Source organism: Podarcis tiliguerta (genome assembly GCF_965153285.1).
Source record: "Podarcis tiliguerta genome assembly, chromosome: 1".
NCBI lineage: Eukaryota > Metazoa > Chordata > Lepidosauria > Squamata > Lacertidae > Podarcis > Podarcis tiliguerta.
Window position 1 is genome coordinate 89329174 of NC_139534.1, and position 121972 is coordinate 89451145.

The following is a 121972-nucleotide window of genomic DNA, read 5'->3' on the forward strand; positions in this document are numbered from 1 at the left end:
TCGGTCACGACTGGACCTAATGGTCAGGGGTCCCTTTACCTTTACTTTTAGGCACATACAGAAGCAGCCAATTCTTCAAGGATTCAGGTCCTAAACTCTACTGGGCTTTAAAGGTGAAAACCAGGACTTTCAGTTTGACAGAAATAAGAGCTGAAGAAAGCACAACTGGCATAACATCATCATACCTGCCCAGTCTCTGCAAGTCTAGCCCCCCACCCATATTCTCAACTAAATGCAGTTTCCAAGCCTTTTTCAAAGGCAGCCCCATATAGAGCGCATTACAGTAGTCTAACCCGCAAGTTACCAGAATGACCTGGTTACTGGGGCCAGGTCATAGCTAGAACAGCAGTGATCCACTGGGTGTAGAAAGGATAATAAATCAGTCTCTTCTCAACCAACCTGGTCCTGAGCTGCATAGGTCTTTAGATGTGAATAAGTAAAGTTCATTTTAAGTGAGCCTGCTGGGAGTGTGACTTGGTTAGAATCATAGAATCATAGAGTTGGAAGAGACCACAAGGGCCATCGAGTCCAACCCCCTGCCAAGCAGGAAACACCATCAGAGCACTCCTGACATATGGTTGTCAAGCCTCTGCTTAAAGACCTCCAAAGAAGGAGACTCCACCACACTCCTTGGCAGCAAATTCCACTGTCAAACAGCTCTTACTGTCAGGAAGTTCTTCCTAAGGTTTAGGTGGAATCTTCTTTCTTGTAGTTTGGATCCATTGCTCCGTGTCCGCTTCTCTGGAGCAGCAGAAAACAACCTTTCTCCCTCCTCTATGTGACATCCTTTTATATATTTGAACATGGCTATCATATCACCCCTTAACCTCCTCTTCTCCAGGCTAAACATGCCCAGCTCCCTTAGCCGTTCTTCATAAGGCATCATTTCCAGGCCTTTGACCATTTTGGTTGCCCTCCTCTGGACACGTTCCAGTTTGTCAGTGTCCTTCTTGAACTGTGGTGCCCAGAACTGGACACAGTACTCCAGGTGAGGTCTGACCAGAGCAGAATACAGTGGCACTATAACTTCCCTTGATCTAGATGCTATACTCCTATTGATGCAGCCCAGAATTGCATTGGCTTTTTTAGCTGCCGCGTCACACTGTTGGCTCATGTCAAGTTTGTGGTCAACCAAGACTCCTAGATCCTTTTCACATGTACTGTTCTCAAGCCAGGTGTCACCCATCTTGTATTTGTGCCTCTCATTTTTTTTGCCCAAGTGCAATACTTTACATTTCTCCCTGTTAAAATTCATCTTGTTTGTTTTGGCCCAGTTCTCTAATCTGTCAAGGTCGTTTTGAAGTGTGATCCAGTCCTCTGGGGTGTTAGCCACCCCTCCCAGTTTGGTGTCATCTGCAAATTTGATCAGGATGCCCTTGAGTCCATCATCCAAGTCGTTGATAAAGATGTTGAATAAGACCGGGCCCAAGACAGAACCCTGTGGCACCCCACTAGTCACTCTTCTCCAGGATGAAGAGGAGCCATTGATGAGCACCCTTTGGGTCCGGTCAGTCAGCCAGTTACAAATCCACTGAGTGGTAGCATAGTCAAGACCGCATTTTACCAGCTTCTTTACAAGAATATCATGGGGCACCTTGTCAAATGCCTTGCTGAAATCAAGGTAGACTACATCCACTGCGTTCCCTTCATCTACCAGGCTTGTAATTCTGTCAAAAAATGAGATCAGGTTAGTCTGACATGACTTATTTTTCAGAAATCCATGCTGACTATTGGTGATCACAGCATTCCTTTCTAGGTGCTCACAGATTGTTTGCTTAATGATCTGCTCCAGAATCTTCCCTGGTATTGATGTCAGACTGACTGGGCGGTAATTATTTGGGTCCTCTCTTTTCCCCTCTTTGAAAATAGGGACAACATTTGCCCTCCTCCAGTCTGCCGGGACTTCGCCTGTTCTCCAGGAATTCTCAAAGATGACTGCCAGTGGTTCTGAGATCACATCTGCCAGTTCTTTTAATACTCTTGGATGCAGTTCATCTGGCCCTGGAGACTTGAATACATCTAAACTAGCCAAGTATTCTTGTACTATCTCCTTAGTTATTCTGGGCTGTGTTTCCTCTGCTGAATCATTTGCTCCAAATTCTTCAGGTCGGGCATTGTTTTCTTTATCGGAGAAGACTGAGGCAAAGAAGGCATTGAGGAGTTCAGCCCTTTCTGTGTCCCCTGTTTGCATTTCACCATCTTCTCCTCTGAGTGACCCCACTGCTTCTTTGTTCTTCCTTTTGCTACGAACATACCCATAAAAGCCTTTTTTGTTGCTTTTAACCTCTCTAGCAAGCCTGAGTTCATTCTGTGCTTTAGCTTTTCTGACTTTGTGTCTACACGTGCTGGCTATTTGTTTGAATTCCTCTTTGGTGGTTTCCTCCCTTTTCCATTTTTTGTACACATCCTTTTTTAATCTTAACTCAGTTAAAAGTTCTTTAGATAGCCACCCTGGCTTCTTTAGGCACCTTCCATGTTTCCGTCTCATTGGTATTGCCTGAAGTTGTGCTTTTACTATCTCCCTCTTAACAAACTCCCAGCCATCATGAACTCCCTTTCCTTTTAGTATTACTGTCCATGGGATCTCACCCAGCACTTCCCTAAGTTTTATGAAGTCGGCTTTCTTAAAGTCAAGAAATTGAGTCCTAGTATGTTTGGCTGCTCCTTTCCGCTGTATAGTAAACTTCAGAAGAGCATGATCACTTGCGCCTAATGATCCTTCCACTTCTACCCCATTAACCAGGTCATCAACATTGGTTAGGACCAGATCTAAAAAAAGCTTTGGTTGAAAAGCTTTGGGTGGAATCTGTTGCACTATGATTGTCAGCACAAGCATGTGTTTTCCAGATGGAACAATCTCCCTCTGCTTCTCCCTGGGCCCTGTTCTGGAGGTCTGCCCAACCCTCCAGAGATTTGGAGAAAGGGGGAAAGCCCTATTGAGCTAGCAGGAGTCCTTCCGCTGGCTTCCGCTAGTGCGCCAGGTTAGTTGAACCTGGTCCTTTTAAACCAAAATCAATTATTTATTTGCACAACGGAGATCTTTCTTGTGTGTGAATGCAGTTTTCCAACTGGCTTTCCTCTGCAATGTGGTTTATAAAGCCCCACGTAACTTCCTAAATGCAATCAGGAGGGAAGGACAGAGTGTCTCTAGATGCCAAGTGAGGAAACTGAACCTCACAAGGCATTCAAGGTAATCTTTCCATAGTTTTTCTCTTTGCAAGATGCTTGTGAATTTCCACTAGAAAAACAGCACGGCTGTTACTTGGTGTTGCCATAGTGCTGCTGAATACAGAACATAATAAACTAAGCTGCGGTGCCTCTGCCCCACTCCAGCTACTGTGACCTGCAGTTTGTGCGGCAATTCAGAAAGGTTTCTCTTTAAAAGCTGTTGCTTGATGTATACTACCACTTAACAGATGCTGATTGCTGCCTTTCTCCTGCTGCGTTAAGGGTACACCAAGCAGATTTTGGGGGTGGGGAGGGGGACACAGTTGCACAATAGGAGCACTTAGCAACAGTGGCATTTGTAATTGCTGCCTCTTTGAAGTGGAGCAAGCGAGCCCATTTCTTTTGCCTGAATCGATAAGCAAAATAGCCCCTTCAGTCATGTCCTGGGTGTGCCAGTCTCCAGTGTCTCAAGCACAAAACGGTTTTAACTCCAATAGCTGATTGATTTTTATTTTTTGTATGAAAAGTCATCCTTTCAGGGTCATCTTCGACAAACCAATTTGTTCTTCTGAGCTTCCCTTTCAGGCTTTCCAGCAAGGACCTTTCTGACATTCCCTCAACATGCCACACTAGCAAAGAAAAGCAAACAATGGTGTGTTGGCAAATGGTAAGAAAGGGATTGAACGCTGCTGTAATGGGCTTCTTGCTTAGAACATGCTGGGTGTATTTGGTTGGCCACTTCCAAAGGGATCAGGTAAAAATACAGAAAAGAACAGGAAATGTTCCCTTCCAAATGAGGAAAGGGCAAAACACTTGGGAGCGTCTCTCCACACCTGGGACCCAAAGCGGGCACTTTACAGTTTGCCTTGGACTAAGGGTGCAGTCTAAATTAAAGAGAGGGAGGTTATAAATTTCAATTTTAGGGTGTTGTCTGCTTGCCCCTCCAAAACATTACCAATCTAAAAACCTAATATAAAAATAAATTCCATTTCTTTATTATGAATCACCCATGAATTGTCACTATTAGCAGAGAAGAAGAGTTTGGATTCGATATCCCGCCTTTCACTCCCCTTAAGGAGTCTCAAAGCGGCTAACTTCCTTCTTGAGGCTGAGAGACTTCAGAGAAGTGCGACTAGCCCAAGGTCACCCAGCAACTGCATGTGGAGGAGCGGGGAAGCGAACCCAGTTCACCAGATTACGAGTCCGCTGCTCTTAACCACTACACCACGCTGGTGTAGAGGGAGGGGCCAAGCTACCAACAAGTCTCCATTTGCCCTGCTGCTTGCAGAGGTCAGTGGCTGTCGCAGCAGAGAATGTGGCCAAGGACTCCCCTTTCCATCCTGCCGTTCCTTCCATGGGAATCACTTGACGTCACCTATTGCTAGTGGAGGTGCCAGCTGTCCACTTTCTATTTTGCACTGATTTTTAGCCAACCATTTATGTGACTTTGATTTCTGACAGTCATCTTGAGCTGGATGGTGAGATTCGAATTTAATTAGTGTTTGATTATTAAACAGTGCCCTGCTGGATCAGACCAAAGGCACATCCAGCCCACCAATATTGTTATCTCAGCAGCCAAGAAGATGCCTCTGGGGAAGCCCACAAACAGGACACCACTCTCTTCCCTTGCGATTCCCTTGCTGAATCACATTTCCCTGTGGTTCACTATATATTTTGTTGTGTTCACATGATGTTTGCTGGTTTGGAGACCTTTGGACTGAAAAGTGGTATGTACGGTAAATACATAATAGTAAAGGTAAAGGGACCCCTGACCATGAGGTCCAGTCGTGGCCGACTCTGGGGTTGCGGCGCTCATCTCGCTTTATTGGCCGAGGGAGCCGGCGTACAGCTTCCGGGTCATGTGGCCAGCATGACTAAGCCACTTCTGGCAAACCAGAGCAGCGCACGGAAATGCTTTTTACATTCCCGCTGGAGTGGTACCTATTTATCTACTTGCACTTTCGACGTGCTTTCGAACTGCTAGGTTGGCAGGAGCTGGGACTGAACAACGGGAGCTCACCCCGTTGCGGGGATTTGAACCGCCGACCTTCTGATCGGCAAGTCCTAGGCTCAGTGGCTTAACCCACAGCGCCACTCGCAGCCCGTTAAATACATAATAATAATGGTACTAAGTTCTGGTTGCTGGAACCAGTTTCCCTAGGAAGTCAGACCACTGGTTCATAAGGCTCAGCATTGTCAACACTGACTGGCAGCAGGTCTCCAGGATTTTCAGAAGAGTCTCTTCCAGCTCTACCTGGAGATGCCAGGGGAACATGGGACCTTCTCCATGCAAAGAAGATGGTCTACCACCAAACTACAGCCCTTCTTTCAAGTTCAGAAAAGGGGTGGGAGGCTCTACAGTAGCCAAGCACCAGTCATGACAAATACCTCAAGAATTTCCTCAAAATCCTGTAAAGAAAAGCTAAGAGATTAGGAAAGCAAGGCACTATTAGACTACAATTTATAGTCTCAATATATATATTGCATATGTGATATATTTTTTTGGCATCATACAGATCTCTCACATCAACGTTCTTTCGCAAAGTACAGGAAACACATTCGCTCAAAGAAACGTGAAACGGATGCTGCTCAAGCCATCAAACAGTAAAATGCAATCCACGTGGGAAGGTGAATTGTCTTGAAAGTGAAGTTGTCGCTGCCTTTCCTTTGCGTCCCATCTCAACATCATTTAACACCTCTATTTAAAAAATGGTTCGTCGCAGCAAGGCCCACAGATTATGGCTCAAAAACTGTACTGGGCATTTATAGGAATCTATTCAGGCTCTTCAGTTAGATGATGTATGGTATGAACATGCAACGTTCATTACTTGAAAGAGACACTCAGTACTCCAGGACCGGGGGAACTAATCTGATTTCTCAACCCAAAACATGATTTCTTAGAAGGAATCTCCAGAGTTCCATTGGATTGACTTCCTAGTAACTGTGCTTAGGATTACAGCTTTTGTCCTTCTGAAATGAACACTGAATTTACCCCAGATCATTGCAAGGTTAGCTGTCAGTTGACTGTAACACTCATACTATCACTGCTTAAGCAAAGGCAAGGGAATGCAATGGGGCCATGCGTAATATGTTCCTACTTCCTAAAGGTGTCAAGAACCATGATAGATGAACTGGGTTAATAAGGATGACACACACTGTCCTCTGGGGTTTGCAGTCGCTGATCTTCAGCTCAAGCATTGATCTTCCTGCCCAAACTGTTCAAGGCAGCAAGGTGAGTTTAGTTCAACACACCTAGTTGTACCATGACAGCCCAGTGACAGTTAGCTGAACTTTCTCCTTCCTTGCCCCAAGGCTGACTTGGCCGGAAGCATGAAATTGGTAGCACAGGCATCTCCTGGGCAGATGTACAATCAGAGTGGGCAAGGCTAGCTTTGTTTCTCCAAAGTAAACGTGTCACCAAATTAATTCTCCCAAGTAAATATTAGCTATCGCTACGCTTCCTAGAAGCCACATCACTCAGTTCTTCTCCATAAAGAGTAGTGTTGGGTAGACAAACACCCCTCATGAAGATGCATCCACTTTGGCAGAGAAGTATCACAGGGAAAATGAATATTCTACCCCAATATAGCTTTCCATAAACGGAAAGCTGCACTCTTTGATTAGACCCCCCCCCAAGTTTTGCTTTGCCTTAATGCACTTCCCCAACTTGATGCCCTCCAGATGTTGCTGGACTCCAACTCCCATTACCCTGAGATGGCATGGTCAAGGATGATGGGAGTTGTAGTCCTACTAGCATCTGGAGTGCACCAGTTTGGGGAAGGCTTACTTCGTATTTCATGCTTTTTTTCACCCCAATGGATTCATGCTTCTTCTCAAGAAGCTGAGCACGATCCCTCATTGTAACTAGGGCTTCCTGTTACATCTCATTTGAACCTTTGTCTTGTATTCTAATCCTATGCATGTACTTACTTGGGAATCAACCCCACCAATTTCAATGGAACGTATTTCCAAGTCCATGAACAAAACCTAAGCAGCCTCTGTGGCTGGCACCTCATTCCCTTCCCCACATGGCCCTGTTAAGCAAGGCTACCTCCTGCCCTTTCAGGGCAATCCCAACACTTATGGCTTATTTTGTACCAGCAATCCACCTGAAGTGGGAACTTTAGTCTAAAAAGCCTTAGACTAAACTCAGTATCCTTCTCTAAGGCATACCTTTAAAAGAATAGTCTGCCCACCACAACCATTATATACATTCCTCTCCCAGTACAAGGGGCACGTGTATGGGTTGTGAGAAAACTCGAAAGAAAAAAGGGGAAATTCTAAAAATAAAATTTCATTTACCCAAAAAACAAAAACAACCCACTTAGATGTTGCACCTGTAATCCAGAGAGGCTCTTTGAACAGGCAAGCAGAAGCTGCTGCCTGCTCCCAGGCATTTTGACTCCCCACAGCACCACCAAACCACAGCTGGGCTCGCAACTTCTCCAGAAGTTTTGCCCAAGTTACAGAAGCAGCTTGTCAAGAGGCAGTAGAAGGATGACAAAAGCCCTCTCTGGTCACGAGACGCTCACTGTATAGATCTTGTGCATCCCAGCCCACATTTCAAAAACATTCAGGGGACAAAAAAAAAGAAAGAAAAAGAAATATCAGAAGGCGATTATGCCATCTTCAGCAGAACCTGTGAAGTGGGACATCCCAAGTCCAGAAACAATCACTGTACCTCCATATACATGAAATACGCAACATCACAAGCAGCAGCAACTTTACATCAGGCAATGATTCTCTCCTTCCCTCCCCCATGCCAGTCCAGAATAAGATTGTTGATTTGCTCTCTTTAAATTATTTTGTAGATCTGTGGGTCTTCCAGAAGAAGTGGTGTCAAGTCACACCCGTTGCCGATATCTCACGAAGGCCCACACGGCAGCCGCCACTATGGCCAGCCCCGGCACTAAGATAACCGCCAAAGGAAGGCCTCCCGGGTCTCCGTCCCCTCGGTGGCTTGAGGGACCATTCTGGGGCAGCAGCTGAAACACGAAGGAGAGCAGCATTGAGGACAGCCAAGCCGGAGCAAGAAACCTCATGCAATTTCTAAGGATCACGTACTTCTCAAGCCAAGCAGGAGCAAGACCCTCAAGTTGGGAAACCAGAGGGTGATTCTGCTCACAGTTAGTATTTGACAAAGCTGAACATTCATTAACCCTAGACGGCTTGTGCTCTTTGCACAATAATGAGACTACCCAAACTTTCTTTTTTTATTTTCAATGTCCTACCTTCGCCAAATCTAGCCTCCACATTATGATTGAGATAAGTCATAAAGTCTCCTACCTCTAAAGAATGGATTCTTGCCATTGTTGAAGGCAGATTGCAGACGCCTTCCTCAACAGCCACTTTCCCCACAAAGCCCACCAACAACCTTCAACCTCAAACTTTGGATCATAACCTGCTTGGGACAAGAGAGACTCTTTTTTTATGTAATTATGATGCTGATGTTGGAAAATCTTTTTCCATGCTACAGTAATCAAGGAGAGGATTTTACCTTCAGCATACCACATGTTGAGTGAGATTTATTCTGAAGGTGACCACATGTGTGTGGCAACAGCAATCATTTACAGTGTTAGGAAACAAGGGAACTGAGAGACACCCTTGAAGACACATCACACTGCAGAACAGGGCTTTGTAGGTGCTGCCTAACAGGTGCCTGCAAACCCCTTTTAAACCCAGCCATATCTTTACCTTCCCCTCATGTTATATATGAAGTCAGGTGTGGGGAAGGAGGACGTGGCTTGGCCAATATGGCTTGGCAGGTCAAATGAGGCCACCTGGTGGGACAGATTAGCCCTGCAGGCTCCCCTACACTGCCACGGGGGCATACAAACAACAAATATTTGTTTAAGGTAAAGGTAAAGGTACCCCTGCCCATACGGGCCAGTCGTATCCGACTCTAGGGTTGTGCGCTCATCTCACTTAAGAGGCCGGGAGCCAGCGCTGTCTGCAGACGCTTCCGGGTCATGTGGCCAGCGTGACGAAGCTGCTCTGGCGAGCCAGCACCAGCGCAGCGCACGGAAACGCCGTTTACCTTCCCACTATAAAGCGGTACCTATTTATCTACTTGCACTTAGGGGTGCTTTTGAACTGCTAGGTGGGCAGGCGCTGGGACCGAAAGACGGGAGCTCACCCCGCCGCGGGGATTCGAACCGCCGACCATACGATCAGCAAGTCCTAGGCACTGAGGTCTTACCCACAGCGCCATCCGCGTCCCCAAATATTTGTTTAGCTTATTACATTTATAGACCGACTTCCTTCCATCATTAAACTCAGGGCGGCAGCCACTGGGTTCTCAGATTCCCATCCAGATACTGACTAGACCCAGACCTGCTTAGCTTCAGCATGGTAGTGACCTCATTTGCCTTGAGACTACACAATCCAAAATCTTTCCAGTGAGGGCACTGTGAGTAACACAGGGATTGAAAAGTTTCATGTTTAAAATATATGTACAGACAGATAGGAACTCTTTCTGCCCCCCCCCCCATCTTCTTAAGGCTCCTCATATTCATGGATTACCTCAGAAGCAGCAGTTGGCAGGGCATAACCTTTCAAGCCATAGCAGTAAGTTCCAAGAAACAAAATAATACACACCCTATGTTGAACCTTTAGTGATACTTTATCACCCGCAGTCCTGAACAGATCCACAACGTGCTGGTGCAGCATGTTCTTCAGCTCCTTGCCATTAACCTGAGAAAAAACCATTTTAAAACAACAAATCAGGCATACACGGGCAAGCCAGGTTAGATGCTGGATTGTACATAGCATTGACACAGTATGTAAGTGTTCAAAGGGCTTCACACCCTTTTACATTTTGGGAACAGGCTGTGAAACGGCCAGGATTCTCCATATACTTGAAACAGAAAATCCATAACTTCTTAACTATGGGCAAGCACCCAGGCTTGTGAAATCACGCTGGCATTGGAAAGCTTTACGTGTTCAGCAGTAAATGTACGTTACTTGGGATAAATCTCATTGAGAACAATTAAGAATTCCTATCTGTTTTAAGTACTGCACTGTAAAATAAGCAGCACAATATGATAGTATTCCGACAAGTACCTCTAAACAAATCCAATTTGAATCAATTACTATCCCAGCCTAAGTGTACCTGCTTTTTGTTAGATGCTGTGGATTTGTCATAGGTCACCTATTTTCCAGGTGAGAACAGAAGGGTTGGATGGGGCAGACACACACACATAAACCGAGGAGCAGGAAAGCCTTAGTATCCAACCACATGGGCTCAGACAAAAACAAAACAAAGCAGTAGGGATGTCCACATAGCCACATCACTGCCTCCAGAAGAAAGTTGCTTATAAATGAGTATTTCTACTTAAAATCAAGAGTAATGTTTAGAAAGAGGGCTCAATAAAAATACCACCAATGTAAATATTAAAAGTTAGCACATTTCCAGAGTTATAAGAAACGTGGTTACGTATCTCTCCCCCCCCCCCCAAATGCACTGTGATGCCCTGAAGACAATTTGCTTGTAAAGCAAAAATAATAATAAGTTGACAAATAGAACTAGAGATTTGGGGCAGGAAAATTCCACCCTCGACCAGTGAAGCTTGGTTCTCACACTCCATTTTTGCATCCCTGGTCACCTTGCCTCTCCTTCTGTTTCCCAGCATGCACCAATGTGAAGAATTAGATTTGTGAGCTTCTTAGAGCAGGGACTCTTGTCTTATTTGCTTGTCTTGCTCTTGAAAACACCACATACATGAATGGAGCTGCGTAAGTTAAACAGTGGCTTCAAACCGAGAGCAATGCATACTCTAGAAACACACTAGGGAAATCTGTGGCTCTTTACAGCGCATTTTTATATGGCTCACATAATGAAAAATGATGTGTGACGACCTAAGGGCATCAGTGAGTACATATTACATTTTCAGTGTGCAACAGAACCTTTACTGTGAGGCAATATTTGCTACTTTAAATTTCAGCTGGGCAGGTGGGAGAAAACTTGGAAGATATCAGTAAGGTTTCTTTTCCCGCAGAGGCAAACAGTCCAAACTTCTAGAAAGGTGGAGGAACAGCATCAGTATCTTACCTGGAAGCTCCCTTCCTTTCACTGCAGATACAAACAGTTCTCAAGCAGGAGGAATTAGCTCCCACATTTGGATCACCTGCCTCTGGAAAGGCGGAGAAATGCCTCCATGCATTTGTTATAAAATAAAGTCACACTGAGGAGGAGAACCAAGCCAGAGCGGATGCTCAGAAGGAGAGCAAACCCGTAAAGAAACCAAAAACTCAGCTGGGCTTGAGTTCCACTCACAAAAAATCCTTACAAAGGAGCTTGCAGCTTTAAGCCAGTTTTGAGGAAACTGTTATTATTGAACCTGAAACCATTTCTGTGTAGGGGCCTGAACTACTTACTGCTAAAATTTTGTCCCCCTCCTGCAGTCGTCCATCGAGGGCGGCGGCTCCATCTTCTTTGATTCGACTAACGTAGATGCCCGTGTCATTGGAGATGTACTGCTGGTCTGTTCCACCAACTATATTAAACCCCAAACCTAAGAACAAGGTAGACAGAAATGAGAACCAAGACAAGAAATAAGCCAGGCACCCAAAATACCCAACTGAGGCCATCCTTCTATGCCAGTAGAACTGTACGCCAAAAGCAGGGATTGAGGCCAATGCTATATTTTTTTAAAAAACCAAAAACCAATTCTAGTAAAAGCATATTTTTCACTTTAATGTTAAGTAATACGGATTGGAAAGAAGCCTGAAATTACAATAGTTTTAGGGCCTTCTTTCTGGATACACGATCTTCACATAAGAATGAGGTCAGGCAAATGTCTCCTTATGTAAAATTGACTCCGCTAACCCAGAAATATTACCTCGGGTTAAGAACTCTGCTTCAGGATGAGAACAGAAATCGTGTGGTGGCGGCGCAGCGGCAGCAGGAGGCCCCATTAGCTAAAGTGGTACCTCAGGTTAAGGACAGTTTCAGTTTAAGAACAGACCTCCGGAACAAATTAAGTTCTTAACCCGAGGTACCACTGTATTAGCTATTCACCTAATGCCCCCTTAAAGCTAGGTTACGGGCGTAATGACAGAATATCTAGTTGCAATTTTTTTTGCAAGACAAAAAAATGAATTGTGCATTTATCAACATATATACACAAAATCAAGAGTAATGTTTAAATCACTTTTCTGCCCCTCGTTTACTGTTTTTATATCCTGAGGCTCATCCAAGAAGAAAAGCACACTACATGGTCCCAGGACTTCATGCTCTGTATTCTCAAGTGGTAGATTCCATGTGTGACTGCTCCCTCGGCTCAAATGCCTTCTGAGCATGGGAAGAAGAAAGGCTAGGATTAAATCTTCTCTGCTCATGTGCAGATAATGATGATGATGATGATGATGATGATACAAGGTGGTCAAACATGTGATCCTTCATCTGTACTAGAAAATGGCATGATCCTATGAGGATTGTGCAAGATCAAATAGGTCTGATGCAGGTTGCCTTATCAGTTGCTAAGAATTTTAGCAGGCTAGGCCAGCCTTCCCCAAGCAGATGCCTTGGACTACAACTTCCATCATCCCCAACTACCAGAGATGCTGGCTGTGGCTAACAGCACTTGTAGCCAAAAAATATTGGTGGGCACCCAGTTGGGGAAGGTTTGGCTAGACCAAATTTGGACTGTTAGTGAGAAATTGCTTGTGAGCAACAAGCAGCATTTCAGAGAGTAAAGTGAGTGGATTGGGGCCCAGTCTCTGGTCGGTCACATCAGTGGCTCCACTTTGTTAATTTTAAAGGGGAATGATGGTGGTGGTGAGAAATAGTGACCAGATACAGGTGACAGATTTCCTTCACCTATTATATATGTGTCAAAGAAAATATTTTGGTATCTTCACTCTTGCATGTCAAGCTGTGCCCACACAAAAAAATCCCCTCTTTTATACCGCTATCAAAAATACAGCAGCCCTGCTGCCTTTGCTTCTGGTCACTCTAAAGAGCGAAGGATATATATGGAAGGAAGGAAGAAAAGCCCCATGTTGAGGCATAGTCCTGGCCCTGAAACAGTTGAATCCTACTAGCCTAGAGTTCATTATTCATGCCATCTCACTTTTCCAGGCAGCAAAGGAGAGGCAATCAAGAAGGCCAAATTTCTACAGAAAAGTATTCAGGAGATTCTACAAAGAAGAGTTGACAATGAGAGGGGTAAGTGGGGTGCACATCCAGTCTGCAACCACTAGTACAGTGGTACCTTGGGTTAAGAACTTAATTCATTCTGGAGGTCCGCTCTTAACCTGAAACTGTTCTCGAATCCCAGATTCCATTCCAGATGCTGCCAATCTTTTAACTACAAAAGTCAGCAGCAGGCTCAAATGCTCCCTCCCTTCCCAGTCAGCCATAACGTGCTTCACCTTTTCTATCCGCACCCAATGTCTAAACCAAGGTCCCAACTTTAATCAAAATTTGAAAGCAGGATTTGCAAATCCTGGTTAAAAAGAGGCTTGCCTTTTTACTATGGCAATGGCAGGGTAAGATATTTTGTGATGTTAATAGGAATCATTTTGAGCCAGAGAGTGATGAGTACACCCTGATTCTACTCTTCTACTGGAGAATGCCATTAGCACAGGTCACAATTCATATTAGCATTGGGATTAGTCCATCGGGCAATGTTAAAAGGAAATAATCAAGGCCACATGATATGAAATTGTCAAATATGCTAAATTAGAAAGCAATCAAAATGAACCAAAGTTGCGAAAAGGTAGCCTGTACTGTATGAATCTTGGTATTCAAAGGAGGAATTATGAGCTTTAATTTGGGGCAAATTCTGAACTGTAGCAAACATGATAGGATATGGGCAGTTTCTTTCTTTCTGCAACAGCTCTATCTCACTTTTCTATCATGCAGCAAGTGGAAGCCTATACATCTGTGTATATAGGAGGGGTGAGTGCTCTGCTCTTGTGACTGAATCCTGCTTGCTGGTTTTCCACAGGTATCTGGTTAGCCACCTGTTACAAAGAGATTAGCCTTCAGGATGCTGTTACAAAGAGCTTAGCCTTCAGGATGCTGGACTAGATAGGCCCTTGGCCTGACCCAGCAGGCTCTTCTTATGTTCTTATTCAGACGCTCCATTGCATTCAAGGGAACTTAGTCCAAGGTAAGTGTGCACAGGACTGCAATCTCAGTCTTGCATTCTGCTGTTGGTGTGTGTGGGGGTAGATCATACAGAGTTCCACTGCAGCTGCAAGTACACGCAGTTTGCCTCAAATATATTCTCAGAAAAACAAAAATGTGCTTGCCTTATTAAGAAATCAATGCAATTCTGAGTGAGGCCGAAGGTTAAGTTTAAAGCCTTCGATCCAGTAACTATATAATAAACTCAAAATGGTAAGCATGTGATGTAGCGACTTAAAATGGTAGGCAATGTGATGTGAGCCAGATTGCAATGCCGTGGGAACCGTTCTCTCTCGTGCTGCAAGGGGTGCGGGGAGAGAGAGGCCGAAAAAGCTGCACCAAGTCGGCACAGTCTATTATTAACATTTCCAAACAGAGGCGTCCTCTCGCCCACGCACTGAAGTTCTGTACAAGCGGCTTCGCAAGGACAAAAAGTATACAGGCCTCAACCGGGCGCTTTCCTACTAACTCAAGAGTCAGGACCCAGATCCGAAAGTTGGTGGTTGCTCGGCGCTCGGGGAAGTTGGCCGGGTCAGATCTCGGAAGCGAAAGGCTGCGATCCAAGCCCACGCGGCCGCCCTCTCCCCACCCCACCCCCCACTCTGGAGTTGTACCTGAAGGTCCTCTGGTGAGATCGATCACTTCCTCGGAGAGGAGGTAATCCACTCCCCCGTTCATGCTTTGCTCCTCAGCGGCGCTGCCTCCCGCCCGGCCGCCCCTTCTCCGCGCGTTTGAAGGTGAAACAACCGGACCAAAGCGGCGGCTGCCGCAGCAGCAGCAGCAGCAACAGCGGCGGCAGCACTTTCAGTTTTATCAGCCTCACGACAGGAGGAAAGGAAGGCGGCCGCTGAGGATTCTGGGACTCGTAGTCCTCAACGGGCTTTGGCAACTTGCGCGCGGGCCCTTCCCCGCCAGGCAGTCGCTTCCTCAGGTGCGGGGAGCGGGTGGAGAAACGTGTCGTTTCCGGAGTCCTGAGGGTCTCGTTCGTTTATTATTTATGGAAGTATTTATATTATGTTGTAAGCCGCCCTCTCACGAAATATAAGGGTGGTGGTATGAATAATAATCAATAATAACCATTAATAATAATTAATGATTTAGACCGCCCTCTCACAAAATATAAAGGCAGTCAGTCGCGACAACATTTTAGGCAGTACTGTTTGCAAGTAGTAAGGAGAGGGCTTCAGGTTCATCGTCTATGAGGAATTGCGCCTATTTTTCAAAAACGGGACGCCACTTCCATCATCTAAATCCCAAATGTTATACATAAAACCCAAAGCGGTCCCAGAAAGACCCGCCTGCGCGCCAGGAGGGGTGGGCAGAGCAGAAGCAGCACAGGCCAGGGAATTCTCCTCATCCATCAGCTCCTCGTCAATTTTATTCTTTTATTTTACGCATGAAACGCAGCATGCAAACTTTGGACGTCTCTGCTCCCTGGCTACTAAACCACCGCTTGGGGGAGGACTTGGACCAGCTGAGGCTTGGAGGGAGCAGGTTGACACTCTTGAGGCAGGGAAGAAATCCTGTCCTGTGGATCACAGCAAGCGAGGGAGAGAAGCCTAGCTCTGAGGGAAACGGCTTGAAGAGCTTCGTGGTTCCAGGAGCCGTGACAAAAACGGCTGGAGCGACCCGAGGTCGTGACAGAGATTGTTAGAGGAACCCCTACTAGGAAAACTGATACCCTGAGCCCTCTGCCAATGGTAAAATGCAAGGATTTTGTTTTGGTTTTTTGCTGTATTCTGGAGGAATGGGAAGCTATGGTAGCTGTATGAAGATGTCACTGGTAGACTACAATCCTAGATCTATTTACATAGGAGTAAGTCCCATTAAATCCAGTGTGAATTTCTTTTGAGTAGGCATATGTTATACCACTGTTAATGGTATGGTTACCTTATCACTTCTGGTTTGTTTGATTCACATTGTGAAAGAGGAAGGTAAAAGGTGTGTGTGTGCTGATTTTAGGTTGAAAAATCAATTGTAAACATAGTCATTAAAAATCCTTTCTTTTCTGTTACAAAGAGCTTAGCCTTCGTTTTCGCTTTTCTGTTTTGCTGAAAAAGCAAAGCCTTCTGGCACCATAAAGATTTATTTATTATGGCATAAACTTTCATGGATTACTGTCCACTTCATCCATTACATGAAGTGTTACACAGTGTTATGGAGGTTACTTTTGGAAGGATTGTGAAGAGTGAGGTCAGAGTAGTCAGGGGATTTGGAACATGGGTCTTCAGGATGCTGATGACACTCAAATCTATGGGCAGTATTCAATTACTATGTCCAATCAGTGTAAGGATAGCTGCCTGTGTAGCATGACTTCCCCCATCCTCCCCTTGTATGGCCTCCCAAAATCTGCTCCAGAGAGTTGAGGGAACTCTAGAACAGATTGGGGCACACTGGGGGAGCGGGAGCGGGGAGAGACAACATTCTGTTGCTCAAAAACATTCACTAAATGCTATTCTGCATTCCACTGTTTCTCCGTGGCATCTTAAATATTGTGTTGTCATGCAGGAACTGGGCACAGTGGTACCTGGGAGCAGTGGTGGACTGGAAAAAGGTCTAGAAACAGAGCTGAACAAATTGCTTGCTTGTTAAGGATGGGGTTGTAGTCCCTTCGTAGCAATGGGTATGTAACTTGGGGGTGCACCATCTTTGTTATTGGACATCCAATTTGCTTCAGTGACTAGGAGCGTCTTCTGCCAGCTTCAGCTGGTGTGTCTGCTATAGCTGTTCCTGGATAGCAAAACCATACTAGTCTAGTTAATGGTTACCTCCAGATACGGTTACTGCAATATGCTCCCTCTGGGGTTGCCCTTAAAGCTGATATAGAAGCTGCAGCTTAGTGCAGAATGTAGCAGCAAGGCTGTTGAAAGGGGTGCTCTACTAATAACATATGTATAACCAGGGGTGGTGCATCCCATTTTGCCACTTGAGGTGAAATGGTGCCGCGTTGCCCGCATTGCTGCCAGCACTGCCTCTGCTCCACCCACCTCCGCCAGCTGTGGTGCCAATACCTTAGCTCAATGAGATCTCATGAGATTTTGTCCATCGGAGTGGATGGGGTGCCTGCGGGGACAGCACCTTGGGGGCTTCAGCTGCCTGAAGCTGCTGCTTCACCCCCACCTCATGGATGGGCCAGCCATGCATATAACACCTAACTGAAAGAGCTGCACTGACTGCCAGTATGCTACTGAGTCAAGTTTAATGTCTTGCTGTTAGTATATAAAGCCTTGAACAGCTTGGCATCACACTACTTCTAAGAATGCCTTACAACTTGTATGCTGCTGGTGGTCACTTCATTTTCAGGAGAGACACTCCTGGTAGTACCGTTTGCTCCCAAGGTTTGTCTTAGGTTCATTAATAGCAGGGCTTTTAGTGATGTGGCACCTGCCCATTGCAATATGCTTCCAGTGAACATCAAGAAGATTCCTGTACTAGTGGCATTTAGGTGCTTGCTTAAAGCTTATCTTTCCTCTCAGGCTTTCCCTGAAGGTTGAACCAGCAATGTTGATGTACTAATCTGATCTATTCATTTATGATGTATTTGTTTTCTCAATGTAATTTTATTGTTGACCAAATCTCGTAGAATTGTAGAGTTGGATGGGACCACGAGGGTCATTTAGTTCAACCCCTTGTAATGCAGGAGTATTTTGCCCAACATAGGGCTCAAACCCACAGCCCTGAGATTAAGAATCCAATGCTTTACTGACTGAGCTATCTCTTTGCCAGATAATGGTGAAGAACCCTAGGTCAGTGGTAGAACATCTGCTTTGTATGCATAATGTCTCAGGTTCAATCCCTAACATTTCCAGGTAAGGCTTGGAGAGACCTCAGTCTGAAATCCTGGAGACTATCAGTCAGTGTAGACCAGGCATAAGCAAACTTGGCCTTCCAGATGTTTTGGAACTACAACTCACATCATCCCTAGCTAAAAGGACCAGTGGTCAGGGATGATGGGAGTTGTAGTCCCAAAACATCTGGAGGGCCAAGTTTGCCTGTGCCTGGTGTAGACAATACTGAGTTAGATGGACCAAAGGTCTGACTCAGTACAAGGCAACTTCCTATGTTCTTATTTTATGTCATTCATTATCATGGTGTTTTTGTTTTAAAAAAAACATTGGTGTTACAGAGAGCTTTGAAAGTGTTTATGTGTATATGTATATGCACACATATATACATATTGTGGGGGGTTTTCAGTGAGTGCAATATTTTATCTGGATATAAATTACATCAAAGATCAGTTTAAAAATGCTAATGAAAACCTTACAGACACAAATATATGTTTTGCATATTACTCTACTTAATTTCCTTTCTCAGTTTTTGATATAGCGAGTGCATTGTTCACTTCTCTGATCTACTGTGTGCTTACTTCCTGCATTGATTCTATTGGATGGATTCTTGAAACCAGTCTTCTTAAGTGATATAGCAGTATAGTCCTGTAAAACAAAGTCAGGCCAATAGCAGCAAAAATGACAAATTCAGTTCCTACAATAATTGCTATCATGGTACCACTCATGCCTTGTGGAGCTGGTCCACTGTCAATGCTGCCACCGTAGCCTTTATTGAGACAGTCAGGAGGAGCCCAGCCATAATCACAATGGCAATGTTTGTGGTTGTTGCATTTCCCCCGATTATGGCACTTTGACACATTACAATCATACTTCAAGAGAGACATGCTCTTGCATTCCCTACTAATGCACAACATGCCAGTCCCACAAGGGGTGCCATCTCTCACTGCTGCAGTATCGATTATATCCATTCCAAAGTGGTAATCTGCACCCCAGCATTGGGTACTGCCAATTAAGGTTTGAATTATGGTGCGGTGTTCCACCAAAGAAGGAAGTGTCTGCACGTTAGCGCACTGGATTTGCCCACACAGGACATTCTCAGCATTACATTTCTTGTAAGTTCCAAGTCCCAGGCCACAGTTGCCAAAGCGATCACCACGAGCATTCATTACTTTGAAGCAATTGTCTGAAGCAGCTGATGCTTTCTTGCCAAATATCATTTTGCACTGCTCACTGTGAGTAGCGCAATTCCCATGATAACAGTGTACAGCACTATTGCATGGGGCACCATCTTGCATATAAACATCTTCAGGACACAATTGTGATGACCCGTTGCAGTACTCAGGAAGATCACAGTTGCTAGTTTTCGCTCTGCAAACAGTTCCAGCTGGAAGATACTGACACTTAGTGCAGCACTGTCCAAAAGCACAAGTGGCACCTGGACTCAGCCTACAATTAGATTGGCAACATGGATCTGACTTACACTTAGCTGGTGAGCCACAGTCGCATTGCTCTTCATCTTCCACTATTTCGTTGCCACAATAATTGAGATTATTTTTTGGACCAGCTGTTGGTGGAGCGAGCAAGCAGTTAGAGTTCCTTAGTTTATAATAATCATTATAACTGCAATTGCTAAACTGATCGACTTCATCTGGAAAAGCAGCCATAATGCAGGATTTTCGTTCACAAGTACAGTATGTTCCATCATGTTGCATGCCAAGATTATGTCCTAATTCATGGGCAAAAAGCACAGCAAAAAAGGACACACTGTAACCCACATAAGATTCAACACCAGATGCCCAGTGAGAGCTACAAATTGTTGCTGTGAATGCTAATCCAGCTGTCTGTCCATACAGCTTATGTACAAATAAGTGACCGGCATCATTAGGTAAATGTTTATTTAGTGTGTTTTTTCTCCAAGTATTGAAAGTTTCAAGTAATTGTGAAATTTTATCAGCAATTGCTATGAGGTTCTTTTCTGACCATATTTCCAAGCCAGCTACAGACAAAACAACACCAAGAGGCTTAAAGAATGCATTGGCAGTATGGACTATCTCTAGAACATGTGCACTGGTCAAAGTTTGATTTCTCCCAAGCTGTATATATAGTTTTTGTTCCACCACAATTGCAACTTCTACATACCTGGAGTCTGTCCACCAGTCATTTTCCGAACGTTTGGCTGGTAAATGCTCTCTCTCCGGGATCATGGCCTCTTGACGACGTTGTTCTTCCTCTGTTAGCCCACACCTCATACGGATAGTATCCTCCTTTTCTTCCAACCTATATACCATGTGCTGAAAAGTAGTAGATCCCTGAATAGGCTCAATTTCATAGGTGTCATTTTCTAAGTGCAGCAGACCCCTGAGGCCCCCTGAACAAGTGCTGAGGGTAACCCAAGAGGAAGGCTTGCCTTGGACAAAGCCACGGTAGAAGCAGTCATCTCTGATGAAAGGATAGTCCGTCTGGAGGTCCCCTTCCTTACTGTAAGTGAAGACAGGGAAATGTTTAGGGACAAAACCCCTCTTTTGCTTGAGATGAATCACATGCTCTTTTCCCTCAATTTGCAATAGGTAGGTGACATCATGGGGATTTTGTTCTCCATATCTATGGGTCAATTTCTTTGGGATGGTCACCTCATAAGAGGCATATCTAAAACCCTGTGGTGGTTTCTGATCTGCATTCCCACTCACAACATTGAATGAAATCAGCACTAGCAGCCACACATGGTGGCTAGTCATTTTCCCTGACAGTGGAAAGCAACCTCCAGAATACCCTGCTCTAGCTTTCTATCCCAGCCCCAAAAGCCTCCCACAACTCAGCTGAGAGCAGACCAGAAAGAAGATGAGGAGGTGGTTGTATGTGAGCTAGACAAGGAAAGGGAGGATTCTGACCCTGGCAACAGTCATTGCAGTTACCTTTAGAATGTAGGCGGAGCCTGGAGAATCAGAGAAATAATAGAATGGAGAATAGGGAAGCACATGGTGGAAAGGGAAAGGTGTAATAGAGATAGCTGGGTTAAAGGGTTATGGGAAGAAGAGGCAAGTGCAATGGGAAGTTGAGAAGCAGGGGACCAAGAAATGGGAGGTAGTTCAATATGTTGACAGTGTAATAATAGACACGTATGGCATGCAGGATTTGGGGTAGGTGCAAAACATCCATTTGATGAAGGGACCTTCTTTGGAATTTTACTAATATTCTGAGAATAGACTGGAGGATGTGGGGTATGCGGATATAACCCATGGGTTAGTACCTAGGTCCCCCCCCCCCCTTTTGTATTTAGATCTTGGTCAAGTTCTCACCCAGGAAAACCTGGGACCTTAGGAGTTAAAAGACCCCTTTTTAGTGTAAGTGAAGACTGGTACATTTTTAGGGACAAGGCCCCTCTTTTGCCTGAGCTTCAGCACATGGCTCTTTCTCTCAAACTGAGCAGCTAGGTAATGTCTCGGGGTTCTTGTTTTCCACATCTGGAGGTCAGTTTCATTGGGATGATCACATTGTAAGAGCTATGCCTAAAGTCCTGAGGCAATGTCTGACCATTGGACTCACTGAGTCTCCTCCATAGGATCATTGTCAACGCTTTGTCTGATAGGAAAAAGTCCTCTAGAGCACCCCACTCTGGGGCAGAATGAGCAGCAGATGAGGAAATATATTCTGTTCCTTGCAAGGAGTTAGTAGCTTTACAATTGGAATGTAGGTGGAGCTTGGTAAAGGACAGAGCAGAATGGTGAAAGAGTAGGTTATAGTTTGAATGTGCATGGAGCTTGGTCAGTGATGGATAGAACAAAATGGAGGAAAATGGCAAAGGAAAGGGAAAGGTGCCTGAAGATGATTGGCTGAAAGCATTTTAGGAAGAAGAATTAGGTGTGATAGGAACATGAGACGCAACAGAGAAAAAAAACCAGAGAAACTGACAATGGAGTAACAGAGATGTGTGGTAGGCATTTACAGAAAGACACTGTAGCCACATTACTAAACATTATGGGAGTACACATTGTTTTCTTGGTACATGATTTGAAGGAATCATGTAGCACATAAACAGGAGCAACCTCTACCAGCAGAATATGGGATGTGAGGAGCAGCAGGTTGTAATGAGTATACAGCAGAAGTGATACTGGGTGCAAGTTGCTGCAGCTCAGCCTCCCCCAGACTTTAAAATGTATATGTATTTATTTATGACTAGAAAAGCCTATCAAAAAATAATTCCTTTTTTTAAAAAAGTCAGTCTTCAGATAGGATCAAACATTTGGGCCAGTAGGCAAAATCTTTGTATTAATAGACCATTCATCTTATTGCTTTGTCGAATACAACCCTTGTTGAACGTACAGGCTAGCCTGGTCAATTGGTTGTGGTCAGAGTTGAGTTGGCAGGGAGCCAGTCAACTGAGCTTCCCATCTCTTGTGGTTGGGGAGGGGCATTGGGCATGATCCATAGTCAAATAAGAGGACCTCTGGGGGCTTAGGCAGGCCACTGTGCATCCAAGTTTCATGTGAGATAGCCTACTAGTACAGCCCACGCTAGTGTGGATAGTGTGCTAATTGAGCACAAAGATTCTGCATGCCAGTGAAAGCTGGGTTTGTGTTAAGAGGGAATAAGTTAATAACAATTATATGTGACGCATTCTGAAGTATGGGGGATTTTAAGTGGAAATCCAAACTAAACTGCTTGTCAAAAGCTAAATGACTTAAATTGCTCTCTCAGACCTCCTCCTAGACCGAATGAAGTACCCAGTTGCCTTTCAAAGAAATCAAACATACGTTGTACATGACCCAGATTAAATCACTGACTACTGTATTTTATGCTCTCACCCACCCTCAACTACAAGCAATCAGATGACATACACATACATCAGCAATCAGTTGAAATGTTTTGTTGTGGAACTCCAAGATTTCCATATACTGATGTGACAGGAATACAAATTACCGTACATCCAAATGCAATTCTTAAGAACTGATGAAAGACTTGCAAAGTCAAATATATCTGCATATTTCCCTTTCACACTTTTTATATATTCTGTCATTGTTCAGTCCAGTAATCTGCTGTGCACTTGCTTCCTGATTGTGTTCAGTTGGATGGGTTCTTGCCCTGTCTTCTCCAGCATTGCATCAGTCAAATAAACACACAGGCAAACATAGTGATGTTAAATTCTAGAGAATAATATTTTGAAGAATATTCTCAATTAATGAGAATATTAGAGAATTTCCATTTAAATTAGGAGAATATTCATTTTAATGTATTGGAAATGATATTAGTTAATATACATGTTTATTTATGGGTAAACTTGTTCAGATGGCAAACAAAAACTGTACAGATGCTTTTATTTAATGGGGCAATGCGGTGATTACATATTCTTTGATAAATAAAAATATAGAAATGTCAGCTGTTTAAATCAAGGCCACTTCACATGCTGTTACACATAATTGTATAGGTACTTTAAGTGTATAAGGCATTAAAGCTACTTTATGTAAAAAACAAAACAAAACACTGTATGACCAAGGGTATAGAATTGCTAAGAATAAGGTCACACCAAAATATAAAAAAGGCTATTACATATACAGTGGTACCTCGGGTTAAGTACTTAATTCATTCTGGAGGTCCGTACTTAACCTGAAACTGTTCTTAACCTGAAGCACCACTTTAGCTAATGGGGCCTCCCGCTGCCGCTGCGCCGCCAGAGCACAATTTCTGTTCTCATCCTGAAGCAAAGTTCTTAACCTGAAGCACTATTTCTGGGTTAGCAGAGTCTGTAACCTAAAGCGTATGTAACCTGAAGCATATGTAACCTGAGGTACCACTGTAGTTGAAATACATACGAATTCAAATGTTCATGAAATTAAATGAATAGCATTTTTAAAACTAAAATAAAAAATAAAAAATTCTGTAGCTCACATTTCAGAACTGCCAATGATGAGTGACACAATGCCCAGCAATGTAACTCACTTTTCATTACTTACACTGGCAATATCACAGCTTGACTTATTATTTACTAGATTTTTTTAATGTGGGTTGTAAAACTGGTTCTTACATTTGAATTTACAGTTTGTGGAGAATATTCTCTGGATAATTTTCTAGCAGAGAATATGCTCAAGAATATTCTCATTCTCAAGAATATTCTCACCTCACATCACTAGGCACACACCAGCTATAGCGCTAATAACAAATTCAATTCCTTCAGCAGTTCCTGCAATGACAGTGTCCTGGTTTGGTGGAGGAGGGCCGCTGTCAATGCTCCCACAATAGCCTTCATCTACACATGAATGGCACATTCTAGCATTCCCCTTAATATACATCATGCTCTTGCCACAAGGAGTCCTATCTCTCACTGCTCCAATATCAGGTTTAGACAGTCAGGAGGGGCCCAGCCAGAAACACAATGACAATATTGGTAGTTGCTGCATATTCCCCTGTAATGGCACTTTGTGACATTACAATCATATTTCAAGAGGGACCACCCTCTTGCACTCGACATTAATACACATCATGTTCTTGCCACAAGGAGTCCCATCTCTCACTGCTACAATATCAGGTATACCCTTCCACTGTGGTAGTTTGTTCCCCAGCAGTTCTCATTGCCAATAAGTGTATTAACTATGGTGCCACATTCTGCATGATATGGTCCATTATTTCATGCACATCTGTTTGGCACATTCAATGCATTGTTCAATTCTGTGATTTAGTCTGGACTTTCTTCTTTTTTAATCTCTTGCTCATGCTTTCTTTCTCTCAATCTGACAAACATTTCTCTCAAGTGCTTCCTGAAATAAATACCCAGAACAACAAGAACACAAAAAACAAATATAATTACTCCTATAATTGCTGCTGTGCTGGAATTAGGGCTAAGAATGTTCTGTGGTGGAGGGGGTCCACTATCAATGCTGCCACCATGGCCTTCACTGAGACAATCTGGAGGAGCCCAGCCATAATCACAATGACAATGTTTGTAAGTGTTGCATATACCCCTATAGTGGCACTTTTTGAAATGACAATCATAGTTCAAGAGGGATACACTCTTGCACTGCCTATTAATGCAAATCATATCAGAGCCACAAGGAGTCCCATCTCTCACTGCTCCAATATCGAGTATTTGTATCCCACTGTGGTAGTCAGTACCCCAGCATTGTCTATCTCCAGACTGTGTTTGAATTATAGTGTTATGCTGCTCTAAAGAAGGTAATTCGTCAATATTATCACATTGGATTCGACCACACAGGAGATTCGTAGCATTACATTTCTTATAAATTCCATGTCTAAGGCCGCAGTTGCCAAAGCGATCCCCTCGACCATTCAGTTCATTGAAGCAAGCCTTTGAAGCAGCTGTTGCTTTCTTGCCAAAGATCATTTTGCACTGCTCACTGTGAGTTGTGCAATTTCCATGATAGCAGTATACACCATCACTACACGGGGTGCCATCTTGTACATAAACATCTTTAGGACACCACTCTGAAGTCCCATTGCAGTACTCAGGAAGATCACAGCTGCTAACCTCTTGTCTGCAGACATAATGAGCTGGAAGATACTGACACTCAGCACAACACCGTCCAAAAGCACAAGTGGCACCTGGGCGCAGCATGCAGTTAGACTGGCAACATGGATCCAACTTGCATTGATCTGGTGAACCACAGTCACATTGCTCTCCATCTTCCACTACTTTGTTACCACAGTGTTTGAGTTTATACATTTTATCAGGCTCTGGTGGGATTAACAAACATGGAGTGTTCCTTAGCTCAAAATAATTCTGATAACTGCAGTTGCTAAACTTATCAGTGTTTGCCTGAGCTGCAGCCATAATGCAGGCATGTCGTTCACAAGTACAGTATTTTGAGTCGTGTTGCATGCCAAGATTATGTCCTAATTCATGAGTAAATGTATTAGAAAAATCAGACAAACTATAACCAACATATGATTCAACACCACATGCCCGATCAGTCCAACAGATTGTTCCTAAATACGATAATCCTCGCGTACGTCCAAAGCCCTTATATACAAATAAATGAGCAGCATCATTCTCTAGATGTTTATTTAGGGTGTTTGTTCTCCAGTCATTGAAATTGGAAAGCAGGGTGTAAATGTTGTTATCAATCACAATGAGGTTCTTTTCTGACCAAATCTCCAATCCAACAAGAGTCACGACGACACCAAGTGGCTCATATAATGAATTAGCAACATGAATGACATCTAGAACTCGCATAGCAGCAACAGTTTCATTTCTATCAATTCTCACATATCTTTCGTAATCCACAACAATTGCAACCTCTACGTAACGGGTGTGTGTCCACCAACCTCCTTCTGGAGCACCCCTAGCCACTATATTCTCTGTTTTTTGGATCATGGTCTCTTGATGCCTTTGCTCTTCTTCTGTTAACCCACATGTCATACGTGCAGCACCCTCTATTTCTTCCAACCTATACATCACATGTTGAGAAGTAGATCTCTGCACAGGCTGAATTTCATAGGTGTCATTTTCTAAATGCAGCAGACCCCTGAGGCCCCCTGAACAAGTGCTGAGGGTGACCCATGAGGAAGGCTTGTCTTGTACAAAGCCACGGTAGAAGCAGTCATCTCTGATGAAAGGATAGTCCACCTGAAGGTCTCCCTCCTTACTGTAAGTGAAGACAGGGAGGTGTTTAGGGACAAAGCCCCTGTTCTGCTTGAGATGCACTACATGGCCTTTCCCCTCAATCTGCAGTAGGTAGGTGACATCATGATGTTCTTGTCCATACCTAGGGACTAGTTTTCTTGGGATGGTCACCTCGTAAGAGGCATACATAAAGCCTTGTGGTGGTTTCTGACCTGTAGTCTCACACAAAATATTCAACAAGATCAGCACCAGTTGCCATGTGTGGTCGTTAGTCATTTTCTCTGACTGGGAAAGCAACCTCCAGAGCATCCTGCTTTGGCTTCTTATCCCAGCCCCAAAAGCTTCCCACAGTTAAGAGCAGACCAGAAAGATGAGAAGGTGGTTGTTTATGAGACCATCAAAGAAAGGGATGGTTCTGTCCATAGCAACAGTCATTGCAGTTACCTTTAGAATGTAGGTGGAGCTTGGAGAATCAGAGAAGGAATAGAATGGAGAATGGGGAAGCACATGGTAGAAAGCGAAAGACGTTGCAGAGATGGCTGGGTGAAAGGGACACAGGAAGAAATGGGTGCTCACTCTTTTCAGGTGGGCAGCAGTTGCAGCCCCTCGCTCTCTGCTGCCATCCTGGCTGTCAACTCATGCATGTTTGTCAACTGTTTTGGGAATTCCCCCAGCCAGCATGTTCTCAGGGTGGAACTTCTCTTCTTAACCCCAGCTTCAAAGGGGCCAATCAGAGGCCCCACCAGTTGGGCAGTGCCTTGCTGGCTAGCCAAACATTGGCTTCTGCCATGCCTGCACCAGGCAGCAACAGCTTAAAAGAGCTCTCTGCACTTGCCTTCTGCAGCATTGTCGGCCAAAGAGCAATCTTGCCCTTCCTCCCTTATATTTAATTGTTTTTTACATATGTAGGTCAATGTCCTATAATGTTTAACCATATTTCACTTTTTAGGTTGCTGCTTTAACCCTGCTTTATTCCTTAGGTTGTATTCCGTCTAACTGATTTTGATTCCTTATGCCTTCCTTGCTATGGTTGCTAGGCGGGAAGGAATTTGCCTGCAGATGAACTGGACCATCTTGAGGTTTTGCCTTCCCCACAGCAAAACATCACAACTTTTAGTGATTAAAGCACTGGGTGGAATCCAAGTCTTCAGGTTTTGGGTAAAGTGGTGTATCACCCTATCCTGACCCAGGAACATATTCCAGGTTACCCATTAGACAGATCTCGGTGGATGTATCTGTCCAGAAGCCAAGAATGAGACTGATGGGCCATAGAGCTTTCAGCGGTGACCCTAGATCAGCAACTTGGTATGGCCATAATCTTTGGCACTACCCTGAAAATGTTCCAGCACCTCTGGCAGAAGGCTTCCCAGAGTGGCTGGGGCAACCTAGTCCAAACGGGCAGGGTACAAATAATAAATTATTATTTTTATTATTATTTATTATAAGGCTGGAATGGATATACACCCAATGCCTGAGCCAAAATTCCACCTATACCTGTGATCAATAAAGTTGTGGCCATTTTTAATCCAAACCACTGTCTGTGCATGTTTGGTCTATTACATCTCAATTTGGTCACATGCTGGGAGGGGAGGCATTGCGACTGGGACTGCAAATTAAGTGCAATGGGAAGTTGAGAAGCAAAGGACCAAGAAATGGAAGAGAGTCCAATAAACTGACAGTAGAAACATAGGCATGTAGGGCATGCAGGATTTGGGGTATGCACATAGCATGTATTTGATGGTGACCTCCATTTTCACTATTTACTAACATTCTGAAAGTAGATGGGAATATGCGGATATAACCCTTATGTCAGTAACTAGGAATTATTTTCCTATTGTATTTAGAACTAGGTCAAACCCTCATTCCGTAAAACCTAGAATCCCACAAAAGCATCTCTCCCCGATGCTTTTTAACATCTTTATGCGCCCCCTTGCCCAGATTATCCGGAGCTTTGGGCTGGGCTGTCACCAATATGCTGATGACACTCAGCTCTATCTGTTGATGGATGGCCACACCGACTCGGCCCCGAACACACTGACCAGATGTTTGGAAGCTGTGGCTGGATGGTTTCGTGGGAGCCGATTGAAACTAAATCCTTCGAAGACAGAGGTCCTATGGCTAGGTCGGGATGGCATGGGGATGAGGGACCAACTCCCTTCTCTTGCGGGGGCCCAGTTAGTGCCATTGCCTTCCGTTAAGAGTTTGGGTGTAATCCTTGACGCCTCCCTTTCCATGGAGGCGCAAGTTACAGCAACAGCCAAGGCGACATTTTTCCACCTTTGCCGCATCAAGCAGTTGGTCCCTTACCTTTCCCGCCCCGACCTGGCCACAGTGATCCATGCGACGGTCATCTCCAGGCTTGACTACTGTAATTCGCTCTACGCAGGGCTGCCCTTGAAGCTGTCCCAGAAACTCCAGCGGGTGCAGAATGCTGCAGCGAGGCTCCTCACGGGGTCTCTGCCATGGGAGCATATTCACCCAGTGCTTTTCAAGCTGCACTGGCTCCCGGTGGAGTACAGGGTCAGATTTAAGGTGCTGCTTTTGACCTTTAAAGCCCTTCACGGCCTAGGACCCTTGTACCTACGGGACCGCCTCTCCTGGTATGCCCCACGGAGAGCCTCAAGGTCCATAAATAACAACACCCTAGTGGTCCCAGGCCCTAAGGAAGTTAGATTGGCTTCAACCAGAGCCAGGGCCTTTTCAGCTCTGGCTCCGGCCTGGTGGAACGCTCTGCCTCATGAGACCAGGGCTCTGCAGGATCTGATTTCTTTCCGCAGGGCCTGTAAGACAGAGCTGTTCCGCCTGGCCTTTGGCTTGGAGCCAATTTGATTCCCTCCCTCCCTCTCTTTCTTTTTTCTTTTCCTTCTCCTCCTGCGATGAGGCTACATTTTAATATTTTAATGTTTCATTATTTTAATGTTGTATTTTACTTTTGTTTTTAAGTTGTAATCATTCATCTTGTTTTTATTATTGCTTGTAAGCTGCTCTGAGCCCGGCCTTGGCTGGGGAGGGCGGGGTATAAATAAAAATTATTATTATTATTATTAAAAGATGTTTGAATAGCAGTTCTTCCATCTCCACTTACCTGAAGTAAGGTCCAAATGACCATATTTATTCAGCTTAGCAAACCACATTAACAAGAGACTGGTAAAATAGACAAAACCATAAAGTTATCCCAAAGTTCAAAACTGCCCACCTCCTCCCAAGGTTTCAGTGTAATCCTTTGACTTTGTTTGTTCATGGTTGATTCAAGGATGCAGTCATGATGTGGGGTCCATTGTAATTTGCAAGAAGATGCATAAACTTGATAGTGTTGTAATATAATATCTCCAGTATGTTAATCTGGGTGCATTGCAAATACTTTAGGCAATCAGTGACGGGTGCAGATTTGTATTCCAACCAGCAAGCAGCAGCAAATCATTCCTGTAGCAATTTCTGGTCTTTCCACCATCAGCCAATTGTAAATGCAGGTGGGATCCCAGATGTCGATGTGACTCAAACACGTTCCTTCTTGGTAGAGATTTCAGCCAGGAAGAAAGTGCCCACTTATAGTGATCTTGGCTGATAGTACTTACAGCACAGGTCTTTACTGCAGGAGTTAGCAGATCTCCAAGCTCTCGGCACATCAATAGTACATCTAACAGCAAGCAACAAATCTTCATTTCACAAAGGAAGACCATTTTAATCTTCAGCAGAATTTAACCCTTGCACTGCCGGGGGCACTTGTGCTTAGGGTGAAATGAGCTCTTTTAAAACTTATTGAGGGTTACTGGAGAGGAGGCAAGTGTCCCAAGCACTCATTTGTTGCTGAACATATATCAACAGTTAAAGTTAAGCATATGTTACAGCTCCACCGAACATGCAAATCAGCCTCCTTCACAGGGATGCATCTTGGGTTTCTTGCAATAAGAGTGCGGTACCAGACTTAACCATTTGGCAGCATCTGTTTCTCTGTACACACAGGCGTAGGCTCTATCAGGAAGATGTGGGTTGCAAGGCACAGTAGTGGAAGTAATAACTATTGAAGTAATAACAAATTTAGGTTGCTATAGCTAATATTTGACAACTGGATTTATCAGTTTAGTGCTTTCAAATGTTTATTTGTCTATTATTTATATAAACATGTCTCTGAACAACAAACACTACAGATAAAATCACAGAATTTTTTTTAAATGTGCAGTCACCAGATCAAACAGGATAAACAATAAAAGACAGGGAGGAGAAGATACCATTGCTCAGAAATAGCCACAGCAGTGTGTGACCCAAGTAATATCTCACAATCTAAAAAACACCCTTAAAAAATTCACTAAACAGATCTTTGCAAACTGCCTGGAGTGTATAACAATTATACATTGTGAAGTTTCTCATACCACCACCTTTGCCATATGCCTTGCCTATACTGCAGTGCTCCAACATTATTCCTCCTCGACAGTGGGAAGCAACAGCATCCACACAGAGGAGACACTCTCATCCCCATAGGCAGGTAAGCTTTGTGTTGGTTGAAGCCAGGCACTCCACTCTATAAATATTGCCATTGCTAGCATTACAAGAGCAACCCTCAAGGGCAGGAGGGAGTAGCAGGGAGATGTGAGGGAGGGAGAAATGGGGGTGGGTGGGTAAATTAAGCCTGTTAGGATGCCAGCCATGAGGGTTGCCTGTTGGACAAAATAGCAGGGGAAGGTTGGTCATATGGGTTGCTGAGAGAAGGTGGGTCAACAGGACTCTTTGGTACATGCATGACTATTGGTTCATGCAGTACTTCTCCTGGTTTGCTTAAGTGTACCTGAATTCAGGGCGAGCCTCCACCCTTTGCTACCCACCTGTCAAAATGGCCCACATGGGGGAGCTCAACATCTGACCCACTGATTATCATCACCTGTTCCCAACACAAGCAGTTCTACAAATAAGGCCTCCTCTTCCTCCAGCCCCTGAGTTTCCTGGCATCTATGATTGGGGCGCAGGAGTGAGAGAGGCAAATGGTCGATGATGTGTCAGATCGTTAAGTACTTATGGAATTCCCTGTTGTATTTGCAGTCTGCGTTTGAGATCTTGGAACTCTCTTTTCCTCCTGACTCAATCTTTTCTCTTCTTTTTTGCAAGGCATGAAAAAGATGAGGTCATTTTCTTCCTGGTGCAGCTCAAAATTCCATATTCTGCTTCCCAACCCCATGCTCTATGGCAAGAATGGGGAACCTCCAGTTGTTGCTGGACTACAAATCCCAAAATCTTTAACTGGGGGTTGATCATCCAACACTATCTGGAGGGTGTCTCGTTCCCCATCACTGCCATATGGAGTGAGCCACTGGAGCAGGAATGCTGTCAGTTTGTGTTTGTGGCTGCCTTTATTGCATGGTCTGTCTCCTCATCTTTCCCTTCAATGTGTGTGGCTGAAGGTTTAGCACCTCCCGTCAGAACCACATCTTGATCCCTTATTCCATTGTCCCAGAGGGCTGTGTGAGCGACTAAAATACCTGCCTGTAAGACTTACAGTAGTTGGGTCATTGCTGGCTCCAGCGTTGATCGGGGGATGCTATAGCATCATCTTATGTGTGTTATGATGCACAACGTGTATTGGGAAGACGCATTCGCATAGCAGCAGTGCTTACGAAGGTTTCTGTGGGGAAATGTGGCTTTTGCTCAGTGTGCAGTTATCCATTCCAGAAAACGGATGTTTCCCTCGGTATTTAGTGGAACAACATTTCAGAGGATTAGAGGATAGATAGCCTTGATAAAAAGCAGGTTTCTTACCTGTTGATGAGTCCAAGATTTTCATAAACTGATTTGCTAAGGAGAGTAACTCCACAAAATGTAGTGAAATAATAATACTCAAAAGCTTTCAGACTCAAAGTTACATTTTTGTAAAATACTGCCTATTATTTTCTTTGTATATTTTTTATACAATGTGCATTGTTGACTTCCATGATTTATTGTGGGTTTTACTCCTGTTTAGATTCAGTTTGAAGGAATCTTGAACTCAGTCTTTTAAATTAGTTTCTCAGTCCATTTCCCTTAAACCAACACCAACAGAAGGAAAAGGATAGATACAATTCCTATAAAAATTCCTACTTTGTAGCCAGTCCTGCGTGGTGGAGGGGGGCCACTGTCAATACTGCCACCATAGCCTTCATTGAGACAATCTGGAGGAGCCCAGCCATAATCACAATGACAATGTTTGTAAGTGTTGCATCTTCCCCGATTATGGCATTTTGTCACATTACAATCATATTTCAAGAGGGAGACACTCTTGCACTCCCCATTAATACACATCATCCTCTTGCCACAAGGAGTCCCATCTCTCACTGCTCCAATATCAGGTATCTCCATTCCAATGTGGTAGTCCGTACCCCAGCATTTCCTATTGCCAATGGGTATTTGAAATATTGTGCTGTGTTGTTTCAAAGAAGGTAACTTGGTAATGTTATCACACTGAATTCGACCACACAAGCTATTGGTAGCATTACATTTCTTATAAGTGCCATGTCTAAGGCCACAGTTGCCAAAGCGATCACCTCGGGCATTCATCTCTTTGAAGCAAACCTCTGAAGCAGCTGTTGCTTTCTTGCCAAATATCATTCTGCACTGTCTGTTATGGGTTGTGCAATTCCCATGGTAACAGTATGCACCATCCCCGCATGGGGCACCATCTTGTACATACACATCTTCAGGACACCATTCTGACGTCCCATTGCAGTATTCAGGAAGATCACAGCGGCCAACATTCTGTCTGCAAACAGAATGAACTGGACGATACTGACACTTAGCACAGCAAAGTCCAAAAGCACAAGTAGCAGCAGAACGCAGCATACAATTAGATCGGCAACATGGATCTGACTTACATTCACGTTTTGAACCACAATCACATTGTTCTCCATTTTCCACTACTTTGTTGCCACAAGATGTGATTTTCTGCCTTCTATAAGGGTCTGGTGGAATTAACAAGCAATGAGAGTTCCTTATTTTGTAATAATCTTTATAACTGCAATTACTAAATTTATCAGCGTTAGCTTGATCTGCAGCCATAATGCAGGCATGTCGATCACAAGTACAGTATCTTCCATCATGTTGCATGCCAAGATTATGTCCTAATTGATGGGCAAATGTGTTAGAAATATGGAACAAACTGGAAGTCATATAGGATTCAACACCAGATGCCCAAAGGGTACTACAAACTGTGCCTATGTATGCTAATCCAAGTGTACTTCCAAAACTCTTATATACAAATAAGTGAGCAGCATCATTCTTTATATGTTTAACTAGTGAGGCTGTTCTCCAACGTGAGAAACTCCTAAGTGTGTCATTTATACTGTTAGTAACTTGAATGAGGTTCCTTTCTGACCATATCTCCAGTGCAGATATAGACAATTCAACAGAAAATGGCTCATATAGTGCATTGGCAGTGTGGAGGACATCCAGAACTTGCATAACAATACGACTTTCATTTCTGCCAAACTTGACATATCGTTCATGTTCTACCACAATTGCAACCTTCACATACCTAGTGTGTCCCCACCAGCCTTCACCAGCAGCACTGTGGGTCAGTGTATTCCTTGTGGTTTGCATCATGGCCAGCTGATGGCTTTGCTCTTCTTCTGTTAACCCACACCTCATGCGGATAGCCCCATCCTTTTCTTCCAACCTATACACCACGTGTTGAGAAGCAGAAGATACCTGAACAGGTTCAATTTCATAGGTGTTATTTTCAAAGTGTAGCACACCCCTGAGCCACCCTGAACAAGTGCTGAGGGTAACCCAAGAGGAAGGCTTGCCTTGTACAAAGCCATGGTAGAAGCAGTCATCTCTGATGAAAGGATAGTCCATCTGGGGGTCCCCCTCCTTACTGTAAGTGATGACAGGGAGTTGTTTAGGGACAATACCCCTCTTTTGCTTCAGCTGCACCACATAACCCTGCCCCTCAATCTGCAGCAGGTAGGTGACATCACTGGGTTCTTGTTGTCCATAACCATAGGTCAGTTTTCTAGGAGTGGTCACTTCATAAGAGGCATACCTATAACCCTTCGGTGGTGTCTGACCTGCAGCCTCAACCAGGGCATTCCGTAGTATCAGTATTAACAAGCTGGCAGAATTGCTGATCATTTCCACCAAGAGACAAAAATTTCTGCTAAATTACTCTACTCCAGCTTCTTATACAGGGCAAGGAAGCCCTCTGTAGCTGCAGGTGGGCCTGTAGCAAGACTTGCCTGTAGCAAGAAGAAGGAGGATTCTGACCATAGCAACAGTGAGTAGAATCACTTTTTGGAATGTGGGCGGAGTTTGAAGTATCCATGATGGAACAGAATGGGAAAATAACAACAGAGGGTGTCTAGCAATGGTGGGAAATACTTTCTGGCTGGGAGACCACATTGGCCTGCCAATGGGGAGATATCAAATTTGACAGGTGAGTAGGGCTGCCCACCCATCAGTCACCTGGCATTATAGTGACATCAGGGGGATGCTGCAGTGCTTTGAAGCCCTGAGTTGAAGGACTTTAAAGTGTGTGGCTGTTTGAAAGCCCTTTGCAAGCAGCCTCATGTTGCTGCATTAAACCTCTGGAATTTGGATGTTTAAAGCAGAAGTGCAAGGCTGTTTGCTAAGGGCTTTGAAACAGCCCCATGCTGCTCTTTGAACCTCTGGTTTTCCAAAGTTCAAACAGCAGTGCAGAGGTGTTTGAATGTCTGGTTGTTATGTACATTAACCACTAAATTTACATTATCCCTGACATATACACAAAAAAGGGCACAAAAAGAATGGCAAGAAAATGACAAATTTCTTATGTGCAGGGGGAAATGCCAAATAAGTATCTTTAGGAAATACGTAGGTTTGAGTATCCTTTACTGTGCAATATTATTGTGTAAATACTTCTGTGAATTACAAGTTGGTTTACGAGAGATGATTTAAATATTTATGTTTATACTGCAATAACAAAAACAGATTGACATATTTCTAAAATACATGGGGTGAAATTTTGGTACATTATTGCACCCCAAAGCAACCATTCATGTTTTGCGAGATAGACACATGATGGGGCTGAGACTCACAGAGCTTTCATCCAAAATTTTCTAGAGAGAACTCTGTGAGATCCCTTCCTTTGTTTGCCTTGGCAGGAAGCTGTAGCACTATATACGTCCTTGCTGCCTAGGCATCTCTCTTTCTTCATTATGCCTCCAAGCTGACCACACATGCATGTCTGAGCTCTGCAGCTGACACACCATTTTGAAATTATTATTATTATTATTATTATTATTATTATTATTATTATTACACTGCCCATCTGACTAGGTTTCCCCAGCCACTCTGGGTAGCTTTCAGCAAAATATAAAAACACCATAAAACATCAAACACTAAAAGCTTTCCTATAGAGGGCTGCCTTCAGATGTCTTTTAAAAGTCAGATAGCTGTTTATCTGTTTGACATCTGATTGGAAGGCATGGCATAGGGTGGGTGCCACTACCAAGAAGACCCTCTGACTGGGTTCCTATAGCGTCACTTCTTGCAGTGAGGGAACTGCCAGAAGGTCCTCGGAACTGGACCTATGTGTCCAAGCTGAGCGTTGGGGGTGGAAATGCTCCTTCAGATGTACAGGGCTAAGGCCGTTTAGGGCTTTGAAGGTCAGCACCAACACTTTGATTTGTGCTCGGAAACGTACTGGGAGCCAATGTAGACAGTTTAGGACTGGCGTTACGTGGTCCTGGCAGCTATTCCCAGTCACCAGTCTAGCTGACACATTATGGATTAGTTGTAGTTTCTGAGTCGGCTTCAATGGTAGCCCCACATAGAGCACCACAGGAGCCAACCCCTAGGGGCTGATGTCCCTACCCCTCCCCCCAGTAAAATATTTGAGCGGGCTGGGACCCACCAAAGTTGATGGACATTGCCATTCAATTGGTGTGTGGGTGTGTGCCACATCATGTGATAAATTATGTGGGGCATAGCTTACCTGCCCCCCCCCCCAATATTTTATTCAATTTGGCACCCCTGTAGAGCATATTGCAGTAATCCAAGTGGGAGATAATCAGAGCATGCACCACTCTGGCAAGGCAGAATTACTTTTGTAAGTTAGATAATACAGTGGCACCTTGGTTTTTGAGCATCTCGGAAGCCGAACGTTTTGGTTTTTGAACGCCAAAAATCTGGAAGTAATTGCTTCCGTTTTCGAATGCGCCTCAGAAGTAGAACAGCTTCTACTGCGTGTTTTTCAATTTTTCCAATTGAACTTGCAGCCAGCCCTTTGTGCCTCGGTTTTCAAATGTTTCGGAAGTCGAACGGTCTTCCGGAATGGATTACGTTTGAGAACCAAGGTACCACTGTAGTTATAAATCTGCCTTCATTTTGCTGCTGTAACTGCTTCAAGACCTAGATTATGTAAGTAAATATTACTTTTACTTCTTCACAAAACAGTGTCTGTGTGTGTGATTGTTACTTTAAAGGGGGTGAAAAGAGGTAATACTAGGGAAGGTGCAGACTGCCTTAAAACATCCCAGATCATTGTTTCTAGAAGGTTAAATTGACCTTATCTTACCAAATTTAAAGCTGCAAAGGGTGGTGGTGTTCTGCTGACCTCACTCAAGGAAGGATAAATACAGTAATATCTCCTGTCATAGTGCCTAAATCCATTCCTACAGAAAATTAAAGCTTTCTTCCTGATTTTGGAAAGACTTTTGGCATTATCAGCACTATGCTCTAACCAACTAAGCTATTCAGCATTGCACCTTCCTTGTGCCATCTGACAGCTTTTACTAGAAGTGTGGAGCCTTTTATAGTTTAGCCTGAAGGAGGTGGCAAGAACTGACAGCAACTCACTGTGAATTGTTTGCAAAGCATTTTGATGATAAAATTGTTTGCATCTACCAAGATATCGACTCTGCTGTTACAGCATATGAACCTCAAGGGGTATGCAGAGCACTGTCTAGTCCTGTTGTGTTGGATGAGTTTCAGTTAGTAAGGCTTGAGGAAGTGGACAAGTTGCTTGGATTGGTTAAGATAACCACTTGCACTCTGAGGCCTCACCCCTCTTGGCTGATTAAAAACTAGCAGGAAGGGGACAACTGAATACCCCTTTTGGACTTTTGTGTGGAAATGATTTAGTATTGAAGATTGGGAATACACTGTCCGGCATACTAAGGAACAGCTGGATATTATCCTGCAATACAGCTAGATACCATCCTGGAGTGAATACTCTGAATAATCTTTATGTTCATAATTGACAGATGGCGAATCAGAAGTCCTTTTTATTTATTTCTCTTTTCTCTCTTTCTATTTTTTATGATCTTTATTTCTGTTATTTCTTTTCTGTCCACTTCACTCTTGCTTGTTTTGTTTTGTGACATCTTCTCTGGGTTAATGAGGGTTTGCACAGGAAGGTGACAGATGAATGGTGAAGGACCCTGTGTGAGAGGCAGGGAAGAGAAGATCTCCCAGAGTGGGAGGCTGGGAGAAGAAAGGGAAGCCCCCAGGTGAGAGCTGGGAAGGTCCACCCTTTTTGTGTGAGACAAGGGTAAAGATCTACCTCTGGTAGAGGGCTTTTTATTCCTCCTTTCTCTTTCTCTTTTCTTTTTCATTGTTTTCTTTTTTATTTAGTTTATATTTTATTGTATTGTATGCCGAAAGGTTTCAATAAAAAAGATAGAGAAAAAAGACTGAGGCACTGTTAGTAGGTGGTTCCCTAGACCAGATGGATGGGAGATCGCCTGCTCTTGATGGGATTATACTCTCTCTGAAGGTGCAGGTACGTATCTTGGGGGTACCTCTGGATCCTTTGCTGTCACTTGAGGCTCAGGTGGCCTTGGTGGCATGAAGTGCCTTCCATCAGTTTCAGCTGGTGGCCCAGTTATGCCCTTATCTGGACAGGTATAGCCTCACTTCTGTAGTCTATGCCTTGGTAACCTCTATGTTAGTTTAATATAATGAAATGCTTAAATGTTCAAATATATATCTACATAACACAGTCTGTTGCTTCCAAGTTGTCCATTGCTCTTTTCTGTGATTTGCTCCAGAATCCAAACTTATTAATTGTGCTGATGGACTCTTCCACTTAAATGTGAAAACTTCTATCTCAGTCTTTTCCGGAAATAAATACCTAGGCCAACACCAACAACAGTAGCAGAAATGACTAATCCAAGTACATCTGTAGTTCCTGCTCTGCTGGCACTACAATTCCAAATGTACCCTTGTGGAGCGGGCCCACTGTCAATGCTGCCACCAAGACCTTTGTTTAGACAGTCAGGAGGGGCCCAGCCAGAAACACAATGACAATGTTGGAAGTAGTTGCATATTCCCCTATAATGGCACTCTGTGACATTACATTCATTCCTCAAGAGGGATATACTCTTCTCTTGCACTCCCCATTAATACACATCGTGTTCTTGCCACAAGGGGTGCCACCTCTCATTACCCCAGTATCCGCTATCTCCAGTCCACTGTGATAGTCTGTACTACAACACATCTTGTTTCTAATTTCCGTTTGAATTATGCTGCTGTGTTCCTTCAAAGAGGGTAATACACCAACATTTTCACAATGGATTCAGCCACACAGAATATTCTTAGCACTGCATTTCTTATAATTTCCATGTCTAAGGCCACAGTTGCCAAAATGATCACCTTGACCATTCATATGACTGAAGCAAACCTTTGAAGCACCAGTTGTTGCCAAATATCATTTTACACTGCCCACTGTGAGTTGTGCAATTTCCATGTTAGCAGTATACACCATCACTACACGGGGTGCCATCTTGTACATAAACATCTTTAGGACACCACTCTGAAGTCCCATTGCAGTACTCAGGGAGGTCACAGGGGCTACTCCTATCTCTGCAGACATAATGAGCTGGAAGATACTGACACTCAGCACAACACTGTCCAAAAGCACAAATTTGGACCACTAGAGAACTGGCCCCAAAGATAAATAAGGTGGAAATCTGCCCAAAGACTTGCTCCGACCATAACGCTATTAAGATGGTAATGAACTTACAACCAACTGGATCCTTCAGATGGAGGATGAATGACTCTCTTTTTAGAGATGCGGAATTTGTGAAGAAAGCCCAGAAAACTCTGAAAGATTATTTTGAAATAAATTTGAACACTACGGTGGAGAAAAGAATTATATGGGACGCAAGTAAGGCTGTTATGAGAGGTTTTTTGATCCAACAAAATGCACTCAAGAGAAGATTACAACAGGAAAAAAGAGAAAAGATTTTGGATAAGATCAAGGAAGGTGAAAAGAGATTGAGAACAAACCCAAAATCACAGGAAATATTAAGAGAGATAAAGTTGTATCAAGCACAATACATGCAACTAATAAACCAAGAGATTGAATGGAAAATTAAACAGATGAGACAAAGAACATTTGATTCGGCAAATAAGTGTGGAAAGTTATTGGCATGGCAAATAAAGAAGAGACAAAAAATGAACACTATTACAAGTGTGGAGGTTGAAGGAAGAATGTTGCAATATCCCAACGAGATCAGGAGTGCTTTTCAAAAATATTTTAAAAAGCTCTACTCTCAACAACCACAGAAAGAAACAGAGATAGAAGAATTTTTGAAAGTGAATGGGCTACCAAAAATATCGCAAGAAAACAAACTTAAACTGAGCAGTAGGATAACAGAACAAGAGATAGAGAGTGCCATCCAAAATATGCAACTAGGCAAAGCTCCGGGACCTGATGGGCTGACTGCAAGATATTATAAATCATTGAAAGACTGGCTAACTCAACCCCTAAAGGAAATATGTAATGAAATACTTCAGGGGGAAAAGGCTCCAGAATCGTGGAAAGAAGCTTTTGTGACTCTTATACCAAAGACAGACGTTGAAAAACATCAACTTAGGAATTACCGGCCTATATCATTGTTAAATGTGGATTACAAAATATTTGCGGATATCTTGGCGAGAAGATTGAAGAAGGTACTAACAGAGGAGATTCATAAAGATCAAGCAGGCTTTCTCCCAGGAAGACATCTATCAGAGAACGTAAGAAATATAATTGATATTTTGGAACTTTTACAGGAAAATATAAATACAAAAGCGGCGCTGATATTTGTGGATGCGGAGAAAGCCTTTGACAATATCTCTTGGAGTTTTATGAAGAAGAATCTCCAAGGCATGGGGGTAGGCCAAGAATTTGAAAATGGTATAGGGGCAATCTATTCTGAACAAAAAGCTAAATTAATAGTAAATAATGTTTTGACAGAAGAGTTCAGAATAGAAAAAGGAACACGACAAGGGTGCCCAATTTCCCCACTACTTTTTATATCGGTCCTGGAGGTGTTGCTGAATACGATCAGAAAGGACCAATTGGTCAAAGGGATACAGGTCGGAGCTAAACAATATAAATTAAGAGCTTTTGCAGATGACCTGGTTTTGACGTTGCAGGAGCCAGAATCTAGTGGAAAAAAAGTTTTAGAACTGATCCAAGAATTTGGCCAATTGGCAGGTTTTAAATTAAACAAAACAAAAACTAAGGTTTTGACAAAAAATCTGACAGAAATTGAAAATGAAAGGTTTCAGAAAGAAACAGGTTTAACAGTAGTGAAGAAAGTTAAATATTTGGGAATAAATATGACAGCAAAAAATGGGAACTTATTTAAAGACAACTATGAGAAGTGCTGGACGGAGATAAAAAAGGATCTAGATACGTGGTCTAGCTTGAAACTCTCACTACTGGGGCGCATTGCTGTAATTAAGATGAATGTATTGCCAAGAATGCTGTTTTTGTTTCAGACACTGCAGATTATTGATAAAACTGACTGTTTCAAGAAGTGGCAAAAAGATCTATCTAAATTTGTCTGGCAGGGCAAAAAGCCAAGGATAAAATTTAAAATATTAACAGATGTTAAAGAAAGAGGGGGCTTTGCCCTGCCAGACCTAAAACTCTATTATGAAGCAGCAGCTTTCTGCTGGCTGAAGGAATGGCTACTTCTTGAAAACACAGATATATTGGATTTAGAAGGGTTCAATAATGCATTTGGCTGGCATGCATATCTATGGTATGACAAAGTTAAAGTGCATAGAATGTTCAAAATTCACATTGTCAGAAAAGCACTGTTCAATGTCTGGATTAGATATAAAGATCTTTTGGAAAACAAAACTCCAAGGTGGTTGTCTTCAATGGAAGCTAAGGCAGTAAAGAGACTCAATATGGAGGCAAATTGGCCGAAGTATTGGGAGATTTTAGAACAGGATGGTGACAAACTGAAACTGCAGAGTTTTGATAAACTAAAAAGTAAAGTCCGAGATTGGCTTCATTATTATCAAATAATGGAGGTATTTAAAATGGACAGAAAAATTGGCTTCCAGGTGGAAAAATCAAAATTGGAAACAGAACTATTAGAACCTAAAACAAAAATATTCTCTAGAATGTATAATTTGCTGCTGAAATGGAACACACAGGATGAGGAAGTGAAATCGGCTATGATTAAATGGGCTCAAGACGTTGGCCATAACATAATGTTTGCTGACTGGGAAAGGTTGTGGACCACTGGAATAAAGTTTACGGCATGTAATGCCTTAAGAGAGAATATAATGAAAATGATATATAGGTGGTACATGACACCAGTCAAGCTTGCAAAAATGTATCATATGCCTGATAACAAATGCTGGAAATGTAAAGAAGCAGAAGGTACCTTTTTTCACCTTTGGTGGACGTGCCCAAGGATTAAGGTTTTCTGGGAAATGATTTATAATGAATTGAAAAAAATATTTAAATACACATTTAGAAAGACCCCAGAAGCCTTTCTCCTGGGTATGGTAAACCAACAGGTTCAAGTGAAGGATAGAACTTTTTTTATGTACGCTACAACAGCAGCAAGAATACTCATCGCGCAATATTGGAAGACGCAAGATCTACCCACGCTGGAAGAATGGCAAATGAAGCTCATCGACTATATGGAACTTGCAGAAATGACCGGCAGAATCAGAGACCAGGGAGAAGAGATGGTGAAGGAAGACTGGAGGAAATTTAAAGACTATTTACAGAAGCATTATAAAATTATGAACGTTTGAGGTTATCAGATTGAATGTAAAAGAATGTTATTATAAAAATGACAATGTTAAAGAAAGTATATTTAATAAGACATAGGGAAATGTAAGGATAAATAAGACAATAATATTAATCTGAACCAAAGATACGCCAGAGGGAAAGAGTTTACTACCAGAATATAAGACCTAGAATACAGAGTGGGAAGGCATGGGGAAGTCGCAGACCTAAGTTAATGCTGAAGAATATAATGATACAATATTTGTTTTTAACTCTTTTATTTTTACCGTTTTTATTTTTCTTTATGTTTTTGTATAATGTATGTATTGTTTTTCTTTTGCTTTTTTCCTTTTGATGTGTTTGTCGATTTGTTCTTTTTTTTGTTTATTGAATGCGGAAAATAAAATATTATATAAAAAAAAAAAAAAAAAACACTGTCCAAAAGCACAAGTGGCACCTGGGCGCAGCATGCAATTAGACTGGCAACATGGATCCAACTTGCATTGTTCTGGAGAACCGCAGTCACATTGCTCTCCATCGTCCACTACCTTGTTGCCACACTATGGAGATTTAAACATTTTATCAGAGACTGGTGGAATGGATAAACATGGATTGTTCCTTAGCCTGTAGTACTCATTGTAACTGCAATTGCTAAACTTATCAGAGTTTGTGTGAAATGCAGCCATAATGCATTCAGGCCGATCACATTTACAGTATTTTCCATCATGTTGCATGCCAAGATTATGTCCTAATTCATGAGTAAATATGACAGAAAATTCGAACAAACTAAAACCCATATATGATTCAACACCAATTGTCATATATTGATTGCAAATAGTTCCTAGGAAAGCTTTTCCAGGTGTAAAGTCAAAATTCTTATTTATGAATAAATGAGAAGTATCATTTTGTATATGCCTAGTGAGTGATTCTCTTTTCCAGAGATTAAAATTCTCTAGTGTAATATCCATATCATTAACAACTTTTCTGGGGTTCCTTGCTGACCATATATCCAGTGCAGCTATAGACAACTCAACAGCAAGTGGCTCATATAGTGAGTTTGAAGTGTGGATGACATCCAAAACTTCCATAGTAACATGACTTTCATTTCTGTTAAACTTGACATATAGTTGATGCTCTATCACAACTGAAAGCTTCACATACCGGGTGTGTGCCCACCAGACTCCTGCAGCAGCACTTGGGGCTGCTGAATTCTTTGTATTTTGGATCAAGGCCAATTGATGACTCTGCTCTTCCTTTGTTAGCCCACACCTCATGTTAAAAGCATTCTCCTTTTCTTCCAACCTATACACCATGTGTTGAGAAGCAGCAGCAGGCGCCTGGATAGGTTCAACTTCATAGGTGTCATTTTCTAAGTGCAACAGACCCCTGAGGCCTCCTGAGCAAGTGCTGAGGGTGACCCATGAGGAAGGCTTGTCTTGTACAAAGCCACAGTAGAAGCAGTCGTCTCTGATGAAAGGATAGTCCGTCTGGAGGTCTCCCTCCTTACTGTAAGTGAAGACAGGGAGGTGTTTAGCAGTGAAGCCCCTCTTCTGCCTCAGATGCACAACATGGACCTTCCCCTCTGTCTACAGCAGGTATGTGACATCATGGGGTTCTTGTAGTCCATATCTGGGGGTCAGTTTCCTTAGGATGACCACTTCATAAGAAGCATATCTAAATCCATGTGGGGGTTTCTGACCTGCATTCTCACTCAAAACATTCCATGAGATCAGCAGCAGCAGCCAGGCAGGCTCAGTAGTCATTTTGCCTGACGGGTGAATGAATTCACTAGAGCACTCCACTCTTGCATGTCATTCAACACAGGGAAGCTTCTTTTGAACCTCAAGCAAGTTGGGAAGCAAGAGAATTATGTCCGTAGCAACAGTCAGTATATTCACCTTTGGAATTTGTACAGAGCTTGGTTGAGCACAGAACTTAGTACAGTGGTACCTCAGGTTAAGTACTTAATTCGTTCCAGAGGTCCATACTTAACCTGAAACTGTTCTTAACCTGAAGCACCACTTTAGCTAATGGGGCCTCCTGCTGCTGCCGCGCCGCCAGAGCACAATTTCTGTTCTCATCCTGAAGCAAAGTTCTTAACCTGAAGCACTATTTCTGGGTTAGCGAAGTCTGTAACCTGAAGCGTATGTAACCTGAGGTACCACTGTAGAGAAAATGGATGGAAGAGAGGTTTAGCTGAACAGGCACTTACAGAACATAATAGAAACCCTGCTGGATAAGGCCAAAGGTCCATCTGATGCAACATATTGTTTCTTCAGTGGCCAAGCAGATGCCACTAGGAAGCCCACAATCAGGAACTGTATGTTTACCCCACTTGTGATAGGAAGTGCTATTGAGTCACATACTGCCTCTAATAATTGAGGCATGCCAGCCATTTTGGCAACTAGCCTTTGATGCCTTATCCTTCATAGATTTTGTCTAACTCTGTTTTAAAGTCACACGGGTTGATGGCCATCATTGTACCTTGTGGGAGCAAATTATGCTTCAGGTTACAGACTCAGCTAACCCAGAAATAGTACCTCGGGTTAAGAACTTTACTTCAGGATGAGAACAGAAATCACGCAGCGGCTGCACACCGGCAACGGGAGGCCCCATTAGCTAAAGTGGTACCTCAGGTTAAGAACAGTTTCAGGTTAAGAACGGACCTCCGGAACAAATTAAGTACTTAACTCAAGGTACCACTGTACTGGCAGTAAAATACGCCTCAAGTAGGGGGAAAGGTGTAGGGTCCACCACAGAGGAGGCTGGTAAAAAGGAAGCGGAAAAGCAAATTCAAGACGGTAAAATCACTCCAAAATGTGTCTGAACACCTTTGGAGGTAACATGAACTTGCAATAATTTAATCTGAGTCATTATAAAACAAATTAGCAGCCTATAGATGGATGGCTATTGTGCTTTAAAAACTGCTAGGGAGAAGTGTGTGTTTTGTGAGGAGGTAAGTTCTGGTTACAGAAAGCTGATTTCATAGACTTATTTTTAATGGTTTAATTTTTTTTTCTAGGGAACTTCACCAGAAGCTTGTTTGAATTTACAATGAAAAGACAGATAGTTGAAGCTCACAAGAGCTTAACATTCCTTTCAAAACAAGTAGCAGAAGTTGTAGAATTGATAAATTCCCACTGTTCATGTGCAAAGTTTAGACTTCAAATGTTTTTCAGGCGAAAAAGCAGGAGGTTGTTGTGTTAATCCTGCCTCCTGCACTTATGGGCTCAATTTCCTACGGTTTCACAGAAGCATCCATACTTTTGTCTGAGAAATGTTGGATGGGTAGGAGAGCAGCTTGGCCACCCACTCCAATCTTTGGACCAGAGAGGAGAAGGAAGACAAGGTAAGTTGATAACATTGCTTCCTTTTCCTTGGCCTGTTCCAGGCTGCTCCATCCCCACCCTCCTCATCCCCTTCTAATTGGCCTGGAAGGGAAAGAAGATCTGGAATAGAGTGAAATGGTGGGCCTACTATTGGTGGAAAGGGATGGAACTCAGCCACAGGAGACACATACTTGCCTGACTGGCTCCCATCCTCCTCCCTTCTCATACAGGCAACTAGGGGAAACAGCTGACAGGCAGGCAGATGATTTCCAGAGAAAGTCACTCAGTTGCCTTGGTAAATATGGACATAGCATGATTAAAATATTTAAAGGTTTTCCTCCTTCAGTGGTGGGACCCCCTGGGTGCTTTAAAAATCCACACACTTCCTTAAGAATGGGTTCTTATTTGGGAACTAGAATTCTGCTCAGTGTTTAACACACATACACCCAATTAAAAAGCCTGTGGCCCTCTAGATGTTGTTGGAAATGGTTCCCATCATCCCTGAACATCGTCTTGTCAGTGCTGACTGGGGCTAATAGGGGTTGTTATCCAACAATACTTAGACTATCACAGCTTCTAAATCCATGAGGTAGAGGCAGTGCTATTTTTTCTAGAAAAAGAGGTGCCAGAACTCACTATGAATGTCTCTCTCATTCTCTAAGAATGGCAATGGCACCCACCTGACAGGTGCCAGAACTAAGTTTTGGTGTTGCAGATGAAAAAAAAACAACCCCTGGGTAGAGGGAATACTTTTTGGAAGACAGAGGATGTAGTGAGGCTCAACATATAAGGTAATTCTCCCCTGTTGAGAAAACCAAGATTTTCACAACCTAGAGTGCCTAGGAGGAAAATTTAATGAAAAGATTTTTAAAAATAATCAAAAACTTAGCAAATTGAATGTATATCTACATAGTACAATCTATTGTTTGTTCTGTATCTGGCACACTGCCAATTGTTAATTTCTGTGATCCATTTCAGAATTTCTTCTTTTTTGTGCTTGACAAACTCTTCTACTTAAATGTAAGAACTTCAGTCTCAGTCCGTTCCTGAAATAAATATCCAGACCAACAACAACAATAGTAGCAGAACAACAAATCCAATTACTTCTGTTGATCCTGCACTGAGATTGGTACGATCCAGAATGTTACCTCGTGGTGGAGGCCCGCTATCAATGCTGCCACCAAAGCCTTTAGAGACGCAGTATGGAGGGGCCCAGCCATAATCACAATGACAATGTTTATGAGTATTGCATATACCTCTATAGTGGCACTTTGTGAAATTACAATCATAGTTCAAGAGGGATACACTCTTGCACTGCCTATTAATGCATATCATGTCAGTGCCACAAGGAGTCCCATCTCTCACTGCTCCAATATCAGGTATCTCCATTCCACTGTGGTAGTCTGTACTCCAGCATTTCCTATTGCCAATGGGTGTATTAACTAGGGTGCTGTGTTCCTCCAAAGAAGGTAATTTATAAACATTTTCACACTGGATTTTTCCACAAAGGATATTCTTAGCACTGCATTTCTTATAGGTTCCATCTCTAAGGCCGCAGTTGCCAAAGCGATCCCCTCGACCATTCAGTTCATTGAAGCAAGCCTTTGAAGCAGCTGTTGCTTTCTTGCCAAAGATCATTTTGCACTGCTCACTGTGAGTTGTGCAATTTCCATGATAGCAGTATACACCATCACTACACGGGGTGCCATCTTGTACATAAACATCTTTAGGACACCACTCTGAAGTCCCATTGCAGTACTCAGGAAGATCACAGCTGCTAACCTCTTGTCTGCAGACATAATGAGCTGGAAGATACTGACACTCAGCACAACACCGTCCGAAAGCACAAGTGGCACCTGGGCGCAGCATGCAGTTAGACTGGCAACATGGATCCAACTTGCATTGATCTGGTGAACCACAGTCACATTGCTCTCCATCTTCCACTACTTTGTTACCACAGTGTTTGAGTTTATACCTTTTATCAGGCTCTGGTGGGATTAACAAACATGGAGTGTTCCTTAGCTCAAAATAATTCTGATAACTGCAGTTGCTAAACTTATCAGTGTTTGCCTGAGCTGCAGCCATAATGCAGGCATGTCGTTCACAAGTACAGTATTTTGAATCATGTTGCATGCCAAGATTATGTCCTAATTCATGAGTAAATGTATTAGAAAAATCAGACAAACTATAACCAACATATGATTCAACACCACATGCCCGATCAGTCCAACAGATTGTTCCTAAATATGATAATCCTCGCGTACGTCCAAAGCCCTTATATACAAATAAATGAGCAGCATCATTCTCTAGATGTTTATTTAGGGTGTTTGTTCTCCAGTCATTGAAATTGGAAAGCAGGGTGTAAATGTTGTTATCAATCACAATGAGGTTCTTTTCTGACCAAATCTCCAATCCAACAAGAGTCACGACGACACCAAGTGGCTCATATAATGAATTAGCAACATGAATGACATCTAGAACTCGCATAGCAGCAACAGTTTCATTTCTATCAATTCTTACATATCTTTCGTAATCCACAACAATTGCAACCTCTGCGTAACGGGTGTGTGTCCACCAACCTCCTTCTGGAGCACCCCTAGCCACTATATTCTCTGTTTTTTGGATCATGGTCTCTTGATGCCTTTGCTCTTCTTCTGTTAACCCACACGTCATACGTGCAGCACCCTCCATTTCTTCCAACCTATACATCACATGTTGAGAAGTAGATCTCTGCACAGGCTGAATTTCATAGGTGTCATTTTCTAAATGCAGCAGACCCCTGAGGCCCCCTGAACAAGTGCTGAGGGTGACCCATGAGGAAGGCTTGTCTTGTACAAAGCCACGGTAGAAGCAGTCATCTCTGATGAAAGGATAGTCCACCTGGAGGTCTCCCTCCTTACTGTAAGTGAAGACAGGGAGGTGTTTAGGGACAAAGCCCCTGTTCTGCTTGAGATGCACTACATGGCCTTTCCCCTCAATTTGCAGTAGGTAGGTGACATCATGATGTTCTTGTCCATACCTAGGGACTAGTTTTCTTGGGATGGTCACCTCGTAAGAGGCATACATAAAGCCTTGTGGTGGTTTCTGACCTGTAGTCTCACACAAAACATTCCATGAGATCAGCACCAGTTGCCATGTGTGGCGGTTAGTCATTTTCCCTGAGAGGTGAAATAATTCACTAGAGCGCTGTACTAATGCCTGTCATTCATGACAATCCCTTTTGGTCTGGAATGGTGGTGGAAATAAACTGCATGCTAACTAGAGCAGGAGGATGATTCTGACCATAGCAACACTCCGTAGATTTACCTTTAGAATGTGGGTGGAGCTTAGTTGATTGATGGAACAGAATGGAGAAGGAAGATGGTGGGTGGGAATGCATGAAAGCGTAATTACAGAGCATCAGAACTTAAAAAGCCCTGCTATGTCAGGTGAAAGGCCAATCTAGTTCAGCATCTTCTTCCCAAAGTAGCCAAACTGGGAAGCCTACTGTTAAGACTTAGGTGCTTTCCCTTTTTCTGATTCCTATCAACTGGTATTCAGAAACATTGGATTTCCACTGGATTTTACAAAATCATAGAATTGGTAGGGACCCTTAGGATCATGTAGCCCAGACATGTCCAATGTGTCAATCGCGGGATGGATTCTGGTCGAGCATGACCAAGGCCTCATCACCTCTGCCCACCGCCCTCTCCCAGCAACTGCCCTGTACTTAGCTAGGCTTGCTCACCACCGCTGCAGCAAGAGCTCTGGCTGGCACAGGTGCTGCCTCCGCCTCCATGCAGCCGCCTCAAGCGCCCTGCTCTGGCTGCCGGCTTTTCCGACGCCCAGTCAGCTAGCCGGCCCCAGAAACATGTGAGGTGCCTGCCTCTGCCCCCTGCAAGCCACAGTCCCGGGGCAAGGAGGTGGGGTCGACAATGAGGCACACATGCTCCGCAAGGGCTGCAGTGCTGCAGAGTGAGCCAAGGGAAGTGCGGCACACAAGAGAGACAATGACGCCCCTCCTACTGGTTCCTGTGGAAAGAAAATGCCAGGTCCCACGCCCCTCCACTCTCCATCTTAGTTCTGCATGGGTGCTGAACTTTCCCCACCTTTCCAGCTCCAGCCTAGCTGTGTTTACATGAATGTAAGCCACCACCCTCTCTTCCCACGGACCTCTTCGTCTGGAAAAGGGGAAGTTGAACATTTTGGGGCGTGTTGGCTTCCCACTTACACCAAGGGCCCTGGGAGGGGCCTGGTGTGGGGGTAATAATTTGTTATTATTTTTATCACCATCATAATTTATTATTTATACCCCGCCCATCTGGCTGGGTTTCCCCAGTCAAATTTAATATGTTTAAGTTGAAGAATGACAATGGGAGAGTGTGGTAGATCATTTCCAGTTTTTGATACTGGATAGTAGATCACAGTTGGACATAGAATCATAGAATCATAGAGTTGGAAGAGACCACAAGGGCCATCGAGTCCAACCCCCTGCCAAGCAGGACACACCATCAGAGCACTCCTGACATATGGTTGTCAAGCCTCTGCTTAAAGACCTCCAAAGAAGGAGACTCCACCACACTCCTTGGCAGCAAATTCCACTGTCGAACAGCTCTTACTGTCAGGAAGTTCTTCCTAATGTTTAGGTGGAATCATGCGTGATCTAGCTCAACCCCAGGAATATGCAGCTGTCCCATATGGGGATCGAACTTGCAGCCTTGGGGTTATCAGCACCACGCTTTAACCAATTGAGCTATTCATGCTGGATCAAAGTATTATATGTTTCACCTGCACATAGAGTTAAAGTGAATAAGATTATGTCTGCTCTCTTTCCACTGACCTGAGGAAACAGAAAAGGATGTCCACTTTCACCTTTACTCTTTAATATATTGTGACAAAAGCCATGGCAGGAGCGCTTGGGATCTCAGGTGCCCACACAGGGTCTGTGTCCCTTTGGAGAATAGAAGACATGGTGGAGCCTGTTGTGCTTTAAGAAATAGGGTCTATTCACCTATTTACACCCTCTGTTTGCATGGAGGGGGTCCAGATCTTACAGCATGGCCCAAAGCATTGCAGGCAGTCCTTCATTCTCCCTTCCCAAAATGGATCTCCCCCCTTCTTCTTCCCATAAACCCTCTGCCCTTCCCCAGAGCAGTTACCCTGGCAACCTTCCAAATCTAGTCTCTGATCACGCTTGGGGCTAGAAGTGCCATTCTCTTTTTGATTACTCACAATGGCTTTCTTAAGGGACCTAGTTTGGCCAGGCTACCCAGGAATTCCTTTGCAGCTTATATTCTCCCCTCATATCACAAATAACCCCACATCCTAGCATTTATTAATTTCAGTGTTTAGGGGGACATTCCCCCCCCCCCCCCGTTCTGTAACAATATGTTTAAAACCCCTGGCTTGCACTATCAGACAACATTGTGAGATTCATAGAGCAAATCACAATTCAGTCGAATATAAATTGTTTTTATTTGCAGATGATCCCCTTCTGTTTATTTTGAAGCTAATAATAATAATAATAATAATAATAATAATAATAATAATAATAATTTATTTATACCCTGCCCATCTGGCTAGGTTTCCCCAGCCACTCTGGGTGGCTTTCAACAAAATATTAAAATACAATAGTCTATTAAACATTAAAAGCCTCCCTAAACAGGGCTGCCTTCAGATGTCTTCTAAAAGTCTGGTAGTTTTCTCTTTGACATCTGGTGGGAGGGCATTCCACAGGGCGGGTGCCACTACCGAGAAGGCCCTCTGCCTGGTTCCCTGTAACTTGGCTTTTTGCAGCGAGGGAACCACCAGAAGGCCCTCGGCACTGAACCTCAGTGTCCGGGCAGAACGATGGGGGGTGGAAACACTCCTTCAGGTATACTGGACCGAGGCCGTTTAGGGCTTTAAAGGTCAGCACCAACACTTTGAATTGTGCTCGCAAACATACTGGGAGCCAATGTAGGTCTTTCAAGACCGGTGTTATGTGGTCTCGGCGGCCGCTCCCAGTCACCAGTCTAGCTGCCGCATTCTGGATTAGTTGTAGTTTCCACGTCAGCTTCAAAGGTAGCCCCACGTAGAGCGTACTGCAGCAGTCCGGGAGATAACCAGAGCATGCACCACTCTGGCGAGGCAGTCCACAGGCAGATAGGGTCTCAGCCTGCGTACCGGATGGAGCTGGTAAACAGCTGCCCTGGACACAGATTTGACCTGTGCCTCCATGGACAGCTGTGAGTCCAAAATGACTCCCAGGCTGCGCACCTAGTCCTTCAGGGGCACAGTTACCCCATTCAGGACCAGGGAGTCCTCCACACCTGCCCGCCTCCTGTCCCCCAAAAACAGTACTTCTGTCTTGTCAGGATTCAACCTCAATCTGTTAGCCGCCATCCATCCTCCAACCGCCTCCAGACACTCACACAGGACTTTCACCGCCTTCACTGGTTCTGATTTGAGAGATAGAGCTGGGTATCATCCCCATACTGATGAAACCCAGCCCAAACCCCCTGATGATCTCTCCCAGTGGCTGCATGTAGATGATGAAAAGCATGGGGGAGAGGACAGAACCCTGAGGCAAAAGTGAGAGCCCAGGGGTCTGAACACTCATCCCCCCCACACACTTTCTGAACACGGCCCAGGAGGAAGGAGCGGAACCACTGTATGACAGTGCCCCCAGCTCCCAGCCCCTCTAGACGGTCCAGAAGGATGTTATGGTTGATGGTGTCAAAAGCCACTGAGAGATCCAGCAGAACTAGGAAACAACTCTCACCTTTGTCCCTAGCCCGCCGGAGATCATCAACCAGTGCGACCAAGGCAATTTCAGTTCCATGATGAGGCCTGAATTCTGACTGGAAGAGATCCAAATGGTCCGCTTCTTCTGTCGTGCCTGTAGTTGTTCAGCAACCACTCGCTCAATCACCTTGCCCAAGAATGGAAGATTTGAGACTGGGTGATAGTTGGCCATTTTGGCCACATCTAAAGATGGTTTGTTAAGGAGCAGTTTGATAACCGCCTCTTTTAGCAGGTCTGGGAAGGCTCCATCACAGAGAGAAGCATTCACCACCCTGCAAAGCCCATTACCTAGCCCTTCCCGGCTAGCTTTTATAAGCCAGGATGGACAAGGATCAAGGAGACAGGTGGTTGGTTTCACTCGTCCAAGCAGCCTGTCCACATCCTCAGAGGTAACAGGTTGGAATTGATCGCACACAATATGTCTAGACAGAACTCTAGCACTCTCCCGCCCCAGTCCTGCTCCCACGGTGGAGTCTACCTCTTCCTGAATCTGAGTGAATTTATCTGCAAAAACTTTGCAAAATCATTGCAGGAGATCATGTGGCCTGTACTGGGCCCTGATGGAGCAGGTGGTTCCGCTAAATTGCGAACCACCTGAAAGAGTCTCCTGCTGCTGTTTTCTGCAGATGCAATAGAGGCAGTGAAGAAAGTCTTCTTTGCTGTCGCTACCGCCACTTGGTAGGCTCAACATTGAGCTCTAACCCATGTCAGGTCAGCTTCAGAATGAGTTATCTGCCACCGGCGCTCTAGCCATCTCAGCGATTGTTTCATTGCCCCCAGATCTGTGGAAAACCACGGGGCTGTCTGGGCTCCATGCAATCGGAGAGGGCACTTCAGAGCCAGTCAATAGCCCTGGTTAACTCCACATTCCAGTGGGCCACCAGGAAATCAGCTGAAAGGCCATCAACATGGGATAAAGCATCCCCTACCACTCTCTGGAAACCATTTGGATCCATTAAGTGGTGGGGGCGGACCATCCGAATCGGTCCCACCTCCCTGCAGAGGGGAAGGGTCACAGAGAAGTCCAGTTACACCAGGAAGTGATCTGACCATGGCACTTCTTTAGTTTCGGTTTTACTTGGTGTCAGATCACCAACATCCATAGAGGTGAACACTAGGTCTAAGGCATGTCTGCGGCTATGAGTTGGGCCAGACTTATTCAGGGATAGCCCCATGGAGGCCATGCTTTCCACGAAGTCCCGAGCGGCCCCTTGTAAGGTTGTGTCAGCATGGTTGTTAAAATCCCCTAGGTGTCTCCAGGAGAACATCTGCCATGACCTGAAGCAGCTTGGGCAGGGAATCCTTGGTGCAGCAGGGAGGTCGGTACACCAAAAGGAATCCTGTACTGTCCCTATTGCCCAACTTTCAGAACATGCACTCAAAGAACTGGGTCTTCCCAACAGGACGCCTGGTGCAAACTAATGACTTCCTAAAAATCACTCCAACCCCCCCACCCCCACCGCCCACAAGGCCTGTGTTGCTGTGCGTAAGAGAAACCTGGTGGACAAGCAGTGGCAAGGACAGGCCCATCTGCTTCATCCAACAAAGTCTCTGTTACACATGCCAGGTCAAGACCTCCATCCACAATCAAGTCATGGATAGCAGTGGTCTTATGAATCATTGACCTGGCATTGCACAGCAGTATGTTCAGGTTATGGGGGTATCCCTTGCTGATTCCAGTGTCCATCTGGTCAAGACCAGACCCGGAGGCAGGGATAGTTCTCAAACAGCGATTAAATCTGCCTCCTTAGTAATGACATGGTCTGGTCTTAGCGTAACTCCTCCTCCTACCTGTGATCACTGAGATCTGTTGTCCCAGTGCATCCCCCTCTGTGGAACCTGCCCCAGCCATTTTGTTGGCTGGGACACACTCCCAGGCATCCCTGACCCCTCCCCTTAAGAACAAAAAACAAAACACAATAAAACCCAAAACAGTAAAAACTACAAACATACCAAAATTGCAAACATACCAAAACAGATTCCCAAACCCAACTAAACATCAATCACACCCCCCACACCAAAAAGGAATTTAAAAAGGTAAAAAAGAAATTAAAAAAAAACATTTAAAAACTAGTATTCCTAATTTGATGTAAACAATTGAAGCTTGGGGTAAAATATCAGGATACTCGATTAATTGATCCAAATTGAAATTGATGCCAATAGGTGAAAATTCAATTACCCATTCACTTAAAAGGTAACGGTAAATGACCCCGACAGTTGAGTGTAGTCACAGACGACTCTGGGGTTGCGGTGCTCATCTCACTTTACAGGTCAAGGGAGCTGCAGACAGTTTTTCCGGGTCATGTGGCCAGCATGACTAAGCCACTTCTGGCACAACAGAACACCAAAACCAGAGCAGCGCACGGAAATGCCGTTTACCTTCCTGCCGGAGCGGTACCTAGTTATCTACTTGCACTTTGACGTGCTTTCGAACTGCTAGGTTGGCAGGAGCTGGGACCGAGCAATGCGAGCTCACCCCGTCGCGGGGATTCAAACCGCTGACCTTCTGATCAGGAAGCCCAAGAGGCTCTGTGGTTTAACCCACAGCGCCACCAGCATCCTACCCATTCACTTAAGCAAATTCACTGAAGCAATATCAATTCTAGATTTGTATGTTAACACCAAGAGATATAACTCAGCTAGTAACAGTAAACATAAATGAAATACATAAAATAACAAACATAAATTTTAAAAAAGAGGCTTCCCTAGATATTGATAGATGGGAGCCATTAAACCTTACCACTTGCAGAAAGTTGAATGCTCTCGAAATGAACATTACTCCTAGATGGGCTCCCACTATGTTTCCAAGCACAAATCAGTGTTGGTGCTGACCTTTAAAGCCCCAAATGGCCTCATCCCTATATACCTAAAGGAGTGTCTCCACCCCCAGTGTTCAGCCTTGACGCTGAGGTCCAGCGCCGAGAGCCTTCTAGAAGTTCCTTCACCGAAGAAAATGAAGTTATAGGGAATCAGGCAGAGGGCCTTTTTGGTAGTGGCGCCTGCCCTGTGGAATGCCCTCCCATCAGTTGTCAAAAAGATAAATAACTATACAACTTTTAGAAGAAATATAAAGGCAGCCCAATATAGAGGTTTTTTTTAATGTTTAATGTTTTACAGCGGTACTTCGGGTTACAGACGCCTCAGGTTACAGACTCCGCTAACCCAGAAATAGTACCTCGGGTTAAGAACTTTGCTTCAGGATGAGAACAGAAATCGTGTGGCGGTGGCGCAGCAGCAGCGGGAGTCCCCATTAGCTAAAGTGGTACTACAAGTTAAGAACAGTATCAGGTTAAGAATGGATTTCCAGAACAAATTAAGTTCTTAACTTGAGGTGCCACTGTATATATATTCTCTTAATGTAATTCTTGCTTTATTCCACTTTAGAAAACAAAACTTAAAGGTCATTTGCAAATGTTCAAAACTAATATTTAATTGAAATAAGTCACCAGTAATGAAATATAAGCGCACATTGCCCCCAGACTGGTGCACGGTGATTTAAATGCCATTTGAAGGTAAAATGGATTTGCAATCATTCAACCAAAGAATCACAGTAAAAAAGCCCTATACCATATAATATTTTTCTGCTTTTTTTAAAAAAAGATGACTTCTGAAAGTAGGGTGTATTTTGTGAAGAGGTAGGCTAATTACCGAGAGCTGATTTCATAGGTTGTATTTAATAGAGCCGTGCACACCCCACAGCTCAGCTGTCCAAATCAGGTTGACCTGCCTGGCTCAACCCAGGGACCACCAGCCTGGCTCCCTTGCATGCTCACACAAGCAACATCAAAAGGGAACAACTGGCAGGCACGCAGCTCATTTCCAGAGAAATGCACTCAATTGCCTTAGTCAACAAGGAAAAGGGATAGGACAAAATATTTAAATTCCTTCTTCCTTCAGTGTCACTATCTATGACTAATCTGGTGTGCCATATTTCTGCTTTTTAACAATGAATAATCTCATAAGATCCAGTCACCTTCATGTGTCACATTGAGTTTGATCCAACTTTGAAGGTTCACAATAACTATATACAATTAATGTATGCAAATCACATTCAATACCAGGCATTTCAACACTGCTTTTCAAAATTCAATTGTATTGTAATTGATTTCAAAAAGGATATTTCTAGTTCTTCTATTTCCATAGGTGCCAACCATGTAGGGCCCTGTCGGGATGTCCGCTCGGCCAAGCTTATAAAGCTCATTTTCCTCTGGCCAAATCCTTCGGAAATGCCTCCGACGATAACAACCAGAGCCTTTGATGAGGCCTCAGGCACATTCCTGTTCAGCAGAGTTTCCAGCACAGGAAAGTGATGAGATTTATGGCTACATCGCTATGCTTTATTTCTTACTATGCAGACAGCAAAGAAATATACATCCTCTCTCTGTGAAAGCAGAGAGCAACTGCAAACAAACAAACAAAGGAACAGGAAACCAGTAACGTCACATCCGTCTCCCGTGAGACTTCCAACAGTATGGAATGTGTGGAATGTAAACAGTCTTGTGACTCCAAAGCACTGCTCAGTGGCAAACCGAAACTAACAGGCCCTGGGTGCCCAGGCACCCACAATTTTTAAATGAAGGGGCCACTGCCCCCAGATTCCACTCTGCAGCGGACACAAACCGTGGGGCGTGCCAACACCACATGCATAAGTCGCAGTGATGTCAGCATGCCCATGGCACCCACTGTTGCAGGGTCAAGGCAGCAGGCCTGTCTATTTCCATGACTAAACGTAATTGAAATGAATTTGTGCATCCTTCTTCTTGGCATAGCAGAAGTCAGTAGTTATATAAGGAAATGGTGTTTCCATGCACTCCGGCACTCATCATGGTGCCCCATTGCGCCAGAAGTGGTTTAGTCATGCTGGCCACATGGCTCAGGAAACTTACTGTGGACAAATGCAGGCTCCCTTGGCCTGAAGCAAAATGAGCACTGCACCCCATAGTAGCCTTTGACTGAACTTAACCATCCAGGCTCCTTCATGGATCGCTGCCTTGTTGTGGCAAGGGGAATTGAATAACTCAGAGAAACTATGAGCTATGTTGTGCAGGGCCACCCAAGATGGACAGGTCATAGTGGAGAGTTTTGACTAAACATGATCCACCTGGAGCAGCAAGCCACTGCAGTACTGGAGTATTGGAGAAGATCAGTCTACATCCCAATCCCAAAGAAGGACAGTGACAAAGAATGCTCCAACTACCGCACAATTGCGCTCATTTCACACGCTAGCAAGGTTATGCTTAAAATTCTGCAAGGAAGGCTCAAGCAGTATATGGACCGAGAACTCCCAGAAGGGCAAGCTGGATTTCAAAGGGGCAGAGGAACCAGAGATCAAATTGCAAACATGCACTGGATTATGGAGAAAGCTAGTGAGTTCCAGAAAAACATCTACATCTGCTTCATTGACTACGCAAAAGCATTTGACTGTGTCGACCACAGCAAACTATGGCAAGTTCTTAAAGAAATGGGAGTGCCTGATCACCTCATCTGTCGCCTGAGAAAACTCTATGTGGGACAAGAAGCTACAGTTAGAACTGGATATGGAACAACTGATTGGTTCAAAATTGGGAAAGGAGTACGGCAAGGCTGTATATTGTCTACAGTGGTATACAGTGGTACCTCGGGTTACATGCGCTTCAGGATGCATACGCATATAGGTTACAGACCCCGCTAACCCAGAAATATTACCTCGGGTTAAGAACTTTGCTTCAGGATGGGAACAGAAATCGTGCTCCGGCAGTGCGGCGGCAGCAGGAGGCCCCCATTAGCTAAAGTGGTGCTTCAGGTTAAGAACAGTTTCAGATTAAGAACGGACCTCCGGAACGAATTAAGTACTTAACCCGAGGTACCACTGTATGCAGAATGCATCATGAGAAAGGCTGGACTGAATGAATCCCAAGCTGGAATTAAGACTGCCAGAAGAAATATCAACAACCTCAGATATGCAGACGACACAACCTTGATGGCAGAAAGTGAGGAGGAATTAAAGAACCTTTTAATGAGGGTGAGAGAGGAGAGGGCAAAATATGGTCTGAAGCTCAACATCAAAACAACTAAGATCATGGCCACTGGTCCCATCACCTCCTGGCAAATAGAAGGGGAAGAAAGGGAGGCAGTGAGAGATTTTACTTTCTTGGGTTCCATGATCACTGCAGACGGTGACAGCAGTCACAAAACTAAAAGACGCCTGCTTCTTGGGAGAAAAGCAATGACAAATCTAGACAGCATCTTAAAAAGCAGAGACATCACCTTGCCAAAAAAGGTCCATATAGTTAAAGCTATGGTTTTCCCAGTACTGATGTATGGAAGTGAGAGCTGGACCATAAAGAAGACTGACCACCGAAGAATGGATGCTTTTGAATTACGGTGCTGGAGGAGACTCTTGAGAGTCCCATGGAATGCAAGAAGATCATACCTACCCATTCTGAAGGAAATCAGCCCTGAGTGCTCACTGGAAGGACGGATCCTGAAGCAGAGGCTCCAATACTTTGTCCACCTCATGAGAAGAGAAGAGTCCCTGGAAAAGACCCTGATGCTGGGAAAGATTGAGGGCACAAGGAGAAGGGGACGACAGAGGATGAGATGGTTGGACAGTGTTCTCGAAGCTACGAACATGAGTTTGACCAAACTGCAGGAGGCAGTGGAAGACAGGAGTGCCTGGTGTGCTTTGGTCCATGGGGGCACGAAGAGTTGGACTAAACGACAACAACAACAAACCATCCAGGTTTACCTTTACCTTATAGGGGAGTTTTTAATGTTTGATGTTTTATTATGCTTTATGTTTGCTGTGTGGTGTAGTGGTTAAGAGCGGTAGTCACGTAATCTGGGTAACCGGGTTCGCGTCTCCGCTCCTCCACATGCAGCTGCTGGGTGACCTTGGGCCAGTCACAGTCTCTCAGCCCCACTCTCCTCACAGAGTGTTTGTTGTGGGGGAGGAAGGGAAAGGAGAATGTTAGCCGCTTTGAGACTCCTTAAAGGGAGTGAAAGGCGGGATATCAAATCCAAACTCTTCTTCTTCTTCTTCTGTAAGCTGCCCAGAGTGGGCAGGGTATAAATAATAAAAATATCATCATCATCATCCTTGAGGATTTACTCAAGGAATTATCCGTATAACTAATATATCTCATTTGTTTGACTTCAGAGCAATTTTATACTTATATTGGATTGAAAACATTGCCATTTGTACTTTCAGTGCTTATGCACTATCTTCTGCATATAAAGATTAAGGAAAAGCTACTTATAAGTAAGGTTGTTGTATATTTTAGCATTATAACATTCATGTTTTTTGCTTCCACACTACCTTTTTCAACGCCCATCCTACACTGGTGGAAATAACTAAGACTGCATACGTTTCTGCTGTTCAGTAGCTGAGCCAATCAGCTGCAATATTATTGCTAGACAGCCAGCATATCTTAGGTTAGCATCTCAGTTATTTCAACAGAATCACTATGTAAATTTCTGTGTGAATGGGATTTTCTTTCACAGAGGGTTTAGCCCCTCCTGCCCAGGGCTTTTCCTGCTGTGGGCTTGAGGAAGATACATATGAGAGTTAGAGAATATAGACCACATTGCAAAATTTTCCTGTTTGTAGTGCCTAGCTGAAAAAAAATATTAAAAAATACCCCTAACTTTTAAGAGTAATCAAAAGGTTAAAGACTTAAATGTATTTCTGTATAATATTGTCCATTATCAATTTGCACATCAATTTCAATGCATTGTTCAATTCTCTAATTCAGTTTGGAATGTCTTCTCCTTTTAAAATATTTTTTTCATGCATTTGCTCCTTCAGTTGGCCAAACCTCTGTGTCTAGTGCTTCTTGAAATAAATACCCAGAACCACAAGAACACAAAAAACAAATATAATTACTCCTATAATTGCTGCCATGCTGGAGCTAAATTTAAAAATACTATGTCTTGGAGGGGGTCTACTATCAACACTGCCACCGTAGCCTTCATAGAGACAGTCAGGAGGAGCCCAGCCATAATCACAATGACAATGTTTCTGAGTATTGCATATTTCTCAGTCATGGCACTTTGTGATATTACAATCATACTGCAAGAAGGACATGCTTATGCAGTTCCCATCAATGTACATCAGGTCACTACCACAAGAAGTCCCATCTCTCACTGCTCCAATATCGGGTATCTCTATTCCAGCGTGGTAGTCTGTACTCCAGCATTGCCTATTGCCAGGGGCAGTATGAAGTATGGTGGTGTGTTCCTGCAAAGAAGGTAACTGATCAACATTTTCACAATGGATTCAGCCAGGCCAGACAAGATATGCTGAGTATCACATTTCTTATAAGTGTCATGTCTAAGCCCACAGTTGCCAAAGCGATCACCTTGAGCATTCATTTCACTGAAGCAATCCTTGGATGCACCGGTTTCTTTGTTGCCAAATATCATTTTGCATTGTCCATTGTCAGTTGTGCAATTTCCATTATAGCAATATGCACCATCACTGCACGGGGCAGCATCTTGTACGTAAACATCTTCAGGACACAAATCTGAAGTCCCATTGCAGTAATCAGGAAGGTCACAGGCATAAACTTTCTCTTTGCAAACAGACTGAGCTGGAAGAAATTGACAATTAACACAGCACTGTCCAAAAGCACAAGTGGCATCTGGACTCAACATGCACTTAGACTGGCAACATGGATCCTATTTGCATTGCTCTGGTGAGCCACAGCCACATTCCTCTTTATCTTCTACTATTTTGTTTCCACAGGATGCAAATTTATACATTAGATCAGGGACTGGTGGAACTAACAAACATTGAAAGTTCCTTACTGAGAAGTAATCCTTGTAACTATAATTGCCAAACTTATCAGTGCTTGCTTGGTATGCAACCATAACGCAAGCATGTCAATCACAAGTGCAGTATGTTTCATCATATTGCAGAGTTCCGCCCTGTTGTGCCTAGTAGACAAATATAATGAAGAAGGGTTTTAAAAACTTTAGAAACTTAAATGTATCTCTGCATAATACTGTCCATTATTTCCTGTGCATCTATTTGACACATTCAGTGTATTGTTCAATTCTCTGATTCAGTTGGGACAGGATTTTCTTCCTTTTTTATATCTTCTTCATATGTTATTTCTGTTTTTTTTACAAACCGCTCTCTCAGACGCTTCCTGAAACAAATACCCAGCCCCAAAACAGCAAAAATAGTAGAAACAAGAAATACAATTGCTGCTATAATTCCTATGATGATGCCAATATGCTGCGAAGCCTTCCCTGGTGGTGGAGGTCCACTGTCAATGCTGCCACCATAGCCTTCATTGAGACAATCTGGAGGACCCCAGCCATAATCACAATGACAATGTTTGTAAGTGTTGCATATTCCTCGATTATGACACTTTGCGACATTGCAATCATATTTCAAGAGAGACACTTTCTTGCACGCCCCATTAATACACATCATTTCTGTGCCACAAGGAGTCCCATCTCTCACTGCTCCAATATCAGGTATCTCCATTCCAGCATGGTAATCTGTACTCCAGCATTTCCTATTGCCTAGGGGTGTGTTAATTATGGTGCTGTGTTCCTCCAAAGAAGGTACTGTATCAACATTTTCACACTGGATTCGGCCGCACAAGATGTTCTGAGTATCACATTTCTTATAAGTGTCGTGTCTAAGCCCACAGTTGCCAAAGCGATCACCTCGAGCGTTCATTTCACTGAAACAATCTTTTGATGCACCGGTTGCTTTGTTGCCAAAGATCATTCTGCACTGCCTAGTGTGAGTTGTGCAATTCCCATGATAGCAATATGCCCCATCACTACACGGGGCACCATCTTGTACATAAACATCTTCAGGACACCATTCTGAAGTCCCGTTGCAATACTCGGGGAGATCACAGCTGCTGACCTGTTCTCTGCAAACCTTATGAACTGCAAGATACTGGCACTCAACACAGCACTCTCCAAAAGCACAAGCGGCTTCTGGACTCAACATGCAATTAGACTGGCAACATGGATCCAACTTGCATTGCTCTGTTGAGCCACAATCACATTCCTCTTTATCTTCCACTACCTTGTTTCCACAGTATGCAAATTTATACATTAGACCAGGGTCTAGTGGAACTAACAAACACTGTCTGTTCCTTACTGAGAAGTAATCCTTGTAACTGCAATTGCTAAACTTATCTGTGCTTACTCCATATGCAGCCATAACGCAAGCATGTCGATCACACGTGCAGTATTTTTCATCATGTTTCATTCCAAGATTATGTCCTAATTCATGAGCAAATATAACAGTAAAATCAAACAAACTGTAAGTCATATATGTCTCAACACCAGTTGCCCATTGGGCAAGACAAATTGTTCTTACGTACGCTAATCCAAGTGTATTTCCAAAACTTTTATATACAAATAAGTGAGCAGCATCAAGATCTATATGTTTGCTTAGTGACTCTCTTACAAATATGGCAAAATTGAGCAGTGTTTGTTCTATTGTGTCTTCGATTTTCATGAGGTTCTTTTCTGACCAAATCTCCAGGCCAGCTATAGACAACTCAACAGCAAGTGGCTCATATATTGAGTTTGCAGCATGGATAATATCTAGAACTTGCAAAACAATACGACTTTCATTTCTGTCAAACCTGACATATCGTTCATGTTCTATCACAATGGCAAGCTCCACGTATCTGGTGTGTGTCCACCAGGCTCCTCTCGCATCAATTTGAACTGTTACATTATTTGTGCTTTGGATCATGGCCTCTTGGCGTCTTTGCTCTTCCTCTGTTAGCCCACACCTCATTCGTACAGCACCCACCATTTCCTCCAATCTATACAACACATGTTGAGAAGTAGCAGATGCCTGAACAGGTTCGATTTCATAGGTGCGGTTTTCTAAGTGCAACAGACCCCTGAGTCCCCCTGAGCAAGTGCTGAGGGTGACTCGAGAGGCAGGATGGCCTTTTACCGAGCCGCGGTAGAAGCAGTCATCTCTGATGAAAGGATAGTCCAGCTGAAGGGCCCCCTCCCTACTGTAAGTGAAGACAGGGAAATGTTTAGGCACAAAGCTCTTCTTTTTCCTGAGCTTCACGATGTGGCCCTTCCCCTCAATTTGCAGCAAGTAAGTGATAGTGTGGGGGTTTTGTCCATATCGGGGGGTTAATTTCCTTGGGACAATCATCTCATAGGAGGCATACCTATAGCCCTGTGGAGGGTTCTGACCTGCAGTCTCACTCAACACATTCCATGAGATCAGCACCAGCAGCCAGGGAAGACTGCTTGTCATCTTCCCTGACAGGTGAAAGAATGCACTAAGGCACCCCATGGGATGGTCTGTTGTGGGCCCAAGGCAAAATGGGAAGGAGACTCCTATAGAGAGAGAAGGATTCTGATGATAGCAACCGTCTGTAGATTTACCTTTGGAATGTGGGCGGGCCTTGGTGATTAGGGACAGAATAGAATGCAGAGACTGGGCGAGTGGGAAGCGGGTCAGAGTGCCTGACAGGGGACTTAACAGGAAGAACAGAAAGGAGTGCTGATAGGCTGAGGGCCATAGTGTCAGGTAATCGTGGGAACTGAGTGCAGGGCAATGGAATAATACCTAGTCGCATAGCTGTCAACTTTTCCCTTTTCTTGTGAGGAATCCTATTTGGAATAAGGGAATTTCCCTTAGAAAAAGGGAAACGTTGACAGCTATGCGCTAGTAGGAGTTCCTATGGCCTTGTCATGAACAAATTTGGTATAGATATAGTATTTCTTGTGCCACTGAAGGGCTGGAAGCAGGATATGTGAACAGCAAGTCGCCTGCTCTACAGAGATTTGGCCAGCAATATGCAGCAATAGCAGGTAAGGCGAAGGGGGAGTTTTTAATTATTATTATTTTATTAAATTTGTATAACGCCCTAAATCCATAGATCTCATAAATTTACAATATTAGATGCAGGTTGGAGTAAAGGTAAAGGTAAAGTTACCCCTGCCCGTACGGGCCAGTCATGTCCAACTCTAGGGTTGTGCACCCATCTCACTTAAGAGGCCGGGGGCCAGTGCTGTCCGGAGACACTTCCGGGTCACATGGCCAGCGTGACGAAGCTGCTCTGGCAAGCCAGCACCAGCGCAGCACACGGAAACGCCGTTTACCTTCCCGCTAGAAAGCGGTACCTATAATATGAATTTGTAGTAAATCAGCAAAGTGTCTTGGTAGAACAAATTGTTTTATAGGCTTTAACAGACTAACTTTTTCTAATACTTTTTCTGGCAGAAAAACATGTTATCTCTGAAATGAGGGTGTGTGGTTTTTTTACAGAGGTACGTCCTGGTTTTCTACACTTGCCTTTTATTTGTAAGGAACCTCTGTAGAAACAAAGAAAGGTGGTTTTCTCCATTTACAGTGGAGAGATGGATAGCTGAGGACCAGGCTCAAAACAGTGCCAGCGTGGACTGAGCAAGTGCAGACCTCAGACTATAAGCAAAAAGCCAGATGCCACTGTGTAAGATTAGCTGTCTCGGTGACTAGCAGCCTCATTCCCTGGGCTTTAGTTTCCTATTGTTTCAAATAAGTGTGCCTACTTCACCTATGAAATTTTGGAGAGTAAAAGAGCAGCTCAGCCCCACATTCCAATTTCTAGTCTGGAAAGAGGAAGGTCTAACAAGGGCATAATACTGCTTCCACCTTCCCCTTTTTCCTCTGCTTCACCTTCAACTGTACTGAAAAGGGAAGAGCTGGGATGCTGTGGAATAGAGCATTGAAGCTCCTTCCTCCCTCAGCTGCAGTATCTGTGGCCAATATTTGCAACTCCGTTTGTGTGTGTGTGTGTGTGTGTGTGAGAGAGAGAGAGAGAGAGAGAGAGAGTGAGAGAGAGATGAGATCCAGTCTCCTCTATGTGCAACACTGAAATTGGTCCCTATATAATAAGATCAGTCTGCTATCAGCAGAACTTTGGAACTTAAGGATTAAAGCATCCCTCTTTTGTCCATAGCAACGTTCAGTAATCTCCCTTTAGGGTTTATTCAGAAGAAATTATTCATAACATTAGGACTTCTCAACCATTTTACACCTATTTTGATAAAAAATGTTAGCATTTGTACTTTCAGTGTTTTTAATCACTGCCTTTTGTCTTTTAAAACAAAGAAATAAACGCTTACTTGTATATTTTGAGCGACTGGTTGTGAGCCAGAGCCAGGCTCTCTTGGATGAAACCAATTTTCTGCATCCATTTTAATCAAGGTTTAGGTCTGTTTGACCATGGAAACTGCTTTTGTTATGCTGTATGATGACCTCAGTCAGGAGAGGGATGGGAGAATGTGTTAATTCCCTGTTAATCCTATTGATCTCTCAGCGGCTTTCAATACCATTCACCATGGTATCCTTCTGGAGCGGTTGTGTGAGGGTGGGCAGCACTGCTTTGCGGTGGTTCTGGTCCTACTTGGATAGTCATTTCCACAGGATGATGCTTGGGGAGTGCTTTTCAGCTTCACAAGGTCTTCAATGCAGGGCTCCTTAGGGATCAAGCATGGCCCCCATGCTGTTAAACATGTTAATCTACAGGATGTTAATCTACAGGAAACTGCTGGGTGGAGTCATCCAGAGTCTTGCAGTACGTTGACAGCAATAGGTTGATGGCACATCTGGATTTCTTAACATCTACAAGTGTAGCAGTGGATGTGCCTGACTGATGTCTTGACTCAGTAATAGACTGGATGGGAGCCAATAAACTGAAGCTCAGTTCAGATTAAACTGAAGTGAATGGTTCCCTAGACTGGATGGATGGGAAATGGCCTGCTCTTGATGAGATTGCACTCCCTCTGAAGGAGTAGTTACATAGCTTGGGGATACTTCTGGAAACGTTGCTTTGCTGTCACTTGAGGCTCAAGTGGCCTTGGTAGCATGAAGTGCCTTCCATCTGCTTGGGCTGGGGGCCAGCCATACTCTGATGACCTCTGGGTTAGATTACTCAATGTGTTATACAAGGGGCTGTCTTTGAAGGCAATTCAGAAGTTGGTACAGAATTCAGTAGCCAGGTTGCTCACGGAGGCAAGACAGTCTGAGCACATAACACCAATCCTGGCCCAACCACACTTGTTACCAATCAGTTTCTGACCTACAAAGCCTATTGTGGCTCAGTACCCAAATACCTGAAGAAACACCTCTCCCCATATAAACCAGCATAGACCCTACAATAATAATCTGAGGCCTTTCTTCTTGTGCCTCCTCCTCAGGAGTTCTGGGGGGTGGCAACACAAGAAGGGGGCTTTTCAGTGGTGGCTCCCTACTTATGGAATGCTCCCCCTGAGGAGGCGCACCTGGCATCATGAAGAAATAGCTTTAGGCACTAAGCAAAAACTCCCCCCTCTTTTGCTAGACCTTTGTTTTTAGTTATCTGTGGTCTCCCGTGGTTGGAATGTTTTAATCCCGCCTTTTAAAAATGGGATTTTATTTTACATTTATCTTTGGTTTTTATTTTATTTTCTGCTGGTTTCAATGTACAGTATGTGTTTGTTTTTATATTATAAATCACTTTGGATTACCTTCTTTAAAGTATGAAGAATAAATTAGATAAACAAATCAACATTTTGTCATTTTAACAATTTGTTTCCACGGTTCTCTGCATTCTTCAGTTGCTTTGATATGAAGACATGGAATCACTAAGCTTACGTAACGTTGTGATGCTCAGCTGTTAAAGTGTTTTGTTGCCTTTTTATCTCTGCATAATACTGTCCATTATTTCCTGCACATCTAGTTGACACATTCAGTGTATTGTTCAATTCTCTGATTCAGTTGGGACAGGATTTTCTTCCTCTTTTACACCTTCTTCATATGTTTTTTCTGGTTTTTATACAAACCGCTCTCTCAGACGCTTCCTGAAACAAATACCCAGCCCCTAAACAGCAAAAATAGTAGAAACAAGAAATACAATTGCTGCTATAATTCCTGTCATGTTGACGCTACGTTTTGAAGTGTTCCTTGGTGGAGGAGGTCCACTGTCAATGCTGCCACCATTACCTTGGTTTAGACAGTCTGGAGGGGCCCAGCCATAATCACAATGACAATGTTTGTAAGTGTTGCATATTCCTCGATTATGACACTTTGTGACATTGCAATCATATTTCAAGAGGGACACATTCTTGCACTCCCCATTAATACACATCATTTCTGTGCCACAAGGAGTCCCATCTCTCACTGCTCCAATATCGGGTATCTCCATTCCAGCGTGGTAATCTGTACTCCAGCAATGCCTATTGCCAAGGGGCGTATTAATTATGGTGCTGTGTTCCTCCAAAGAAGGTAGTTTATAAACATTTTCACACTGGATTCGGCCGCACAAAATGTTCTGAGTATCACATTTCTTATAAGTGTCGTGTCTAAGCCCACAGTTCCCAAAGCGATCACCTCGAGCATTCATTTCACTGAAACAATCCTTTGATGCACCGGTTGCTTTCTTGCCAAAGATCATTCTGCACTGCCCATTGTGAGTTGTGCAATTCCCATGATAGCAATATGCCCCATCACTACACGGGGCACCATCTTGTACATAAACATCTTCAGGACACCATTCTGAAGTCCCGTTGCAATACTCGGGGAGATCACAGCTGCTGACCTGTTCTCTGCAAACCTTATGAACAGGAAGATACTGACACTCAACACAGCACTCTCCAAAAGCACAAGCGGCTTCTGGACTCAACATGCAATTAGCCTGGCAACATGGATCCAACTTGCATTGCTCTGTTGAGCCACAATCACATTCCTCTTTATCTTCCACTACCTTGTTTCCACAGTATGCAAATTTATACATTAGATCAGGGTGTAGTGGAACAAACAAACATCGTCTGTTCCTTACTGAGAAGTAATCCTTGTAACTGCAATTGCTAAACTTATCTGAGCCTACTCCATATTCAGTCATAACGCAAGCATGTCTATCACAAGTGCAGTATTTTTCATCATGTTTCATTCCAAGATTATGTCCTACTGCATGGGCAAATATAACAGTAAAATCAAACAAACTGGGAGTCACATATGACTCAACGCCACTTGCCCAGTGGGCATTACAAACTGATCTTAAGTACGCTAACCCAAGTGTAGCTCCAAAACTTTTATATACAAATAAGTGAGCAGCATCAAGATGTGTATGCTTACTTAGTGACTTTTTTACAAACGTGACAAAATTGAGCAGTGTTTTTTCCATTGTGTCTTCGATTTTCATGAGGTTCTTTTCTGACCAAATCTCCAGGCCACCTATAGACAACTCAACAGCAAGTGGCTCATATATTGAGTTTGCAGCATGGATAATATCTAGAACTTGCAAAACAATACGACTTTCATTTCTGTCAAACCTGACATATCGTTCATGTTCTATCACAATGGCAAGCTCCACGTATCTGGTGTGTGTCCACCAGGCTCCTCTCGCATCAATTTGAACTGTTACATTATTTGTGCTTTGGATCATGGCCTCTTGGCGTCTTTGCTCTTCCTCTGTTAGCCCGCACCTCATTCGTGCAGCACCCACCATTTCCTCCAATCTATACAACACATGTTGAGAAGTAGCAGATGCCTGAACAGGTTCGATTTCATAGGTGCGGTTTTCTAAGTGCAACAGACCCCTGAGTCCCCCTGAGCAAGTGCTGAGGGTGACTCGAGAGGCAGGATGGCCTTTTACCGAGCCGCGGTAGAAGCAGTCATCTCTGATGAAAGGATAGTCCATCTGAAGGTCCCCCTCCCTACTGTAAGTGAAGACAGGGAAATGTTTAGGCACAAAGCTCTTCTTTTTCCTGAGCTTCACGATGTGGCCCTTCCCCTCAATTTGCAGCAAGTAAGTGATAGTGTGGGGGTTTTGTCCATATCGGGGGGTTAATTTCCTTGGGACAATCATCTCATAGGAGGCATACCTATAGCCCTGTGGAGGGTTCTGACCTGCAGTCTCACTCAACACATTCCATGAGATCAGCACCAGCAGCCAGGGAAGACTGCTTGTCATCTTCCCTGACAGGTGAAAGAATGCACTAAGGCACCCCATGGGATGGCCTGTTGTGGGCCCAAAGCAAAATGGGAAGGAGACTCCTATAGAGAGAGAAGGATTCTGATGATAGCAACCGTCTGTAGATTTACCTTTGGAATGTGGGCGGGCCTTGGTGATTAGGGACGGAATAGAATGCAGAGACTGGGCGAGTGGGAAGCGGGTCAGAGTGCCTGACAGGGGACTTAACAGGAAGAACAGAAAGGAGTGCTGATAGGCTGAGGGCCATAGTGTCAGGTAATCGTGGGAACTGAGTGCAGGGCAATGGAAGAAGACCTAGTCGCATAGCTGTCAACTTTTCCCTTTTCTTGTGAGGAATCCTATTTGGAATAAGGGAATTTCCCTTAGAAAAAGGGAAACGTTGACAGCTATGCGCTAGTAGGAGTTCCTATGGCCTTGTCATGAACAAATTTGGTATAGATATAGTATTTCTTGTGCCACTGAAGGGCTGGAAGCAGGATATGTGAACAGCAAGTTGCCTGCTCTAAAGAGATTTGGCCAGCAATATGCAGCAATAGCAGGTAAGGCGAAGGGGGAGTTTTTAATTATTATTATTTTATTAAATTTGTATAACGCCCTAAATCCATAGATCTCATAAATTTACAATATTAGATGCAGGTTGGAGTAAAGGTAAAGGTAAAGGTAAAGGTACCCCTGCCCGTACGGGCCAGTCATGTCCGACTCTAGGGTTGTGCACCCATCTCACTTAAGAGGCCGGGGGCCAGCGCTGTCCGGAGACACTTCCGGGTCACATGGCCAGCGTAACGAAGCTGCTCTGGCGAGCCAGCATCATCGCAGCACACGGAAACGCCGTTTACCTTCCCGCTAGAAAGTGGTACCTATAATATGAATTTGTAGTAAATCAGCAGCGTGTCTTGGTAGAACAAATTGTTTTATAGGCTTTAACAGACTAACTTTTTCTAATACTTTTTCTGGCAGAAAAACATGTTATCTCTGAAATGAGGGTGTGTGGTTTTTTTACAGAGGTACGTCCTGGTTTTCTACACTTGCCTTTTATTTGTAAGGAACCTCTGTAGAAACAAAGAAAGGTGGTTTTCTCCATTTACAGTGGAGAGATGGATAGCTGAGGACCAGGCTCAAAACAGTGCCAGCGTGGACTCTGAGCAAGTGCAGACCTCAGACTATAAGCAAAAAGCCAGATGCCACTGTGTAAGATTAGCTGTCTCGGTGACTAGCAGCCTCATTCCCTGGGCTTTAGTTTCCTATTGTTTCAAATAAGTGTGCCTACTTCACCTATGAAATTTTGGAGAGTAAAAGAGCAGCTCAGCCCCACATTCCAATTTCTAGTCTGGAAAGAGGAAGGTCTAACAAGGGCATAATACTGCTTCCACCTTCCCCTTTTTCCTCTGCAGGCTGCTTCACCTTCAACTGTACTGAAAAGGGAAGAGCTGGGATGCTGTGGAATAGAGCATTGAAGCTCCTTCCTCCCTCAGCTGCAGTATCTGTGGCCAATATTTGCAACTCTGTGTGTGTGTGTGTGTGTGTGTGTGTGTGAGAGAGAGTGAGAGAGAGAGAGAGAGAGAGAGAGAGAGATGAGATCCAGTCTCCTCTATGTGCAACACTGAAATTGGTCCCTATATAATAAAATCAGTCTGCTATCAGCAGAACTTTGGAACTTAAGGATTAAAGCATCCCTCTTTTGTCCATAGCAACATTCAGTAATCTCCCTTTAGGGTTTATTCAGAAGAAATTATTCATAACATTAGGACTTCTCAACCATTTTACACCTATTTTCATAAAAAATGTTAGCATTTGTACTTTCAGTGTTTTTAATCACTGCCTTTTGTCTTTTAAAACAAAGAAATAAACGCTTACTTGTATATTTTGAGCGACTGGTTGTGAGCCAGAGCGAGGATCTCTTGGATGAAACCAATTTTCTGAATCCATTTTAATCAAGGTTTAGGTCTGTTTGGCCATGGAAACTGCTTTTGTTATGCTGTATGATGACCTCAGTCAGGAGAGGGATGGGAGAATGTGTTAATTCCCTGTTAATCCTATTGATCTCTCAGCGGCTTTCAATACCATTCACCATGGTATCCTTCTGGAGCGGTTGTGTGAGGGTGGGCAGCACTGCTTTGCGGTGGTTCTGGTCCTACTTGGATAGTCATTTCCACAGGATGATGCTTGGGGAGTGCTTTTCAGCTTCACAAAGTCTTCAATGCAGGGCTCCTTAGGGATCAAGCATGGCCCCCATGCTGTTAAACATGTTAATCTACAGGAAACCGCTGGGTGGAGTCATCCAGAGTCTTGCAGTACGTTGACAGCAATATGTTAATGGCACATCTGGATTTCTTCACATCTACAAGTGTAGCAGTGGATGTGCCTGACTGATGTCTTGACTCAGTAATAGACTGGATGGGAGCCAATAAACTGAAGCTCAGTTCAGATTAAACTGAAGTGAATGGTTCCCTAGACTGGATGGATGGGAAATGGCCTGCTCTTGATGAGATTGCACTCCCTCTGAAGGAGTAGTTACATAGCTTGGGGATACTTCTGGAAACTTCGCTTTGCTGTCACTTGAGGCTCAAGTGGCCTTGGTAGCATGAAGTGCCTTCCATCTGCTTGGGCTGGGGGCCAGCCATACTCTGATGACCTCTGGGTTAGATTACTCAATGTGTTATACATGGGGCTGTCTTTGAAGGCAATTCAGAAGTTGGTACAGAATTCAGTAGCCAGGTTGCTCACGGAGGCAAGACAGTCTGAGCACATAACACCAATCCTGGCCCAACCACACTGGTTACCAATCAGTTTCTGACCTACAAAGCCTATTGTGGCTCAGTACCCAAATACCTGAAGAAACACCTCTCCCCGTATAAACCAGCATAGACCCTACAATAATAATCTGAGGCCTTTCTTCTTGTGCCTCCTCCTCAGGAGTTCTGGGGGGTGGCAACACAAGAAGGGGGCTTTTCAGTGGTGGCTCCCTACTTATGGAATGCTCCCCCTGAGGAGGCTCACCTGGCATCATGAAGAAATAGCTTTAGGCACTAAGCAAAAACTCCCCCCTCTTTTGCTAGACCTTTGTTTTTAGTTATCTGTGGTCTCCCGTGGTTGGAATGTTTTAATCCCACCTTTTAAAAATGGGATTTTATTTTACATTTATCTTTGGTTTTTATTTTATTTTCTGCTGGTTTCAATGTACAGTATGTGTTTGTTTTTATATTATAAATCACTTTGGATTACCTTCTTTAAAGTATGAAGAATAAATTAGATAAACAAATCAACATTTTGTCATTTTAACATTTTGTTTCCACGGTTCTCTGCATTCTTCAGTTGCTTTGATATGAAGACATGGAATCACTAAGATAACGTAACATTGTGATGCTCAGCTGTTAAAGTGTTTTGTTGCCTTTTTATCTCTGCATAATACTGTCCATTATTTCCTGCACATCTAGTTGACACATTCAGTGTATTGTTCAATTCTCTGATTCAGTTGGGACAGGATTTTCTTCCTCTTTTACACCTTCTTCATATGTTTTTTCTGGTTTTTATACAAACCGCTCTCTCAGACGCTTCCTGAAATAAATACCCAGCCCCAAAACAGCACAAATAGTAGAAACAAGAAATACAATTGCTGCTATAATTCCTGTCATGTTGACGCTATGTTTTGAAGTGTTCCCTGGTGGAGGAGGTCCACTGTCAATGCTGCCACCATTACCTTGGTTTAGACAGTCTGGAGGGGCCCAGCCATAATCACAATGACAATGTTTGTAAGTGTTGCATATTCCTCGATTATGACACTTTGTGACATTGCAATCATATTTCAAGAGGGACACATTCTTGCACTCCCCATTAATACACATCATTTCTGTGCCACAAGGAGTCCCATCTCTCACTGCTCCAATATCGGGTATCTCCATTCCAGCGTGGTAATCTGTACTCCAGCAATGCCTATTGCCAAGAGGCGTATTAATTATGGTGCTGTGTTCTTCCAAAGAAGGTAGTTTATAAACATTTTCACACTGGATTCGGCCGCACAAGGTGTTCTGAGTATCACATTTCTTATAAGTGTCGTGTCTAAGCCCACAGTTGCCAAAGCGATCACCTCGAGCATTCATTTCACTGAAACAATCCTTCGATGCACTGGTTGCTTTGTTGCCAAAGATCATTCTGCACTGCCCACTGTGAGTTGTGCAATTCCCATGATAGCAATATGCCCCATCACTACACGGGGCACCATCTTGTACATAAACATCTTCAGGACACCATTCTGAAGTCCCGTTGCAATACTCGGGGAGATCACAGCTGCTGACCTGTTCTCTGCAAACCTTATGAACAGGAAGATACTGACACTCAACACAGCACTCTCCAAAAGCACAAGCGGCTTCTGGACTCAACATGCAATTAGCCTGGCAACATGGATCCAACTTGCATTGCTCTGTTGAGCCACAATCACATTCCTCTTTATCTTCCACTACCTTGTTTCCACAGTATGCAAATTTATACATTAGATCAGGGTCTAGTGGAACAAACAAACACCGTCTGTTCCTTATTGAGAAGTAATCCTTGTAACTGCAATTGCTAAACTTATCTGAGCCTACTCCATATTCAGTCATAACGCAAGCATGTCTATCACAAGTGCAGTATTTTTCATCATGTTTCATTCCAAGATTATGTCCTACTGCATGGGCAAATATAACAGTAAAATCAAACAAACTGGGAGTCACATATGACTCAACGCCACTTGCCCAGTGGGCATTACAAACTGATCTTAAGTACGCTAACCCAAGTGTAGGTCCAAAACTTTTATATACAAATAAGTGAGCAGCATCAAGATGTGTATGCTTACTTAGTGACTTTTTTACAAACGTGACAAAATTGAGCAGTGTTTTTTCCATTGTGTCTTCGATTTTCATGAGGTTCTTTTCTGACCAAATCTCCAGGCCACCTATAGACAACTCAACAGCAAGTGGCTCATATATTGAGTTTGCAGCATGGATAATATCTAGAACTTGCAAAACAATACGACTTTCATTTCTGTCAAACCTGACATATCGTTCATGTTCTATCACAATGGCAAGCTCCACGTATCTGGTGTGTGTCCACCAGGCTCCTCTCGCATCAATTTGAACTGTTACATTATTTGTGCTTTGGATCATGGCCTCTTGGCGTCTTTGCTCTTCCTCTGTTAGCCCGCACCTCATTCGTACAGCACCCACCATTTCCTCCAATCTATACAGCACATGTTGAGAAGTAGCAGATGCCTGAACAGGTTCGATTTCATAGGTGCGGTTTTCTAAGTGCAACAGACCCCTGAGTCCCCCTGAGCAAGTGCTGAGGGTGACTCGAGAGGCAGGATGGCCTTTTACCGAGCCGCGGTAGAAGCAGTCATCTCTGATGAAAGGATAGTCCATCTGAAGGTCCCCCTCCCTACTGTAAGTGAAGACAGGGAAATGTTTAGGCACAAAGCTCTTCTTTTTCCTGAGCTTCACGATGTGGCCCTTCCCCTCAATTTGCAGCAAGTAAGTGATAGTGTGGGGGTTTTGTCCATATCGGGGGGTTAATTTCCTTGGGACAATCATCTCATAGGAGGCATACCTATAGCCCTGTGGAGGGTTCTGACCTGCAGTCTCACTCAACACATTCCATGAGATCAGCACCAGCAGCCAGGGAAGACTGCTTGTCATCTTCCCTGACAGGTGAAAGAATGCACTAAGGCACCCCATGGGATGGCCTGTTGTGGGCCCAAAGCAAAATGGGAAGGAGACTCCTATAGAGAGAGAAGGATTCTGATGATAGCAACCGTCTGTAGATTTACCTTTGGAATGTGGGCGGGCCTTAGGGACGGAATAGAATGCAGAGACTGGGCGAGTGGGAAGCGGGTCAGAGTGCCTGACAGGGGACTTAACAGGAAGAACAGAAAGGAGTGCTGATAGGCTGAGGGCCATAGTGTCAGGTAATCGTGGGAACTGAGTGCAGGGCAATGGAAGAAGACCTAGTCGCATAGCTGTCAACTTTTCCCTTTTCTTGTGAGGAATCCTATTTGGAATAAGGGAATTTCCCTTAGAAAAAGGGAAACGTTGACAGCTATGCGCTAGTAGGAGTTCCTATGGCCTTGTCATGAACAAATTTGGTATAGATATAGTATTTCTTGTGCCACTGAAGGGCTGGAAGCAGGATATGTGAACAGCAAGTTGCCTGCTCTAAAGAGATTTGGCCAGCAATATGCAGCAATAGCAGGTAAGGCGAAGGGGGAGTTTTTAATTATTATTATTTTATTAAATTTGTATAACGCCCTAAATCCATAGATCTCATAAATTTACAATATTAGATGCAGGTTGGAGTAAAGGTAAAGGTAAAGGTAAAGGTAAAGGTAAAGGTACCCCTGCCAGTATGGGCCAGTCGTGTCCGACTCTAGAGTTGTGCACCCATCTCACTTAAGAGGCCGGGGGCCAGCGCTGTCCATAGACACTTCCGGGTCACATGGCCAGCGTGACGAAGCTGCTCTGGCGAGCCAGCACCAGCGCAGCACACGGAAACGCCATTTACCTTCCCGCTATAAAGCGGTACCTATTTATCTACTTGCACTTAAGGGTGCTTTCAAACTGCTAGGTGGGCAGGAGCTGGGACCGAAAGACGGGAGCTCACCCCGCCGCAGGGATTCGAACTGCCGACCATGCGATCGGCAAGTCCTAGGCACTGAGGTTTTACCCACAGCGCCACCCGCAGGTTGGAGTAGTTTGTATCAAATGCTATAAATTTTATATGAAGGTGTTTTTAAAACAAATTATAGGAAGTCTTTACTTGTCCATCTGGTCCACAGTCACACTGTAGCTGTTACATACATGATGAAAAGGCTCACATTTAAAATTCTCCAATGTGTCTACTCATTTTGAGGTGGCTCACTCCTTGCCCCACCAACACACATGCGGGGCATAGAGGGCAGCTGCCCCTCATCCCAAGGGCATCTTGGCGGTGACTCTTGGCTGTGAGTCCTGGAAGAACTGCTCTCTGCCTTGCAGCCTTTTCCCACCTGACCTAGGAGGGAGGGGCGCTGACTGACTTCAGCTACAAAAGCTGAGACTGCTGAACACACCCTTCAGCTGGGGTGTTGTTTGCCGGATTTGGTTGGGAGGGGTGGTGGTTGCTGCTGTTGCTGGTTTTCTGTATTTTTATTATAGATCTTGTGATTTATGTGGAAATTGTTCAGTTTGGTTGTATATTTTTTATGTTTTCTTTATTGCTTATGACTACTTTAGTTATGTTGTAGTTATGAGTCCAGCTACAAAAGCTGAGGCTGCTGAAGAGGCCAGAGACCATCTTGGCTGTCTCTTAGTGCAGACCCAGGTCATCGAGCTTGAGCTTCCTCATGAACTACCATTGGCAGAATTGTTTGCATACCAGTGCAAGTATATAAATAGGTACCGCCTTACTGAAATCAAGATGGACTATATCCACAGCATTTCCCTCATTCACCAAGTTTGTAATTCCATCAAAAAAAAGAAATCAGATTGGTCTGGCATGACTTATTTTTGAAGCTTTTAAGGCACTTTCAACACCAAAAATCTGACATGGCTTTTAAAAATTCCATTGCATTTAAAACATGATAATGGATTTCCAGAATATTTTTTTCTTTTATTTTCATGACAAAATCAATTTTATTTGTGACAAATAGTTTTCTTTTGATTTACTGAGTGTTACAGGTCACACTCTAAATATATATTAAGCAGAATACATTTTTATAAAGAAATTAAAATACTCTCTTATCATAAAATCATAGAATTGTAGAGTTTGAAGGGATCATGAAGGTCTTCTACTCCAGCCCCCTGCAATCCAAGAATCTTTTGCCCAACATGGGCTCGAATCCACAACCCTGAGATTAAGAGTCTCTGCCCTACTGGCTTAATCTAGTTCTTTTTAAAAGTAATTTTGGTTTTATAAAAGATGACGACAACTGCAAATGTTTGTTTGTTTGTTTGTTTGTTTATTTAATAAAATTTATATACCACTTGATTGTGGGGGGGGGGACCTCAAAGCAGTTTTGAAAAGTAATATGTAATTGAAATATGTCACAAAGAGTTACAACATTATACAGCACACACATACAAACTGATTTAAATACATCTTTGGGATAATATGAATTTGTAGTAAATCAGCAGAGTGTCTTGGTAGAACAAATTGATTTATAGGCTTTAACAGACTAACTTTTTCTAATACTTTTTCTGGCAGAAAAGCATGTTATCTCTGAAATGAGGGTGTGTGGTTTTTTTACAGAGGTACGTCCTGGTTTTCTACACTTGCCTTTTATTTGTAAGGAACCTCTGTAGAAACAAAGAAAGGTGGTTTTCTCCATTTACAGTGGAGAGATGGATAGCTGAGGACCAGGCTTAAAACAGTGCCAGCGTGGACTCTGAGCAAGTGCAGACCTCAGACTATAAGCAAAAAGCCAGATGCCACTGTGTAAGATTAGCTGTCTTGGTGACTAGCAGCCTCATTCCCTGGGCTTTAGTTTCCTATTGTTTCAAATAAGTGTGCCTACTTCACCTATGAAATTTTGGAGAGTAAAAGAGCAGCTCAGCCCCACATTCCAATTTCTAGTCTGGAAAGAGGAAGGTCTAACAAGGGCATAATACTGCTTCCACCTTCCCCTTTTTCCTCTGCAGGCTGCTTCACCTTCAACTGTACTGAAAAGGGAAGAGCTGGGATGCTGTGGAATAGAGCATTGAAGCTCCTTCCTCCCTCAGCTGCAGTATCTGTGGCCAATATTTGCAACTCCGTTTGTGTGTGTGTGTGTGTGTGTGTGTGAGAGAGAGAGAGAGAGAGAGAGAGAGTGAGAGAGAGATGAGATCCAGTCTCCTCTATGTGCAACACTGAAATTGGTCCCTATATAATAAGATCAGTCTGCTATCAGCAGAACTTTGGAACTTAAGGATTAAAGCATCCCTCTTTTGTCCATAGCAACGTTCAGTAATCTCCCTTTTGGGTTTATTCAGAAGAAATTATTCATAACATTAGGACTTCTCAACCATTTTACACCTATTTTGATAAAAAATGTTAGCATTTGTACTTTCAGTGTTTTTAATCACTGCCTTTTGTCTTTTAAAACAAAGAAATAAACACTTACTTGTATATTTTGAGCGACTGGTTGTGAGCCAGAGCCAGGCTCTCTTGGATGAAACCAATTTTCTGCATCCATTTTAATCAAGGTTTAGGTCTGTTTGGCCATGGAAACTGCTTTTGTTATGCTGTATGATGACCTCAGTCAGGAGAGGGATGGGAGAATGTTTTAATTCCCTGTTAATCCTATTGATCTCTCAGCGGCTTTCAATACCATTCACCATGGTATCCTTCTGGAGCGGTTGTGTGAGGGTGGGCAGCACTGCTTTGCGGTGGTTCTGGTCTTACTTGGATAGTCATTTCCACAGGATGATGCTTGGGGAGTGCTTTTCAGCTTCACAAAGTCTTCAATGCAGGGCTCCTTAGGGATCAAGCATGGCCCCCATGCTGTTAAACATGTTAATCTACAGGGAACTGCTGGGTGGAGTCATCCAGAGTCTTGCAGTACGTTGACAGCAATATGTTGATGGCACATCTGGATTTCTTAACATCTACAAGTGTAGCAGTGGATGTGCCTGACTGATGTCTTGACTCAGTAATAGACTGGATGGGAGCCAATAAACTGAAGCTCAGTTCAGATTAAACTGAAGTGAATGGTTCCCTAGACTGGATGGATGGGAAATGGCCTCCTCTTGATGAGATTGCACTCCCTCTGAAGGAGTAGTTACATAGCTTGGGGATACTTCTGGAAACTTTGCTTTGCTGTCACTTGAGGCTCAAGTGGCCTTGGTAGCATGAAGTGCCTTCCATCTGCTTGGGCTGGTGGCCAACCATACTCTGATGACCTCTGGGTTAGATTACTCAATGTGTTATACAGGGGGCTGCCTTTGAAGGCAATTCAGAAGTTGGTACAGAATTCAGTAGCCAGGTTGCTCACGGAGGCAAGACAGTCTGAGCACATAACACCAATCCTGGCCCAACCACACTGGTTACCAATCAGTTTCTGAGCCCAATTCAAAGTGCTGGTTTTGACCTACAAAGCATATTGTGGCTCAGTACCCAAATACCTGAAGAAACACCTCTCCCCGTATAAACCAGCATAGACCCTACAATAATAATCTGAGGCCTTTCTTCTTGTGCCTCCTCCTCAGGAGTTCTGGGGGGTGGCAACACAAGAAGGGGGCTTTTCAGTGGTGGCTCCCTACTTATGGAATGCTCCCCCTGAGGAGGCTCACCTGGCATCATGAAGAAATAGCTTCAGGCACTAAGCAAAAACTCCCCCCTCTTTTGCTAGACCTTTGTTTTTAGTTATCTGTGGTCTCCCGTGGTTGGAATGTTTTAATCCCGCCTTTTAAAAATGGGATTTTATTTTACATTTATCTTTGGTTTTTATTTTATTTTCTGCTGGTTTCAATGTACAGTATGTGTTTGTTTTTATATTATAAATCACTTTGGATTACCTTCTTTAAAGTATGAAGAATAAATTAGATAAACAAATCAACATTTTGTCATTTTAACATTTTGTTTCCACGGTTCTCTGCATTCTTCAGTTGCTTTGATATGAAGACATGGAATCACTAAGATTACGTAACGTTGTGATGCTCAGCTGTTAAAGTGTTTTGTTGCCTTTTTACTGCTCTACAACAGGCATATTTTAGGATATCACCTCAGTTACTCAAATGACATCAGTGGTTATGTTGCTTTCTGTGAGAATGGGATTTTATTCAGAGCCTGGCTTTTGCTGAAAGTATTTAGCATTCCTCCACATTATTTTCCCCAGTAGGCTTAAGGGAGAAAATTCTGAGAGTTATCGAGACTGCAGACAACATCAACACATTGCAGAGTTCTGTCCTATTGTGCCTAGTAGACAAATGAAGAAGGGCTTTAAAAACTTTAGGAACTTAAATGTATCACTGCATAATATTGTCCATTATTTCCTGCACATCTATTTGACACATTCAGTGTATTGTTCAATTCTCTGATTCAGTTGGGGCAGGATTTTCTTCCTCTTTTACACCTTCTTCATATGTTTTTTCTGTTTTTTTTACAAACCGCTCTCTCAGACGCTTCCTGAAACAAATACCCAGCCCCAAAACAGCAAAAATAGTAGAAACAAGAAATACAATTGCTGCTATAATTCCTGTCATGTTGACGCTACGTTTTGAAGTGTTCCCTGGTGGAGGAGGTCCACTGTCAATGCTGCCACCATTACCTTGTTTTAGACAATCTGGAGGGGCCCAGCCATCATCACAATGACAATGTTTGTAGGTGTTGCATATTCCTCGATTATGACACTTTGTGACATTGCAATCATATTTCAAGAGAGACACTTTCTTGCACTCCCTATTAATACACATCATTTCTGTGCCACAAGGAGTCCCATCTCTCACTGCTCCAATATCGGGTATCTCCATTCCAGCGTGGTAATCTGTACTCCAGCAATGCCTATTGCCAAGAGGCGTATTAATTATGGTGCTGTGTTCCTCCAAAGAAGGTACTGTATCAACATTTTCACACTGGATTCGGCCGCACAAGATGTTCTGAGTATCACATTTCTTATAAGTGTCATGTCTAAGCCCACAGTTGCCAAAGCGATCACCTCGAGCGTTCATTTCACTGAAACAATCCTTTGATGCACCGGTTGCTTTGTTGCCAAAGATCATTCTGCACTGCCTAGTGTGAGTTGTGCAATTCCCATGATAGCAATATGCCCCATCACTACATGGGGCACCATCTTGTACATAAACATCTTCAGGACACCATTCTGAAGTCCCGTTGCAATACTCGGGGAGATCACAGCTGCTGACCTGTTCTCTGCAAACCTTATGAACTGGAAGATACTGACACTCAACACAGCACTCTCCAAAAGCACAAGCAGCACTTGGACTCAGCATGCAATTGGACTGGCAGCATGGATCCAACTTGCATTGATCAGGTGAACCACAATCACATTCCTCTTTATCTTCCACTATTTTGTTTCCACAGTATGCAAATTTATATATTTTAGTGGAGTCTGGTGGAGTTAGCAAACACTGCCTGTTTCTTCTGTTGAAATATTCTTTATAACTACAGTTGCTAAACTTATCAGAGGTTGTTTGATATTCAGCCATTATGCAAGAACTTCGATTACAAGTACAGTATCCTACATCATGTTGCATGCCAAGAATGTGTCCTAATTCATGGGAAAATGTGTGAGAAATAAGGAACAAACTGGGAGTCACATATGATTCAACACCAGATGCCCAATGGGGGTTACAAACTGTTCCTATGTATGCTAATCCAAGTGTACTTCCAAAACTCTTATATATAAATAAGTGAGCAGCATCAAGTTGTATACGTTTACTTAGTGAACTTTTTAAAAAGTGGGTGAAGGTATTATGAGTGTCATCTATGCTGTCAAAAATTTCTATGAGGTTTTTTTCTGTCCATATTTCCAAGCCAGCTATAGACAGCTCAAGAGACAGTGGCTCATACATTGAGTTTGCAGTATGGATGATATCCATAACTTGCCTAGCAACACGACTTTCATTTTTGTCAAACCTGACATATCGTTCATGTTCTATCACGATTGCAACCTCTAGGTACCTGGTGTGTGGCAACCAGGCTCCTCTAGCAGCACTTTCAGTCAATACTTTTCTTTTGTTTTGGAACATGGCCTCTTGGCTCCTTTGCTTTTCCTCTGTTAACCCACACCTCATGCGAACAGCACCTTCGATTCCCTCCAATCTGTACAGCACATGTTGAAAAGTACCAGGTGCCTGAACAGGTTCAATTTCAAAGGTGTAATTTTCTAAGTGAAGCAGACCTCTGAGGCCCCCCGAGCAAGTGCTGAGTGTGACCCTAGAGGAAGGCTTGTCTTGTACAAAGCCATGGTAGAAGCAGTCATCTTTGATGAAAGGATAGTCCACCTGGAGCTCTCCATCCTTACTGTATGTGATGACAGTAAAGTGTTTAGGGACAACACTCTTCTTTTTCCTGAGTGTCACCACATGATCCTTCCCCTCAATCTGCAGCAGGTATGTGACATCATGAGTTTCCTGTTCTCCATATCGGGGAGTCAGTTTCCTTGGGATGATCACTTCATAAGAAGCATATCTAAAACCCTGTGGTGGTTTCTGACCTGCATTCTCACATAACACGTTCCATGAGATCAGCACCAGTAGCCAGGCAAGATTGCTAGTCATTTTCCTTGATCAGTGAAATAATTCACTAGATCACTCCACTCTTGCTTGTCTTTCTCAATAGGGAAGCTCCTTGTGGGTGCAAGGCAAGATAGGAAGAAGGCTGCATGTTAGATAGAGGAGAAGGATTCTGTCTATAGCAACCGTCAGGAGATTTCCCTTTGGAATGTGGGCGGAGCTTGGTTATGAACAAGACGGAATGGGGAGAGAATGGAAAGGGTGGGGGAGAACCTAGAAGATGGTTAGCAAAAAGGGCAGTTACAGGAAGAACAGGATGTTCTGTGGACAATTTTCAGACCAAGATGTTAGGGTAGTGGAAGATAACCAAAATCACTAACCTTATATTAATACAAGATATATGAACTCTATTTAGGAGAGGCTCCTTGGGGGTTGTTACTATCTTGCTTTCACTGGAGTGATCCTCTTCAAAGATAATTTTAAGCTCCCCAAGGTCAATGTTATAGGGAGACGGGCCATGTCAAGGAACATTAAGCCACATCAATTGGATCCTGTGTCACTGATGGAGATAGCAGTACATGTTTCCTCCTAATATGTGGATAACCTCCTCTCGGAATCTGAGACAAACATCAGGCATTCACCTAGTTCTCCGGACCACAGGAGCCTAAAGTTGCAGGCTTGGTTGGCTACCAGATGCAGAAATGCACACCTGGTGAATAAAGACTTTGCATGAGTAAAAGGAAACTCATGAGCAAGTCAGTCTTCAAAAGCAGACCAATTCCTCAGACAATACTTAATGGACCATAGCTATGCTCTTGGTGGGAATCTGAAGGTTCAAGCTTAAGTTATAGGCAGTGGAATTATGTCTGTGCACCACCACCACCCAGATTCCAGTCTTAGGACATTCCAGAGCTAGATGGATCAATTATCAGACTCAGTATAAGGCATGTCCCAATGTTCCTATTCCTGCTGTTGAGTCTTCAGGATAACTGTTTTTTTCCCTCCTGCCTGTTGGTTTTCGCAGCAGGAAAACCCTGACTAGTATCATGGCAGTTTGCACATCAAAGTAAATGGTCATAGCCTGATGATTTGTCATGCTTTTTATTTAATAACTGACAAAAGTTTCAGGGTAGGGAGGAGGTCACTGAGGTAACATAGGGGCTGTTAAAAAGGGGTTTTGAATACTTGAATGTGATTAATCAAATCATGATGTGCTGTGTATAAAGACTGTTCTGCTGCTAGAAACTGCTGTTCCCCTTACCACAGACAAGATAACCTTACAATTGGACGACCCTTGCACTTGGTTTGGTAGCTGCAGCTAGTACAAAATGCAGCTGCTAGGTGGCTTAGTGGAACAACCTGTAGTGGTCAGTGTTAGAAACTCATGTATATAAGCCAGGCACCAAATGGCTCCTTAAACCAAGGTTACAGTCGCCAAAATGTAATGTCCAGTTCCCATTTTAGCATCAATGGTTCTAAATTCTTATTTTTCAAATGATGGACTGACTGTGACTGATTATCAGTTAAATTTCCGGCTTGTTCAGATGACTACCTTGAGCTAGGTTAAGAAATTTGAGAACTTAAAGAAGAAAAGTCACCTTTATCCAAGTACAATTCACAAATATATTGGCCTATTCCAATCTTTTTTTCTTATTGGTGAAACAGACCATTCATAATGTTGAGATATTCTTCACAACTGTGAGGTAAGTGAAGACAAGCTACAATAATGAACCATAACAATGTTCACTGCTCCTGCTCAAGCTGCACAGAAAAAAGCACTTTGGTTCCTGAAATTAATTCCAATTGTGCAAATAAAATATAACTGATAGAATGACTTGCCTGTCTGGCCCCCATGCATCTTCCTTCCTGCTTGCTTGTTCTCTTCCATGCTCACATAGGGGGAACAACAGCAGAAAGGCAACTCATTTCCAGGTACAATACATTTAATTGTCTTGGTCAACAATGAAAAAGGATGGAATATTTGTAAGACTTTTAGGTCTATTTCTAATGAGATAGATGATAGATAGATAGATAGATAGATAGATAGATAGATAGATAGATAGATAGATGGATGATAGACAGACAGACAGACAGACAGACAGATAGATAGATAGATAGATATTCCAGTCACCTATCTGTGTTACGAACTCTATATGGACCACCCTCAATGTAAGACAAACTATCAGCAGAATTTTGGAGTTTCACAATAACTTTATACAACTGGGGTATCTATATCACTTTTTCAGTACAAGGGAATTTGACATTCCTTTTTAAAAATCAATTTTATTTTGAAAATTGTAATGTATTCCCAATTGGACAGTTATTTATTTTTCTCCTATTTCCATGACTAAATGTAGTTGAAATGGCTTGATGCATTATTATTTTGTCCACATCAGCTGTCAGTACAGTTATCTTTCTTGAGGATTTATTCAGAAGAGATTATTCAGAAAATTAAGAAATCTCATTTAATGGACTTCTGAGCCATTTTACACCTATATCAGATAAAAAATGCAGGCATTTTGCTTTTAGTTCTTAAGCACTGTTTTTTCACATTTTTAAATAAACAAATAAATAAATGCTTCTTATTGGTAAGATTGTTTTATATTTTGTCCATATAACATTAATATTTTTGCTTCCACAGTTCTCTGTATCCTCTTTTTAGGTGGCTTTGATATGATGGTTTGAATTTGCTCATTAGGAACCCAATGAGACAGGAAGCAAATAGTGATAAAAGACTAGAAACCAGATTATTTCTGTTTAATGGTACACAGTTCTTCATGTAAGGCATATTGTCATACAGAAGATAATTTAATGTGACGTTAAAATAAGTATTTTTTATTTATGTAAAATAAATTACTGTAATATTACATTGCTTAAAGTTGCTTCATTTTCTTCAAAATTTGAGAACATTGTCATTGTAGTTGCACTGACAAAACAAGCAATCAATGCATGCCATTGGCCATCCTCTTTGCTACTTCCAGACTATCCAGTTGTGAAAATGAACATGTAAGTTCCACAGCATATCTTAATTTCCAGGTTTCCTGACATTTTTAAAATAAAGTTCATAGTTCCTCAGCCAGGCTTATGGGCCAGAATCCTGGGGCCTTCAGCAGGGTGATGACATATAAAAATGTGTTAGGCAGCAAACAGAGAAAGAAAATGATTCCCTGAACACCATTCATATTGATCAAGAGCAGGAGGATAGAATATTCTACTTCATTTTTGTTCGTTTGTGAGCTTATATAAGATATCGGCTATGGCGGGGGTTCCCAACATGGTGCCTCCTGTGATGCCTGTGAAAGGTCTCAGGAAGTAACCTCTCAAAACTGCAATGCATTAGAGAATGTTTGCTCTTCCTGCTTAGTTCTTGTTTGAACTGGTTTGGCCTTTACCACACTGAATACCTTCGCCCCTTAAACATGCCCACCCCTTCACTGAATGCCAGAACTAGACACTCACCATTCTGTTCTAAACAGAGAAGTGATGGATTCTCGCTGCAAGCGAACACAGCAGTGGATTCTTTTGGTGCCCTCTCCCCATTGATGAGGTGGCTGACCATTTTGTGGCCCTGTCTCTTTTTCTACTTTAAGATGTGGCAGCCATTTTGTGACTGGTTAAAAACATTTGGTTTAAAAAGGAAACATCCATAGGGCATTAATTCTACAGTTAATTCACTGCCCATTGCCTTATCCCTTCTTAACACCCACCGTCCTTTCCCTTGGTTACAAAAACAATCCCATTCCCAGGGGCTAAATTGACCTTTCCCTTTCAAATTCCTGCTCACTGGAATTTGAGCCATACCCCGATTTTACTAACTGCATTAGCAGCTGGGGGAAGCTAGTCAGGCATATAAATTTAGATAAGCCTAGTGAGTAAGCCTGTTCAATTGGCTAGAAGCAGATACAGGAAACCTTTTTGCATCAACAGCCAAGATCTTTAATGCCCCCACCCCATGGGCCACCTTTGACAGGTATGCAGTAGCCACACACCTGTTATTATTATTATTATTATTATTATTATTATTAATTTATTTGTACCCCGCCCATCTGGCTGGGTTCCCCCAGCCACTCTGGGCGGCTTCCAACAAAGATTAAAAATACATTAAAATGTCACACATTAAAAACTTTCCTGAACAGGGCTGCCTTCAGATGTCTTCTAAAGGTCAGGTAGTTATTTATCTCTTTGATATCTGATGGGAGGGCGTTCTACAGGGCGGGCGCCACTACCGAGAAGGCCCTCTGCCTGGTTCCCTGTAGCTTTGCTTCTCGCAATGAGGGAACCGCCAGAAGGCCCTCGGCGCTGGACCTCAGCGTCCGGGCAGAACGATGTGATTGGAGACGCTCCTTCAGGTATACTAGGCCAAGGCTGTTTAGGACTTTAAAGGTCAACACCAACACTTTGAATTGTGCTCGGAAACGTACTGGGAGCCAATGTAGGTCTTTCTATACCGGTGTTATGTGGTCTCAGCGGCCGCCCCCAGTCACCAGTCTAGCTGCCGCATTCTGGATTATTTTACATAATGATGTCAGGTAACTGATAAGTGTGCAGTACCATGCACATGCTAAAGTTGACTTATAGGGTGAAGGGAGAGGTTATTTGCATAAAATGCAGTGGCAAAGCAGCACCCAGCAAGATTAAGTGCTCCACTCACCAACTGGTAAATAGAGGATTCAATTCCGCTCTCTGCAGGGATTTACTTTGCTAATGTACTCCCCACTAGTGAAGCAGCACCCAACAGGATTGAACCCTGCCCATGAGCTGATACCACCGGTGGGTATGGTTTGTGGAAAATGTCCTCATGGGCTAAATTGGAACCCCTGATAGGGCCAAGATTGACCTGTGAGCCAGAGGTTCCCCACCCCTGAGCTAGAGGGAGTCCCAACCGGCAAAATGTCAAAATAGGTCTGCTAAGTAGCCAGGAACATTTGACAGCATAAATGACACTGGAGTGGCAAAACCCAATGAGGACTGTACCAACTCTAACACTGTACGTGTTTCAAACTGTCACTTTAATAGATATCATGTGCTTTGCTCTCATTAAATTCCTTGAGGTGTCCCAATAAAAAATATTGCACTGGCTGCAGAAGGCATGACTACCAAATAATCTACAGTAATTTATGTCTAGAGGCTATTATTACTTTGAATAAATGGCAAAAATTAGCTGTAATTGTAGACAACTATACTGTTCCAGGAATTATTTGCATTCATAAAACCAATCACAATACCAAAACAAATTGGTGTTCTCTTGATGAAAAGCTGATATACACCTTTTTATGAAGACATCACTATTGCAGAGTGTTTAACTAGCACCAGGGAAACCTGCCATGAAATTAGCAGGGACAGTCACCAAGATCTATCTGAGACCAGATGCTATTACCTACCTCACAGGCTATTGTGAGGGGGGAAATGAGATCTATGCTTATTTGAGGTCCATGGATGAAAGGTGAAATACAAATGTAATAAATAAAAATACTTTTACATAAAATATTTTTATTAAGTAATCTGAAATAATTTCTAAGCAATAGTTTTCATGGTTGTACATCAGTAAAGGGCATTCAAAACAGTATATTGTACAATATGATAAAGATAAATTACGAAAGATGGGTGATATATATATATAAACTCTCACTGTTCTGAGCAAGTATCACTGTTAAGAACTGTAAACTGATTCTTCCAGGAAATATCCAAGTGTTAAACAATGCAGTCCTGATGAAGGGTTTGTGAGAGGGAAGTCAAAGACGAATGCTTTCGGTTAAATTAGAATGCAAGACAGACTGAGACAGAAAGGCAAAATTTGTATTTAATTGAACCAGTTTCACTAGAGCAATTTTCTTACATTACACAGGCCCATAAATAATGTTTTCACCCCAGATGTTTGATTGTTCAAAGGGCATACAATACTGCTATAGAACATATACCACATAGCTCTGCTGGCTTGCACTTTTGTGTTCTGCAAAAACCATACATGAAATCTCCCAGAATTTATATTGTATGCCATTGCAAATCAAAAGCATGAGTTTACATTTATTCTTGTGAGGCAGCTTATGAATAGTCATAACATACTGGAGTTATGTATAGAGCAGCAGTGTGTCAGTTATACTACTAATGGATGCTGCAGTTCCCAACACACTTACACATGATTAAATATCATTTAAAGAGCTACACAAATCTTGAGTAAGAGGTTCGTGAATGTGCAATTGTCAGATGTTTTACCTCATTCCTAAAGGCATTTCAGATGTGTGAAGAAACCAATTGTATTGTCATTATTGCAGTTAAAAGAATTGTTCATAATTCTTTTTGAATGTATCATCTTTCTGGGTTTGTCTCTGGATGGCATTCTCTTGCTACTTCAATTTTTTCCCAAGCTTCCAATCCTGTCTAATTTACAGAGTACAAAAGTTAGTTTCATTGTATGCTTTTGCCTCCACAAAATGGCATTTAGAAAGATTCTTGTGGGCTTGAATATATTTTATTAGAATGGGCATATACATAATTTGCTTGAAGATGCAACTGTAAAACACTGTCCAGTTTAATTCTTTGAGCAAACTTTGTAAATGTCCACTTCCAATGCAATGTTATTAAATGCATGCATAAATCGTTACATGAGCTTTCTTGTGGACCCAACATTTTGTTTTGGAAATTAACTACTGATATGCTTGGCCTTCAACAAGAACATGGAACTACAGTTTCTCCATTCAGAGAGCAGAGGTACATTGTTTTTAAAAACCACAGGTGCCAATTAGAATAATTGGTCAGGTTTCAATTTATTTCCCTAATAAACAATTTGCATTACCTCCACATGACCTACAAATAAGATCAGTCTGATAGGACCTTTTTAAACAGGCCCTGGTCAGCCCCAACCCACACTAGAGTGCTCTGTTTATGTGATACTCCACAGTAATTATGTTACAACAGGCCCCATGGGAAGTCATCCTCAAACATTACTATCTAGGTGCCCAAGTATTTTCATAAGCTGATGAGCCTAGAAAATTAATAGCAAGTCAGATTTTTAAATTACTAAGAGAGGCCAGACTTGTTTTACAAGCAACAAAATACATTATTTGCAGCATAATGTACTGAGTGAAATCTTTTATAAGCTCAACATCTCCTAAGTGTTTGCAATGTCAGATTAGACACTTTAGGACTTGCTGTCTTTTGAGAGCTTACTGGAGTCTGACACTTCAATGAGTAATATACAGTAAGTAATTTCAACCCTTCTATCAGTGAAATTCCTTATATGATTCCAACCCCAGCTCCAATAACAACAGTAAAAATAACTATTACAATGCTTATAGTCATACCTAAATTGCCACTCTTAGGTGGAGGGGGTCCACTGTCAATGCTGCCACCATAACCTTCATTTAGACAATATGGAGGGGCCCAACCATAGTCACAATGACAATTTTTATGAGAGTTGCACATTCCTCTGTTGTGGCACTTTGTTTGATTACAGTCATAGTTCAGAAGGGATACCTTGATACAATACCTATTAATACATATCATGCCATCACCGCATTGTGTGCCATCTCTCACTGCTCCAATATCAGCTATGCCCATTCCACTTGGGTAGTATGTACCCCAGCACAAGTTGTTGTTAACAGGAGTTTGTATTATGGTGTTCTGCTCATTCAGATTGGACACTTTATCGATATTTATGCACTGGACTCTTCCACACAAGATACTACTTGTTTCACATTTCTTATAAACATCACCAGGAATAACGCCACAATTGCCAAAGCGGTCACCTCGCGTATTTATTTCTTTGAAGCAATCTAGTGGGGCAACTGTTGCTTGTTTGCCAAATATCATTTTGCACTGTTGAATGTGAGTAGAGCATTTCCCGTGATAGCAATAGGCACCATCATAGCATGGAGCTCCATCTTGCACATAAACATCTTCAGGACACCACTCTGAAATCCCAGTGCAGTATTCAGGAAGATCACAGATGTCAGTCCTTTCTCTACAAACTGTTCCAGCTGGAAGAAACTGACAGTTGGCACAGCATGTTCCAGAAGCACAAGTGGCTCCTGACCGCAACATACAATTCGACTGGCAACATGCATCCAATTCACAATGAAATTCTGAACCGCAATCACATTGTTCTCCGCTCTCTACCACCTTGTTTCCGCAGTTTTCGAGCTCATACAGTTTCTCATGCTCTGGTGGAATTAACAGACATTGTTTCCTACCACTATTCATTAGGGTAGAATAACTATCAAAACTGCAATTGCTAAACTGACTTGTGTTGCTCTGTAATGAAGCCATAATGCAAGAATGCTGACTACAAGTGCAGTATTTCTCATCATGTTGCATGCCAAGGTTATGGCCCAACTGATGAGCAAAAGTTATAGCAAATGAGAACAAACTAGAAGTAATAAATGCCTCGACAGCAGATGCCCAAATGGGATCACACACTGTTCCCACAAATGATAATCCAAGCTTATCTCCAAAATGCTTATATACAAATAAGTGGCCAACATCATGCCTTAGATGGTGGATGAAGGTCGTTTTTCTCCAAGTATTAAAAACATCAAGCAGTTCATCTATACTTTTAGCAATTGCCATGAGGTTCTTTTGTGACCATATTTCCAGTCCAACTAGGACTACATGAATCCCAAGAGGCTTATAGAGTGAATCTGCAATATGGACAATATCCAGTACTTCTCTAGCAGCAAGACTTTCATTTCTGCCAGTATGGACAAACAGCTCATGTTCCACTACAACTGCAACCTTCACATATCTGGCATGTGTCTGCCAGAGTGCTCCCTGGGAACTTTTGAGCTCTACATTCTCTGGGATCTGGATCATGGCCTCCTGGAGATTTTGATCTCCCTTAGTGAGCCCGCACCTCATGCGGACGGCGCCTTCCTTTTCTTCCAGCCGATAAACCACATGTTGAAAGTTCGTGGGTGCCTGGACCGGCTCGATTTCGTACGTCTTGTTTTCCACCTGCAGGAGGCCCCTAAGGCCTCCTGAGCATGTGCTGACCGCGACCAGAGAGGAGGGCTGGCCTTGCACAAACCCGTGGTAGAAGCAATCGTCCCTGACGAAAGGGTAGTCCGCCTGGAGGTCTCCCTCCTTGCCGTAGGTGAACACCGGGAAGTGTTGAGGCACGAAGCCTCTCTTCTGCCGGAGGTGCACCACGCGGCCCTTCCCCTGCAGCTCCACGAGGTACGTGAGGTCTTGGGGCTCCCGCCCGCGACGCGGCGCCATCCTCCTCGGGATGATCACCTCATAGGAGACGTATCGGAAGCCCTGAGGCGGCGCCTGGCTCGAGGCCTGGCTCAGGAAGACGCCCGAGGCCAGCAGCAGCCACGCCAGTCCCCCGCCGGCGCCTCCCGGCCCCATATCTCCCCTCGCGCGCGGGCCGGGGAGCGGCCGGAGGGCCTCGCCTCACGCGGGAAGGCGGCAGCCAGGCAGGGAGTGGGAAGAAGAAGGACGAGGCTCCTCCGCTGCTGCCGCCGACGCCACCGGCGCCACCGCTGCCATGCGGGGAGGAGAGCAGCCATCGGTGGTGTCCTCCGCCCGGCGCTCCAGCAACCGTGGAACTGAGCGGCCCGAGGGGAGGGGCGAGCGCGGGAGCCGCGGCGGCGGCGGGGGGGCCGGGAAAACGACGCCGTTCCAGAACAAAACAGTGGCTTACCTGGCTTTTCCCCTCCAGGCGGGGCGCTCGGCCTGATTTTGCGGTCTCGCCGCCGCCCTTCTCCCGCCGCTGGTCAGCCGCCGCGCCGCTCTCCCTCGAGGCTCCCCTGAGAGGAATTCAGCAGGTGCTTTTTGTCCCACGCGCGCCGCTTTCCCGTGCCAAGAACAAGCTCCCCGCGCCTCGTTTCTCCGCCTTCTCCTTAGGGGTTTATTCGGAGGGTGTGGGCGCGAAAAATAACAAAAGCCTCTCTGTGGCGCCTGCATGAACCGAGAGGGCGGCGAAGCACACGGAGCCGACGGCCGGTGGGTCCAAGAAGCCGGTGCAACCCACGAGGGCTCCTCTGGCCCTTTCCTCTAACAGCGTCGTCGCCTCTGAGGAGGAGGAGCCGTGATTTTGCCGCCAATGGAAGCGTGTAATCCGCCGGGGTCCAAACGGCTCCCAAGGCGGCGGGCATGACAGATTTAAGCTCCTTGGTGGTGGGCGGCATTCGGCCCTTAAGAAACGGTTAGCGAAAGGAACCTCGCCTGGCCGCCACGAAGCCTCCCGCCGGCGACAAGTGTGCAGGCGCCCTTCGCTGAGGGAAGCATCTTGGACGACTAGAGCAACGCCGTCGCCTTCGAGGTCGGGGAGCATCTCGCTCCTCGCTTACCTCTCTCGACGGCGCGGCGGGTGACAAGGTGTGGGGGAAAGGATGCTTGCGTGAGAGAAGCGGCTGGAACCACTTGCGCGCTCTCTACCCATCTACCTCTCGGTGTTATCGTGAGTCTAAAAAGGAGAGAGGGACAGAGAGGATGTAGAGTTAAATATTTCAATTGGGGGGTACGATCATAAGAATAGCCTGCAGGCATGGGGGATCCTGGGACTCTCAACTGTTGGTTCATTGCAGCCCCCATCTTCCTTGATCAGTGTTTGCATTGGCAGGGAGTAATGGGAATTGCAGTCCAGCAAGATCTGGAGGGCAGCAGGTTCCTCATTCCCTCCTCACAAGGCTCACACCTCCCTATTAACAGTCTATGAAAGTTAGATTTTGATAATCTCTGAAACGGAACAATTCGGGAAAATTAGGAGAAGATACGGTCAGCCATCTACCCACTTTCTTATTCCAGAATATGGTGCAACTATTTTTTTCTGATCATTTATAACCATTTAAACTGTGCTCTTCTCTACATCCATGTGAGATACGCTGAACACTTAACTTTGAAACTGATTTTCACCATTCTCTGTACTTTGGTGTCATCTGCAAGCCTGGCTACCTACTGCTCACCTGATTGTAGATAACTTGGAAAACTAAATAGCACCAGGATCCTTTTGGGGGTGGGGTTTAATTTTTTGTGAAAACTTTCCTGTTCTTCAACATTTTACCAGTCCAGAAGAAAATCTGTCCTCCTGTTCCATGGCTGCCAAGTTTATTCAGAAGTCTGTATGTGGGAATGACTCTTAGGACTTTTTCCTATATATATGACACCTAGCATGTCATGCTTAGTAGTAGCAATAGCAGCAAATTCCAGATAATGTAAAGTTTCAAATGTTACACATGAACTCACCAATCTCCTTGGATTAAGGTGATGGTACACCTACTTTGGAAGATGGAACCTGTTTTGCCTTCTTTGAAAGCCAACGGGATGTTTATCCAAGGAGTGTAGGATGGTTTAGCTGAGATTCTTGCATTGCAGGGGGTTGGACTAGATAACCCTTGTGGTCCCTTCCAACGCTACAATTCTATGATATGCAGCAGGCAGGTAGCAGAAATTTATCCTGACTTTTTGTCTTAATAAAAATTGTCCCACCAGTAAGGTAGTACAGCACATCTAGAGATGTTACCTGCTTTGATCACTGTCTTTGTCCTATTTGCATAGCCAGGCAGCTATTAATACTGTGCCAGTAGAACCAGGGCCGGCAACATTAATTTGGACAACTTGATGTTTGTGGCTTCATTTGACTTAAAAGGAGCTCACCAGTGTAATTCTTCATACTCCATCTTCCTATTACCGTATTTTTCACTCCATAAGACACACCTGACCATAAGACTCACCTAGTTTTTAGAGGAAAACAATAAAAAAAATTTCTGAATCACAGCCTCCTCAGGAGGAGAGCGATCCCCTCAGAGGCTTGGGAGGGAAGCTGTGTGCCCGTCAGCCATATGGTTGGCGGGCCACAGCTTCCATCCTAAGCCTCTGCAGGGATCGCTCTCCTCCCGCGGAGGCTTGGGAGGCTTTCCTTCTCCCCACTTTTTTCTCCCCCTCCCCAAGCAGCACAGGCCCCTTTTCCAGCCTCCTCCTCTCTATCCCTTTTGCCCAAACTCCTCAGCCAACATCTGCAATTTCTCCCCTTCGTTGATGCCTCTCCTTTCAACTCTACCATGACTCTCCACTCACGGCAACCTACCTCCTTTCCCGCTTCTTGGTCCCCTCCTCTCCGTCCTCTTCCTCCCCTCTCTCAGAAGCTGCCTCTTCTCGCCATCCTCTGGCCAACATTCCCAGAGCCATCAGGGCAAAGGGGAGTCCGTTGGCAAAGCCTCTCTCAAAGAGAGCAGCCCAGGAGTGTGGGGCAACAGCGCACAGCTTGCCCACCACTCCCAAACCTTCCCAGGGGAAAGGAGAGGCTGTCAGCAACCCAGGAGGGTGTGGCAACGGTGCACACTGCACTCGGGTGATTCAGCTCCAGGGACCACACATTTGCTCCATAAGACGCATAGACATTTCCCCTTACTTTTTAGGAGGAAAAGGGTGTGTCGTATGGAGCGAAAAATACAGTATCTGGGGCAATGCTAATTACATAAAAGGCTCAACTTTTTATATATTATTTCTTGCCCTGACATTAACCATAATAAACAGGTCAAATTACAACAGGCAAATACAATCTGGTAAGTTCATTATGTGGCAGAGATGATAAGTGCAACTTATTCTCTCACCAACTTTAATTAGAGGGTAATATGGGGTAGAATAAATTTAATATGTAGAATAAATTTAATATGTAAGTTCAAAAACCAGAGTACCTGAGTTTATTTCAACATTACACTGTACAGTTACAAAAAATTAACAAAGGTAAAACTTTATCGCTATATAAAGCATTATGGACTCAAAAGCTTATAAAGAGAGTGATTGTTCCAATTATGTTATTTACTGAGATAGTTAACAAGAAAATTTTGAAATTTCAGCCTACATTTCACTTCCAATTATATGGATTCTGTAAAACAGTTTTGAAAATATTTTCATCTACTGCCAACACCTTTCTTCAAAGCCCAAAGCATAACTTGCTCATTTCTTCACATAATCCTGCCACACATTTGTTATTCTGTAGTACATGTAAAAAAGAGGGGTAAAATAATGATCAAGGAATTAGCTAGTTTTGCATTTGCTTTTTCTTGATGGTCTTTCCTGAAGCATCTTTTTCCAAGGTCTAAGCTTAATAAAAGAGGACAGGTTTCTAGCCAAAGATATGACACTGGGGGTTAGGTACACTAGATGAAATACAGCCTTCTATATTAAAATAGGGAAAAGGCCAAACTATTTCTTCCTGTATGTAGCTAAAGGTTTGCAGCTAACAGGTTTGTAAACAGTTCAAAAGAAAAGAGCCTTGAAATATCAAAAGTCCACCACGCAGTTGTCATTCCTTTCCTTGCTGTATTGTATTTTAAGAGTATAATCTTCCCTTCTGTCATTGCAGTCTCATCCGTTTCTCTGGCGGTCCTTTGGTGCTGGTGCTCTGTTGGGTGATCTTAGTCGTGTCCTTCTCCTCTTGTTTTGTAGCTTCAGGGGTTGGCTCTGGCTCCTTCTTGATCTGATCCACTGGAAAAATAAAACCAAGAAAATCTAATTCTAACAGCTTTATATATATGATTCTTCTGTAAGATTGTTTTCTAATGCAAAACTGCCAGAATAAAGCAGTAACTTGAATTGCTGCATTCAGATTTTCTATTCATACTAGAGAATCTGCACCCAGAATGCTTATAAAGTGGTGATTTTTTAGGGTCCCAGCACAGTGAACGTCGCTCTCTCTTCCCCTACTCACTCTCTATAGTGAACATGACTTTAGACAGTGGCAATATTCCCATAAGCCTCAGCTGAAAAGAAAATTGCAATGTCTTTTGATTTAAAAAAGGTAAAGGTACCCCTGCCTGTACGGGCCAGTCGTGACCGACTCTAGGGTTGTGCGCTCATCTCACTTAAGAGGCCGGGAGCCGGTGCCGTCCAAAGACACTTCCGGGTGACGTGGCCAGCGTGACGAAGCTGCACTGGTGAGCCAGCACCAGTGCCGCACACGGAAACGCCGTTTACCTTCCCGCTATAAAGCGGTACCTATTTATCTACTTGCACTTAGGGGTACTTTCGAACTGCTAGGTGGGCAGGAGCTGGGACCAAACAACAGGAGCTCACCCCACCGCGGGGATTCGAACCGCCGACCTTACGATCAGCAAGTCCTAGGCACTGAGGTTTTACCCACAGCGCCACCTGCGTCCCCGTCTTTTGATTTAGTTCTGTTTAAAAACAATGACTGAATTCTCACCTGGAATGGGTTTTTCTCCAGACTTTTGCTGTGAAGAAGAGGAAAAAGAAAAACAGTCACTAATAAAAAAATACATGCATCTGGCTTTGGCATGATCTTGCTATTGTCCTATTAAGAACTGCTGCCCTATATAAAAAACCATTTAGTTGATTTTTTTTATTTAAAAAAAATAAGTACAGCATGTCAATTAGACAACTTCTGTGTATGTATATGCTTGTTGACACTCTCAAATAATAGGTTTTTGAGGCAGAACTTAATCTTGCAGAAGCCAAATATATAGCCTTGTGCAATGGCTTTCATTACACAAGAGATTTCCAAATTACATTTTTGCACAGGAAAGTCAAATTATATCACTTTTAATAATCACACTTTTAAAAATCAAGTAACATATGAAACCAGCTAACAAGAGATGCCCCCGGGTATAGGGCAGTATATAAATTCAATAAATAAATAGGTTGAAGATGCCAACCATAACAGATGCCAACCTTTAGGCTTGAATGACAGCTCTAACACCTACAGTACATAACCTTAATACATCCAATTGATGTACAGTGGTACCTCTGGTTACGAACTTATTCGTTCCGGAGGTCCATTCTTAACCTGAAACAGTTCTTAACCTGAGGTACCACTTTAGCTAATGGGGCCTCCTGCTGCCGCCAGCGCACAATTTTTGTTCTCATCCTGAGGTAAAGTTCTTAACCCAAGGTACTACTTCCAGGTTAGCGGAGTCTGTAACCCAAAGTATTTGTAACCCAAGGTGTTTGTAACCCGAGGTACCACTGTATTATCAGTTAAAGTGTTAGCCCAACTAATACCTGCACAAACTTCGGGGGAAATTTTTGCCTCAGATCTAGGAGTAATGCATCTACACGTTGTCTCTGGAAAATGGAGCTTGGTTCTTCCTTTTTTTTGGCTTTGGGTTTGGCTTTATCTGAAAATAATTTAGAGATTGTAATGAAGCATCCCATCAGAACATAAACTTTTAACTTTCTTTTATCTGTCCATTCTTCATTTACAAAATAAAGCTTCTTGTCTTCTTTGGTTGGTTAGTTTTGCAGCAGAAGTTAACATTTAATTTTCTACAACTTTCCAGAAAGGTTTCCCCCTTCTGCTTACTTTATATCTTCCCTAAGCTCCTTCAATTGATTTGGTATCCCTGCAGAATTAAATTAATGTAAGCTTTCACTTCCACCAACAGTGCCCCATCCTACATGCCCAGACACCTAAAATGACACTGTGTTGACACCATTACTTTTCTGGAATGTTTTAACTCTTTCCAACTCCTGTGGTACATTCATTCATTCATTCATTTATAAACCAGCAGAACAGACAGGCATTTCAGAGAAGTCAACACACCAAACCCAAGCCCACAATTTCTATCAAAGGAGAAAGAGCATGTATTTTAAAGCCTAGAATGCTACCTCGTTCCTCTTGATCTTTGAAATGCCACCAATAGCCTTTCGAAGGGTGATAGCGGCAGTAGGACATGGCTTCTTCAAAAGCTGACTGGATTCCATGTACTGCACTGAGCTTGGAAAAAATAAGTTTGTAACAAGATACATGATTTCCCACATTGTGCTATATTTTAGCCAGCCAACTCACAAAATAAATGCCATTATACATAGGTAGTCCAGTTGGGGTGGAATCTCCCTGTACCTTCATGCACAGAGGCTGGAAGATTGGGAGGGGGATTGAATAATACCATTGAGCCAGATCTTTCACTTAGGAGGTGGGAACACATGGAGTAAATGCAAGGTAGTCCGCACATGCTCAGAAGTAATTTCTCTAGTACATATACATCTTCAGGGATCAAATATCTCCATCTTCTGAAGTTAGGTAGTTGGTAACCATTGAGGGGGCCTTCTGAGATGTGGTACCCCACTTTGGGAACACTCCCTCTAAGGGGGGGGGGGAACCTATTCTGATACAGGGCATATTCAACCTTAAACTTAAGAACAAGACACCATTCAAAAGTCAACAGTCCAGAACAACAGTAAATCTTCTTACTTCCTACAACACATACATTTTTCACAAAAGGTGGAGATCTGTTTTTCACACGTTTTGCCCCCAAACCTGAGGACAAACAAGGGGAAAAAACCCCAAAGCACTTGCATTGCTAATACCTTCATTATAAGAATACAGGACAGAGACTTACCACTCTGGAGTTTACAACTGATCCCAAGTCAGGGGCCTGATAAATCACTCCAGCAATAATGTAATAATCAGCCAGTGGGGTAACTATAAACGAAAAGCACAACATTAGTCCAGCTACCAAAACACTAGATGAACAACTGTCATTGCAAGTGTATTTGGTACATCGGTCATGGGACATTCAAGCCTACTATCCAAAATCAAGCAGAGTGCCTAATTTCTCTCATATGTGGCCCAGTAGGGCTCAGTTTGTGGGGGCTCAGTCTTCTTCCACTTTTTTTACTTTTGAAGCAAGTATTGGGGAGAAAAACTCAATGGTTAGAGCAAATCTCAACCCATGATTAAAACATGAAGAAAGCCAGGAGGGACGGGATGGGATTGAATGGCTTTTTCTCCTCATGCTTTATTGCTAGCCCAACACTTGAGCAAAATAACATGGGAAAGAAAACATTTTGAGACTGTACAGTAATACCTCCATGAATGTCCGCCTCGTCTAGCGTCCATTCTGGCAAATGTCCGTGGCAAACCCGGAATTACCGGAATGGGTTACTTCTGGGTTTGCAGCTTGTGCATGCGCAGAAGCGCTAAACCGCACTTTGCGCATGCACAGAAGTGCAAACTGCTCTGTGCACGTGCGCAGGCACGGCGCTTTGCCCTGCGTCTTTTTGGCTAGTGACAGAGCCTCCGGAATGGATCCTGGTTGCAAAACAAGGTACGACTGTACAGGCAAGCCTCAACCTGAGCTGTATATCGAGAACAAGGGAGAGGAGTATTCCTCCCTGTGTTTAGTGTGTGTGTCCCTCCCATTTTTTTAAAGGGAAAATATCCACCTACGGTAGCCCCCTGCTATGCTTTCATCACATACCTGTCCATGTTAATATTGTCTCCAAGATCTCCTACATGGTGAAGATACATGGTGTCTTTTCATGCCTTTACCTTTTTATTAAAATATCTTTTTATTTTCCCTAGACCTTTAAAAAATCTACTTTTTTAAGTCTGCTCTTGGCAATACAGTGGTGCCCCGCAAGACGAATGCCTCGCAAGACGGAAAACCCACAAGACGAAAGGGTTTTCCGTTTGCAGAGGCGCTTCGCAAGACAAATTTCCCTATGGGCTTGCTTCGCAAGACGAAAATTGACGAAAATTCTTGCCATTTTTTTTCGCTCCAAAACCCCTTTTTCTGAAGCGCTAAGCTGCTAAAAGCATTTTAGCAGCAAAACCGCTAATCCCTTAAGCCTTAAAAAGCCGTTTTTAGCCCTTAAACTGTCAATAGCGCTAATCCGCTAATGGGCTTGCTTCGCAAGACGAAAAAACCGCAAGACGAAAAGACTCGCGGAACGGATTCTTTTCGTCTTGCGAGGCACCACTGTATTGCCATGCTCCATTTTGCTTTTGTTCTTTTATCCTTGTTACTTATGGGTATTTTTATTATTTCTTTTATTATGCGATTGCACTATCCCCTGCCCTAAGAGAATTTTTAAACAGAAGGTACAAGCTGTAAAACTATAGAAAAAAATGAAAAAAATGAAATGACTGCTTAGTGGTTTCAAACATTATGTTCCTACAGGACTGCTTTGTGTGCATGTAGTCCTTCTTGTAAGTTCTTTTTTTAAAATCCTGTTACTTTTCTTACATTTTTCTCAACACCTGGGGAGTCTTTAAATGAAACATGCAAATGTTCATTAGGAAAAGGAAAAGAAACCTGCATCTGTGTCTGGATCTTATCCCTGCAGACTACAGACCTTCAGGTTTGTTTATATCTGAGAGTGTGCACTTGTAAAATGAATTTTAATGTTATTTTATATCTGGCTTTTACCTTCACTCAGTCACAGTATATGAGATGGGAAATTGCTGCTGTACTGCTCTCCAGGCTGCACTTGTTTACGCTGAAATGCATTTGCCATTTTACTGCCCATTCGCTCAGCTTGGAGAGGTCCTTTTGGAGCTCTCTGAATTCCCTTTTTGTTTTAATGACCTTAAGCTGTCTTGTACCATCAGCAACCTGGCCTCCTCACTGCTCACCCTAACTCTGGGTCATTCATAAACAACTTAAGAAGTTTAGATTCCAATACTGATTCTTGGGGGACTCTACTTTCTAGATGTCTTCATTCAGAGAACTGTCCATTCTTCTCTGCTTCCTGCACCTTAACCAATTCCTGATCCACAAGAAGTCCTTTCCTCTTATTCCATGGGAGCTAAGCTTACTCAGGAGTCTTGGGTGAGGTATTTTGTTAAAGCTTTTTGAAAGCCAAATGCACTGTGTCAACTGGATCACATCTATCTATATGCTTGCTGGCACACTCAAAGAACTGTAATGCATTAGTGAAACAGAACTTACTCTTCCAAAAAATTATTAATGATATTTTACAACTGCATTCAGAAGTTGTTCTGTTTGTTGTCACATCACCTGGTTTTTATTTATAATTATATATTGAGTTATATACTGCAGGTTTTGTTTTTAAGATTGACTATGCAGTGGCTTATTGCTCAGTGGGGAGGAATTACTTCTCTTTACATACAGAGATTATACATGACAAGCAATGCATAGTTATAACAAGTCATCAACACTGCTAAAAACATAGGACTGCAAATAGGCATGTTTTTACCAGCACTATTTGCCTTTTGCCACAAGAGGGCATTCTTTTACTATTTCAAAAAGGAAATTAGACCATAAAGCAAAATTCAGGAAGAAAATGTAACCGCAACATGAATTCTGGGAGCTAACATTTCTACCTATGCTTCTGTGAACAGGAAAACAAAAGCAGGTGGAGCATTCAGAAGTATGCATAGGCTATGATCCTTTCCTGTGTGGGCACAGCACTAAACACAGGATTCTCATTTCTGTCCATCCCCCTGCCCCCCCCCCCAAAAGCCACAAGCTGATATGAGAAATTGGAGGTGGAATATGCACCTTCTGTATGCCCAGATTCCTCCCCGTTTGCTCAAGATATGAGAGCTTCACTTGATCAAGCAGAATAGAAAGCCTGGATGGGGATATGCAGAGACCTCTTGTTCTTCAAAAACAACAAATCACTTCCTGTATGTGCACTGAGGGGAGGTTGGAGAACATAGATTTGCTTAGCCCTGTGAAGATTCCTCTGTATGTGAGCACTGCATCTGCACAGGGAAGCAACGTACCCATCCTTTTTTTTTTTGTTATTTGTTTCCATCTTGTCCTCCACAAAATACTGTGCAAATCCTTACCATGTGTCGGACTCTGTCTTTGCTGCTTACGAATAATGAAGAGAATTGGCTCTTGTGCATGTAAAAGGATATATTCCACTCCAACCATTTGACTGAAAGAATAAAGACAAGACTGAACAAGGAGATAAAACTACTATTTATTGTAGAGGCTAAAGAAGCCAACTGAAAGTACAAGTCTCCCGCTGACTGATCACACCTATAGAATCATTGTATTACAGAATTAGGAGAGACCCAAAGGGTCATCTAGTGCACACTTCCAAGTGTGCCCCTCTTGGACCAAATCATGTAATAACTTGTCCTAAAAGGTAAAGGTACCCCTCCCCGTACGGGCCAGTCTTGACAGACTCTAGGGTTGTGCGCCCATCTCACTCAAGAGGCCGGGGGCCAGCGCTGTCCGGAGACACTTCTGGGTCACGTGGCCAGCGTGACATCGCTGCTCTGGTGAGCCAGAGCCGCACATGGAAACGCCATTTACCTTCCCGCTAGTAAGCGGTCCCTATTTATCTACTTGCACCCGGGAGTGCTTCCGAACTGCTAGGTTGGCAGGCGCTGGGACCAAACGACGGGAGCGCACCCTGCCACGGGGATTCGAACTGCCGACCATGCGATCGGCAAGCCCTAGGTGCTGAGGTTTTACCCACAGCGCCACCCGCGTCCCACACAATAACTTGTCCTAGATCCTAGTAATTTTCTGACAGTCACCTGATGGATCTATTTGCTCTAAATCTATCGGGTTTCATACTGCTGTCCTTAATAAATTTGTCACCAGCTGGACTCCCACCAAATTCACCAATAGCTTAACATCACCATAGGTAAAGGGACCCCTGACCGTTAGGTCCGGTCACGGATGAGTGGGGTTGTGGCGCTCATCTCACTTTACTGGCCGAGGGAGCCAGCGTACAGGTTCCGGGTCATGTGGCCAGCATGACTAAGCCGCTTCTGGTGAACCAGAGCAGTGCACGGAAACGCCATTTACCTTCCCGGCGGAGCGGTACCTATTTATCTACTTGCACTTCGTGCTTCAGAACTGCTAGGTTGGCAGGAGCAGGGACCGAGCTCACCCCGTCGCGGGGATTCAAACTGCCGACCTTCTGATCTGCAAGCCCTAGGCTCTGTGGTTTAACCCACAGAACCATAGGATGATTTAAAATCAAGTGTTCATATTTGGATTTGATTAGTGTGGTTATTGGATTCTGAATCTCTGCAGGTTTGGAAGTGCAACACTATAAAGGATCGCAGCCACAAAGTGTACTAACAAGGACTTCATTAGGAAATTTCAGAATATTCAAAAATAAAAGAGTTATCTTATTGTACAGCATTTTCAGAGCAAATAGAAATAAAAGACAAAGGAGATTTCAAGGTAACTGCTTACTAATGAGACCACTTAAATTACTCTCTAGGCTCTTTTTCCAATGTAAAAAAAGAAACAGTGCTTGCTTCCTTGGGCTCATTAGTATGTCTTTCCCAATAAATATATTTGTTCATTGTTTATTTTGAATATACTTAATAAAGCTATCCTTTAACAGCAATAGAAAAAATTATCTGGAACAGTTATGATGTTGTTCATCTTGAAATGAATTTTAATTTAACATTAATTAAAGCAATCTTTTATAGCTCCAACTTTAGTTGATGTTAAAATATGCAGACAACTGTGTTGCAGAGCATTCTATAATCAACAGGAAGGTTGTCAATTTCTCATATGCATGGAACAAAATAGATTACAAATGTAAATGCTTTAATCACTTTTGACACACAGTATCTTAGTCATTCAACATCTACCATTTCAAAACAGAATAAGAAACTTTCAGTAGACCACCAGTTAACAGGCATTTCTCTAATCTTACATAAGCCAGAATCATTGAACCCATATTTCATCCATAAAGGTAAAGGTACCCCTGCCCGTACGGGCCAGTCTTGACAGACTCTAGGGTTGTGCGCTCATCTCACTCTAGAGGCCGGGAGCCAGCGCTGTCCGCAGACACTTCCGGGTCACGTGGCCAGCGTGACAAGCTGCACCTGGTGAGCCAGCGCATCACACGGAACACCATTTACCTTCCCGCTAGTAAGCGGTCCCTATTTATCTACTTGCACCCGGGGGTGCTTTCGAACTGCTAGGTTGGCAGGCGCTGGGACCGAGCGACGGGAGCGCACTCCGCCGCGGGGATTCGAACCCCGACCTTTCGATCGGCAAGTCCTAGGCACTGAGGCTTTTACCCACAGCGCCACCCGGGTCCCTATTTCATCCATAGCATAAGACAAATTGGGTGATTGTCTTCTGCTTATAGAAAAGGGCAGGGCAAGCAGTTTAAGTGAATCAGCTGTCAAGGAAAAATAGGGACAAAGAGAGGGGGAAAGTTCTATCATCTCTGGCTTTAGTACTTCAATTGCTGGTAGTGTTTACTTTTCACAGGTGACAACTACCATTCTAAACCTTGTTTTATAACCGCAGAAGGAAACTTTTAGTCTCAACAGCCCAGACCCTCCTCTTTCCCCACTCCAGCGGGCCAGTTGTGAAAGGTGGGCTGGACTATCCTTCTGTCAATCATGTGGTGTCATAATTACATCAGGTGACTGGTGGGTGTTTAAGTCCCTTGCATAATGCTTCCAAAGCACGTGACAACCAGGTGGCTGTCGGGCACTTGGAAAGAGCTGCACTAGGAGCTTTGCCATCATTTCTCACACTGCAAGCAAAGAGCTAGCAAAATGCTTCACACAGCAGTTTCCAATCACGCATCAGCCAGTTGGTTGTCAGGAAACTGGAAACTGCTTGAGAACAGGGCTTGCAGGCAATGCCAACTAACATACAGTGGTGCCTCGCAAGACGAAATTAATCCATTCCGCGAGTCTCTTCGTCTAGCGGTTTTTTCGTCTTGCGAAGCAACCCTATTAGCGGATTAGCGCTATTAGCAGTTTAGCAGCTATTAGCGGCTATTAAAGGCTTAAGGGATTAGCGGATTAGCTGCTAAAAGGCTATTAGCAGCTTAGTGCCTTAGAAAAAGGGGGTGGGGAGCGAAAAAAAACCCCCAGGAATCGCAAGACATTTTCGTCTTGCGAAGCAAGCCCATAGAGAAATTCGTCCTGCGAAGCACCTCTGAAAACGGAAAACCCTTTCGTCTAGCGGGTTTTCCGTCTTGCGAGGCATTCGTCTTGCGGGGCACCACTGTATATATGAAGAGAGCTGTAGCACTTGGCCATGGTGTCCCTGAAACAAATAGGACCAAATAGGGAGACCTGCTGGGATGAATCAGGTCTGTAGGCTGAACATTCCCTATTCCTGTTTTATAGGATTACTTTACCAATGTCTAGCAGTAACTTACTTTAGGTGATCCAGCGATAGCCTTTGCATTTTGACCATTTCATTGTTGCACGTTCGATCATAGAATGGGTTGCTACGCTCTGAGAAATAATCCAACACACTTCCACTGTTTAATATTGGAATCCAAGCACTATCAACCCAGGAAATTCCCAAGAGGTTATCTGGAGGAGAAAGAGAAATGAATGGTTAGCACAAGTATAGTTACAATAGCGATAGTCTTCATCAGTGTGAGAGATTGTGTCTCACTGGTCAGCTACTGCCCACCTTAAGCCGGGCAGCCCTGGTCAATAAAATGCTGGTTCACCACTATCCACCTGCTTCAATGGGTGCTTGGAGCTCAGAGTATGGCAGGTTCCCCAAGGACCTGCTCTATGGGGAACTGGTTTCAAGCACCAGGAAGTTGGCAGACTTTCTCTAAAGGGTAGTCAATCTCTCAACTTTGTACAAAACTTTTGTTGTTGCTGTTGTTTGTTGAATTTGTATACCGCCCTATACCTGGAAGTCTCAAGAAGGGACGAAGCACACAAGTTTTAAAGGTGAAACAGTTATTTTTAAAATGTAATGTAGAAAGTAAGGTTTGAGGAAGCACTAAATTAATATGCAGAACATGTCCTCTGTGCTGGCTTTGATATGGGGTTTGCAGCAAGGCAAGTGTAGCGATACTTCTCAATGCTTAAGAAAGTGGATGAAGAAAGTTTGGAGCCAAAGCACAACCATTTTAAACCACAGTGGGAATCACAGAAGTTCCACTTGACTTCCAATCAGTGTTAGAAACTGAAATATGAAAGCTAGGCACTAAATGGCACCTTAAACCTATGTTTTGGGCCCAACAATGGAATATCTAGGCACATATTTTTATAACTGGAATACAAAGCTGAAAATGAATGAACTGAAGCTAAAATTTTAAATTCATTTTTCACATGGTCTAGTCCTCATCTGAAGGCTGCAAAAAACAAAGCCATGCTTCCCCTGCCTGCCCTCCTAATATTCTTAAGAGGGTCTCTTCTCCAGTCTTCAGAGAGTAGCTTCAAGTGGGGAAGCAGAAAAAGGTCCTCCTTTCCTTCCACTGTGCAGTTTTAATCTGAAATATTAGGTGCAGTACTGCACCCAGAGCTCAGAAACTGCTTGCTCTAATGAAATTCTTTTTCACAAAAAGCACCTAGAACAATGGGAGTTTCCAACACTGCTTCCAATGCAGGAAATGTATCCATAGTGCAAGATAAAAGGGTATGCAGAAGTGTCAGAAATGATGCAGGAACATACGGTAATATGTTTCCACCAATACTACTTGCAAACCCAGGACTGCCACTGCAACTATTCTAAGGTGCATGTCTGACTGGAGAGGAAGTTTGAGTGAACACAGATTGATTGCACAGTCACAAAAACAAATTGGTTGCAAGAGAGATCCTGAGATGAGATGAGCACAGATTGATTGCACAGTCACCAAATAAGCCCAAATATCACCTCCGTGTTGCATAGGTGCTCAGGACTCAACAGTTGACAGCTAGGCCTCAGGATCTTGCACTCAGCCGAAGCCGTGTGGCATGTTCAACTTCTGAGGTGTGTTTGAAAACTGAAGCATTTACTTCCAGGAGTACAGCGTTCGTAAACCGAAACGTTCGTCAACGGAGACGTTCGAAAACCGAAGTACCACTTTACATTGTTTCAGCAATCTTATAGAAAGCATATCTAGATGCTTAGGAACCCATGATTAATGCAGCATAAATAGGGCTATGAATAATACATATGCTGCATCAACAATGTGCTGCTCAAACTCTTGCATAAAGCAGAGGCAAGCAAAGAGATGGTCTTATTATTATGTAAATGTGCCTTGCTCCATTCTACTGCTATAGAGAAAGGTTTCTCTCAATGCAGCAATTTACCTTCTTTCATAAAAGCAGATTAAAATGTGGGAATTAATGAAACCACAGATGCCACAGATTCAGCAATACCTATCCTCAATATTTTTTTAGTATATCTGTTCACTGTGGGCTTCTACCCATACAGTGGTACCTGGGGGTTAAGTACTTAATTCGTTCCGGAGGTATGTACTTAACCTGAAACTGTTCTTAACCTGAAGCACCACTTTAGCTAATCCTGCTGCTGCCGCGCCGCTGGAGCACGATTTCTGTTCTCATCCTGAAGCAAAGTTCTTAGCCTGAAGCACTATTTCTGGGTTAGCGGAGTCTGTAACCTGAAGCGTATGTAACCTGAAGCGTATGCAACCCGAGGTACCACTGTAGTACAAACTAAAATACAGGAACACTTCAAAAAGTCACTCCTTTATCTTCAAGTGCAATACAAGATGGGGGAAAGCATTCCCACATTAGGGAATATCAGTGGAAACAATGGAACCTTTCCTGTGAAATTAATTAATAAAATAGGAATCTGCCTGCAGTGGAAAATATCCACCTATACAGCACGGCACGAAGCCACTGCCATATGCTGATTTCGAGGGCGTAGAGGTTCAGCAACATATTAGCATGACACCTGCAAAAATCAGTGTCAAACAGAATGACTTGAAAAGACTAGCTTTGACTGCTATTTCTAAATACTTCTTAAAGTAACTACAGTGGTACCTCTGGTTGCCAACGGGATCCATTTCTTAGGCCCGTTCACAACCTGAAAAGAATGCAACCCGCATCTGCACACACACGGGTCATGATTCACCGCTTCTGCGAAAGATGTCATTTTTGTGCATGCGCGAGCGCCAAAACCTGGAAGTAACCCTTTCCAGTACTTCCGGGTCGCCGCAACCTGTAAACGCTCCACCTGAAGCAAACGTAACATGAGGTATGACTGTACAGTCATACCTCGGGTTGAAGTAGCTTCGGGATGAATATTTTCGGGTTGCGCTCCGCGGCAACCCGGAAGTAACGGAATTTTGCCGCTCGCGTATGCGCAGCCGCTCAAAATGACGTCACGCGCATGCAAGGAGGCGGCAAAAACGCGAGCTGCGCACGTGCAGTCGCGTCTTACGTTTACTTCAGGGTGTGAACGGGGCTCCGGAACGGATCCCGTTCATATCCAGAGGTACCACTGTATAGCCAACTCAAAATGACTAAGAAATCCTAATCAATACAATCGTACCTTGGATCCTGAACGCCTTGCAAGTTGAACGTTTTGGCTTCCAAATGCCGCAAATCCAGAAGTGAGTCTTCTGGTTTGCAAATGTTCTTTGGAACCCAAATGTCTGCCATGGCTTCCGATTGGATGCAGGAGCTTCCTGCACCCAATCAGAAGCCGCACCTTGGTTTCCAGACATTTTGGAAGTTGAACAGACTTCTGGAACTGATTCTGTTTGACTTCCAAGGTACAAATGTAATCATTCTCTTCTTCTTTGAGGTGTCAGAAATTCAGTTTTAATCATTTCAAAAATAAACATTAAGCTTAATGCCTCAAAGTTGTCTGCACTTCAGGTTATTCTTATAACAAAAAATGATGCAAAATGGGAACATGCCATCCCACCCCATAACCTAGGTTTAAGGTGCTATTCGGCTATTAACTTATATATCTGAGTTTATAACACTGCAGGCAACATGCCACTCTAGGTAGAATCTCAAGGATATATATATAGTCCTCACGTAATGAAATAAAACTGAGAAGAGTACAAACCCAGAAATCTTTTCTGATTCAGTTTCAGTCTTTTTTTGAAGTCATCTGAACCTGGTGACTATTGCCACAGTGTGGAGTAGTGAACACATTATTCGCTATGAAATACCTGTTTCTTTTGAATTTGTCCTGAACCTCCTGGCAATTTCATTAGGTGATCCCGAGTTGTAATGTTATTAGCGTCTTTCCTTTCCTTGTTTTGTCTACTCTCTCGACAACAGAATAATGTTTATAATTTCAAAAGCCCCAAAGCCACTAATATCGCTTCTAATCTCAGCCGCAGATCGGCGCAATGTTACAATGTCTTTGGGCGCAGGACTTATTGCGAGTCTTATTTAAAAAAAGGACAACGACACTTGATTCCACTGCGTCTTTAAAAATAAATAAATAACTGGAATTACTTTTATTCTGCGACTCCCACAAAGGTTTCGTCCACTCCCTCCTTTCCAGTCCTATGGAGACGACAGACGCCTGTCGACCCTGCTTTCTGCATCTGCCTCAGGGGCCCTGGCGGACATGGATGGCAAAATGGAGACACACGGGGCGGGAAGGGAGCCGGGAGTCAGTGGCCTGTCCTTAAACAAGGTGCCTAAGCAGATACAGTAAAGCAAAAGAATCCAGTCTCCATTACCTCGTATGTCCACCGCCGCCATGGTTTCAGCGCCGCGCGTCGCATCCGCCCCGGCGCAATGCTATGACCTCACCGCACCATAGAGAGAAGTTGCCTAGGATGCCGAGCCTCGGAGATGAGGAGAAGCGAATGGCTAGAGCGGCGACGAGAGAGCCGAGCGGGGAGTATGCGTAGTTGTTACTTCAGCGACTGGAGGACTAAGGCGGTTGTATTTTGCGGTTCCAGAAGGATTGCGCACCCCTGATGGGCGCTAAAAAGCAAAGGGGGTGAAATATAACTTTAGGAGTGAAAAGTAAAGGGTGTCTTTTTAAGGATTTACATAAAAAAAGGTCTAAGGATGCGATTCTAGCTCCACACACGGGAATAAGTCCCATTGGATATCAATAGGATTTGCCTCTTGAGTCGACGTGGTTAGGATTGCGCTGAAAAGTAAACCACATACACACACCAGCGCTTCAAATGCAACACATACGAAGTATATAGTTGCATAGTTGGTTGCAAATCTAACCCGCCAAAAAACAAAAGGCTAACATATGCTTCTAACAGCACATTGATTTACACTACAGAAACCAGGTTTGGGGGCATGGAAATAAGGACCAGGGGGGTGGTGGCTTTTCTCATGTCTGCTAAATTTCAAATATGAAGTAAAAAAAAAAAAAAAGCAGAAACTCATGAACAACAAAAATTGGCAACCTTAATTACAGAGGTGGATTGAGGGGGCACGACCGATTCGGTTGCACTGGGCACGGAGCCACAGGGGTGCCACTATTACGATGAATGAAAGGTGGGGCTGAAATTTGAGGCCCCAAGGTCTGCCACTCTAAGTACAAGCTATTTAATCTTGAGCCCAATACTCTACAAAAATGTGCTATGGAGCCCATTGAAATCATGCCTCCTAAACTAGTTGGCTGGGCTTAGTTGCTTGTGATCTGACCTCTGTTCTTTTAGGGCACATTCTTGAGAGGTATTACAGTGAGATGTCTTCTCAAAAATAAGTTCCACTGAGTTAAGTTGGGTACATTCCAATACAAGTGGATATAGGGCTGCAGCCTTAGAATGGATTGTCTGCTGCTTAACACCTGTAACCACTAATTTTTTCTCAAAAGTTGCACACACACTTTCCCCAGACCCAAATGCATTTCATCAAGTGTTTATAGGTTAAGGTTTCCTAATTCGTATTCATGATTATCATTCTACAGTCCAGACCCATGTTACTGAGTCAGTGTTTTTTCAGCTGTGCTTCCAGAATGGAAGGAGGTAAGCATGTGTGGCACCTGCAGAGGAACAACAAGAGGTAGGGGATTGCTCAGAATCTACATCAGAATTATTGGGTATGCAAATCACATCCAGTGCAGAGATAGGACTACTGATCTATGGTACGCAGTGGTACAGTTAGGTAATTTCAGACTCTTGGGGGTGGGAGGAAGCTTTTTAGATGGCACTGTGTCATCTCTTACTTCTGACACCAGTGTTGCATGCCATACCAATCTCTGAGCAGCAAGAGATTCCCGGGGTCCAGGTGGTTGCCCAGGGTTCCTGTTTCCTTTTGGAAATGAGGCACAGCAGAGACTGTGGTGTCTTTATGATATATGGCTTATTTGCGCGCGTGCACACACACACACACACACACAAACACACAGCCTGAGCCTGTGATGGAGGGGCTCCCAGCATTACACTCTGGCTTCTTCCATAGCTGAAGCCTTGGATTCAAACAGACTTCAAACATGATATAAAACATTCTAAACTCTCCACTCTGCTCCTTTTGTCTTCTACCTGACACAAGGCTGGAAGAGAGGCCCCTCCCATTTTTATTCTGGCACAGAGCCTTTGTCCTTTGTCGCCTTTTAATGCCCATCTCCACAGTGAATTGTTTCATCAGGAAGCATAACTGTCAACGTTTCCCTTTTTTTAAGGGAAATTCCCTTATTCCGAACAGGATTCCTCGCAAGAAAAGGGAAAAGTTGACAGCTATGTCAGGAAGCCAGCCTGGCTTATATTTTAACATTTGCTGGGTCCAGGGGTTAAAAGATCTGGCACCTATAAGCTTATAACAATCTTATAGGCCAGCCCTGCTGAGTTTGGTGGTCGTCCTGCTAATTCTGCTGAGCAGGGCCCTGGGATTTTGTCCAAAGTCCTGTCCTAATTGCATCCCAACCCAGAAGAGGCTAATTGGAAGTAGGTATTACCATATCAGTGAATTATACAGGCACAGCGGGCAAGCCCATTGGTCGGTGAATACTTTGAATTCACAGGAGCCTTTCATTATTTTTAAATTTTATTTGTCATGACAGATTGTAGTTTCCTCATGGCACATAGTTTGTATTTACTGGCATAGGAATGCTGCCTTCCAAACATCAAAAATATTTTGTAAATCATTGACCAACAAAGCTGATAGTCTAGTTCTACTTCATGATGGCAGATGAGAATGACAAAAGGGCTGGTCATTCTCAAAAACTGTCCTATCCATGTCTACTAAGAAGTAAGTCCTGTTGAATTCAATGGGTCATGCTCTTCGCTGGAGGTGAGTAGGGATTAATCGGTGCTCGTGTTTTATATTGCTTTCAAAGTGCATTGCTAGCAAAGTTTAAATTACAGGCCTCAAAAGCTACAGAAGCACCTGTAACACCTGGGCATCATGGGGGAAAACAATGTCCACCAAAGACTAATTAGAAACATCCTGGGAAGCAACACTTACTATACCTCTATGATTCTCTATGTCTGGCAACAGATCTTGGTGACTTTCTAGTTTCTGCTGATACTGATTGGAGGAAGGGGGGAAATGGTTATATCTATAGTATGTTGTCTTCTTTGTTAACTTCTCTCATTCTTACCTTAAATTAAACTATACAAATATGGGGGGGGGGACTTGAGAGGAACACTCTTCTTCCCTGTATTATTTTGGCTCTCCGTCATTCTCTGTTGTGAATGGCAAGAGCACCGTATTGCAACAGAGTGGCCATATGTTACCTGCCCCAGCCCACCCATTTATCTGTAGGGATGGGAGTTGTAGTTTGACGGGCCCCAGTCTACAGCAACAGATACTAACAGTGGACTTGTGTTACAGAGTTGTTGCAAGTCATTCCCTGGTCATTTCAATAGATCATGAGTTTCTAACAACTGCAGGGTAATTTAGTGCCTATGCATAGTAGAGGCTGTCAGACAGAAGTGCATTTAGACATAAGGGAGATGTGCCAGGGTGTTTCTGCTTTTCCATCTGGTGGCCTCAAGAAACAGCAATCTGGAGATTGCTATAGTGGTCTGCACTGCAAGGCTGTCTTTGGCTATTCTCTCTCAGCCTCAGCTCCTTGTTCTCAAATGTAGAGGAATTAAAAAGTAAAGGTACCCCTGCCCGTACGGGCCAGTCTTGACAGACTCTAGGGTTGTGCGCCCATCTCACTCAAAGAGGCCGGGGGCCAGCGCTGTCCGAAGACACTTCCGGGTCACATGGCCAGCGTGACATCGCTGCTCTGGCGAGCCAGAGCCGCGCACGGAAACGCCGTTTACCTTCCCACTATTTATCTACTTGCACCCGGGAGTGCTTTCGAACTGCTAGGTTGGCAGGCGCTGGGACTGAACAATGGGAGCGCACCCCACCACGGGGATTTGAACCGCCGACCTTTCGATTTGCAAGCCCTAGGCGCTGAGGCTTTTACCCACAGCGCCACCCCTTTAAAAATAGGGCACAAGCATTTCAGCATGTTTTATGACTGATTTTCATTTTATAGTATGGCCTTGCTGGCTTTTATTGGTATTATGACTACTAGTTCTATGTCTTTTATTTGTTTGTATGCTTTTTTATTGTAAGCTTATTAGCAACTATACACTGCCGTGGGACTACTGAAGGGGGACTCTAGAAATTACTTAAATAAATCCCATCTCTCACAATGCCCCACCCCATGATCTGCAAAAGAAGATAATAATAATGGACAGTTTATTTCTAACCAGTTTAGTAAAGGGAACATACACAGCCAAGGCTTCAAAAAACAAACAAGCAGGAAATCCTTTTCTTAATCAGGAAACCCCAGCCAGAAAGACCCAGAAATGGGACTCATAAAAGGTTCATTCAAATTTGCAATAGCAGTCCAGAGCCGGGAGATGCTACTTTAAAGGATAGTCCCCAAGATGACCTAAATGGCAGAGAAATGCAAATATATATAATATAGAAATCCTTCCCCTCACCTGCACCTGCAATTTGATGTTACTATGCATTATGATATGTGGCTACGTTATGTAGTTGTGTGTATGCAGTATATGTTATTTTAGAATATTACTTGCTTCTTAAAATAAAAACTGATGGAAGCTGGAGCTCAACAATCTCTGGATGTTCCCATCTATGTTCTGTGGAGCAGCTAAATTGCCCCCACCCTCTGCTTAACTTTCATCTTGGTTTGTGCCCTGATGGTCCATTTATTTCCATGGTCCTCAGTACCAGTGATATCTTTTCAACGGATTTCCTAACCTTCTATGGAATGTGACAAATAAATTAATCACTTTTTCCAGAAATCTAATTTGCTCCGCCAGTTCTTTGCTTTGAAGCCTTCCTCCCTGCTGTCCTTTCATGTTATTCTTTACTAGTTCTGGTTGCCTGGTAACCCCAACCTCTATCTTTCTCTCTCACTAATTTCCTTTCCTCCTCCACCCCCTGCTCCCCTCCCTGTAATACATGATAACATTCATAGGCACTGTAATATGTTTCTTCACCATCTGCGCCTCTTTGACGCTATCTCTTCCAAGACTGCCAAGTGACCAGCATATGGAGCTCAGCCTGTTGTTTTGCTTTTGCAAGAGATTAGAAGCCGTTTAATGACCTTTTTTCCCACTGAGGGGAAGAAAAATTTACACAGCTGAGAAGGCTGAAGGTTTCACCCTCATGTCTTCAAGCATCACACGACATCACCCTCATGCTTCTACTTCCAAAAGGCTGTGCCTTGCAGTTTGCAGTGAGGGCCTTTCCTCCCAGCATGTTTCCCCTCTGTGTTTGCTCCCACACAGACAGCCTCCACACCAGGCGTAATAAGCATGTCCTTTGCTTTGAGTGGGGGATGCGGGTGGCGCTGTGGGTTAAAGCCTCAGTGCCTAGGGCTTGCTGATCGAAAGGTCGGCGGTTCGAATCCCCGCGGCGGGGTGCGCTCCCACTGTTCGGTCCCAGCGCCTGCCAACCTAGCAGTTCGAAAGCACCCCTGGGTGCAAGTAGATAAATAGGGACTGCTTACTAGCGGGAAGGTAAACGGCGTTTCCGTGTGCGGCTCTGGCTCACCAGAGCAGCGATGTCACGCTGGCCACGTGACCCGGAAGTGTCTTCGGACAGCGTTGGACCTTGGCCTCTTTGAGTGAGATGGGCGCACAACCCTAGAGTCTGTCAAGACTGGCCCGTACGGGCAGGGGTACCTTTACCTTTACCTTGCTTTGAGTGTGCCCCTGTATATTCTATATCCATATGCACAGAAAAAGCATGGGGGGCAGGTTGTACTGGGAGAACAAGCAGCCATAGCTTGTGGCAATCTGGAGGAGAGACATTGTGTCCCTCGGCTGGATCTAGACACATCAAAGAAGCGTTTCATTTTCAATTTGTAAATTTTCAGTTGTAAATTTAAACAAGGAAAATGGGTATATAAAAATGGGACTCCATGTTGCCATCTGGTGGCACAATGTTATAATCACACATATGATGCATGTAAATCACTTTTTCTTTACCAGTCTGGCCAAGTCCCTGGTTTCCATATAGCTTTGTACTTCCTTTTCCCCCATTGTTATTGCATGGGGCAAGGACTGGGGGCAGACCTAACTTTTCCCTCAGGGTTTCCAGTGGCTATTTAATTGGGTTCTCCCTCCTGCTGCAATTAGTGAGAAATGGCCAGAGGAAACTGCTCCTAATTAACCTAGGTTGAAAAGATAGGTTGCATATCTTTGTGACATTCCCCTACAGAAAAAGAGTTGAGCAACAGAGCCCTGTAGCTGCTGCCTGACAGGCCCCTGGGGATTACTGCAGAATGTGCTAAACAAACTTCCCTGCTTAGTGTAAGGGAAATTTGTGCTACTTCAGTCTGTGGTATATATAGCTATACCTCAGGCCTGGAGGCTAATTGTGGCCCTCCAAGCTTCTCTATCTGGCCCCTTGGAGCCACACCCTCTCCTTAGGCCATATACCTCACCAGCCCTGCTGTGCACCCCCCCCCCGACACTAGTCTACTGCATCAAAGTGAAATTGACATTAACTGTCCTTCCTACTTATGCCTCTGGCCCTGCCATGTGAACCTGATAAAGCACTCTGGTAATTTTGAGTGTAACCCTAAGGTCAGGCCAAGGCATTTTGGCGCCTGAGGAAGACAATACAGATGCCCCTCCCCCTTTCACACCAATTAACTTGGGACACGATTCTAGCAGGATGCAATCCTGCACAAGACTTGACGAAATGTAGAAGAGCACTTCTTTTTCCATTGGGGCTTCTGCAGAAGAACTTCCCTGTGGATTCTGCCCCATAGCTAGGTCTTGGAGAGGTGCCTATCTGAAACCCTGGCAAGTCACTGCCAATCAGTATAGACAGTATGGAGCTCTGCGAGTGCAGCTTTCTCCCGATTGAAGTGCAGAGTGTTTCAGGACCGGGACATACGCAGGGAAACCAAAATGCTTGTTTGCAAAGCTATTGTACTACCAACCTTACTGTATCCTTATGAAACATGGACCACTTACAAACGCCATCGCCAACTTCTCGAAAGATTCCTTCAACGGTGTCTCCAAAAAATCTTAAACATCACTTGGGAAGACAGGCAAACTAATATCAGTGTACTGGATTAAGCAAAGATTGCCAGTGTGGAAGCAATGTTTCTTCAACATCAACTTTGTTGGACTGGTCATGTTGTGCAGATGCCTGATTATTGTCTTCCAAAGCAACTACTCTATTCCGAACTTAAAAATGGAAAGCATAATGCTGGTGGTCAACAAAAGAGGTTTAAAGACTGTCTCAAGGCAAATCTAAAAAAAATGTAGTATAAACACTGACAACTGGGAAACACTGGCCTGTGAGTGTTCCAGTTGAAGAACAGCCTTTACCAAAGGTGTCATGGACTTTGAAGACGCTCAAACTCAGAACACAAGGGAGAAACGTGCTAAGAGGAAGGCACATTTGGCAAATCCACACCGTGACCAACTCCCGCCCGGAAACCAGTGTCCCCACTGTGGAAGGACGCGTGGATCCAGAATTGGCCTCCACAGTCACTTATGGACTCATTGTTAAAACCGTGTTTATGGAAGACAATCTTACTCGGCTACGAGTGATTGCCAAAGAAGAAGAAGAGATGGACCAATGGTCTGACTCATTATAAGGTAGCTTTCTTTATACATATTAATCAGTTCACATAGCATGGTCATCTCAAGCTGGGCTTGTTCTCCACAGCAGTGCAGCACTGGAGTCAAAGGTATCCCTCCCAGTCAGTCTTTTTCCTCCGCTTTTTCTTCCTCTAAAGACTCTTTTCCCGTCACTTCACACCCAGTTACCCTGGCAACCTTCTGTTTTGCCAGGCCCAAGAATTCCTCCTCTCAGATGGGCTATCAATACCTTTTGTTATGTTGATCCCAGGTGAGCCCCTGGCTTAGAAAGAAAGCTGAGCCTCTCCTTTTCCACCAGCCTGTAGTCTTCCTTTCAGTACTTCAAATAATCAAAATCCTACCAATTATTAATTGTTAGAACAATCTATAGCAGTATACATTCAAAAGTCAGGGATATTGTGCAGTCTTTGTTCAATGAGCCATGATACATTACAGGGTATCCTTCAAAACCAGTGTTTCCCCAAACTTGGGTCTCCAGCTGTGTGTTTTTGGACTACAATTCCCATCATCCCTACCCATTGGTCCTGCTAGCTAGGGATGATGGGAGTTGTAGTCCAAAAACATCTGGAGACCAAAGTTTGGGAAACAAAGCCTCCAGGGCAACCTCCTTGGGACTAAGCCATAAACTAGCATAGAGGCACAAAGGCCTGGCCATATTTGATTGGGGTGGGGGAAGATGCAAACATACCTGATATTCAAACAAAGAAACAATGTTCTGCAGATCCTACTGAAATACTGTACTTTTCCATGTATAAGACTTGGTGTCCCCCCCCCCCTTTCAAATCATGCTTAAAAGTGGGGCTCATCTTATACATGGGTAGTGCGTGGAGTGGACGTTTGATTGGTTGCTGCCGCGGCTGTCAACAGCTATTGTGCATGTTATTGGTTGCTGCGTCAATGGGTGGCGTTGATTGACCAATGCCGCAGCAATTGGGCGGGTGATTGACAGCAGGCGAGGGGACAGACGGGAGGTGGATTTTGCAATACAGTGATACCTCGGGTTACATACGCTTCAGGTTACATACGCTTCAGGTTATTTCCGCTAACCCAGAAATAGTACCTTGGGTTAAGAACTTTGCTTCAGGATGAGAACAGAAATCATGCTCCGGCGGCGCGGCAGCAGCAGGAGGCCCTATTAGCTAAAGTGGTGCTTCAGGTTAAGAACGGACCTCTGTAACGAATTAAGTACTTAACCCAAGGTACCACTGTACTTGTAGGTGAGCAATTTTCCCCCCTTAAAAAAGCTCAACAGCTCTTGGTAATCCTCCCCATTCCCCCCCCCCCCCAATTTCTGAAATTTCAGTCCCCAAAAATAGGGGGTGTCTTATATATGGGGGCGTCTTATAGATGGAAAAGTACGATAACTCGCTTGTTGCCTGTTCTAATCCACATTAGAATGAACTCAGAATTTGTACATCGCCAGGAAAAGGGCATGTGATTTGAAACAGGCATTTTGCCATTCTGCCCATACTGTGGATGGCAGCTGATCCACCAAATGCAGAGCTGGTAACAATCCAGTATGAGAGGTGAGGGAAAGGCCCCTGAGATGCAGATGGGTGCTTTCCAATGCTTTGCACACATCAGTGAATTTCCATGTGGTGGAATTCTCTCTGCAGGGCCAGATGGGGCCGGTTGCTTAGCATTTAGAATAGGAATAATTCGGGGCGGGGGTGCATGTAATTAATTAGCCTCACAGTACACGGAAAAGAAATGCATTCCAAGTACATAACTAACCTGCTCTTATGCAAAGAGCCTAATTTGTATAATTAAAGTTCCATAGTGGCTTCCTGCTTTCCATACCAGATTAAGACTCATCCTTCTCTGTGCAATGCAATTGTTCTGCAACCTGCAGAGAATCAGTATTTTTCTAGGAGGATGGAAGCAACGTAGCGCAGAACATTACTTATTTATATAGGCAAACAATTCTCATACAGGTCAGGGTTCTCACTTCCCTATTTAAGAAACAGGAAAAAAGGGAAGGCAGAAGAAAATGGTAATTATGTTAATTAGCATCTATAAGACATCAAAGACTTAGTGCAGGCAACTCCTTTGTAGAAAGCCCTCCCCAGAGAGGTTCATCTGGTCCTTTTAACACAAGGTGAAGACCTTTTTATTCCTCCCAAGCCTTTGAATTTTAGCGCATTTTAAATCCGTGACATTTACTATTTTCTCCCTTCTTGTTTTTTTTTATGATGGTTTTGTGTGTCTTGGGTTGGTTTCATAGCTATTTCTGTTTCTTTTATGCTGCTACAAATAGTATATTAACATTGCTTTAGTTTATTTTTATTGCATTCTTTATTTTTCATGGGGTTTCTTTTTGTAAAGTAACCACTGGATTTGCTTCATGGATGTATAAAATGCCATAAATAAAATTAATGCATTAGCACATTGACACTGTTTCATGTATCTCCTAAAAACAAAAGAAGAGGCTGCTGGATCAGACCAGTGGCCTTTTTTAGTCCAGCATCCTGTTCTCACCATGGTCAAGCAAATACTTCAGGAAAGCCCACAATCAGGACCTGAGCCCAGCAGCACTCTCCCTTCCTGCAGCTTCCAGCAACTGTCATTCAGAGACATACTCTAAGTCAGTACAGGCAGGTGGCGCTGTGGTCTAAATCACTGAGCCTCTTGGGCTTGCTGATCAGAAGGTTGGTGGTTCAAATCCCTGCGACGGGGTGAGCTCCCGTTGGCTCTTCCAGCTCCTGCCAACCTAGCAGTTTGAAAGCACACCAGTGCAAGTAGGTAAACAGGCACTGCTGCAGCGGGAGGTTAAGCAGTATTTCCGTGCACTCTGGTTTCCGTCACGGTGTTCCTTTGTGTCAGAAGCGCTTTAGTCATGCTGGCCACATGACCCAGAAAGCTGTCTGTGGACAAACGCCGGCTCCCTTGGCCTGAAAGCAAGATGAGTGCCACAACCCCATAGTCGCCTTTGACTGGACTTAACCACCCAGGGACCTTTTATTATCCCTACATTGCTAATAAGACATGAGGCAGAGAGCACCAAGCTAAGATCACCAAGTGAACTCATGGTAAAGGTGAAGTTAGAACAATGGCTACCTGGTTCACAGCTTACTTTCTGAGTGACTATGCTACACTAATTCACAACATATAACAGACTGTTCATTATATCTTGGCCATGGTATTTGGAACTTAACAGTACTAAATTTGCAGGGCCACCTTCCAGTTTATACAATATCACCTCCCTCCATAGAAATCAGAGTGACATAAGTGGATCTTCCTCCCATTTCAACCTCACGACAATACCCTGTGAGGTTAGGTCCACCCATAGTCACTCAATGAGTTTCATTTGTGAGTCAGCATTTGAATCCAGGTCTCTGATGCCAGCAGGGCTTTCTGGGAGTGCTAATCAGTTGATCGGTGAACCCTACTGAGTGGGGATTGGCTGCGCTAGGGAGCCTCCTCTGCTGGCATCAGGGGTGGGGCAGGGGGGCAGGGTTTGGTGGAAATTGCCAAATAGGGACCCCTGCCTTTCAGCATTTCAGCACCGTGAAACATCTGTGGCATGCATGCTCATCACTGAAGGCTGCAAAAGAGCGTTGAAATGACAAATGGCCAGATAATTTTGTAAGATTACTCACAGTGTTTCACTATTCCCAGAAATACATTATTGGCACTTTTCTCGTCTTCATGGATGCAGCCAAAGCACTCCGTCATGTCAAGTAGTTTTTGTATCCCAAGCTATAAAAAGATCTGGAGGTGAGGACATCTTTGGAAATTAGCCAAAGCAATTGGACATGCATTAAGACACCAGAGTGATTCAAAACACTGGACTGGTGAGTTGCATGGTGTGAGTGTCATGGATAATTGTCTGGTGGGAGAGAAGTACTCAACTCCTGCTCTGCCTACACTTTCCCCTCTGCACAAACTGTGAGTCTAGTTTAAAGATAAAGAAAAACTGTGAGTCTAGTTTAATGCTAAAGAACCGTAAGCACAAGCCTTGAAGTTGATCATCTGAGGAAGCTTGAGCGCCTGGTTACTGCCTTTTCCAATATTTCTTTATATATGGGGGGGGGGGGAAAGAGATTTTTACAAATAATTTCCAAAAATCATATCATATACTTTCTTATCTTATACAATGTTTTGGCCTTCCATCAACCACATCTGAAGATTTTTCAACCTTTATCACTTAATCTACATTTCTTAATTTCTCTATTACTTTTAATTATCCTTAACTAATAACTTCATAATCTTCTCTGCAATACTTTGCACAATCCTCCTTACAAAACTTCCTGAAGTCCTACTAGCATAATCTGTTTATTGCCATTGCATTTCAAATAGTTCAGATATTTACTCCAGTCCTCTGAGAATCTCTGGTTCCACAGGTTTCGGATCTTTCCTGTCATCTTGTTTAATTCTGCATAGTCCATTAATTTCGTCTGCCATTCTTCTTTCGTCAGTAGTTCTTCTTGTTTCCATTTATGTGCCAGTAATATTCTTGCTGCCGTTATTGCATATAAAAACAGTTTATTATCCTGTTTGTTAATATCCTCCCCTACAATACCGAGTAAAAATGCTTCTGGTTTTTTTTTTTATAAATGTATATTTCAACATCTTTTTCATCTCATTATATATCATTTCCCAGAAGCTTTTAACTGCCTTCTCCAATATTTCTAGATTCACATCTATACATCTAAATCAGCATGTTATGCAAACTCGTATGTGATTCATCTCCCCCCTCACTTTGTAGATGTGTGAGTGCCACCTTGGTGAGCTCTCTT

The 121972-nt window shown here is 43.6% G+C and overlaps 10 protein-coding genes and 1 pseudogene across 17 annotated transcripts; all 11 read right to left on the reverse strand.

Moving 5' to 3' along the window:
* Positions 1-5628: 5628 nt before the first annotated feature.
* SYNJ2BP (synaptojanin 2 binding protein) lies at positions 5629-15155 on the reverse strand. The gene is made up of 4 exons (XM_083399191.1): positions 14917-15155; positions 11545-11681; positions 9766-9861; positions 5629-8153 (listed from the first exon to the last, which is right to left on the reverse strand). Exons 1-4 carry the CDS (start codon positions 14978-14980, stop codon positions 8013-8015), a joined length of 438 nt encoding a protein of 145 aa, XP_083255317.1. The 5' UTR covers positions 14981-15155; the 3' UTR covers positions 5629-8012.
* Positions 15156-18577: 3422 nt separating this feature from the next.
* On the reverse strand, positions 18578-20825 carry LOC310658011 (disintegrin and metalloproteinase domain-containing protein 21-like; the record flags this gene model as incomplete). Its single annotated transcript, XM_083399486.1, has 1 exon — positions 18578-20825. One exon carries the CDS (start codon positions 20823-20825, stop codon positions 18654-18656), a length of 2172 nt encoding a protein of 723 aa, XP_083255612.1. The 3' UTR covers positions 18578-18653.
* LOC310657609 (disintegrin and metalloproteinase domain-containing protein 20-like) lies at positions 18578-28546 on the reverse strand. The gene is made up of 4 exons (XM_083398530.1): positions 23008-28546; positions 20230-20568; positions 19571-19654; positions 18578-18735 (listed from the first exon to the last, which is right to left on the reverse strand). Exon 1 carries the CDS (start codon positions 26969-26971, stop codon positions 24758-24760), a length of 2214 nt encoding a protein of 737 aa, XP_083254656.1. The 5' UTR covers positions 26972-28546; the 3' UTR covers positions 18578-18735; positions 19571-19654; positions 20230-20568; positions 23008-24757.
* A 4023-nt stretch (positions 28547-32569) lies between these two features.
* LOC310658012 (uncharacterized protein) lies at positions 32570-50366 on the reverse strand. The gene is made up of 2 exons (XM_083399487.1): positions 46995-50366; positions 32570-34781 (listed from the first exon to the last, which is right to left on the reverse strand). The coding sequence occupies exons 1-2, from the start codon at positions 49109-49111 to the stop codon at positions 32672-32674; spliced, it is 4227 nt and encodes a 1408-aa protein (XP_083255613.1). The 5' UTR covers positions 49112-50366; the 3' UTR covers positions 32570-32671.
* Positions 36875-44392, reverse strand: LOC310657817 (disintegrin and metalloproteinase domain-containing protein 20-like; annotated as a pseudogene). The gene is made up of 2 exons (XR_014515472.1): positions 43065-44392; positions 36875-39510 (listed from the first exon to the last, which is right to left on the reverse strand). The product of XR_014515472.1 is annotated as a disintegrin and metalloproteinase domain-containing protein 20-like (transcript).
* Positions 50367-60565: 10199 nt separating the features above from the next.
* Positions 60566-64842, reverse strand: LOC310657603 (disintegrin and metalloproteinase domain-containing protein 20-like). Its single transcript, XM_083398520.1, has one exon. The coding sequence runs from the start codon at positions 64002-64004 to the stop codon at positions 61755-61757; it is 2250 nt and encodes a 749-aa protein (XP_083254646.1). The 5' UTR covers positions 64005-64842; the 3' UTR covers positions 60566-61754.
* Positions 64843-67069: 2227 nt separating this feature from the next.
* LOC310657648 (disintegrin and metalloproteinase domain-containing protein 20-like) lies at positions 67070-72456 on the reverse strand. Of its 3 annotated transcripts, none has more exons than XM_083398623.1 (2): positions 71524-72456; positions 67070-69394 (listed from the first exon to the last, which is right to left on the reverse strand). In XM_083398623.1, exon 2 carries the CDS (start codon positions 69373-69375, stop codon positions 67558-67560), a length of 1818 nt encoding a protein of 605 aa, XP_083254749.1. In that variant the 5' UTR covers positions 69376-69394; positions 71524-72456; the 3' UTR covers positions 67070-67557. The 3 variants fall into 3 exon arrangements, with proteins under 3 accessions (XP_083254749.1, XP_083254748.1, XP_083254747.1); XM_083398622.1 differs by lacking the exon at positions 71524-72456 and adding an exon at positions 69560-70464; XM_083398621.1 differs by lacking the exon at positions 71524-72456 and having other exon boundaries at positions 67070-70463.
* A 628-nt stretch (positions 72457-73084) lies between these two features.
* LOC310657619 (disintegrin and metalloproteinase domain-containing protein 20-like) lies at positions 73085-92645 on the reverse strand. Of its 4 annotated transcripts, none has more exons than XM_083398560.1 (3): positions 92488-92645; positions 78773-78905; positions 73085-75081 (listed from the first exon to the last, which is right to left on the reverse strand). In XM_083398560.1, the coding sequence occupies exons 2-3, from the start codon at positions 78838-78840 to the stop codon at positions 73197-73199; spliced, it is 1953 nt and encodes a 650-aa protein (XP_083254686.1). In that variant the 5' UTR covers positions 78841-78905; positions 92488-92645; the 3' UTR covers positions 73085-73196. The 4 variants fall into 4 exon arrangements, with proteins under 4 accessions (XP_083254686.1, XP_083254687.1, XP_083254685.1 ...); XM_083398561.1 differs by lacking the exon at positions 92488-92645 and adding an exon at positions 82826-82943; XM_083398559.1 differs by lacking the exons at positions 78773-78905; positions 92488-92645 and adding an exon at positions 75247-75469.
* Positions 80031-82889, reverse strand: LOC310657614 (disintegrin and metalloproteinase domain-containing protein 21-like; the record flags this gene model as incomplete). Its single annotated transcript, XM_083398547.1, has 1 exon — positions 80031-82889. The coding sequence occupies one exon, from the start codon at positions 82887-82889 to the stop codon at positions 80676-80678; it is 2214 nt and encodes a 737-aa protein (XP_083254673.1). The 3' UTR covers positions 80031-80675.
* On the reverse strand, positions 88317-92491 carry LOC310657637 (disintegrin and metalloproteinase domain-containing protein 21-like). Its single transcript, XM_083398598.1, has one exon. It carries the CDS (start codon positions 92190-92192, stop codon positions 90078-90080), a length of 2115 nt encoding a protein of 704 aa, XP_083254724.1. The 5' UTR covers positions 92193-92491; the 3' UTR covers positions 88317-90077.
* Positions 92646-95461: 2816 nt separating the features above from the next.
* MED6 (mediator complex subunit 6) lies at positions 95462-110056 on the reverse strand. 2 transcript variants are annotated; one of them, XM_083399123.1, is made up of 8 exons: positions 109908-110056; positions 105666-105825; positions 102349-102440; positions 99149-99231; positions 98415-98523; positions 97809-97924; positions 96994-97021; positions 95462-96275 (listed from the first exon to the last, which is right to left on the reverse strand). In XM_083399123.1, exons 1-8 carry the CDS (start codon positions 109927-109929, stop codon positions 96145-96147), a joined length of 741 nt encoding a protein of 246 aa, XP_083255249.1. In that variant the 5' UTR covers positions 109930-110056; the 3' UTR covers positions 95462-96144. The 2 variants fall into 2 exon arrangements, with proteins under 2 accessions (XP_083255249.1, XP_083255250.1); XM_083399124.1 differs by having other exon boundaries at positions 109678-109938.
* Positions 110057-121972: the final 11916 nt, after the last annotated feature.

Coding starts and splice junctions, on each gene's coding strand:
- SYNJ2BP (XM_083399191.1), bottom strand. CDS start 14,980: ATGAACGGGGGAGTGGATTACCTCCTCTCCGAGGAAGTGATCGATCTC. Junction 9,862..11,544: donor AGGGGGACAAAATTTTAGCA/GTAAGTAGTTCA, acceptor GTTTTTTCTCAG/GTTAATGGCAAGGAGCTGAA. Junction 8,154..9,765: donor CACTAAAGGTTCAACATAGG/GTGTGTATTATT, acceptor TTCGTGTTTCAG/CTGCTGCCCCAGAATGGTCC.
- LOC310657609 (XM_083398530.1), bottom strand. CDS start 26,971: ATGCTCTGGAGGTTGCTTTCCCAGTCAGAGAAAATGACTAACGACCAC.
- LOC310658012 (XM_083399487.1), bottom strand. CDS start 49,111: ATGACTAACCGCCACACATGGCAACTGGTGCTGATCTCATGGAATGTT. Junction 34,782..46,994: donor TTTATTTCAGGAACGGACTG/AGACTGAAGTTC, acceptor AGAGTAATTTAG/CAGAAATTTTTGTCTCTTGG.
- LOC310657603 (XM_083398520.1), bottom strand. CDS start 64,004: ATGGGGTGCCTTAGTGCATTCTTTCACCTGTCAGGGAAGATGACAAGC.
- LOC310657648 (XM_083398621.1), bottom strand. CDS start 69,687: ATGGGGTGCCTTAGTGCATTCTTTCACCTGTCAGGGAAGATGACAAGC.
- LOC310657619 (XM_083398558.1), bottom strand. CDS start 75,374: ATGGGGTGCCTTAGTGCATTCTTTCACCTGTCAGGGAAGATGACAAGC.
- LOC310657637 (XM_083398598.1), bottom strand. CDS start 92,192: ATGGGGCCGGGAGGCGCCGGCGGGGGACTGGCGTGGCTGCTGCTGGCC.
- MED6 (XM_083399123.1), bottom strand. CDS start 109,929: ATGGCGGCGGTGGACATACGAG. Junction 102,441..105,665: donor CTATCGCTGGATCACCTAAA/GTAAGTTACTGC, acceptor TTATTCTTTCAG/TCAAATGGTTGGAGTGGAAT. Junction 97,925..98,414: donor CAAAGATCAAGAGGAACGAG/GTAGCATTCTAG, acceptor AATTATTTTCAG/ATAAAGCCAAACCCAAAGCC.